This window comes from Athene noctua, chromosome 1, assembly GCF_965140245.1.
Source record: "Athene noctua chromosome 1, bAthNoc1.hap1.1, whole genome shotgun sequence".
NCBI classification, from domain to species: domain Eukaryota; kingdom Metazoa; phylum Chordata; class Aves; order Strigiformes; family Strigidae; genus Athene; species Athene noctua.
The window spans coordinates 142,956,208-143,099,138 of record NC_134037.1 but is presented as its reverse complement, the minus strand read 5'-3'; the positions used below and the strand labels follow the sequence as shown (position 1 = coordinate 143,099,138).

At 40.7% G+C, this 142,931-nt stretch overlaps 5 protein-coding genes across 7 annotated transcripts in view; 4 read left to right on the top strand and 1 right to left on the bottom strand.

The window, feature by feature from the left end:
* The window catches only part of SH2D1B (SH2 domain containing 1B), a 10,128-nt gene extending 3,760 nt beyond the window's left edge, over positions 1–6,368 (top strand). Inside the window, exons 2-4 of the mRNA XM_074928386.1 lie at positions 1,579–1,642; positions 4,087–4,255; positions 6,331–6,368. Coding sequence (XP_074784487.1) covers positions 1,579–1,642; positions 4,087–4,255; positions 6,331–6,368 — 271 coding nt within the window. The remainder of the gene's footprint in view (positions 1–1,578; positions 1,643–4,086; positions 4,256–6,330) is intronic.
* Positions 6,369–9,883: 3,515 nt separating this feature from the next.
* CIP2A (cellular inhibitor of PP2A) lies at positions 9,884–34,396 on the top strand. The gene is made up of 21 exons (XM_074928400.1): positions 9,884–10,050; positions 11,507–11,654; positions 12,567–12,679; positions 14,223–14,317; positions 14,964–15,060; positions 16,025–16,147; positions 16,299–16,444; positions 17,122–17,197; positions 18,291–18,518; positions 19,002–19,161; positions 20,012–20,153; positions 20,898–20,997; positions 21,878–21,996; positions 24,497–24,686; positions 26,790–26,864; positions 26,948–27,058; positions 27,805–28,001; positions 29,953–30,066; positions 30,580–30,662; positions 31,151–31,290; positions 32,369–34,396. Exons 1-21 carry the CDS (start codon positions 9,949–9,951, stop codon positions 32,537–32,539), a joined length of 2,730 nt encoding a protein of 909 aa, XP_074784501.1. The 5' UTR covers positions 9,884–9,948; the 3' UTR covers positions 32,540–34,396.
* Positions 34,397–57,338: 22,942 nt separating this feature from the next.
* MYH15 (myosin heavy chain 15) lies at positions 57,339–102,491 on the top strand. Its single transcript, XM_074898830.1, has 42 exons — positions 57,339–57,490; positions 58,595–58,698; positions 59,144–59,287; positions 61,002–61,158; positions 62,560–62,587; positions 63,450–63,543; positions 64,934–64,954; positions 65,535–65,627; positions 66,927–66,990; positions 67,083–67,181; positions 69,084–69,187; positions 69,606–69,744; positions 70,322–70,440; positions 71,525–71,674; positions 72,658–72,828; positions 73,861–74,040; positions 75,308–75,440; positions 77,222–77,289; positions 78,693–78,780; positions 79,011–79,128; positions 79,431–79,554; positions 80,224–80,360; positions 80,733–80,988; positions 81,438–81,680; positions 82,292–82,468; positions 82,992–83,137; positions 83,695–83,785; positions 84,765–85,154; positions 86,119–86,245; positions 87,320–87,438; positions 87,918–88,114; positions 89,148–89,497; positions 90,020–90,144; positions 92,427–92,542; positions 94,505–94,697; positions 95,352–95,555; positions 96,543–96,668; positions 98,036–98,206; positions 98,730–98,834; positions 99,959–100,054; positions 100,556–100,693; positions 102,360–102,491. The coding sequence occupies exons 1-42, from the start codon at positions 57,400–57,402 to the stop codon at positions 102,375–102,377; spliced, it is 5,814 nt and encodes a 1,937-aa protein (XP_074754931.1). The 5' UTR covers positions 57,339–57,399; the 3' UTR covers positions 102,378–102,491.
* A 144-nt stretch (positions 102,492–102,635) lies between these two features.
* HHLA2 (HHLA2 member of B7 family) lies at positions 102,636–115,601 on the bottom strand. Of its 3 annotated transcripts, none has more exons than XR_012633104.1 (5): positions 111,532–111,853; positions 110,125–110,445; positions 109,385–109,645; positions 104,640–107,535; positions 102,636–103,358 (listed from the first exon to the last, which is right to left on the bottom strand). XR_012633104.1 is itself a non-coding variant. In XM_074898852.1 (5 exons), the coding sequence occupies exons 2-5, from the start codon at positions 111,593–111,595 to the stop codon at positions 107,132–107,134; spliced, it is 1,050 nt and encodes a 349-aa protein (XP_074754953.1). In that variant the 5' UTR covers positions 111,596–111,628; positions 115,321–115,601; the 3' UTR covers positions 102,636–107,131. The 3 variants fall into 3 exon arrangements, 2 of the variants coding, with proteins under 2 accessions (XP_074754953.1, XP_074754943.1); XM_074898852.1 differs by adding an exon at positions 115,321–115,601 and having other exon boundaries at positions 102,636–107,535; positions 111,532–111,628; XM_074898842.1 differs by having other exon boundaries at positions 102,636–107,535.
* Positions 115,602–115,966: 365 nt separating this feature from the next.
* Positions 115,967–140,887, top strand: IFT57 (intraflagellar transport 57). The gene is made up of 11 exons (XM_074898815.1): positions 115,967–116,181; positions 118,578–118,740; positions 119,827–119,945; positions 120,856–120,946; positions 130,176–130,244; positions 130,785–130,907; positions 135,561–135,632; positions 136,219–136,350; positions 137,280–137,342; positions 139,165–139,231; positions 140,455–140,887. The coding sequence occupies exons 1-11, from the start codon at positions 115,973–115,975 to the stop codon at positions 140,631–140,633; spliced, it is 1,287 nt and encodes a 428-aa protein (XP_074754916.1). The 5' UTR covers positions 115,967–115,972; the 3' UTR covers positions 140,634–140,887.
* The last annotated feature ends 2,044 nt before the right edge of the window (positions 140,888–142,931 follow it).

Genomic DNA, 142,931 nt, shown 5'->3' with positions numbered 1-142,931 from the left:
TGCAATTACTTGAGGACTCTCACAAGGAAAGCAGATTACATGAAAAACATTCTGCAACTTCATGCTCCTGTGTATGCCACGGCAACATCCTCACCTGCTCTCTGCTTCAGAGGAATGCCAGCAGATCTCATGCAAAAGGTGAACTTCAAGTTTTCTAAAGAATCATTCTTTACTACTAGATTAATATTTTTCTTTCTTTCTCCCACTCTCCCCTTACATCCTTCCTAAGTTCTACCAGTATGATAGAAGACTTTTGCAAAGATAATCTTTCAGACCATCACTCCATGCCAATGAGCTTGTTTCCATACAGCATTGCAGTCTTGTGTCATATCCCAGATGAATCTCTCATCCTTGTTCTCAGTTACAGATCAGTCTTTTGAAAGGTGACTGCTTCGCTTGTGGATGTGGTAGTTAGTTGGAAGCCAGCCCATTTTCCCCTAGACTATGACTTCAGAGAAAGAAGGGCACCTCACTTTTGACTTTATAGCTATTTAGATCTTCCCTACAGCTCCATTTTTGAAGGAGGGGTACATGTTAGCACTGTCTTTCCACTGTGAAAATGTTGTCTGATGATGAGTCCAACCCAGTGTAAAGTCTGAGAGCTGACCAAGCCATGGCTCCCCTTCTCCTCACTGCTAATGGAGATACTGCAGTTCTTGATGACTTGTGTGCCAGACCTTTGCTTGCAGTTTATTCCCTTGTTGACAAAGTGGTTTCTGGTGACATGAAGCAGTTCTGCTGGTGGTGAGCTAGGACTTGGGCACCTCATGGAAGCAAGGACTCTCTTCTCTTACATGGCACCTGCGGTGGAATTACAGGGTCTATTTTGTGTTTTACTGCCTCAGAACAAGTAATACAAATTCTCAGTGACGTCCAGCCCTTTCTGGATGTATAAACTTGAAGCATTTTCATTTCTTTGACTTACCAGATTTATTGGAGCTGTAGTAATACAAAACTTGGCATAGGAAATGCACTTAAGAAGCTGGAGGAAAGCTCAGGCAGCCAGATGATGTGGAGGTGAGCTAGCTGGATGTGCTTTATCAAGATCTGTACTAAGCGAAGTGTGGTGACTGCAGGATGAACATAGCACTCTCAGCTACATTTACCGTACGTGGTCTAACACTGCAGGGCAAAAAAGAGTGCTGTAAACTTGTTCCAAAATCAAACAGATCTGCATAGTGACGTACAGGGGGTTAGGACTGAATTGGCAAGGCATGATAAAGAAATATCGGGGTTTCTGAAGCTTAAGAAAAAAACATGCATGACTAACTTTGGCAAACAGACAATTAAACATATGACTTAGAGAATCTCAAGTATTTTGAAAGCTCCAATATATGAATCAAATGGAAATTTGTTTATATATATATATATATATATATATATATATAAAATTGATGCTATTTAGCACCAGGCATTCCTTTAGATTGGTTTTAGTCTTTCATTATACTGCAGTTTAAGATACAAATAAACAAATGAAAACAAAAGCTGTCCATCAAGATCAGTTGTGGCAGTCTAAGCAAATTGCAGTGGTCTGACAGTTAATAAAAAGCATAATGTATACAACAATGCTTTTCACAGCTTTGAAGGAGTCATCTACACTTACCGTATCTTCAAGGACCACCAAGGATATTTTAGAATACAGGTGAGTAACTCTCATTTCATCTGTACAGACTGCACTAAAGATCATTGTCTTGATTAAAAAGATTAATATACATGAACACATTACCTTATAAAATATTTCCAAGTTTGCTTTCTTCTCTTCTCAATTCTTGACTCTTTAATGTTATACTTATTATTACATATGAGTTCATAAGTAGCTATTATGTTTGTAGAATTCCCTTATAACCTAAATGGATTTGTTATTTGTTGACCAGCTGCTTTCTGATTTGACCGTTTCATTTTGATAGCATTGGAAAAAAAAAAAAAATCTATCCCTTCCGTTACTTGCTCCTGTTTCTAATTAGCTTTTTCTATTTGAAAACTCTGCCACTGCACCCAGCATCTTGTAGGAGTCTGGAATATTGCAACGATCCTTTTGATTCAAAGAGACCTATCCATAATTCTGTGTGACTCTGGGGCACCTGAAGTGATGACCCCAGATAATGTTGCTCATTGCTTGAATAAGCATAAGAGCAGACTGCATCAATCAAAACCCAAGGCAAGGTGAGAGGGCACTTAAAAGCTGGCTCACTCCTCTGTTTGTAGTAGGAGAGCCAACAGAACTGCCAACAATTAGGTAGCATTAAAGTGAAATGAGGAACTCACCCCGTAAAGGACACACCAATCTCTGATATGCTGGTAATTTCTTGCTTATTAGTGGTTTGGACTGTGCACAAAAGACACAATTTCCCATGAAGAAGAATGGTTTGCTGACAGAAAATAATCTGTTTTGGAATACAGCCACTCTAGTGGGGTTTGCTGTCATGCCTATCAGCAGATAATAACTCAAAACACTTTTTAGTTTTTTCAAACCCGATTTCCCTTATGGGGTTTTGCCAAGAATATAGAAGTGTTCTGTTCTTCAAATTTTTAAGTCAGATTGTTCTGGCTTACTAAAATAATAGACTAAAATAATATATAAATGGTGGAAGGAGATTGTTTGGGTTTTTTTAAGGGCCAGATTCAGCCATGAACTTTCTAGAATGCAGTAAATTGACCCCAACCAGCAGTGAATCACCCACACACAGCTGCTCGCTCCCTCCCCCCTTTAGCGGGATGGGGTAGGGGTGAGAGAACATGAAGTGCAAAAGTGAGAAAACTAACTCCTGGATTAAGACAAAAGGCAGTTTAACAGGTGAAGCAAAGTTGTGCATGCAAGCAAGCAAAGAAGGAGTTTAATCATTATTTTCCATCAAGAGTCAGATGTTCGGCCAACTCCTGGAAAGCAGGGCCTCAGCACACGTAATGGTTACTTGAGAAGACAAATGCCATGAGCACAAATGTCCCTGCTTTCCCTGGGCTTTGATCGCTGAGCAGTGTCATATGGGACAGGACAGCTCTTTGGTCAATTCAGGCCCGCTGTCCTGCTGTGTCCCCTCTCAGCATCTCGCGCACTGGCAGACTCCTCGCTGGGGGAGCAGAGTGTAAAAAAGAGACAGCCTCAAGGCTGTTCGAGGCTGTCCAGCAACAGCAAAAACACAGCGCTATACAGGCTGCTACAAAGAAAGTTAACTCCATCCCAGCCAGAGCCAGTACACAGAGGCAGTGGCACCCGGTCCACACAGGGCTGAATGGAAGATAAAGGATGCAGAAACACAAACAAAATAGACATGTTTCTTTGTTAGTGAATGAAGCAAAACCAAAGCCCCATTCACTTTTAATGACTAGTAGTAGAAGCCTTGCTGTGATTAGAGCCGATTAATGTGCTTACTGTCTTGTCACTGTCCTCAAGTCCCCAGGGCTGCCAAGCCTCTGTACAGATTACTGTGGGCTGTGCCGTGGAAGCAGTTCAGTCCAACTCTATGAACATTAAAAAGCAGTTTGTGAGAATGCTGTTCCCCCGCTGAGGAGAGCCATCCTCTGTGTTTGGCCTCAGGAGTCTCCAGTGCAAGTCACAAAGCTGGACAAATAATAAACTCCTGCCTAAAAGTGAAAGCTGGTGCCCAGGACTTTCATATGGATCCTCAGACACAGACGCTACCTCTGCACATGTCACTTGCTTGACAATGATGATATTCTGTAAAACATTTGGCTTCTGCTTGTCACATAGTTATTTAAATACAACAGTTCAAGCGAGAAATAAATATGTTGCTTCTAAACTTGTGCTTTAAGACCAGAGGGAAGTCTGGAATGCTGTCACTCTTTGACACTCTGCTGTGGATTGCTATAGCACACATCTGAGCCAGTATTTTAAACAGATATTCTTTTTTCAAAAAGAAGATGGTAAGAGAGGTTATTACACTCAGTGCTGTAACCATGTCACCAAACAAGGTTCCCTAGCGTTTTAAGGATACTACAATATTCTGTCACCAAATCTGTTTACAAAACAGCTCCTTGGTAAACAAGAAACAACTTAGTGTTCCTTTCATTTAGGGGACTCTTTGTGAAGGGCAGTTGCAAACAAACTTTATTTTCCTTTCCTTGTAGACTACTGAAGGTGTTCCAGGCAGGATCTTCAGAACATTAAAGGACCTAATATACACTTACGAAAAGCCAGATCAAGGACTAATAATAAACCTCCGCTACCCAGTAAAGAAACAAAAGGCCTCACAAATAAGCCAGAGGTTCAAGTCAGGAAAGGATGACATTTATGACGGTGAGAAACTTAACTCTGCCTTTGTGGGTTTTTTTTTTTAAGATGACTGCATTGACAGGTTTGTGGTGAATAGTTGCTAAGCTCTAAGACTAGCTTGCATGGACAGAAGTTCAACACCCTTCCTTCTCTCTTATGTTCACTGGAAGATGGCTATTCCTAGTTCACAGGTTACACACCCTCTTACACCACAAACTGACAAGTTAAAATTGCAAGAGATACAGAAGGCAAAGCATGATGTTGCCCACAGCTCACTCCTTCATGCATGTTGATGCTTCTTGGCTAGGGAAGGCTGAGGACCAGTTTTACCCAATGTGGTTCTAACAAGCTGCCGGACCCCTGCACTTCACTGCGAGTTGAGACTTTTGAAAGCCATTCTTCATATTGCTGCTGCACGACACTCAGCTACAGCAGCCATCAGGTCACAGGCTGAAAAATAACCCTGAAACTCTTCTGGGTCCCTGACTACGTGTGACGGGAGGCACAGTAAGAGCATGCATGAGCAAGTGAAATCCTTCTACTAACTACTGTTAATATTAATTACAGTTATCATAAAGAAATAGAATCTTGGGAGTACCCAGCCTTCTGTGTGATTTATATCTCAGGACTAAGACCAGCTCAAATGCAGTTGTGTGGGCCAGCCTCCCTGTGCTGCAGTTACACCTTCCTGGCTGTACAACAGGTGCTGGTTTTTTCCACTCAACAAACAGTGCAACAGCTCAGGCGCTGCCTCAACAGTGCAACAGCTCAAGCAGACAGGACAGGAAGGGGTGGGCTCTCCCCACCACACGCACCAAGCTGCATTTTTAGGGGTCAGTGCAGCACAGACCTTGCTGAGAGAAACAGTAGGAAAGAGACGTTTTCAGTGTCTCCAACACTGCATTATCATTTGTATCACTAAGGCAGATATGCTACATTTGTTCTAAAAAGGTTTTTCTGGTATCTTGTCATTGATGCTCCAGACAGATGGAAAATACTGCAGTGGCATGGATGTATTTTCAGGAAGAAACAGGTGCAATACATATTTTATTGTCTGGCCCTGCAACATTAACTTTTCTAGAAGATGTACCATGTCCTAGTCTTGACTCACAAGGACAAAAACAAACACTTTCATTTCACTATCAAAATATTTGTGGTTGTCCATAAAAATGGAGGCTTTTTGAAATAATCAAATGATTTTGGAATTGCTTCTGTTCAATTTTAATTTAAATTTCACTTATGCAGCATTCCAAACTTCCCTCTCAGACTGCTTTATTACATGCTCACAGGGGGAGCTTAGGTTAATGTTATGATGGATATCTCTCTGAAACGTAGGCACCACACAAAACACCCCATTGCTTCCTAAAGCAGGCACCACGCTTTTCTGGCCCCATCCCTTGTGTTGCACTGGCATCTGGCTTTGCAGTGCAGGCAGGACTGAGTGCTCTGGTGGGACCAGAAAAACACCTCAAGGGACTGGGGTCACAATACTGGGTTTTGGACATTTTTGAACATTGTTTTCTAGCCTAGGAACAGCTTGTCTGAGGGTGGCTTCTTGAAGAGACAGTAGGTTTCCATAGTGGAGATGGAGTCCCAAGCAGTCAATTTCTGCCTTTCCCCTGGTTTCTCAAAAAAACATAATCCATCTGACAAGGTCTAAAAGAGAAAGGGTTTTTTCAGGCTCTCCTTCCTTAGTTGGGAGAAAAGCTTTTCTGTTGGGTATTTATTTAGAGAAGAACGGGTGTTTTATGCTGTAGTCAATAGCTATCTTGGCTGTTGATGTGATTTACTAAGTATGCATGATTTCTGACATTTGACTGCTCCTCAGGAAGAAGGGGTCTCACGTGGATACAACTGTTTAACAACTGAGCTTGCTGGCTCACAGTAGACAGTGCAGGCTTTGCCTCCTCCTGGAGGACCCAGTCCATAGGACATGGGGCCTAAAACCTTGACCCTGTAATAGCAGAGAGAGTACCAAGAAACCAAACTGAGTTACTGATACCTGCCCAGCAACACGGCCACAGCCATCCTGCTTACTGTGGGCTTTCTGAGGAGCTATTTGCAATGACAACATCTTTATTTTACTGATTTCTTTCCAGAAATTGATGACAGTGATTACATCACTGTCTTGCCCTGAATGACCTACAACCTGACGATCTGTGAAGCTGCGGTTTGGGCTGTGCCACAGCACAATGGATCAGCCAGGGAGAGCTGCCAGCTGGACATTCTCTGCCGTGGATTTGTACCTTTGGAATTAGTCTCCTCCTTTTGCAGACTGTCAGAACAGCCATATTTTCTCCCAGTAGATCTGGTACAAGCTACTATATATTTTTGTTCAGCAATTAAAAAAAAATGTATATATATGTACACATGTACATATACATACGTACAGGGGAATGACATCCGTGCGCATGTATACGTATTTTGGTTTTTTTAGTCAGCAAACCAAGATGGCTACTGCTAAAATGAACAGTGTTAGAAAGCAGCAATATAAATACAGTAAATGAATGTGCATAAAGCAGCAATTTATGGCAGAATTGATGCGTTGATAAAAACCATACACACCAAAAATTATTATGTCGTCATATGCTGCTTAAAAACCTCTAAACTCTGTTATTTTGGGCATGATTCATGTTACTTCATTGTTGGACAAGTGTATAGTATTTCAGCTATGTCAAGGAATACTAGCATTATCCTGTAGTTTGGAATAATCTAAATTAAAACAAAGTCTGTGTTTATTCCATACCCTAAAGAATTAACGAACAACATGAAATGGTTTGAAATACTTTTAATATTGATGAATGGTTCTGGTAGATTACAGTAGGACTGCAAGTTCTACATATGTCATTATGAACACATCCTTTTTTTTTAATAGGTACTGTACATACAAGGATGCTTACTACATTTCATTTGCTACTGCCATTAGCTCTGTATATACATTATAATATGTATGGGGTTTGTAATTTTTTTAATGTAAGAATTTTCTTTAATCTTGCCCCTCATTTAAATATTTAATAAATACTTTTGTTCTGAAGGTTGTTCTGGCCTGCAACTAGCCACCAAAGCCAGAACTGGAATGTATGTCCTGATTCTCCCCATCGCTAGTGCAAATTCCACTTCCGTTTGTGATCTTGAGGAAGACATTTATATTGGTTGTGTGTTTGTTTAGGATCTTTCACAAATTATTTATGTATTTTAATGGGTAATACTAGCCAAATTTCTTTCTATTATGTTTCTTTCATACCACTATTTGTTAAAGGACTTTTAGCTCTTTCAGTGCTTTGGACTTCAATATGAATTTAACAGTGCTAACAGTTTTTGTGCCAGGCTCAACTGTACTTCTAGCATGAAGGAGACAGAAAATGAGAGTATTAATTAACTCTGGCATTGCCAAAAATACTTATGTATGTGTCCAAAAATCATGAATTGAAAAGAAAGTAGTTGTCCATGAAAAATGGTGCTATGGGAGAGAAAACAGCCAACACTTGTGCTGTAGAAGCGCATACACAGATGAGTCTATTTGCAGAATTCAGCAGCCTGCCTGATAGTTGGTTAGCACATGTATCAGACTGAGCAGCTGCTGTGCTGAGACATCCCAACTCCAGCAGCCCCGTCTTTTAACAGAACACAGCACCATAGTTCTGCCACACGAGTCTCAGCAGTCCCCATGTCCTCAGTCACACTGACGTTCAACCTTAGGAAAAAGGCCGAGTGACAAGGGATCCCAGGCCGTGCCTCATGACCCCAACCGCGTGAATCCCGATGGCTCACAGCTGGCAAGGACAAGGGGCTGGGCTGTAGTGCTTTTTAGATGGCAGTTGCTCTGGTTAAAGCGTTGCCCTGCAGGCAGCTGTGCTCTGCACTCGGATTTACAACACCAGGGTGGCTGCACCTCTGGATGCTGCATCTAGACCCAAGGGAGTGTACAAGCCCACACCACGGGCAGCTCTCAGGCATTACCTCCGAGGAGGTCAGCAGAAGCAGAGTGTGAAGGATCAAGGATTTAAAGGAGACAGCAAGGACCCATAATAAAAAGACATTTCCAGTTCTGTTTCCACTACATTTAGAGTATTCAGCTATGCTTTAGAGGAATATATTTGCCGATTAACAGTGGAAGAAAATGAGACTAATATACACGTTCTATTACCATAAATTTGGTCTCAAAACAACCCTCTAAGACTTAGTTTGAAGTTTTTACAAGGCAGGCATTCTATATTGCAGCACCTAACGTGCATACATTAAAACAAGTTTATCCTTTATATATCTTATAGACATGTATATTCATAGATTTTCCAAGAATTTTCCACCTTTCTGACTATTACATTTACATAATGCTGGCATTGCAAAATTACACTATGCCTGCACGGGGGTCTCAGGTGGTCATCAGTGGTCATTTCGGGAGTTAGCCCCCTATCCCTTTTCCCTTTTATGGTCATGAGTCTTTTGAGGACAATTTCTTCTCCTTGGATGTTTCCCAACTCTGTTGTCTGGCCAAGATAATCTTTCTTATCTGCCTTGTTTGAGCATTTCTGCCAGGATGTATCTATTCCCGAGGTCAGAATTATTTTTTCTGTACATTTTAATCAGGCCTTGTTAAATACGAAATTGAACATTGTTTGGTAAAAGAATTTCTTATTTAAGGTATAATGGATCACTAATTGTTACAGGCCTCAACTTGCAGGCACCAACTGCTTGCAGGCATCAATTCCTACACTTCTTCATAGTCCTAACAGATTAGAAAAACAATCGGTGCATGAGACTTGAAAAAAGTATATTCAAAAACTTCACACACCAGCACCTACTTTCCAACATCCCAAAGCGGAGTGTGCGCGTGGGTTGAGCAGTGATGGCTCAAATCACATTGTACCTGAACACTCAAGCATCAAACTGCAGTCAGAGTGCCCCAATGGGAAGGGGACACCTCATACCCACAAAGAAAGAATAACTCCTGCCACACTGTCCTTCGCCTCCCTGCTCCCCACGGGCCAGCTGCTAAATTTTGGTGACGCTGCAAGGCCCCAAGCAGGTGCCAGGCAGCTCTTGCCTGTGGACATTGCCTCAGCCCCAGGAGGGCTAGCCCTCCACGGGCAACTTTGACTTTCTTCGGCCACGGGCTGTTCGCTTGAGTCCCCGGGGGGCTCCTGGCCCTCCTTCTCGCTCTCGTGCCCGCGGGAGAGGGCAGGCAGCCGCAGACAGAAAGGGTGTCTGGCTGCTGGCCAGGCCAGACCCCACGCCAAAGGCTGAAGTGGAGCAGAAGCGCAGCAGCAAGGACAAACTGTGAGCGCCGGCGGGAGCTTCCTTCCGGCAGCTCCACGCTTGAGGCCGCCTCCCAAAGGAGGGGGCTGGAAAACTCAGCACACCCCAATCCCACACCCCTCCTCTTCAGAAAAGCCCCACTCCCTAACTGTCTACATCGCATCGGTGCAGGTGAGCCCTGAAACCAGATTCTCCCTCAAGGGATAAAGCAGCCGTTCCGCCAGCTCCCCCTAGTCCCTCATCCCCAATCGGCACCGCCAGCGGCCGCGCCGCACCCCGCCATGACTCCTCCCCACGTCCGGCCCCCTTAAAGCAAGATGGCGGAGGCGGCCTCTCCCGTCATGCCCTGCGGGGTGGGCGGCCGCTCCCGTTCAGTGGACGCGGCCCCCAAAATGGCGGCGGTGGCGGGAAATACGAGTGGCTTTCGTCGCTGGTGTGTTTGAAAGAGTTGCTGAGGCGCCATGGATGCTGTGGGCTGCATGAAGTCCCTGCTCCTGGCAGTCACGCAGTACCGGGTCGCCAAGACACCGCCCAACGCGGCGCTCCTGCAGCGCAGCCTGGAGGTGAGAGCGGTGCCGGCCCTGCGCCCCCGGGCCGCGCGTGGAGCGGCGCGGCCGCGAATGTGCGGGTGGCCGTGGTGTCCCCTCGGGCTTCGGGGCGCGGGTGGCTCTTCTTGGGGCCCGGCCTCGGCTGGCTCCTCATCGCCCTGGGCGGCCGCAGCGCGGGCTCTGGAGCCGCTGGGGCCTCGGCCGCCTCCGCCCCGCCGCTGCCCGGAGGCACTGCCCAGACGGGCCCGCGGCCTCCTCCGTGGCTCAGCGGCCGGAGACTACTTTATTATAAGGTTTTAAGGTGTTTGTGTGAACTTACTGATGCGTGCAGTATGTTTGTATGTATACAGGTTAAGCATATAATGTGCCTTATGAGGGACTTGGTTTTTTTCATAGCCCCTAAATTCTGACCCGCAAGGATCACTTAATTTCACAATTTAAATACAGAGTTTGAATGATGAACTGGTCTTGAATCTGGAGCTTGCCAGTTTCATGCAACAGGTAATCAAAGGTGTTTGCTGCAAAGGGGTAGGCCTGTCTGCTTCCCTAACCTCCAGGTAGAGCCTGTGTACAGCCTTGTGGTGGGCATGCTTGGTATGGTGAGAGATTGACACGTTGTCTGAATTGTCTAATCTGCCAGGTACCTTTTTCAAATGCAGATTTATTTTTTTAATTACTAAAACATTAATATAGGAGTTAGTATTCAGCTTGGCTTTCTTCTCTTTATCCATTGTAAAAAGGTGTACAGGGGATATGCAAAAACAACGTTATGTTGCACTATTATGTAAGTGTAAGCTGTGTCTACTTGTATTGATATGCCAGGTGTATTCTTTTCAGCATCCTCTAAACAGGCTTCCCTGAAGTTCCGTTTTTTCATTTCATGCAAAGAGTGCTCCCAAAGCGGCACCACCTCTTACTGCTTATTCTTCCTGTGGAGTGGCCCCTTTAGGTTCCTGTCCTTGCCTTTAGAATTAGGCTGTTGGGCTGAGCTGGAAGCTGATTACTAAATGTTTGTGTTTAGCTATTCTTTCAACATAAATAAACCCTATCTTCTATCTATGCTAAAACATATGTAGGAAAAGTAACCTGGTATTAATTCTGTTCGATGTGTGAAGAAATACAAAGTGTTGCTCTGATACAGCTATGAGATGAAAAAGAATGCTGTTACTATGAATGCTGTCAGCAAGCAAACAAAAGAAGCCCCAATATGTTACAAATTAACACAATGTCAGCTTGGTACTTTCCAAGAGTAAAGGGAAACATGTCCACAGGAATGAAAACCAGATTTTTTTCAAAACCTTTTTTTTTTTTTTCAGCAAACACGAATACACGTGTCCTGTTAAGAGTGGAATTTATGTTCCTGTTTTGTCAAATAGGGCAGAATCTATTTAATGTAGCTCTCTGCTTTGACTTTTCTGTTAGATATTTTTTTGCAATTGAGTAGTTAAGGTTTTTTTTCTCCCTTCTCCAGGTTATCTCTGGGCTGAAGCTTACACGATTATTTGCTTCAAACCAGATTCTACCAAGTGAATGTCTCAGTTGCCTAGTAGAACTCCTTGAAGATGCTAATATAAACCCATCTCTGACCTCGTCTGTGGTTACTTTGCTATCACAGCTAGGTAAGGTTTGCATCACTGTGTAGGGTGAGGAATTATTCTCTTGTCTGTGATTTCTGGAGCTTGAAAGGGCTACCTTTTTAACAAAGAACCTGCCAGGGGATGCGAAGACGAGGAGAAACCATATTACATCAACAACTGTCATAATCTCAATTTATCTCTCTCCCTGAGTGTTTGCTGGGTGGCAGTTTGGGCTTTCCAGTTGCCTAGGCCTGTGTGCATCAAGTTTCCAAATTACAAAATAGGTTCTACTGCCTATTACTTATTTTTTGAGATTTAAGTCCTTTATGATGCCCTCTTGTTTATCTTCTCTGATTTTTAGAGTTTTTAGCCTCTTTAAGCTTGCTTTTCGGTTTTTGAAACAGTTACTGTAAAATTATATTTGTTGCTGGGATTCTTAACTATATTTTACAACCTGCTGGATCTGGAAAACTTTAAGAATTAGTCCTCAAACTGATCTGTTGCTTTACTGGTCATCCTTGTGTGCTACATCTTGTCCAGAACTGCCAAAGTGGAGCTGGCTTTTTTATTTAACTACTGCTAGATAACCCTTATCAGGATATCAGTCCATATTCATGCCCACCATAGCATGAAGCAAGAAACTGAGACCATTGAGCTTTAAAGCCTTTTAGGTGCAGCGTTCAAGATCTCAAACACAACTAGAATTTTGTAGGTAGGAGGTAGGCCATTCCTTCGATGTCCAAGTGTCTTAAGGAAAAGTATTAGTGTTTTAGTTAACTTTAAGTTCAGAAGGTAAAGATGCAAGTGCATACGAACTGTGTTTTATTTGTAGTTATTTGTGAAATATACATGAAAAACTGGTCAAAGACTTTGGCTTCTGCTTAGGTTGGTAGCTAATACAACAGTTGATTTGCTATGAAATAGGGTATTTTGTTAATAATTCTTTGATTCCAGCTTCAGACAATGAGACTAGAGAAGCCCTTCAGGATACCTACAATCTGACCAGCGTGTTGGCTGGAGTGGTTCATCGAAGCTCTACTAATCTTAGAGACCCAGTCTTATTACAGGTAACAGGAACTAATGCTTACTAATAATTGGCTACTGTTACATAGTAAAAGTTATACTGTATGCATGTAATAACTCTTTAAAAGCTGCATCTGAAATAATTTGTTGAGAGAAAGTTGATCTTAGCTGTGTATTTTATTTGCTGTATGAGGCTAGTATGATGGTGTTTTAACACTGCAGAATTCTTTGTATTCTCTCTTTAATCTTGCTTGTGCTTCTCACCTGTTCTAATTTAAAAAAACCAAAACCAACAATGAAACAGAACCTCCTGGCTTTGAAATTATTTCAAGAAGTCAGCACTTGAGAGCTTGGAAGGTTATTTTCCAGTTGAGGTATTTAGTTTGTTCTCCTAATGTTCATGACAGAAGCCTGGAGATAGTTTTGTCTAATCAGTACTTTGACAGGTAATTGCGAAGGAGTGAAAGGAAAGCTGTAGCTGTTAGTTCTCTTGGAAGGTTTGCAGGGCATGTATGCCTCCTTCCCTGTGGTCAGTGCTATCTGCCAATGAATGCTGGGGGGAGGTGGGCGGGCTGTACTAATGGAAGCTTACTTCTAGGAGCCAAGTGCAGACAGTATTGATTTTTTATTTTTTTTTTTGTAAACACATGATATCTCACAGTTCAACTTCACCAAATCTAACCTGTCCTTTCTGTTCATTGAAAGTAAAGGCTGGCAAAATTCTTTTTTTTAACATGCACAGGTCTTTTCATATGTGGCTTTCAGAAAGTACTTGCTGGCTACCTGTGGTCCTATCTCTTCTGGAGAGGGAAAACAGAAAATTAATTTGCTAGCAGTTCTGTAACCCTTGATCTGTTGAAAATGAGTCAAGCATGCAGTTAAAGAACACTTTTCCCTCATGGTTTGTCTATTCCTCAAAGCACTAGGAGTACCAGAAGACTTAGGGATCCAGGTGACTTGCCAATCAGTGTCAGATTTTGTAGTGACCAATAGATCCAATTATAAGACCTTTTAAGTTCTTGTATCAGATTTATATGGTGAGATTGTGTTTAAGCTGCTGACCTATGCTGTGATTTTTGTCGTGTTTGAGTATATAAACTTCATATTAACTCAGTTATGTGCCAAAAGAATGCTGTATGAAGGCCTTTACTACCATTAGATCCATTGGCAGTTTTTACAGCAAACCTGTTTTCCTATAGTTTCTGCAAGAGATTGCAAAGAGCTTTTTGGATTTTGGTGAAACTTCTAGATCTCTCAATAGGACAAAGCCCCTTTCTCACTGACTGAACAGAGAACTTGCTGACAGGGCAAAGGGGAGAGCTGGATGGGCTGAAAAGGTAACTCCTCTGTCAAAATAAAGCCTTATTCATCTTTTGGGGCTTTTAATAAGTCCATCCGTGTGGTAGGACATTATTCAGTGTGCTTGCAGGAGCTCATGTAATTGTTATGTTAACATTACAGGGTCTGAAAATTAATTCAGTTGTGATGTCTTTTTATTTGTCCTTTCAGTTTAAGCTTTTAACTTGTAACATCCTTCACTGAAATGCTACAGGAAAGACATATGTTAATAGCTTTTTATCTCCTCAGAGTATTCAGCTGCTGCAGAGGCTAACCTACAATGTTCCAGTCTTTTGTGCTGGTGCCAACATTGATGAATTAATTTCATTTCTAATACATCATGTGTAAGTGTGTACTTAGTTGTCTTTTCTTACAGGAAATATCTAGCTAAGTTTCTAAACTTTCTGAAGGCCATTAGTATATTGAACTAACCTGGTCTCCAGAGTGAGCTGTGACATTTTTGTTCTGAAGTTAACAAGAGATTTTTCTTTGAAAAACCTGTTGTTACAGATTGTCAAATGCAGTGATTGTGGGACTTTGGCTGACTGAATATTAATTGGCCTCTTAGCCCACCCCCACACTCCCGGGAGCAGGGAGCTAACAAAGAGATAAGCCAGGAGAAAATTCATGCCTGTCATTAGGAGCAGACTTGTTGGATCAAAACGAGTTTCACGAGTGTCCTTGTAAGAAATCTAATGACGGTTAAAAGCAGCTGCAATAAATGACCTTTGATAACACTGATCTCTGATTATTTTTTTTTTCTGATGTGCTCAGTTAAAAACTACCCACACTGTGGGGATTGCAATCTGAATTTTGCTCTGCTTGCTGAAACGGTGTCTAAAAAAACAAAACCAAAAAACCCCCAAAACAAAATTCAAAAGTCTCCCAACCACCCTGCACCCTGTTCCCTGCACTGCAATTTCTTGTAATTAAATTCTGGATGCTTTAATAAAAACATCTTTGTTTAAACTTCTGGACTTTTCTTTTAAGTCAATCCACTGAAGATGAGTTAACGATACCATGTTTAGGACTCCTGGCAAATCTCTGTCGTCACAACTTATCTGTTCAAACTCAGATAAAATCTTTGGTAAGAGTTTTGTTTTTGTGGCATGGTTCTCTGCCTTGAGGGCAAAAGAGGATTACTTGACTCTGGGGAATTACCTTAGTATTTCTTAAGAACTTTTTTTGGCAATAATATAATAGCCCTGACCTGCTTGTTCTGCAAAGTTGGTGGTCATTCTCACATGTTGGAGAAAATAACCAGTAGAACGGGAAGTTGGGTATTCTCTTTCCTTCTCTGCATGGCTGTTGTTGCACTAGCTTGTGTTACACACTCTGCTTCTGCAACTTCTCTGCAAATGAAAGGGGAATTTAAAACTTGAGCGTTCTTCCTTAGAAAAACTAAATGTTGTTAATGTATAAAGACTGTAGTTGGGTTTGTGGTAAGCTGCATTAACTTTGGCCAAGAAAGAGATTTGCCTTTTAAAAGATAAATCAATAAAATATCACTGATCATGATGTCAGGTCACAGCCCTTGAATCCTTCAATAAACATCTGTATCTGAGCTACTCAGTTCCTGTCTCTTCATAAATCAGTGTAAACATAACTTTTTAATTCAGAAATAGAAATCTGTCTACATAGTGGTGAGTGTTGTACTGTTTACCTTGGAAGAGAGGTGGGGTGGGGGAGAAGGAGGAACTATTGTCAGATCTGAACAGAGAAGGGATGGAGTTCAGTTTTCAGTGGTTGTTTTCTGTAAGACACTTCACAAAATTACTTTCTCCTGTTTCTTTAATGATGGAATTTATTCCTTGGTGTTTTTTTCATTTTTCCTTCTACAAGTGCAACAGGGAATTGAGTCATTTATATTAACACCAATATTGTGCAGTACAACACTAAAATAGATTTTTCTAGAGAACTGCTATTGTTCTAATGGGGTTTTTTTGTATTATTCTTCATGCTTCATATGGCTTATATGTACAATCTGTCATTTTGGTGTTTTTATAGAAAAATAAAATTTATAATGCCTGCGTTTCTCCTTTTTGCTTTAGAATAATGTGAAGAGTTTCTATCGTACCTTAATAAGTTTCCTGGCCCATAGTAGTTTGACTATGGTTGTGTTTGCACTTTCAGTATTATCAAGCCTTACTTTAAATGAAGAAGTAGGAGAAAAAGTAAGTCATACTTTGAAGTCTGTTCTATTCTTAAGTTGTAGATAAAGTTAACAGTCACACTGCCCAAAATACCCTCTAATTCCAGCTAGTTTTAATAAGCAAGAGACCCAGCAAAGTATGTGCCCATATGTAACTTTCTTCTTCCTTTTAGCTCTTTCATGCTCGAAATATCCATCAGACATTTCAGTTAATATTCAATATTGTTGTAAATGGAGACGGTACTCTAACAAGAAAGTATTCTGTTGACCTACTTATGGATCTTCTGAAGAACCCCAAAGTTGCCGATTATTTTACCAGGTATCTTCACTTCCTAAAAGTATGGGATATTTTTCCTAAGCTCTTGTTCAGTTTCTTTGCTAAATGATATTTGTATTCTTAACCAACTCTTTGGAAAAAAAAAATTCCCTAGAATCTTTTTGAATGTTACTAGTCAATTATAGCTGCTGCACTGGAAATTAAAGGATTCTTGTGTTACTAGTTTCACACAGAAATGTGAATCAAAATCTGGGCTTTTTGTTGTTACTTAAGGAATATTTAATAGTGTGTTCAGTAATACTTTGTCTGGACTGTATTGGTAGTCAGACAACTTGATGAGTAGCTATCTTGCCTTTTATGGGCCTATATTATCTTCAAGTGGAATAGTATGGTTGAAGCTAATTTTTACTGGAGGGCGTCACAGAGTAGTTCTGTGGAGAGCTTGACTAGTGCTTCTGCAAATTCACCTAGCAGAACTTAGCTGCTGAATTTCAATCTAGATTGAGCAATAAAAATAGCTGAAACTCCTGGCTTATTCTAAGGAATTTTCTTTTATTAGAATATTTTTAAAGTTTAGTTTATTTTAAATAGAAATTACAATATGAAAACTATCACTGTACTTGAAGTGTTTGGGGGTAAGAAGGAGAATAGGGCACTTGCATTCATCACTCAGTAGAAATGTCTGAGTGAAATTCCAATTTTTCTTCTCTGTGCTGTAGATATGAGCATTTTACCTCATGCCTTGGTCAAGTATTAGATCTTCTTCATGGAAAGGATCCTGACTCGTCATTTAAGGTATTCATACCTTTTAAGTTCAAGGCTAAGAGTACAACTCCTAATCTAGTTCTACCTCTGTACTCATAGATAGGTTCCTTGTGTACGAGTGTTAATAATGAAATACATTGATTTCAGGACTCAAGTGACCTATGGTATTCACTGGGTTTGTATTTTGTAGTTGTTCAAAAGGCTGTCAGATTGGATTTGCAATGGTTGGTATTCTTGCCAGGTTATGTGTGTCTGCTTTCAAGCCACAGACATAAAGGCAGAAAGCCAACATAAACACCTTTTGTGCTTTGGCTAATTAAAAATTTCGGGATCTACCAGAAATGCAGTGTGTACCCTGCTTTACTGGCTAAAGCTTCAATTAATACTACTCAGACTTTGAACTGATGATCAGGGAACCATGATGCTAACTTCAAAGATTTAGGAATAAGTTCTCTCACATTAGTTGAACAAATTGATGCCACATTTGGTTAATCAGTTAACTGTTGCGTTCAGCTTTGTCTCACTACCACCTAACTTAAATGAAACATTGGCTATCTGTTGCTAAAGGCTAAAATATGAAATATCGTGAAAATATTGGGGCTAAATACATCTATGAAACAAATTTTAAACTCTTAATAAATGTGTTTCACATAATAGTAAATGATAGATGATAATGTTTCTGTGTATGTGTTTTTTTGTTTTTTATTGTTTTTATTTAGAAAGACATATTGACAAGGAGTTTTTCAGGGTGCTTTCCTCCTTGTCTCTGAGTCTGCACATGTGCATCCATTCGTGTCTCAGTATTTTCCTTTCCATAGCTTTCTTCATTGTAAGTGTATATGCATTTCTTTGCTTATTAGATCACTAGCCAGCAGTCATGCTTTTTAAAAAAGAAGGGAAGGCAGTATGCCGAGTATTGTCACAAGCTTTTACCAGCCTAATGAACTGTGTCTCTGCTGCTGACTTGGCTTTAAGGAAAGAAAACTATTCTTCAGAAATCTTTGAAGTGCTAAAAGGAGTTGTATGGAACTTAAATATCTCTTTAGACTTGTGCTATGGGAGTTGCAATTTCTGTGTAAGTACTTGATTTAAAAGCATTTGAACTCTCATTCACTTCGCACAGATCTTAGAGCTGCTGCTTGCCTTCTGTTCTGTGATAGAACTGCGTCATACCCTGCGGCAGGCAATACTGGAACCATCTGGCTTGCCAGTCTCTGGAAATACCAGATTTCTGACTTGCTCAAAGACTTTTGAACCATCTGTTGCATTGGTGCACTTGTCAAACCAACCATTGGAAGGCTCAGAAGACTGTTCAGTTCTAGCACTGCAACTATTCAAAGAGATTTTTGAGGTACCAAGACTGATACTTGAGTTTAAAGAGCTCCTTAGCAGCTATATTTTTAATTTATTTTTTTTAAACAACTATGAGTATTTTACATGAAAAATAGCATGTAAAGTTATACCTGAAATAAAATTCCTGTTCTAGAATTCCATACTTTGTGAAACAAATTTTCTTTTAAAGACATGCTGTATTTTAGAAATATGTCTTGTTTGAAAGCTAAGTAGAAGATAGAGCGGTTCATGAAGTCACGAGGTAGATACAAAGCTATCAAAGAATTGCTTTCTAGGACTTGTAGAAGTGAGGAAGTTTCTGCTATTTCTGTGCTCTTTGCTAAACTTCCTCCTCCAGTATGATACTGATCAGCAGTCTTAAACCTGAAATAGCAAGAGGCTGGGAAGGCTAGAAGACAGGCTGGTGGAGGGAAAGGGTAGAATAGAATTGGCTTCCATGTTCTGTAGTTTTAAATATTGACCTAAAATGTCTTTATTACAGGATGTTATTAATAGTGGGAACAGCACCTCAGCTGAACACTTCGTAGATCTTTTGCTGCCTGTTCTTCTTGATCATCTTCAGATGCCAGAACAGACTGTGGATGAGCTATTAGTGAAGAAGAAATGTGAAAGAATGGTCAAGGCTATTAATGTCCTGACAAATATCCTTTTTATGTACCCATTGACAGTTAATTTATTCCCCCAACATGATGTGCTCTGAGATGTTAGAAGAAATGTCCATCTTGGATCTCTTTAATAGCTTTTAATGACAATACTGCCCTAACTTTACTTAGGACTGTCATCTTGAAAGACCTCAAGTAGCTTTCTAACTGCTGTAAAATGACTTTGTGACAGTGGAGCAGGATAAAATGTGGTGGTTATTCAACAGCATAGAAGCACTTCACAGATCAATAATGAAGATGAGAGGTTTTTGTTAAAATTGCAAGGGCAGTTTGCGTGGCCATCTTCTTGATCAGTATAGTATTTTTGCTTAGCTACTCAAGTGCAGATCCCAGCCAAATATGATCAGTGAAACAAGGAAAAATCATGTGGAATGATACTGTTTTACACTCCTCTTGGAGTCCTTAGCATCACATAGTCCTTAGTGTCATGTAGTAAGAAGGACGTGACTGCAGGATGCAGTCCTGCATCCAAGCTGAGTTCTGGAGAAGTCTCTTTGCTAGTTCACTCCTAGAAAACTAGTTCTTGTATTCAGGACTGGTTGTTCACTGCCTCTTGCTCATCATTTTTCTTAATGCCTCTCCTTTTATTGTGGCTTCCCTTAGCTGTCTGTTTCCAAGTAAACATGTGTTTTAATTGAGAAGTAAAGCTTACTTGGCTTGTGAGTTGAGCATAACTTCAGTGGCTTATGTAGTTGTGTTTCAAAAGCATTTTTGGAGGCTCTTGTGCTTTGATGCATTAACTTTTGTGTCCTTTATTATTAGAAAACGTTGCTTTTTAGTGCCAACATCTAAGCATAGGTATATTAAGTTTATTCTTAACTCAGTCTACTGCTCTGTAGAGATGACATACTGAAAATGCATGCCTCGAAGGTACTGACTGCCAGCCAGTGCACGTCTCTTATAGAGCACCAATTTACCTGTAGTGGGATTGATACTGGTTTTGGGACAAAAGTAGTGGACTCTAAAATGTGGTGAGCTCACAAATTTATCCAAAATCTAATTTAGCAAGACTTCCATGAGAGTTGTAATTATTGTTCCAAGCAAAAGTATGTTGTGGTTGAAAGTACCATTTAAATGCATGTAAATCAATACTTTCTACTGCCACAAAAACACCACGTTTGATTTAAAAACAGTAATGTTGCTGGTCAGGTCAATAAGGAAGACCTAGCTTTAAACATTCACATACTGTTTTCAGCATAAGCTGGAGATCCACTTATGTGGAACAATGACCTTAAACCTCATGTAGTAGTTCAAGGTTATCAAAGTTGAAGCTTACCAGGACTGCTTATGGCACATAATTTTTCATTTTGATTTTATGCAGCTAGAGTTCAAAAAATATCACACCATCACCGTGGGAGGAAGTTACTGCACTGAAAATGGAATATACATTTCTTCAGCTCAGTGTCATTAACCTGAATGTCGATATAACTAAGAGTTATACGGGCAGAAAACAGTAAAATTCTAATTAGACCTACTATTAAACCCTCTTCACATTCAACTTGAAATTGTGGTTTTGGTCTTCACTGTTGTGTCCAAGGAACTTGGTGGTTTCTCTTGATGTTGGCATTGTTGTTTTGCTAGACATATTTAATTTCTTTGTGGAGGTATTTATTAATCTCTTTAAATTGACAGAATTTATCAGTGCTGATTTAACAAATCTCACTCTCTGCCTTTTTTTTCCACCCACTTTGCTTTTCTATTTATATGTTTAAAAGCAAACTTGCTGCTGATATTATTTTGAAAACGCTTGATCTTATGAGCAGACTGAAGCAGGATGTACCTGGTATGGAGGTCAACTTCTACAAAATTTTACAGGTATGATTTCAAAATGTCTTATGAAATGTGTTTGCAAAGGAGAGTGTCACTGCACTACAGCAGTTTTTGTTCTGAATGTTCTGCATGCTTATCTAGGAAGTAGTAAATCTTCTAGGAAAACATAGTACCCTGGGCCCAATTCCCAAAAAGGTTGTTTCATTGTTAATTCTTTTAAAAGAAGAGCAGCTTGCTTTTACTCCAATCATTTCAGTAATGCATGTGAAATATACATCAGCTGCCTGGTAAGAACTGTCTTTTTAAAACTGAGTTAGGACTGCAGTTTAAAGGTGGCAAACTGGGAAAAAGTTTTTACAGTCAGCCATATAAGTAATTGTGGATTTGGTTGCTATTAAATATATAAATCTAATTTGTGACTTTGCATAGTCAAAACAGTTTCTGGTAACTATTGGTCAGTGGGTACCTTAACACTTTACTTTTTGACTGTCTAGATTACTTTTCCATCTACACTCTTCATGCTGTTTTGGAGGGTTTTCTTTCAAGAATGGGAATTGTGTAATTTAATGGGTAGCAATGACAGTTTCACAGTCCTCAGGAAATCCTTGTAAAACTTAAACTTGTGACCCCTTATGATGGAAATCAAGCACTTGACTACTTAACTACTTCAAGTCTTCTCTTTACTTGTTGTGTTTCTTTAATGGGAAAACATGTTTTTAAATACTTCAAAGTGTAAACTATTTTTAAAATCACTTATCTTTTGTTGACTTCAGTCTCAAACTTAGAAGGGCGAACTTCAAGAAGGTAGCCTAAATTTTGAATAAAATGTTTCTGTTCTCATGGGCCTTGATACTGTGATATGTGGGTGGTTTTGGTTGTTGTTGACTGTTCCATCTTGTTTTGACCAAAGTAGTTTCTTTTTCAGGATCAACGCTTGATTACACCTTTGACATTTGCTTTAACATCAGATAATAGAGAGCAAGTCCAAGTGGGACTTAGAATACTGTTTGAAGCTGCACCCTTACCAGATTTTCCTGCCATAGTGTAAGTTTACTTTTGCAATAATCCGGTAGGATTTGACATTTTTATGGGCTTAGTGATAGTCATGTTTCTTGGCATATTATTTTCAGTTAACCTGAGACAGAAACTTTAGAAAAATTGCCTTGTTTCTTCTTTATCTGCAGTTAAGAATCAGTAGTGATCTTGGAGGCCAGAGGAAGTAGTCCAAATGCTGATGGTATTCAGTTAACATCAGATCCTAGAAAGCATAGTCGTGACTGACTTCTGTTGCTCAGGGTTCATTTGTTTGAAGTCTGTGCTTGGAACTTTCTACTTGGAGTGTGTCTATTCTGTCAGATTTCTCTCTCTCTCTACTGAACTTTGTCAGACATGTCACTCTTCAGTTCTTAAAGCTTAACTTACCCTTTTGCAGTAACTTCCAAGAAGGAACAGAATAGCAGAAGACACAGGCAGTTCAGGTAGTGTTTAAGGTGGTCTAAATAGGGGAAAAAATATTGAGAAACTCTTATTTGATGGAGTCCTTATTTCTGTAGGTATAATAAAATAGGGAAAAAGTATCTTAAACTGTGTCACAGTTTTTGTAACCTGGAAACTAATCTGAAACTTCTCTTTTTATTAGCTGAGCTTTTTAAAAACAAAAATGGGAATTGTTTGAAAGGACTTCCAGATTGGGTGCCTTTTTGGCATTTGAGCTGCTTTTCTCAAGTGAAAGATTTGTAACATAACTAGCTTATCTTGGAAGAGTGACTGAATTACTACTTATATGGGGGAGAAAGTAAAGGAAGATGACCGAATCAAATGGTAATTTGCTGCATTGTGGTTTCTTGGTTGTTTTTGAGAAAGCTTCTGAAGGTAGTGCCATGTACAGGAACTTTAAATAAACAAACAAAAAACCTCCCCACACCCTAGGGAATTACACTTGTTTCTATCATAACCCAAAAATAGGCCAGTGATAGCAGCACAGTAGCAAGAGTCTAAAACTGTGTTCATTCTGGAAACATCAGTGCTGTTCTTATGATTATCAAGGAGTACTATATATCAATATATTATTAAATGTATTTGATATATAATAATTATATATTAATATATTTAATTAGTTGTAGACTTCAAGAGAGAAATACAGGGGCTTTAAGTAGAAAAATCACGGGTACAAAATTTTGAAAGCCAAAGCACCAACCCAAATAGAGTTTCAGAAGAGGCATACAACTCTGGAGGTCTTGGGCTGCAGGGAGTGCTTTGGACCTCTTCCTAAGGCTGAGACAGTAAGAGGTGGTCTTCTAGCCTGCAGGAGCTGTGCAGTTGCTGAGGATCTGTGGTGTCAAATAAAGGAGCTTTGGAGGTCAGCCTGTGAGTATCAGAGATGATGAGGAAGAGATTAACCATTAAAAAATATAAAGCTTTTACTGTAAGGGGAGTCAAGCACTGGAAAAGGTTGCTCAGAGCAGTTGTGGAGTTTTCATCCTTTAAGATAGTCAGAAATTATTGGACGTAGTCATGGGCAACCTGCTTAGGGCAGGATTATTGAGCTGTAGAGGTCCCCTTCAACCTCAACTGTTCCATGATCACATGATTTTGTGGATACAGGAAACATTTTTATAATGGCCAGTAACAATTTGTCTGGCTGGAAGAATGAAGGATCTGTACAATCCAATATGCCTGGAGTTGTACAATGGGATAGCTAAATAACATGTCTATAAATGCAAGTTAAAAATAGGTTTTGTTCACTTAGGAAGCAATTGAGACAGCACTTCAGTGAAGTGGTTGGGATAACTTAGTAATTAAGGAATTTATTGAGAGGAAAAGATTTTTGACTGGTGCCTCAAAAATCATCTCTTTTCATTCTCTCTGATTTGGAACATGTCATTAGTAGCTGCCTCAAATACCAACAACAAGTTACGTACAGACACTGGGATATAAGTACTGTAATTACTTCTGTCTAGGCCTTTGTGTTCTCTTCCCTGTTCAAATTTTAACCGATTACACTTTTATCTGCATACTTAATTCTGGTTAAAACCAAATGAAATATGCTATACTCAATATAGTATTGTAAAATAGCATCTCGGACAAGGAAAACTCAGGTTTAGTGGTAGCACTCTGCCTTTTCAATCTTTTTATTTTTATGCCTAATAGAAGTTCTTACTAAATACCTTCTTGATCTTCCTATGTACAAGTAGTGGCCTAGTTAAGTCGAGTAATGACGTATGAAATAACCTGTTTCTGAGCTAATTAGAAACAGATGATCTCTTTTGCTCAAGAAGAGCTGAACACTATGCCCCTTCTGGTGAGCACTTGTTTTTAAAGGTTAGCCATGACAGGGTTTCATTTTATTTTTTCCTATTTTCTGTATTTCTGGACAGTTTGGACGTGTGTCTGATACTACATCTTAATGTTGTGTGATGCAAATGTGACTGTTCTGTAATTGTTTTCAATGGAAGAGAAGTTAACTATGTTACGAAATTATTCTCATCTTAGTTCTTGCGATGATACTTGTAGCAGGTTGTTAATAGCCTTTATGTTTATGCAGGCTTGGTGAAAGCATTGCAGCAAATAATGCTTACAGACAACAAGAAACGGAGCACGCATCAAAAAGAATCCAAATGCAGTCACCCATGACCAATGTTACTTTGAGGTGTTCTTCATCCTGTCCTTCAAGTGATGAATCCCCAACTTCAAATATTCAGGAATTGATACAAAAACTTCATTCTGGACTAGAGGTTACTAGAATTTATATAGCCTTGTTAAATATTTCACAATTATTTTACTGGGGCACACATAGAAATTAAAATCCAAGTGTCAGGCTATAGTGCATGTATCAACTGAGTTCAGTTTAGATTCCTACCTATTCAGAATGTACTCCTTCCACTGAGCTCCTGAGCAGAATTAAATTATTTGTGTTAGATCAGAAGCTGGGACCCTTACTGAGATCCTTTTCTCCAGTGGGGTTGCCCAGACTCTTGTAACTGTCAGGTGTTGGAGGTAGCTGTCAGATATGGTCACAACTGCCTAGACTTGCTGGGACGCATAGAAGGATCTTCCTCCTCCCACTTCCTAAGAAATAGCCTGTGATAACATAGAGATTATATGCTGCTTTAGAAGAGTATGGTGCATCTCTTGCATGCCAGACACTCCTATAAACCTTCCTTTTCTTGCCTGTAGCAGACTCTAGCATTTGCAGTTCAATTTTTGTGGCCTCCTTGGAAAGGCACAATTATTACTTCAGAAGAAAGTTTTTGGTTTCCTCTGCAGCAACATGCATTGTAAATGAGACACTCAAGCACCACTTATTTGTGGGCCATAGTGTCAGATACTGAATATATTTCCTCTTTCTCTTTTCTGTTCAAAGCAAGTTAGTTGGCTTTGTAGCTGCTTTAGACTGCATGCTGGATTGTTGCTTCTATTTTCTTCTGGCTTAAAATATCAGTATGCAAATTGGGAGTATGAACAAAAAGTGCCTCATCACGGCTTGGTATCTGTATTAGTAGCATTGCCTCCAGCCTTAGCTTTGCAACCCTTCTCTCTTCGGTGTAACTGATAAGAATGAAACTCAGCAAGCTACCAGTTCCAGTCAGCTGCTAGAATAATGGTGAAAAGGGTCAAGTGAGTCTTCACTTACTTCATAGTCTACTGTGTATGTATTCATGTAAGTCAGAGCAGCCACAGGTGCCTAACAGCACTAGTGCAACAGCTTCCAGGAATGTGACAAATTGTAAACCTGCTTCAGTTTTTTTTTTGAGGAGAGAAATTGAGTGAATCTCTTCAGCCTTCTAATTAGCAGAGCTTTCCTTTTAAAATTCAATATACACATTCACTTAAAATATCCAGTACTTCATCTCTGTGTGTTCCATATGTTGTATGAAGCTCAAATGTGTGTAAAAACATAATGGAGAAAATACTTTTAATAGTATTGCTGTACAGAGAGTGAAAGGAACTTACAAAAGCTTTTCTTATAGTAGTAATATCCAAAAGGACATGGAGATGACAAGTTTGCAAGCAGAAAAAGGAACTACTTGTTTCATAGTCTAGGGACAGGATAATGACCTGAGAACTGGAGCTCTTTGGGGGCTACTGTTAATATGCAAAAAATAATAACGGTTCTAAATGGTGCAGAGATGGCAGCTTTTCAGTAGGTGATCATTGTATGAACAGCTGGGACAGCTTGCACTTGGTCATGGATCAGCATATATGAACAGCTGCTCAAAACTGGTGTTAGAGTAGCACTGCCTAAGAAAAAAAAAATATCCTGAAACCACCAAGTAGCATTCTCACTTGAATTGGGCATGTATTTTGATAAACACTTAGGACATGTTGAGCCATATGGTAAATTTCCTCTAGTAAGTCAATGGGCTAACAAAGTAAGTTCTGTTCTGGATAGAACCCTTTCAGAACAACTTTCCTGGGCCTTTTCTGATCATCTTTATGTTGAGAAGGCCACAGAGTATGAACAAGGATTTTTAGCTATGTGCATTTTGTGCTGTTAATATTAGGACAAATTACTTCAGGTGTCCTGTGAGGGGCCTGCTAATTCTCCAGCAAAGATTAGACCAAGGGGAACCATTTTAGAATAGTGATGTTACCTTTAATAGTGCTGGACTGACAGCCTTCTGCAGATTTACTCAGCCTAAATAGTTCAGTTACGCACAAACTTTCCACGAGAGTCAGGTGGATGCATTTGAGCACACAGTCTCAGATATAAAAATAAGAACTCAAGTCTAGTGGACAGGTGGAGTTCACAAAACTACTGAACTCTTCAGGGCACACATTACCTATCTAAGTAAATACAAATTTACAGTAGCAGTAATTGGAAAACATTTCTACAGATGAAGGAGCCGTTCACTGATATGAGGATATCTGACATAATGGATGTCTATGAGCAGAAGCTGTCGGCGTTAGCAGTGAGTACAATTTCATGTGCATGGGTATGCTACTGTCTGTACATTCAGAAAACATTAATGAAATATGTTCTTCCTATGTACAGTCTAAAGAAACTAAGCTGCAAGACCTTTTGGAAGCAAAGGCTCTGGCTCTGGCTCAGGCTGATAGACTGATGGCTCAGTACCGATGTCAGAGAGCCCAGGCCGAGTCTGAGGTAAGTAGCAGGAGCTTTCTCCTGGGACTCACAGGTGGGGCTGAGTAATAATTGTCTGAGTAGTTTTAACTGTGATTGCGTGTGTGGAAACTCTATACTGCTTAGCTGTAAGCTGTGCTTGCAAGTTAGGGCAGTCTTAATTTTAATCATAAACAACCTGTTGTCCTCTGGATTGTTCTTTGGGACAGTTTTTTCTTAACTTTCTTTCCCTTACAGGAAGTCAATAAAGCTAACTTCCTGTACCAATTATTGTTTGTTAAACATTAGTGTTAATTTAACGGTAGTAATCTTGAATAAAGCCCTTTACTAGAATTCTATATAGAATTTGTTGGTATATGACAAACTGTTCATGCCTTTTAATCACTGGTCAGAGCTGAACTTTCAATAAAGCTTGCTTCCATGGGGTATGTATTTGAGGTGCACATTGAAAACTCAATCATTTCTAGTCTTTAAAGGTTATTATAAAGATTGGGCTGCAGATTACTAAATCCATAGCTAAAATGCATCATCATATCTTACTACTTCACTCTCCCCTCACGCTGTCTATGAAGGGAGCTAAAGGAATTTAGTGAACAAATTAATTTGTAGTTAATATTAGGTGAGAGAGATCCTGTTCTTAATGTAGCTGATGGCATTTTAGTGTTAGATCTATGGCCTCAAATATGCCTATTACAAAGTGACTTGTGAAACGGAATTGCTTGTAATTATGGGGCTTTTTTTTGTGGGGGGTGTCTTTCCACTCAAAGGCAAGAACTCTTGCTGCAATGTTGAAGGATGCAGAACGAAAAAATGAAGAACTTAATGATTTGCTGAAAGCTCAGCAGGTAGAATCTGAAAGAGCACAGACTGATATTGAACAGCTCTTTCAACACAACAGGAGGTTACAAACAGTTGCTGAAGAACATGAAATAATGAAAAAATCCTCTGTTGATCTTCTTCAGAGGTAAGGCATGTAAGATCTCTAAGCAAATACTTTGTATTCAAAGAGTGATGAAGCCCTTTACTGGGCTAAGCACATTAGAAGGGCAACATTACATGCTACTTCATGTTTTTAAGTGAAAAATTCATTAAGTTTTATTTTTTCTACATGCTTATCAGTGAGGTTAACTTAAGTCATTCAAGAAGTTAATATGTTAAATGGAGTGAGAACTAAAGCTGTAGATGTTGAAGACTGAGCTCAGGAAACAGCATGAACTTTATATAAAAGGGAGCATTGTTCTCTAAGAAACAAAATTAACAATGCTTAGTTTCTATTACAGAATCATAGAATCATGCAGGTTGGAAAAGACTCTTGGGATCATTGAGTCCAACCATGAGCTCTCTCTACAAAGTTCTCTCCTACACCTCATCCCAACATCTCATCTAAACCACCCTTAAACACATCCAGGGATGGTGACTCCACCCCCTCCCTGGGCAGCCTATTCCACTGTCTGACCACTCTTTCTGTGAAAAACTTTTTCCTAATGTCCAGTCTGAACACCCCCTGTTGCAGTTTAAAGCAATTAGTATTACACCACACTCTTGGCTTCTTCCTTTGATCTTATATGCTGTCTTGATGACATGTTATAAATAGTCTGGAGAAGCAGCCAGTAACAGTATGTCTGCACAAGGTAGGAGCTTGTATCTTTGACCATTTGTGTGATTGGCAAATTTGTCTGAAATTAGGTAAAAGTGACACAGAGAGGAAGGAGGCACCTTGTGTGTCCTCAATTATTTGTAAACATTATTTCTTTAGGATCTTAGGCTAAAAAATGATGAGTGAGACACAATGTATATAAAGCTAGAAACTGTTTATGAAAATCAAATGTGCTTTGGAAGAATAAAAGCTTAAAGGAGCTTTGGCTTTTCTACTCATATGAGCTGGTCTTGTCACTAGGTGTCAGCAAGGCAAAGGTACTGATAGAATTGAGCGCAAGTTTCTTGCTTAATAATGGGAGCAGGCATTATATTAGACAATTTGGAAGGCATATTGCTGCCAATAAGAGTCACTGAGGGAGGAAAAAATGTATAAAACTTGTCCATTATGGGGTTTATTGAATAAGTATATAATATGGTCACTGTATAGTCACCTCTTTGAATTGTATGCAGCCATACACTGTGAATGTGTATTTGACTAATTTATGTGAAACAAAAACCTCAGTCGAGTATCTAACAGTTGTAAACTCTACAGAGTAGGGATAAAATAGCTTTCTGATCCTTGCGGTGTTTATAAAGCAAAAACTTGCTTTATAAATCTGCACACTTTTAAATATACTGTTCCTTAAAAACAATCAAATAACTAATATCAGGGGAGAGAGTTTTCCTTTTGGTAGAAAAGTAGAAAAATATTTGCTTAGAGCATGAGATCTGCCTCAAAGTTTTATTAAATGCACATTGTGTTGTCTTCAGTATCTTCAGTTTTTAGTATCAGAAGACAGCTGGAGGTCATAGACTGACTTAGTGTCCCTTAAAAGAGGCCTGCAAATAGCTAATTTATAGCAGTTTGCATATGTCAAATTTCTAAAGGCATCTGTGTGTTTTGTCAGTTCCTAAGAGTTCTCAACTGGAGGAAGGTTTCTTCCTGATTGTTAATAATAATATGTAAGGGATCCACTGAAGCTTGGTTTGGCTTTTTTTCTTTCTCCAAGTATGTCCATTAAAAAACCAAAACAAACCAGAAAAAAACCCAAACAAACAACAAACTGCCACCAAATAGCTCTCAGCTGAACACACACTCCCCCCCCCCCCCTCTGCCCCAACCCTTCCACCTCCCTGCCCCCAGGCAAAACGCCTTGCTTTTAGCTTGAGTGAGATGATTGCACAGATGATGTCAGGTATTTTTGACAAACTATTAAAGTAAAAGCTTTTCAAAAGCACTTATATTCTTCAGTCATAACCCCCTAATTCATTTGTAGGTATGAAACAACTGAAAGACAATATAAAGATCTACAGATTACATGCAATTCACTAAATAAACAAATGGAAGCAATGAAGAAAGTAAATGAATCACTCAAGCAGCAGAATGACAGGTAAGTTCAATTCAGTCTCTTTTTAAAAGCAAATCAAAACAGCCAATCTATATAGCACTTTAGTCTCAAATTTTCAATTGTTTTTTAAGTAACATCTGAGAAGTGGAGTTAGAAGAAGCAAAAGATACCTCAGGGTTGCTTTATATGTGTATGTTAATGAATTTTGATTTGAATGACAGTTTCAGTTCTGTTGTGACATTTTGACTGTAGTGGCATTTTGAATGCTTTATGGCTGTAATCAAAAATAACAGCTTCTGGTGTTCAAGCTCCAGGTATGAACCTTTTCAGTCACTTCTAGCATGTCTCCATGATCTGACAAGGGAAATGACTGTTTCATGGTGGGGGGGAAGGAAATAAAATCTGTCTGTGCTCACACCCTGCAAATTCATTGATTCGATTTGAAGCTCCTGACAGTGATAGGCAATGATACAAAAATTGTTCTAGTCTCTTAAGACAGAAAAATGGTGGCGTATCTCACTTTGATCATTAAAATTTATTTCCCTGCAATTTTAGGACTGCTGCACAGTTGGTAGAAACAGAAGATCACAGACGAGAATTACAACAACAGCTACAGGAGAGAGATGGCAAAATAGCAAGTAAGTTGCTTACCTAAAGGTCACTGAACCTTGAGAACTAACTAGATTAACAAGTACTGTTATTACGGGCTCTAGATAAGCAACTATATCTTATTAACTAACTTATAAATCTGTGTTAGCCAGGGATACAAAAATTAACGACTGAAACAAGTACAGATTTTTATTTTTTAGAAATACATAAGCTTGATTTCCCAGACTACCTAGACTTCAGTGAATCTCTGCACAGCATCGTATGTCCCTTCAGGATCTTCTTACAGCATGTCCATTAGAACTATTTTCTATAGGAACTGTGAATTACGATAGCTTAATTTAATGCTTCTGCAAATGACGAAGCAACCACTACAATTTAGCAGTAGGTGGCACTACTCAGTAATTCAATTATTGGCAGCCATGTTGAGGGGAAAAAAAAAATATCCTGGTTTCCCAGGCAATGCAGTATCTTTTCTAAGTTTGGCAACCTCCTTTTTTAATGTGTTCCTTTTCTTAAGCCTTGCAACAGAAAATAAAAGTTCTGGAAGAAAAACTGAAAGCTCAGCAGAAAGAAAAAACAGATATGGAACAAACTATAGATATTCTTAGAAAGGAACTAAGTAAAACGGAGCAAGCAAGGAAGGAACTGAGTATCAAGGTAAGGAATTATTTGCACCTGTGTTCTGGAAACTGGAATTTTAGATATCTGTTTAACTGATATTGTTGGTAAATCAATATTTCAGTGGTAAAGTAGCTAAAGAAACTAGAGCAGTCTGAGTAGGGAACAAGAATAAATTCTCTCAGCTTTAATTGTATACCTTTTGAGTAGCTGAACTTGATTTTAAGAGAAGACAAGTCAAGAGTCAGGTTCTAAAGAGGCTATATGAGGCATGGTGTGAGTAACATTTGGAAGAAAAACCTCTATTAAAATATTAAATAAGAGAATGTAGCACATACCTGTTCAGTAGTTTTGACTGCTGCAAAATGTGAATTGGTCTACTTTCTCCCTTTTCTTGCGTCCTAAATTAAGGTACGTATGCATTTTGATGGGTACATAAATAACATCTGATTTTGATCTTTGAAATTCTAATAAAATATCTACTCCTATCTCTAAGAAAAATACTGTCTTTTTTCAAAACAGACCAATTTGGCTGTACTAAGTTAACAGGGCAATGTTTAAAAAAACAAAACTAAATCTCCAAAACTTCAGTGCAGCCTGTACAGGGAGCCTTACCTATAGGCAAGGACATAAACTCAGAAGGCAGAAATTCATTCTACATGCAAACTGATCAGCAAATGCAAAGTGTGCAGTCTGGCAAATGCATTTGCTGTATTTCCATTCCCTGGAAGTGAAGCCTTATCTCTCCAGGCAATATTATCCAGTACATAGCAAATATTTCCCTTGTTCTTGGTAAATATTTACTGGTGTGGGGGTTGAAATGAAATGTGGATGGCTTAACTGTGAACATTTCTGCTGCTTAAATAGGACAATGACAACATGGGAGTTGGTGCTTTCCCATGGTATCTAACATTTTGAAGTGTGGCAGTAGCTGTAATCACTCATGTGCACCAAATGTAGAGCCGAGAGAGATATTTCTGAAACAAGCTTTTAATTTTAAAACTGCTCTTTAATTACTTGCTTAAATTCACCACCAGGCTACTCAGCTTTCACTGTATTGAGTATGTTTTTCAGTTGATAATGGAGGAAATTATAACATTTTTGTTTGTTTCTGCAGGCATCTTCTCTGGAAGTTCAAAAATCCCAGTTGGAAGGACGCTTGGAAGAAAAAGAAGCACTTGTAAAACTACAGAAGGAAGAATTGAACAAACATTCCAATATGATTGCAATGATTCACAGTCTAAGTGGTGGCAAGTTAAGTGCGGAAACAGTGAACCTCAGTTTATAGGACTTTGATAAGGTTTTTAGTATTTTATACATGTATGTAAAGATTTTGAAACCTGAAGCTATCATACTATCTGACTTTTAAAAAAATCTAAAATTAAAGTAGCCCAACTATCAGTTGAGAATTGTGGAAGCTTTGATCTGAAAAAAATGAGCTACTGTATACCAAATAGGTATTCTCATGGTCTTGATAGAGTTGTATTGGGAGCTGAATGAAACTTTTGCTGTGGCTAACCTTCCTAAGTATATACAGGGAAACATAAAGCAAAATAGAAGTTACTGTCAACTCTTTTGTATATTCTTCTATTTGCTATCTGGCAAGCAGCGTGCTTCATAAGTTAAGCACTTTTATAATTTAATCTTGTTAATTTTGACTCTTCTGAATACCATTATTATTTGTGCAGTGTTGCTTCCTGATGACAAAGGTACAAACATAAAAATAATGCATTATATCAATTAGAATGTGTTACATTGAAAGCTGTATTTGTCAGTGTATTAGTGCAAATGTTTCATGTAGTAAATATGTGGAGGTGTTTCTAATTCTGAGGAGATATGAATTTTAGCCAGTAGAACACCACATTTGAATGACTTTTTAGCAAGTAGCATGAATTAAAGAAAGCACCTAAAATGAAATACATGAATGTACAAATATTTCTTAAATACTAGATAATACTTTCCTGATCCTACAACACTTCATTCTTTAAAAAATCTGCACTTTTTTCACTGTCCTACCTGGTGCATGCTAACTGTTGTTGGCATTGTTCTTTTCTGTTGACACCAATAGGATTTCATATATGCTTCATAGTTAGGTAACTTTGGTTTTTTTTAAAAAGTACTTTCATGTGAAAGACTAGTACTAGAATTTGATGCACATTTGAGTGGCAGAACACTTTCCTGTCCTTAGTTTACCTGTGATGTGACTGATATGTCTTTTAGCAGTTGACAGAACTGTTTCATTAGTATCTGTATTTTGGTAGAACTACAGAGTTTTGGGTGATCGAATAGATATATCCTTTTCTGTAATATTACTGCCTTTATTTGTATCTAATTTGTAATGGCTAGATTTTAAATACCTGAGATTCTTTGTTTTTCAGTTGTGTAATAGATGTGCCTTACTGAATCTGTTCAAGTCATGTCTAAGTACAGCCTTGTACGTTCTATTGCAATTATACAACATCAGATGAATTGTATCTATTTTAACCTGTTATTGAAATACAGTTTTTATAACTTAACCACGGGTAAGATTCACAAACACTGTTCTGGTCTTTGAAGACCAGGGGAATAAAAAAAAAATTGCTCCATTCTCTGTGGTTTATGTATTCTGTTAAATGAGGTAAATTACAGGGATGACTGCCAACTTTGTGCATAATGCATGCAGTTTGGTTGCCTTTCTGCATAAAATGCAGTTATTGCTTAGGAAGGTCAAAAAAAAAAAGTGATCAGAAGTGCTGAAGTGAGGGCTTTTGTTAGCTTTGCAAACTCAATTGAAAAGAAAGCTGCCTTAACTATTTATTTTTATTTCAGTCTAATGAGTGTCAAAGTTAACTTGCAAATATAGATTCATTTCTCTTTAAGTCTCCCGGTCATGGGGAAAGGTGAGTAAATAGTAGTTTTATTCCTTTTCTGCTGGAATCTTCTCATATAAAGAAATTCAAGCAGGAAATGTCAAGTGTGTTACTAATTAAACTGATAAATGTTGGTCTGACTTTGTTTTTAAATGGTAGAATTGGAGAGCAAAAATGTCAAGTCTGCTCACCAGGGTGAGGTTATGCAGCAATAAGGCTCATGTCCCTGGAAAATGGTAAATTAATCTTTGGATTTTACATGATAGAATCCACAGTAATAAGCATGGTGTATAAATATCGACTGTTGGGTTGGTGGCTTGTTTTCTCCTGGAAAAAATGTACTGCTTCAATATGCTGTTCTAAGCCGAGTGTTGCTGAACTCAGGGTTGCATAGCAAATAAATGCATGGACACACCAAGCTACTTTGCCAGCATTTCTGTGTTCTTTCCTGGCAGTGCTTTTCCAATTGGTAATGAATAGTGGCTAATGGAACTAGCAAATAAATCAATGTCTGTTTAAAATATTGTTCAAAAAATACAGCTCTTCTCACTGTAGAAAAACCTGTAGATGTTTACACTCAATTCAAGCAGAGAAAAAACCATGTTTTAGGGGTTTGCCTTTAGGTGTCTTGATATTACCCATGTTCAAAATAGTTCTGTAATAAGGTTCCCTGTGCAGTTTTAATATTCTTGTTACATGCCTCATCCAGCTATTGGACTTTTTCTTTTCCCCACAGGCCCATTTAGAGTAAAGAGTAGCTGGCGCCAGCACAACAAATAGCTTTTCAATAGAGTCGATTTCTAATTATCTGTGTTATGTCAGGTTGTCAAGTGCCTGTTTTACAAGTGCAGAGACTCTGAACTGTCTTAGTCCAGAGCAACCTCGCGTCTCAGTATCAGGCACTCTAGCACTTCTTATCTGAAAGTAGCTGCCTTTTATGCTACATCATCTGAGGAAGTTTTCCATTCAGCATATGGTTCTATATAGCTTTATACATTATTTAATTCTGCTGTAAAAAGAGTATTTCTTTTTCTGTCATGTGTGTTTTCTGTGCTCTAGTTTATTTTTGGTGTACTTTTGGGGGATAATGAAATAGTAAACAGTTTGGAGTTGATGCTCTTCAATTCATCTGTCATATGTTGTCTTCATTTTACCACTCCCCATCTCTTTGGTCTCAATTCTGTGTTCTTTGATCTTTTTCTACTTCCCTGCTAGTAGCTTATTTCAGGCTTTTATTTTCCCCTACTTCTCCATCTCTCCACCTCCCTTTCACCACTGATTCTAAGTGACAGTGCCTACCACTTGCTTTTCCCTGGTGAAGTCTGTCTTGTAATGAAATTAGGAAGCTTTTCTTGTGTGTTGTTTGGATCTAGTAGTGGAGTCTTTCCCCACCACCACCTCTGGGATAAAACAGGCTGTGGAATTAACTCTGATTTTTGAAATAAGTGCCATTGACCATCCTTGCCTGCACAAAAGATGGAATGTGAAGCTTTTCCTGAACCAATTCCCATGCTGTCATTGTCCTTCTGTACGCTTATCTCTGTTACAAACAAGACAGACCATCTTTTTTAATTATTGCGGTCAAAATATCTGTGCTGTGGTGTTTGTGCTAGCACATGCAACTTAATAAAGGCAAAGAACCCTTTCCTCCCAGGCTTGTGTAACTTCGGCTGAAATCTTCTTAACTTCAGGATGAAGTTAATACAGTGCACAAATGATAGGACTTCTGTTTAAAACAAGCAGTATATTGAACAGCTGATATGATCTTTGATAGTTTTTTCAGGAAGTATTTAGTACTGTGAATAGTAGGATTTATTTAGTCATGGTGTAAATAAAATATACATTTCTAAGGAGGGAAATCTGAAAACCACCTATGCTACAGATTCAGCAAAATGTTAACAAAAATGTTAACTGCTGGTCAGTATTTGTCTTGTTTATGCTTACAATTTTCTTGATTCAGAAGTAATATCTAGTTAGCCAGGAGTTCTCTGGCAGTGCACTCTTCTGGAATAAGTGCGGGTCAAAAATGGGACAAACTCCACTGTAACTGTGACATGCAGCTTTATAGGTTTGGTTTAAGTGTTCTTGTGAAAATGCAAGAAGAGGTTATCTGCTCCTTTTTCTTAGAGTTTATTGTTAGCAGCCAAAGATCAAGTATTTTTAGGCAAGGACTTATTTCACAAAAAATGCTTTCAACCTTGCGAAGTTGGCTTATATATAAACCCTTCCATATATTTCCCATCTGGTTACTTTTGAAATCCTCAGATTTGTTCACTGTTTGAAACAAGCTTCCTTTCCAACTCTCTCACCAATTTCCCTTCTGCAGCACGATGAAATTGGGAACAGCCTGCTAGCTTTATATCCTCAGTGACACATTCTTCTCTCTACCACAGTCCAGTCTAAATTGACTGCTTTTCTAGGAATATGTAGAAATGAGGGATAACTAGTTAGGCTGAATTATGTCATACTGGAAATTATATAGCTAGTGGTGTGTAAATATTCTGGTTGCTCAAGTCCATGCCTGACAACCAGGGCAAGGTGCTTCTCCATATCTTGAATGGCAGTGTGGGTTGTTCTGGTCACTGCTAGAAAAATTAAGCCCCTTTATCAAAGAGAGCATCCATTTCAGAGCAGGAATAACAGGTAGTATGATCCTCGGTTTTATGTCCAGCTTCTGTTTGAATCTGCTATGCCTGAGGTTCTCATAGTTGCAATAGGTTAAACTCTTCCTAAGGAACAACCTCGTGTCCCTTCTGACATGTTGCCCTTTTACCTGGGATTAACTGATGATCTTGGCTGAAGACCAGCTGGAATATCTTGTTTTATTATGAATGATTCCTGTAAAGGGGAATTAGCAAGAAGAGTCAGCTGGATCCATGCATTTGTTTCACGCTTGGTATTAGTGTCATGTGTATGTGATTAGAAACTCTCCATGTCTCCTTTTATGCCTGCATGGCTTTCTAACTGAACCATAAATGGAAGCTTGAGTCTAGAGGTAGGGTTCATTTTGGCTTGGGGTTTTTTAATGGCTATTAGATTTTGTCTGAAAACAGAAGCTTGGGAATTATGGGAGCCCTTATAATATATTGCTACCATCAAGGTGTTTACACTCTGTCTTCCTGACCCATTACTGTTGGGTTATGAGCAAACATGGTCATAACAAAGGATCTGATTATTTATTTTTACTAAGGATGTCTTCAGTAATGGAAATATACCAGTCTACTGATGTGTCTCTTAAAACTTTTGTGGCATTTTCTCCACTACCCCCCCCCCCACACACACACACACACCTTTCCAGGACCATGTTTAAGAGTATCACTGCATGCTGCATTCTGTGGAGAAACAATTAAAAAGTGATAAGATAACAAAACTAGTGGAGCAGCAACTTTCTCCTTCAGCTTTAAGTATTTGCAGTGTTGACCAGGGAAACAAGCAAATAAACAAAGGAAAAAAGGATGGTGTGGGGAGTAAGGCACCTGGCTGAGAGGAAAGAAATCTGGATCACTTAGCATGGAACTTTAGTCTTGTAGTGCAGGCTCTGGCCTAGCTTGAAGAATGGACTGTGTGGACAAAACTGGTCACAGTCTAGGCAAGAAGTATTAATGGCAATAGGAGGTGTTCAGCTTAGCGGTGTCAAATATGCGTAGTGTGACACTAAACTGAATCCATTGCTGTTGGGCTAATAGCCGAGCCTTTGTACAACCGTGAAGAAAGCAGGTAGTGAGAAACTTTATTTCATGTATGGGGGCAGGACAGAAGAAGGTACAAAGAACCTTGAAGCATATTTGGAACGATCTGAAGTATCTTTTCAGTCAGTACACAATCCCAGTCCTGAACACAGCATACTCTGTGTGTGTGTGGTGCAAACCTCTGGGGCCCTTAAAGGAGAGACAAAACCAAGGACAAGGTGTATTACTCGCGAGTGGGCGCTGTAGCTTTTGTTGCTTAGATGGACTCAGAAAACACTGCTTGCTTACAGGGCTTTAAAACATCTTTTTCTTCTAAAGCTCTGCATCGAAAATGAACTCTTCAGTTCTAGAGAAACATGATGAATGTGGCTTACACATTCCTCATTGCAACATGGGAAGCGGAGAGAGACAGCCAGTGCAACCTGGGGTTTTTCGGTTTGTTTTGGGGTTTTTTTGAGACATTCCCAGCACTGCTTATGCTTTGGCATAAGGAAAGGAAAGTGTGCGGGGAAAGGGGGAGACTTATGTTGCTCAGATCCTAAAGAAATTGTTAGGAGTGGAAGAATCCCAGATTTCCTTGGCTAAGCTACTGTAGTGTAATAGTTGACTACAATTTTCTTTTAATGTAGTTGGCTCATGGTACAGAGTCTGTTCTAAGTCCAGCCTGTGGGTTGTCACTTAATATGTGCTGATTAAATTCTGTAGGATCCTGTTCCTTTGGGCCAAAGTACATCTTTGAAAAGGTTATCTCTGCATGGAGAACAAGCACCTCATACTGCTGGGATCTCCCACATAGCAGGGACAGCTCGCCCTTGATTTACCCATACATAACTAAGCCTTTATGTGTGAGAGAGAGAGCACGCAAAATAGCGACTTCTTTTATGGGAGAGTTAAATTTTTCTTCAGAGTAACTGAGCTAACAATCTGGTTTAGGGTTTTGCACTGTATTAAGTTATTAAAATCTAATTTTGTTAGTAAGCAGCTGTTGTTTTGGCTCAGTTTTACTTCAGAATAATCTATCTGGGTGTATTATTTGCTTCCATTGATATTCAAGTGTTGCATTTCAGTTATGTTTTACAGTACAGCCAGAAAGTCCTATAACCTTTGAAGGAAATATAAGGCTATTGTAATTTAAAATTCCAGACGCTTGTGTTAAGCCCCAGGGTGAAAAAAAAATGCAGTGCTGCTCAGTTACAGTATATTTTATTTAATCTGGGTTGGAGGGTGGGAACTATGGTCAGGAGCCATTTCTGCTTACTTATGTGTAATATAAAGTGCCTTAATTGTTTTTCTTTTGAAGATAAAGCTTAGAAAAATAGCTTTGCTTTATTTTTATCATGTATCTAGCAGTTGGAAGTGAATCTAGTTTTAAAAGAAGCCTTTTGATTTTCTTATATTCAGGATGAAGTGAATCACTACAACTTCTTTGTGCCTTTCTAAGGCAGCAGGAAATCTCAGAGAGCTATTGTGTCTGTTTCAGTATCAGTTTAACGGTTTGCTTCAACACCAAAAAGCTGCTCAGAATATGCTTCAAGGTATTGTGCTGTTGCCTTGCTTGTGTTCTGCAAAGATCAAGTAAATGTCTTTATGCCTTTCATTGATGAGCAGGAGTCGCTTTCTTTTTTTTTTTTTTTTTTGGGGGGGGGGTGGGGGGGGAAGTGTTTATATGCTGGGGAACAGCATCCTCTCTGTATGTGAGGCTTGTCACTTCACCTGTTCAATGTCCACGGCTGAAGTGCTGTATATTTTTAGGCATGCTGTGCTTAGTGAGTGAGATCTTGGGGCAGGCTGATGCATGCTACCCTCCAAGGTGACTGTTCTCCCCCAGAGAGGTGAACAGGCTCCTGGAGTCTGTGGAGTGCCAGAACAGCAGTTGCTCCTGCCTCTCCGTGCAGGAGCAGCTGGTAACTGTCCAAACACACATGCTGATGCTTACACTGTGCTCACAAACTTGTGTGTGTGAAGAATCTTTGCCCAAAAGCAGCTATTAAACAGATAAAGATAAAATATCTAATGTGTAGCCTTTGTCACTCATTCATTTCTGTATGGTACTTGTTGTTATGGCATCTGTATACAATTACCTTCATGTTACCAACACAGAATCAAGATGCAAATGAGGCTAAACTGCTAGTCTGGGGCTCCTTATGGGACAAGTTGAAAGTTAACCATTTGTCAATACATAACACTTCATACATGTGTGCACAGATGGGCTTTCTGTAACTCCAAAGAATGGTTCTTAGTGGCTTTGGCTGCAGCCCTGCTGTGCCTTACTTTCATGACCTTCCACCCAGCATTCCCACGCAAACTGGGGGCTTTCAACCTAGTTGCATAGAAAATGAAACCAGTTATGGTGGTTACCTGTCTAAAAGTTGGTGTAAACGCCATCACATAGGTACTTCGTAGTGAAGCCTCCTGGTGTACTAATGCAGCAAGCAATTACTTGAATCTTAAAATCACCTTTCTTTTCCCCAATTCTGACTCATACAGAAGGCAGCTTCTGCAACAGAGTGAAAAGGGATATACAGACAGCAGTGTCTCCTTCGCCACCTGACTTTGCCTTCCTCCCCACGCAGGCCGATCTCATATGCAGAAAGAGGCAGAGCCCCCAGGGGAAAAATAGCATCTAATCACATCACTGGAAGCAGAGCACTTACACACGCAGGTGCTGAAGCGAGGTCACACAGCCTCCAATTTTAGTTCTATTTCTGAAGCCTGGAGTACTCAAATGGCACTTTTCCTTCCCCCTTTCCCTCCTGCTCCCAAGCCTTGTTTATTATAAATCTAACTACTTGAAGCCTGATGATACAGTCATGTTTATTCATAAGTTGGTGAGAAAGGATAGAAACTAGATCTAAACTGCAGATACAATTTTATTATCTTAACAAGTCTGCAACACAAGGAGAACTGCAAATGACAGTTGCTAGAGGGTGAAAGGCCTTTCAGCTGAGCCCAAGCGAGTGTAAGTCCTGAGGTACAGATCTCCAGGAGATGACTTCACTATTTGAAAGGGGGGGTGATACTTAAGGCCCCTTTATCTTAATATCCTGTTGAGATAAAACTGATGTTTTAGGTCAGTAAGTTTCAGGTTAGTTCCCCTCTAAAGGTGTTTAAAATGTCGGTGCTTAAATTCTGTAAGAATTACTGTCATGTGTGGTGTGTGCAGTTTAAACTGTTACACTACAGCCATGGATGGCCAGGACCTAGGAGCGTGTTTTGCCCCACAGGCTACGAAGTGTGAAGGTGTTTTGCATTACAGAAACTGGAATATAACAAACCTCCACCATCACCTCACCAAAATTCTACCATTTCTCAAAACCTAAGGTAGAAAGTGATTAGAGAAGAGATAGGAGGAGTGGCATTAATCTTTGAGAAGTATTTTCCATTCATTGCAGTGTTGAAGTGTGATAAAAATTTTAAATCAGGTAGCTCAAGTCTGGCATTAGTCTCTGTCTGTTGTTCAGTGATAACATTTTCCTGGATTTCTCCCAGACTCATTAAACGTTGCCAGTCCCAGGCAAATCAAACAAGCACATGTGCTTAGATGAGAATTCTGCTGGACTGAAACATTAAACAATGATCACTCATACCACTGGTATGAACTGGTAATTTTTGGTTGGAGGGTTATGATGATGCCTCACAACTTAGGGTTAAGCTAAGGGATTCAGTGGGCTACTGCTGCCAGCTGGACTCTGGTAACTTCTGCTCTTGTTCATAGCCCAGGGTAAAGTGAAGCTCAGCAATTTAGGTCAAACCTGTTTTACTGCTGTCTAAAATAAGTTGCTTTCTACAGTTCACACATATGGCCAGCTTCCCTTTCATTTAATGAGGTAATGTGTAACAATTAAAAATATCAGTATAGCTTTGAGATGTTTCTTAGTCTCTACATATTATTCTTCTATGTAAAGGCCTCTAATCTCTTTAATGTTTTCTGCGGAAGGAGTCAGGATTTTCCCTCCTTCCAGGAACAGGTCTGTAGTCTAAGCTACAATCTGAATCATTAGTTTTCTATATAAACACCACTATTTTCTATAAAGAGCTGAACAACTAAAGCAGTACTTGCTGCATGTCCTTCTGCGGTAACATATCACAGTACACATATACTTCCTCATTTGCAATGTTTTCATCTCCATAAAGGATAAGGAAGAATGTGTTTATTTTTACCCGTTTGAAAAGGGATAAAGCTTAGATCAGATCTGGGACTTGAGTACAGCAGCAAAGGATGATCTAGGCAAGTGAAATAGGATTTTGTTATCTTGTGTTAAAGGCTCTGGCATGCTTGTATCTTTAAAACATTAAAAACTAAATGTCCTCAGATTCAAGATCCTTTAGGCAGGCAAAATCTTAATGTAATGCTAGTCACAAACCAATTTTTCCGTGAAACTACTTGAACTCATTGAAAACACCTTAAAACTATTGATACCTTGACTGGGAGATTTGTTTGGAGATATTGCTGCACATTGACGTTGTGTTTTTAATAACCCTGTTTAGCAAAGAGAATATTGGTTGATTTATATAGACTCAAGTGGGTCAATAAGTGGGTAACAAATGCATATGACATACTGGAAAACCACTTACAGAACAACAGCCAAGGTCAGCGTCTGTAATTTCCACAGCGTGTGACAGAACTGCAGAGCCAGGTCTCTCTCACCTGCTCTTCCAACCAGAAGAAACGTAAACTCCTCTTCACAGATCCATGCATAAATAGATTGACTTGAGAAGAGAAGGAAGACTCTGTGGCAGGAGCTGGTTACTATGGCTATATGCATTACTCACTCTAAATGGAGAAATCAAGCCAACAATCGCTGTATACATTAGCTATATTTGTATGTGAAGAAAGCTCATTGCCAGCAGCTGTATAAAGGTGTTGTGCTGAAAATCCAACTTTGTTCATGCAGTCAAGGACTTGGTGACTTTCATGCATTTAGAGCAGCAAATTATGCACTGTGGGATCGGGTCCTTTGCCCTCCTTAAGCTCTTGTTTTGCTCTATGTAAAAGTGACTTTTTTCCTCACCTCTGTGCCCCTCGTGATCACAGAACAGCCCAGGTTGGAAGGGACCTCGAAAGATCATCTGTCCCAACCTTTTGTGTGAAGGGGAGCCTATGTGAGATTGTTTAGCACTTTGTCCAGTTGCATCTGAAAACCCTGCAGTGATGGATCTACTACATCCCCAGGGAGCTTGTTCCACTAGGGTGGGAACAGCATGTCATGATGCTGGCTTGCAAATTATGGAGCTGCTAGCCAGCCCAGGCTCAGGTGCACAGAATATGAGAAAAACAACTTCTGCCCATGCTGGCTTTGGAGTCCAGCTTCTGGCCAGCTACTGACTTGTAAGACTGTTACCGGAGCCACTTTCCCTTTGTCAAATGTCATTGGAATTGGTCGGTGAGGACAAAAGTAATGGTGGGTGGCAAGAAATCTATAGCGTAACCACAGCTTTTATTGGTTACAAATTTCAAGTAAAGTATTTTACCTCTTCTTTTTGACACTATCCACTGAAGCTAGTTTTTCTCTGGGATACCTAGCAATTACAGTTCCCTTATTTTGTTTCAGGGTGGCTGTCAGATCTGGGCATTGGTTTCCCCCTTCATACAGTGCTGCACAAACAGGTGAGTGTTTGGTAGGTGAGGGGGATCAAGTCAAGGCTGTTACCACCAAAAGCTCTGGCTAAAGCTCTTGTTCCTGTCTCTAGTGCCCAGATTTTCATGCGGATGGGTGCGATGGACTTGGGTGTTCTTGATTTGTAGCTTAGAGCCCAAACTGATGGAGCACTTCTATTACCTGCTGTCAGTTGTAATTCTACTGTTAAGGCTGATGAGGTTTTTGCACTTAAAGTAGGGGCTGAATCTTTAATCTGAATAGAAAATAAAGTGTATTTCCTGTAGATGTAAAGGCTTACCTTTTGAAAATGGACTAGACTGCTGCAATCTGCAAATCTTTTAATTAGCCTGAGTTCAAGTTAATTAAAAACTGTCATTTAATGAATTAAACATCTGTGGGTTTTACTGAGTTCTGAATGATCTTAGTGGAATAAACCAGTCACTTGAAATTTTCCATATAATCAAAAATAATTGAAATCTTCTGCCTGCATGTATGTGAAGAAATTGGTTAATAATTAAGCCAAGTTATTAGCAACAGCTGTATTTAATGTTACATATAGAGTACAGCCAGGCTAAAAATTGTTTAATAGGTCCACCATGATATCAGATATAATGCAATTAATTATCAGTCTGCAGTGGCTGAAATGCCACTCTTATGGGGAGACAAGGCACACATAGACTTTCACTGGTGGATTTATTGTGTCACTTGGCTTTATTCTTTAAAGGTTAAATGGTTAATTGTTGAGTGGCTCGTATGCTTCTGCTTGAAATGTCCCCCATAACACTGAAATCTTGCCTGCTGGTGGGAATGTGGGAGAACCAGGAGTTTGGTGCTGGCAGGACTCAAGGTAGGATCTTCACACCATTTCTGTATATACATTCTCCCTTTCAAACAGGAAAAAAAAAAAAAAAAAAAAAAAAAAAAGACATAAACCAGTTGTACTGCAAATTAAAAGCCAAACCTGTGAGTGGAGTGGGCTGCTTTGTGAAGCTCCAGTCATGCGAAATAGGTGTAAGCCTCTTTAGAAGACTGGTGACCACTGGTTGTCTTGTGCTTCTCCAGTAGCTCAGCCCTTAAAATAGCTCTCTGCTGTTTGGTGCTCTGCTCCTCCAGAAAGCCAGAAATCTCATGCAGGAGCCCCGGCTGGTGCTTCTTGTTTAGTCTCCACTTAGTCATTTGAAATGGGAACTTCCTGAAGAGGACAAAAGGAAAAAAGCCTGATAAAATTAATGAATGCTGATGAATTCAGAAAGGTGGAATCAGCTTTAAAAAAGTTTGTTGGAATACAAACACTCGGATGCCTTAGTCACAGTCTGTCCTTCCTATACGGCAAGACTTTCTGAACTCCCTAACTGTATGTTTCTTATTTCAATTTAGTTGGGTTTCTTTGTATCTAATCTCTTAATTTCCTGGATTAGTGATGCTTGGTTGGAGGCTAATGGCAGCATCCCTGTCATATCCCTAACTGTAATTCTGTCCTTAGTATGTATTTTTCTTCAAGCTGAATACATAAATACTGTGCTGAATTTACTTAGATTGGCTGATCAGAAATATCATTGGTGCAGAAGGATCATATATTCTCTGGGTATTTGCTTTTTTAATAGCAATGATCTGTTCCTATCATCAGTTCATGCAGAATTTTCAGCTTTTTCAGCTTTTATTTATGGGCCTTAATCCTTTATGGCTAGGAAGATATTCTCTTAGCAAGTGCTGGATTCCTTTTTTTGGTATTTCAGATCTCTAAAGACATTCTGATAGACAGGGCGAGTGCTGAATCTTGAGAATGATGATGTCAGTGCTTAATGTGTTTTGTCAGGTTGTAAAAACATCCAAGGTGATGTGTCCATCCTGTTGTTCCAACAAAGGTTTATTTTGGGGGAGAAAGGGGGTGTCTGAAGACAGTAATGAACAAAGGAGGAATAAGATTGGAATAGTATCTAACTATACATTCTTGCGCATATACAGTTGTCTTTGGTAAATGAAGAGCCACAAGTGATGACCTCTCCTGGTGCTCTCCTTCTGCCATGCGCTTCCCCTAGATCCAAAAAGAGAATGGTCTGGAGGGAGATTACGGGCTGGCTCCTAGATCATCTGTCCTTAGGTGAGGGTAGGGAGAGAAGGGAGGTGATGCCAAGGAACACTAAATTATACAAATATGTTAAGGCATGGCTGAACGACATGACTGTTGTTTGGCTTGCTCTTTGAATGCGTGCTGTTACAAGCAGCCTTCATGGCTGGCTGGGCTCCTCACACATACCCTTGCGCACACGCACTCTCCTCGCTTGGCCACTGCTGCTGAGCTGGACAGTGGAAGTTGGCCACAAACCCTCTCCAGTGAAAGAGCACTGTGCAAATATATCTTTCCTTTCCTAGTACCTTTTCACTTGTGGTTCTGATAATGGTAGTGGGATACACTTAATGGAGATAGCTGGATTAACACGAGCATTGCTGACTCCCAGAGCTTGGCTGTTGTGAAGGGACTTGGACAGCCTTTTTTTCCATGTTATAACTTTATCGGTGATTTGGTGTCAGAGGTCTGGAGCTCATCTTAGCAGAGCCCCGTGTGACATATCACACGTTGTTACTGCTAACAAACAGGCTGTGGTATGGGCAATAGGAAAAGAGTGGAAGATTTAATTTCTTTAGTCCTTTTGGGACCTCCTTTCCATAAGCTGTACAAAAGCAGCCATTCATACCTTTTTTTTTTTTTTTTTTTTTTAATGCTCACTAAAACACATCTTGAAGCTGTAGTCTGAAAGACCATGTCCTTTCTGGTTAAGGGAATATTTGGGTGTTTTTTTCTTGAAACTTTATGCATACACAGTGATCAGATCAGTAAGATCTGTCTGCTTTGCGTGGGTATGGGATAGAATTGGTGCCCACTGTTGGACTCTGTCTTAAATGATGTTTGGTTTATTATTGCTGGGAATGGATCTCTAAGTTTGCTTTCTGATTCTTTCTCTCACTGAAATAAATTCTACTTGATTGGTCTCATACTCCAATTTGCATGCTTTTTCCACGCCAAGACGTAGTCACCCTGCATGGCAATAGAAAACTGTAAGGAGGTCAGATGTATTCAGGATAGTTTTCTGATTGCTGCAAGTAGCTAAAATTTCAGTCTGTGTGTCCAATGAAGAATGTAGCCAAATTTCCCTGAGATGTAACTTGAAACATAATGGGCCTTGCTGTTATCTTTGAACGTATCTACTTATTCTCCTTTGAACAACAGTACCACTTAGTGCTATTGCTTCTTATACTTTCAGTATCTAAAATCTGTCCCTCTCATTCTTGATTCAGAATAAACTGGTCAAGTGAGAGTGACTTGCCATTAGTTTCTACCCAGGTAAGCTTCCTACTTTTTAAACCAAGTATGTGTGAAAGAGATGACCCATCTGGTGAGAAGCCCATCTCCCCGTGGAGCATAGTGGGACTTGCTCCAAGGCTGCCGTCAAATTCTTACAGCCCTGTTGCTGGGTGGTTTTTCCTGGTGTAATGCTGTGATCATGAACAGATCGCTTTGTCCCTCTTCTTTGAAGGTAGTCAGCTTTGTAACTCCACACAGAGAAAACAGCGGAAATTAAATCCCTCAGTGTTTATATGGATGTAGCCTCTACCTTTGCCTCAGTCAGCTTCCCTTTCCTAGAAATGTATCAGTGAATTCTGTTTCACAGTGACTTTTAATTCCTTTTTTTTTTTTTTCTGAGGATGGATACACCGCAGATCTTGGAGTACAGAGGTGTGTCACTAACAGATGAATGTAGGTATCCAGACCATGCTGGCAATGCAATGGAAATCATCTGCACTTAAGCTCTGCAGTTCCTTCTCTGTGGTCTGGTGCATATTTGGGTGAGGATGGGAGAGGAGATTTTTCTTCTCTGGAAAATCCCTGTTCATTAACTGCAGTACAAAAAGAAGGACCAGTTTCTACCAGGACCAGTATATCTTGACAGGCAAGAGGCAGAATAATCCAGTTTAGAAAATAAAGCTTCCTTTGCTTTTTTTCCATAGCATATTTTCATATCCCAAAATAGCCCATATTTTTGTCAAAATTCTGTGTTAAATTTTGCAGCTAAGCCTTCTGCTGTAAATTTGGATTCTCCAAAAAACATCAGTGATGATTTAAAAAAAAATTTATATACATCTTTCTATAGCTATATAAATAAAAATGTTATTTTGTTGCCCTGCAGGAGGTGTTGTTAGGATTCCATTCTCTCCTCTAGCAGATGCAAGATACAGATACTGGCCCTGCAGAACAGCATCTAGAAAGGTGAAATTAATAACCATCTGCATCCACAGGGCAGTGCAGCAACAGCTGTTCAATCAAGGCTATTCCTAACTGCTCTTTTGGTGAATAGGTTTGAACCAGGAGCTGCTGGTGAGATGCTTCTGTGGGACAGGCTGGATAGATCAAACCCCAAGTTTTTCTGTTCAGTGAGTTCTGATGAAAATTTAACAAGTTAGTCAAGTGGGCTGGTGGTCCTGTCAAATAAGCTGTTTAGTGTTTTCATGCTGCTGAGCTACTGGTATTTAAAGTGAAGCTTCAGGGGCCCTCACTGAGAGAGGGCATATTTTTCATTCTTTCTCAGTGTTTTTACAGCAATCTAGCTTTGCATCATCATACCAGATGTGTCATTTAATTTCTTCTTTTCCTTTTCTTTTTTAGACCACTGTGTGAGACATAAAGATGTGTATGTGATGAGTACTTTGGCTTTGTGCAATATGCTTTCTGTAAGCATTGTATCTTACTTTATTTTTTCCCCATCTCCTTCATTTTTTCCCCTATAAAGACAGAATGTGTATTTCAATTAAAAAAAAAAAACAAAAAACAAAAAAACAAAAAAACCCACACATTTAAAATCAATTCTGCTACAACAAGATTAGCTGCTGCTGGGAAGCTGATGTGACTCTTAAGGAGTCATGGCTGCAACCTCACTGGAAATCTCAGCTGCTGCTCACTGTTGTGGCAAAGGTGGTCCTCTGCCACAGAGGCAATGCCCAGCCGATCTCAGCGATGGTCTCTCAGTGGGTTTTGTTCTGGATACATAGTGCAGCCTTTCTCTAAAGGGCTCTGTGGATTTCTCGGGGGGGAAGGGGGGGGGTCCAGCCGACCTTTTCTCACCATGGCTTCCCCAACCCTCTCTCCTGTACCTTTTGGCATCTCAGCACTTGTGTCTCTGCCCTCCCCGACACTGAGAGCCTGCAGTTCACCCCTTTCTTATGTCACCCTTCCTTTTCAGAAACTAATCTGGAGTTAGATGTGATGTGCTCATCCAGCAAAATAGAAACGCCCTGTGCAGAAAAGAGGCTGAGCCTAAAGCACTTTCAGGGGTTTTGCTGGAAGCAGGATTTCAGCCCCAGCGTCAGCCCGTGTCTCGTTGGTGCTGAGCCTGGGTAGCAGGAGCCTGGTGCAGTGAAAGGCAGGAGAGCAGTGGTGGTGGAGTCTGCCACAGCTCGGCTGTGGTACAGCGCCGGTCTGCGGCATCAGTTCAGCAGGTCTTCCATGGAAAAGCTCATTTTATCTAGTATTAAGCTGTTAAGTGTGGAGCATCATAGCTGGGAGGGGAGAGGTTAGAAAAGAAACTTGTTCTCACACTTATAAATCTATCTGTATGTATGTATAGATAGGTTTAGTTATAGACACACAGACATATAAATATATTTGTATGTGTGTTTATATATATATATTTATATGCACACACCAGCCAGTTGCTCCAGAATGTTGCTGCTGGAGAGAAAGATGTCATGTCCATTTTTGGAGGTGTTTGAATTTGACTGACAAGAAGCATCAAGTCATTAGACCGTATGAGGAGTAGAGACTTGATCTTTCTCAAGCTCATGGCAGAAAGTAATACCTCTAGAAACAGATTTTCTTTAAAAACTGGCCTTATTTTTTCAAGGAGCTTTGCTGACTGGGTTTCCTGGCAGAGGTGACCAGCTCGGCATAGCTGTGCTTGGAAAGAAACAGTGTCTTGTCTTTGCTTAGCTGAGAAACTTGGTGTCTGCTTCCTGCAGTGCCTTCTTGCTATTTAGTGTTGCGCCAATCACATCGGGTTTATTCTGTCAGCACTTACAATGTCAATAAACTATCTCCTCATGGCAATTATTTCACCAATTAAACTGTCAGTGCATCTTTTAGCATAGTTTGCTATTGGCAGAAGGTAAACACAAGATAGCAAACAATTATTGACAGAAAATTGAGTTACAACTCAGTTACAGAAGCAAAAAGTTGTAAAATCACTTGTGTCTAAAAAGACATGAATGTTTTCCTTTTTCCCCCCCTCACATCCTCTGAAAAATAAACCTCCACAGCAGCAAAACCAGGTGATCAGCAATGACTGTACCGACCTCTGCCCATACCTGAAAGGCAGGCTCTGAATCCTTGAAGCTGAAATGCAAAAAATGCGGAGGAAAGTGTCTTGCAGGAGCTTTGCACTGGGAGCTAGAATATGTTGTGTCTGAAGGCCTAGGAGCATTTTAGGGCAGTGTTGCCTATTGAAATGGAAATGTGGTTTTCAGGCAGCTTGAGCAGAGAGAGTGCATCATAGTCACAGGCTGAAGTAGGGGTAATGAAGTACCCTGTCTTTGAAGCCAGATTGCATAATACAAACCCTAGAGAGATGTTTATGGATATTTTTTTTTTCTGCATTGATCAAGGCTGAAATAATTCTGACTATAGCTTCAGAAGGGCATAATAGAATTGGTGAATGGGCTACAGTAATTCTAATGACGTGATGTGCAAATAAATGCTTAGTTAATGAATACTGAAAAGATTAACCTGAACTACTTACATGCATTATTAGGGCTTTTAACTCCCTGCCTTTCTCCACTGGTTGTGGATAATGAAGAGTGGTTTAAGAGGGGGGGGGGGAACCCCAAACTCACCGATAGCAATTAGGATATGTGAAAGTTGGGAAAGGGATACGCAGCAATTCTGAAAACATGCCATTACATACTCTCTGATCTGACAGGCAGAGTGGGATGCTCAAGATTATTGGAGACTGAAAACTTCTCACAGAGGGGATGGGGGAATGTCAGCTTTTGGAGAGAGAAGAGTGAGAAGGCACATGACAAAACCCTTCTTTCCCTTCCCTGGTACATCTCCAGAGCTGAAGAGCTGAGACCATTTATTTAATTAGGCTTACTTCTTACTGTTTTCACCTTCCTATTTTTCTTAGGGCTGTGAGTCAGTTTGAGACTGATTTATCAGCGCTGTTAATCTGCTCTCAAAGCGCTGTCAGTCTCGCTTCCAGAAGCAGAGCTCTCCCATTAAAACCCTGACATATTTAAACGTTCTTAAGATACCATAATGATCGAATGTCAGCAGGGATGAGGCAGCAATGACAACTCCAAAATGTTTATTTGCCTAGCCCAGGCTAGGAGGGGAGTGTGCCGATGCAGCCCGGAGCTCGGCCCTTGGCATGGGATGAGAGGCGGGGGCCGGCAGGCAGCGTGGCCCAGGCACGGGCACTGCTCTGTGCTACCAAGACAACAACATCGGCTACTCTCCTCTTGTGGTTTTGTGCATTAATTCTTTGCAGTCACTGGTGATTTCAAGCTGTTCAAAGCAGAAAGAGGTGTTCTGTTTCAAGGGCCTGCATACTGATAGCAATAGATCATGGATTTCAGTGGCTTAAAAGGCACTTAAAACATTTTTGGTGGCTTAGAAATTATTTCCCCAGCCATGTTTGTGTGAAAGCAGGTGCTTTCCATAGAGAAGTTTAAACTACTTTCATACTATCACACCACACAGTAGCTAATTGGAGGAAGCTATTTAAAATTATTATTCTGAAAGGAGCATGAGCAGAAGCTCACAATACCACTTCAGGTTGCAGATGCTAGAGTCCACCGCCTAATGTGTGCACTGCACCGGGGGGAGCACACAGGCTTGCAGAAACCTGAAGACCTGCGGTTCCAATAATGAGAATTTAGCTGTCAGAAACACACTCTAAATGTACTGTTCAGTGCCAATTTTCTCATCCTTTAGAGATGTAGCCAAGCACAACTATTTTTAAAGCTAAGCTTCTCTCCCCCTCCAATTTCTCTTTGAGGCATCAATGGCTTGAAGAATTAAGCCATAACTCTTCACAAAAGAAAATATATCCGCTCATATAGAATGGGCCTGGATTTGCTGCTGGGTTCAGTGTCCACATTTTCCTTCCACTGAAACTATTCCCACAAGGATGACCTTTCTCGCTCAAAGAGCGTCTGACTAGATCATTTCATCTCTTTCTCATTTGTTTTAAATAGAGACTGCAACAGCAGCAGGGACCAGTGACCAAAAAAAAACCCAAGGTAAATAACAGGTTCTCAGTCTCTTTAGATACAGTCACTTGGATGCATCTACAGAGGGATAGTCTTTCTGCTTGCTTGTGGAGCAGTCCAGAGGGTCCTGACTCAGAAGACACTTTCTCCAAGCATCTCTATCTTGAACTAGCATCCTTTTATCTCATTGATCTTGCTTTTCAGGAGTGCCAGATTATTACAGTGCACATTTTATTAAGAGTAGTCTAAAGGTCAGCTTTTGTCAAAACACAACTCCCTAGTTCACTTTTTTTTTTCCTAACAAAATAGACACGGTTCATAACTGGGCTATTACAGATCCCAGAGGCCAACTTTTCTATATAAGACCACCCTATTGACACTATCTGTGTCTAGAGCTGATAACAGTTATTGCATTCCTTTCCAATATGTAATGTTATTAAAAATAGGTTAGTCACAAGGGCTTCTTATCAAAGTCCCTTGTTTCCCTAGAAACAGTGACCAGCATTAACCTTTCTAAAAGTAGCCCCTGCCAGAGACAAATGTCTTCGGTTGTCACTGTTACAAATTTAATCTAGGGGAAATGTGCTGCAAATTCTGGTTCATATTAAAAGAAAGAAAATAAACTCCAGTAAGGCAGGAATAACATGTGCAGTATCAATTCACATCAGGCTAGCAAGGAAAATAAATAGACCGTGTTTGGACCAGTGCTGGCTGTGTCCCTTTCTAAGCGACACAAGCATTGAAATTGCATTGACATCAGCTAGGGAAACAGTTGTTTGCAACCCCAAAAAAGAAAAGGGAGGCGTGGGAGCAAGATTTTAGTGTTCATGCAGGACTGATGAAAGCTGAATATTTGCAGAACAGAAAAAAAATGTGATAGCAGTGTATTTGTAAAAAGATGCCTCCTTCTAAACAAAGCAGGTGGTAATGGGAATATTGTATTTAGAAGTAAAACTACTGGCAACATGAGAGGGGAGCAGGAGGGAGAGAGTATCAGCGCATTATACCCTCATGGCATGAAATAATCATATTCTCAGTCTTCACAGCAGATTAGCAGCATCCATGAGTCTCAGTGACGCATGGAATTTATCTTCTTTCAGATGATGTGATCAGGAGTGTCTGCCTGAGCTTTACACAACCACTCACTGTTCACCTAAGCAACTGAGATCACTAGATCTGTTTTTTTTTTCACCAGATATAAAGCAAGAAAGTGATGATTTAGATCCGACATCAACATCTGTCCATGCTGCGAGGCACCAAGCACCTCTAGATCAGCAGGCTGGGAGGTGTGGGAGGCAGTTTGGGTTGAAGGAAACGTGTGAGAAGAGCGTGACAGCCAGCTGAGCGCGGGAGCGCGACACAGGCCGCTTGTTTTCAGCTCAAGCACAGGCTCCTTTCACAGATGTATCCAGACCAGGCCTGAAAGCCTCACCCCTAGTCTCTCCTCAACTTAAGTCTGGAGGTGGGCATGTCTCTAGCAAAGCAGCAGTGATTCTCTGTCTCTTGGTTGCATTCCCCAAATGCTAAAAATACCAGGTTACTAAAGCACTCAGATCCTCAGACCTGCCATATCAATCTCCTGTATTTGAGTCTATCACTTCCATAAATTCCTTTATTTCTTACAAACCTACTTTGTCTGTGCAACCTGTCACTGTCCAGTCATCAGGACAACAGCTTTAAAAACAGCAGACTCAGTATGCAAACATTTTTCTTCTTGCCTCATCACAAACCAAACCACTTGTTACTGTGGGTATCAAAGAATCCAGGGAAGCTGTGGACAAGCTCCTTCCTGGTTCCCCTTGCTTCTTTCTAATGCAGTTTTCTAAAACCCTAATATATTGTCTTCCCTTGTGGGGAAGCAGTATCCACAATATTTATTTTCCTTTGTGCTTTTATATTCAGTTTATGCTAGAACCAAAGGAAACCAATATATCTACCCATGTTGGTAAAAGCAAATCAATCTGGATGTTTCAGTTGTTTTGCTATTTATGGGTTGAAGTGAAAGGAGACCTGAGTTACTTATGGTGCTTGTTTTACAGGAAAAATGAGTTTACGATAAGACATTGCCTAAACTCTGTCTCATAAATGAGTTTCCTGAAGCAAAGCACTCACTAAAATTGATGCCTACTTTATTATCTGTAATTCGTTTTCCAGGCAGAATCAATATATTTCTTCATACATTTATATTTATATTTATATTTCTTCTTACATTTCTTCACTGTCTTGCCTTGTTCATAAACTGGGGAATACCTGTGTATCCAAAACCTGAGCCTATAGGCTTGGCTTTTAAACCTCTGGGGCCCAGGAAGGGGACTTAAAATGCTTGACTGGGATACGAGAACTCATATCATAGATTTGTTTCTTGAAGGCAGTTTGGGTCACGTAACCAAATTCCCTTTATAATCAATTGTCCCTTGTGCAAGAAGCTTTGATTTTCATCTTCTACGGGAGTTACAACTGAATAGCCTTAATTCCACCACCACCACCACCCCACCAAGCCCATGGTAATTAAGTTCTGAGGCACTTGGAAAAGCAATGCTTGCCCCTGTGAAAACACAGAAGCAGGAAAAGCTTCTTCCATGAAGTCATGGAGCAAGAATAGCATGGCGAGGGGCAGCCGGCGAGGAGCGCGCCTCTCCCTGCTGACATTCCTGCCCCCCCGCTCCTCAACAGGGTGCAGCCACACGTGTCCCCTCCCCAGGCATTGTCTCCTCAGCCAGGATCCGGTGGACAAATATAGGCATGGAAGAAAACTGCTGATGCCTTTAAACAGTTATCACCAGTGACCTTGAGATAGGGGCATATAAAGTCTGGACCAGGCGGAGTCGTGACACTTTCTGTGTGCTCTCCAGGGTGAGTACCAACCTCTCTCACTTCTAAATGCGGGTAACCAGCTGTGATCTTAACACTGTACCGTGGTTTTGATGTGACTAAGGCTTTCATGTGGCTTAAGGTTTTAGTAGTAATATCACTAAACATATAGCCTATGTTAGTTGTCCTAGGATGCTTCTTGAATGCTAGGATGGTAAATACATGTTTCTTCTCTAACATTGGCACATTCATTTAGCCAGCTAGAACGATCGCTTAGGAAAGTGTCAGGTCCCTTGTAATTATGCATCTGGGTGGACTGATTAGCCAATACCTGCAAGTAATTTTTTCTGTCTTTTCTATCATCTGCAAGAGGTGATGGCTTATGAAGTTTGCTATTTTAAACAGCTTGTTGGTCCAGGGAGTTCTTTAATCCAACCTGAGTTACAACCCTTGGAGAATCACTGTGTTCCCTTTCAAAGACAGGCAATGCCTGCTGGTGTTGCTATTGTGGACGAGCTGTTAGCACCACAGTAGCTCTTCCAACAGCCCCAACAAAGAAAGACAAGATCCGTCCTTTCCAAGTCTGGACACACCACAAATGTTGGTCCTGGGCGTGACACTTAACTTTGTGTAGCAATATTGGCTTTCTACAGTGTGTAGGTGTTTTCAAGGATCTTCCAGAGTTCATATGGAAGGGCTGACTCTTTCTGTTGCTAGCTAGAATGACTGAAAGGAAAGCGAACGTCTTTAGCTCTGCCTTGTCTTTCCCAGCTATACTGCCTTTTAAAAATAATCCTATGACCATAAACCAAACAACATTTACAGTTTCTCGTATCTGGCAGTGGATTTGCCTCACTGAGTTCTCTGCCTCCACAAGGTGTGTGCTGCCTGGGCTCTGACCTCTGTCGTAACTCCAAGCACATGAGACTGCTGAAGAAATAGTGATTCTCACCCAGCTGCCATAGTGCTTCTTTATGCCATAGTGGTTGGCCCTGAAAATATATATGAAAAAAAAAAAAAAGAGAGACAAAAAGGTGATAGCTGAGCAACTGTCCCAAAGAGGTCGGCAAAAGGAGAAGTGGATTAGAATACTTCAGTGCATATTAGGACTTGTGAGAATCTGTCCCGAGTCTTAGAGATTAACACTGGAGTGGCTTCTCTGGCATTTGCACATTCAGTGTGAAATGACACTTATATGGTGTAACACTGTTCTGTTTAAATGTATGAACTGATGTAATTTCAGAGCTAAGACACACTCCCCATGGGAGAGAGACTTTGCCAAGCTAGTTTTGAGTTGTGCATCCAGCTGGGAATTTTGGTCAGTTCAGATGATGGCAAAGTAATTGGTGATAGTTGTGCTTATGTAGGCCCTTAATCTTTAAAAAGGAAAAAAGTTAAGGCTGGTTCTGAGGAAGAAGTTTTTGCTCTACAGCAACAAGACAGAAGGTCTCAAGCTTGTGCTGCAGCAGTGGGAGAGGGCTGAATGTAAAATGTTTGGCAGCTCTGCTGTCTTAGGGCTTTACATTCCCCAGGAGGAATGTGTTGGAAAAAACCTGCTTTGGTTGATGAAGAGCTTTTATCCCTACCAGGATTCTGTTAGAAAGAAATGGAATTAAATTTTGAAAGAGTACAGTGTCTGTCTTGATAGGCCTCTTGAAAATTTGTCTGGCTGCTCTGGATATTACACAGTAAATAAAGTAAAGCAAGAGGTAATATCTGAGGGTCACTTATACAGCTTCGAGTAGTAATCAAACGGTGTCTTGACTTTAAAGAAAAATGCATCTGAAATTCTTAAATTGTGTGTATGTGCGTATACGTTTTAGTGGTAGAACTTCTTTTAGACATTCTCTGGGCAGCACCGTGTTTTATGTGTGTGTGTATAAGTATTTATATGAGTGTGTATATAATAAATAAATAAAAACATACCTGTATCACCACTTTAGAGAGTATATAATAATCCAGTTAGTTGCTTGGCAGTACAAGCCCAGCAAATTTGTCTCACACTTATGTGCCCTGTCCTCTCTTTCATGATAAAAGGCTCCTAAACACCATAGCCTTGTCATTTGAGAAAACAAGTGTAGGTATTAAACTGGACTAATAAACCAGTCTAAAGAAACTATGAAGTCCTTGCACCAATACTTGCAGATACATTTGCCCCCTGCTGTGCCTTGCTGCAGGTGAATTTGGAGGTACCAGCAGCTTGAGAAGCTGTATCAGTGCAGGAGCTCCCCGAGCTGTGTTAGTCCTGGTTTTTATAACCTTATAATTTTTATTTATTAAGGGAGTGTGCTGCAGGTAGCAGAGCTGTTTCCAGCTCCAGTGCTGGCTTTCTTCAGCAGGAGCGTGGGCACATGTCTCTGGAGCTGCACCAAGGGTGTAACGCACACCCTTGCAGCAGTGAAGTCTTGCTCCATGATTCCCAGAAAATGCCTGCCTGAGACAATGCTTGAAGCAGCTGAGTGGCACGGCCCCAGGGAGACGTGCTGGAGAGCATATGCCTGCTCTAGAATTTGAAAGGGGCCAGAACAGGCCCCCGCTAAGTGGTTTTTAAAACCACAGTTCAAACGGTCCATTTTATCTCCTGCTCTTAAGCACCATTCATGCCACAAAGAAGAGATTAAATTCTCCCGTGGAGATAACTGTGACCCATGTTGAGGTTCTGAACTACACAGGATTTGCCTGGCTTTAAATAAGCTGAGCCAGAGAAGGGTTTAACTAAGGGTGCAGTATAGCCCCAAATCCATGTTAGGTATTTGTGTTTCAAATTAATCATCACTTTGATCAGCCACCTGCCACATTGTGCTGAGTGTTTTGTATTGTGTCAGATAGTCCACGAAATAAGATATCTCTTCCCCCCCCACACTCCAGCCTTTCTTTGGTAGACCAGGTCCCTTTCTTCTTCCTCTTTGAGCTGTGCCACCTTGAACCCTTGCCAAGATGATGGACATGTCGGAATTCGGGGAGGCTGCTCCCTTCCTCCGAAAGAGCGAGAAGGAGCTGATGATGGCACAGACGGTTGCCTTCGACGGTGAGTTGCAGTACACTTTATGCTGCCAGTGGCCAGTTAGGAGGGACGAGGGTTGCATCCAAGGGAAGCTGTGGGAATGCAGAGCAAAGCAGGATGCAAAGCCTCAGCTGTTGCTCCTGTGCTGCTGCTGCTCTTTGAGATAGCTGGTTCAACCGAGTTCTGGTTTCTTTAGTCTGAAAAGCTATTAAAAGCCCCCAGGTAGTACTAAATAGAAATAATCTATCCATTTATGATAAGTAAATAATTAGCTAGATTTAGAGGCAAGGCGTGTTTGTACTGCTCTGCTAACAGGGGCATGAGGATTTTGGCCATTTGAAAGAAAAACACCACACATTGATGTTCCTGTAATGAGAGAGATTCTGCAGCCTGACTAGATGTCTCATTATATTATACATGTACATCTGTTTGATTTACAGGCTGTATGAAAACCTGATGTTAGCTTTTAGTTTCCCATAATTTATTTTTCCTGAAATGGATTTATATGAGCCCTGAGGCATAGTAGTATGAATACATCAAAACACACAACGTTTCACTATTCAGAATGGTTGCTGTAACTAAAGACCTAGACACTAGTGCAGCTACTCCAAACTCTAAAAAGCCATATACATAACTCAGTGTAAGTTACTAATATTGCTGTTTATCAAGACAAACCTCAGAAGAATGTATAGGAATAAGGTAAAATCTGATAGCTGGCAGGCAAATAATGTGGGCTGAATTCCTTGCTCAGATTGCAATTTTCTGTGTGACTTTTTAGCAAATGCCTTAATTTGGGCTTGGATCTCAGCTCCTCCATCTGCACACTGGTGATAATGATTATGGATTTCCCGTGGAGGCTGGGGCTTAGCCAGCATTTATGAAATATTTTGACACCTCGTGCTGGAAGGATCTAGAGGAAGCCAAGTGGTAGTTTCAAAGGGGAGACAACATTTGGGAGCCCTATGCCTTCTGCTTTGGCAGGCAGCTCCCCAGCACCGCCAATCTGCTGCGGTCCCAGAGGTTTTTTGTCATTTGTGCGGAAAAAGTAACCCAGCAATCTCGCTTAGCTAGGCATGGTGTTGCTGTTTGACACAAGGCTGTGGACTCTTGGTCTCCTTAATTTTACAGGGAAGAAGAAATGTTGGGTTCCCGATGAAAAGAAAGCTTACGTTGAAGCTGAAATTACAGAAACCAGCGGTGGCAAAGTGACCGTGGAGACAACAGATGGAAGGGTACAAAACTAGTTTTGTCTGATCTGTGCCTAACAAGACAGAGAAACGAGCTCCAGAAATTACCTGGTTTAAACTCAGTTGCCTGTTTCATGAAATGGGCTGCGACTGTGAAGCCCCGTATGTGTGATATAACACATGATGCCATATCAGAATGACACATGAAATCCCACCAAGGGAAAAACAGCAATGCAGTGGTGGGTGAGTGAGCATCAGCCACCCCACAGCAGCAGGCGGTCTGTGAGCAGAGGTATGTAACCAGCCAGGTCTGGTTTGGCCCCCAGAGGTAAAAACCCAGGCTGTAGCTAAATCCTGTGACTCCTTTCACAGCTGTACCACTGCGCTCCTTACTTTTAGGGGAAAAAAAAAATGTTCTCCTATAAGGTGTGTGAAACAACAGAAAATCACAGTGTTTTCCCAGTGTTGCTGTACTTATTTGTCTTTGCAGACCATGACTATAAAAGAAGATGATATACAGTTAATGAACCCTCCCAAATTTGACATGATCGAGGACATGGCTATGCTGACTCATCTGAATGAGGCTTCTGTGTTGTACAATCTGAGGAAGCGCTACAGCAACTGGATGATCTATGTAAGAGTCATTACAAGGGTATATTTAGAAATCTGAATTTCAAGTGCAGATTTCATGTTTGAACATGCGGTGTTCTTCATATTCAGTTTCCTACTTTGATAAGTCACAAAACTGAGGGTCTTGCTCATCTTTTCAGGAAAGAAGTTGCTTGGAGCTGGCTCGTGTCTGAATATGGACAGACAAGACTGAATGAATAAAATGGTGTCTAGTTCTTTGGTTTTGCTTGAGTGTCTAGGAGAAGGGTGTCATGGGACGTATTTCAGCAATCAAGGTGTTGGGGAAACCTAGTTTATTTTCTCTCTCCTAATACTAATCCATGTCAATACCAGCCATGGAGATTTCCTTGTTAAGAAGCGATGCCTCAAGCTTAGGGCACACACATAACTTTTAAGTATGAGACTTTCTAATTTTAGTTCAGTAATTTTATTCCCTTCATTTTCAGTGCTGACATCTGTCTTGTTTTGCTCTGGCCTTTTCCCTTGCTCTGTATCTTCCCCATGACATCATTAACATAATTTCTGTCAGCACCAAAACAAGCTTCAGTAGCATCTAATTTTATGAGACCAAACTTTTGCTCTCAGTTTGCAGCACTCAGTTGGATCTGAAATCAGTCAGGGGAAACTGTAGATTTTCTAGCCAATTCCTGTTCTGTTTTTTGGTGTTCACCAGAAGATTGGATCCAACTCTTGCCCATTTAAATTCTGGATCTTAAACATTTCTGCATTTCTCTAATAACCCCTGTATGGACATGTATGGCCTAAAGCATAGCTTTGGCTGCGGATCAGTACAGGTAGAAAAAGAAAATTGCCATTTTACCTTAATCCATATACTGGTTGGGGTTTTTCCTTTCTTTGTAGAAAATAGGACTGAAGACTTGTGCCAAGGCCATTCTGGAGCAGGTCCTAATGCTATTTTTAGGGGAAGACACCTGGATTTTACCTGAAACTTTTAGAATGCAACTGAGCTCGTTAATCTGTGTGCACATAGTGCTTGTGCCTATATAATAACTGGGTTTCTTTGAAGATTTTTGCTTCAGCCTGGACTAAGTACCTGAAAAGTTACCAGCTAACACCAATTCCCTGGGGTTACAACTGAAAACTCATTCTTCCTCAGAATGACCAGGCCCCAACTAACTGATGTAGATAGCCTAAAGAGCGACTATAAAAAGATAGATTTTTACCAAGTATGTTTCTCCAAAAGATGAAAAAAAGCTCCAGAGCTTTGGGGAATAACACTGTGAAGTTGTTTTCTCTTTGAACAGCCATCAGAATTTGCCCCAAGGTGTTCACATCAAATTAATAATGGGAGATCATTTCTCCTCTTGAGAATGGAGTTCAAACAGGAAAGCTGTAACTCTTCTTTTCTTCATAATGACTGTTTTCAAGAGGAAACGACTCTCGTGGGGGTAGCAAGACAGAAAAATCAGACTTGTGTCTATTTGCTGTTCCTTCGTTTTGCTGAAGGGGCTGTTTTTGTGCCTCGTTGTCATCTTGAAAATACTTTTCCTCTTTAGAAATCTGTTTAATATCTGTAGTTTTGTTATCAATTGTCAATAGGAAGTCACTTAGCAGACCGGTAGCTTTAGAAATTCAGGTCAAAGGCTGAAATTCAAGTCAGAATTCAAACTCAAATCAGAAGATGGCAACACCAGGTTGCGTGGTTAACTAAGACTTCTTTCCTTATTCTTTGATCATTTTTTCTTGTTCCTCTCTAGACCTATTCTGGTTTATTCTGCGTGACTATAAATCCCTACAAGTGGTTGCCTGTCTACAAGTCGGAGGTGGTTGCTGCATACAAAGGCAAGAGGCGCTCAGAGGCTCCTCCCCACATCTTCTCCATTGCTGATAACGCATACCACGATATGCTCCGTAGTAAGTGGCACTGTTTGCTTTCAGATTTGGCTTTGCTTTATTTAGCTGACATGACTGGTACCGGATGGAAGTTTGTGAGAGTTTTTGCAGTGTGCAACAAATGTGCAAATACTCTACAAGCAACAGGGGCTTGGCAGTCTGTGACAATTTTTAATATATATATATATTTATTTTATTTTATTTTTTTAAACTCCTCTGACTGTCCCACTTCTGGTAACAGTAAACTCTGTATATGGATTATCTGTAAGGTGCACAAATTTATCTGTCTGAACTGGTTGAATCCTCAGTTTGTAACAAAAATGGGACCATGCCCTAAAGGTCTGTAAGTATTTTGCCAGCCTCAAAAATAAACTTACTGTCAGTTTATGCTAAGTATTCTAATGTTTATAACATGTATGCATTCAAAGGTTCGCAGAGGCCAGCTATCTAGGGTGCAGCGTGCACATTGCTTGCACGAACCTACTGTGGGTGTGGGTGTCAAGCATGCAAAAATGAACTCCAGATTTTCTGTCAAATTTTCTCGCTCTGACCCTCGAATTACTGGAGAAAAAATCGTTCATCAGCAGAGGGCAGCAGTGATGTCCTCACACCAGGTCCTGGGAGGCAAGGCAGCAGGCTAAATCCCAAAGAGACTTGCTGAGAACACATACTGCTGTCACTTGGTTTTAATAAAATGGAAAGTGCCACAGCTGTGATGGGGCAGAAGGCACTAGGCAGAGGGAATGTGTGTGTGTGGCTGTAAAGAGGCGCTCTTTTATCAGATAAGGGTGAAATATGGCTAGGCTGCCCAGTATGTAGTCTGTCATGATGACTGGAATTGAAAAAGAGAAGAGGAATTTAGCCTCAACATCTTGGGGAAGCTGCTATGATTTAGCATTTGCTGAGCTTAGCAATAATATATTAAGGTTGCAAAGTGTTATAGTACAGACTTATTTCTGGTCAGGCCATTAACAGCAGCATGGCCAACTGAAGAAAAGTACGTATACATAGTAACGGCCTCTGAACAAACAGCAAAATTACTTGCGTTCGTCTAGTATTGCAGTAGCAGAAAGGTCAGATGTGAACAAAGGCATACTAAGGAGTAAGAAAAGAAAAATGTTGATGACAGGAAATTACTTTCCTTATTATAGTTTCCATGATACAGCAGCAATGTGCAGGACTGACAGGTCTTTAATACCAACTTGATCAAAACACGAGAGGAGGATTCAGGGCAGGGCTAGAACTTGCGCTGCTGGAGGTCAGTCTAGGTGATACTAATTTTTGTCTTTCCATCTCTGCTTCATGTCATTCTCTCCTGTCCTTACAGAACTGATTCTGGAATAGTTGGTACTCATTTGCAATTATAATAAGCAATTTGTACAGCCTACTAAGTTTGTCTTTTTTCCCTCCCCTCCTCCACAGATCGGGAGAATCAGTCTATGCTGATCACGTAAGTGCTTCTTTTTTGACTGATTTGAGACTGTTGCTGCAAAAAACTTAGAGGTAAAAATTCCTACTGAAACACAATTTGACCCTTGAAAGCTCAGCTAAATTGCCTGGAACTTGATTCAAGTAACTGGCAACTTGGCCATTTGATGGCTGCCTTGAGCACCATAGGAAAGGAATAGCTGAGGGTTTGATGAAGGCTGGCCCATCCCTGATACTCATCTGGTGTTCTTTCCATGTAGGCACAAAAACAACTCAACAGGCAGCTAAAGATGCTTCTTCCAGGGTTAGCCTGGGAATGGCTGCCCTCTTATGACATGGAAGAATTTTTGTCAATGTGGTTGCTCTTGCTACAAATTATATTTAAGAATGTTTTGTAGACAGATCTAAAGGGAGGGGCATGACCACAGCAGAAAGGAAGAGGCACTTCATTTACCGGCAAGCATGAAAAATGGAGAGTTGGGTGTCTCTCTACACAGTTCACATGTGTTCCTGGATAACACTGTCAGGTTTTCTGTATGTTTTCTAACTCATTACCTGTATGTAGGCATACCTCAGATCTTCAGTCTGGATGTTTGTAATAAAACTTCATGCCCTTAAAGGAAGCTTAGTGTAGCGTGGGTTTGTACTAGATTTCTGAGCCCAGTCACGTGAAGAATTAGTTGCTGCTATTGTAGGCATTCACTTCTTCATTCAGTCAGTTTAATGTGATTTCCACTGAAATGGCTAAACAACAGGCTGCAGAAATCAGAGTCAGTGATCCTGAGAATAGTCTGTGTGCGGGGAGGAGCTGGCAGGACAGGAGGGTGAAAGAATGAGTTACAGCTGTTTGAGCAACACCTATGTTATCTTCCTCCTTCCTTTAGCGGAGAATCCGGTGCTGGCAAGACTGTCAACACAAAACGTGTCATCCAGTACTTTGCCACAGTGGCAGCCCTGGGTGAACCTGGTAAAAAGAACGTAAGTCTGCTGGTGGCTGTTTCATTTCAGACTCACAAGGTTTTTCTGTTGTGTACAACTAAGCTTACAAGTCTGCATCCTGAACACTAGACCATGTGCTAGACCTCAACAGGCACGGTTAAGAAAGTAAACTGTTTGGAAAAGATACTGATGCTTCTACATGGCATTACTGAGAGCATGCTGTTCTGAAGGTACAAAGGCAACGCTCACCTGAACTTGCCACACTCCAGACAGAGCACCAAAACCACTCCTGGTTCTGAACAGTTGCTCGTTACTGCTGTTTTTTTTCTAGGAGTTTTACTTTCCATGTGTGTTAAATAGGTTTCTGATCGTGTTAAAGCTGGTCAAAAGATAGGGAGACTGTGAAGATTAAGAATTTTTTTTCTTTCACATGGAAAATAGTCTTCAAAAGGATTTAGGATTATCATTTCTCATCAAAGTATCTGTTTTGTTGGAATCTTTTTTGTCCACAAAAAAAGAGTATTTTGACAAAAGATTTGTTTCATTCAGCTTTTCTGTATTTCTCTTTGGATAAGTGCTGTTCTACTTAGAAGTGTTCTCTAAGGTTACAGCGAATACTGTATTCATGCTGCTTTTTATCTTGTGTTGCTATGAGCTTATTCACTATGACCTTCATTGCACTTGTAAAGGCTCAATGCTCCTGTGGTGAATTAAATGATTCCTATGAACTGTATTTATAAGGCCAAAATTTCATCCAGGCTCGCATTCAGGACGCATAACTCACATCACCAAAATCTAATATACATTCATCTGAGGCCTGCAAGGCTCTCTTCACGAATAATTGAGCGGTCCAGAGGCAGTTTTCTCTGTGCAGTCAGGTTGGTGCTCCTAATGGTGTCTGAAACCTGGTGGGCTCATGGAACAATTGTGCAAATAACAGATATTGCAGCTGGAAGATATTCCAGCTCAGGTTACATTTTATTTTCATTATCAGCAGCCCTTTTTTTAAAAAAAAAATAAATCCAAGAGTTCAAGTGTGGCATGATCTAATAATGTGAAACTAAAACTTGTATGTTTGCCTTTACATCCTTTTATTCTTACCACCTGGCACCAGTGTCTTTTCTCTGTCTGGTTAGTTAGCCTTTTGGTTCATTGTGGAACATCTCCAGAGCAAAACAAGATAGATGTTTAGAGCAGGGGTTAAAACAACAAACCGTGTAGGAACAACACTCGGCTATTTTGTGGTGTATGGTGAATGCAAAGTAAAGGTCGCATGTGCTTTTTGAAGGAAGGTTTCAAATGTCCTGCTGGTGTGTTGGTACCTAGTAGACATCTAATCTTGCTAACCTTTATCTTTTGTGATGGCCTTCATGCTAGTAGTACTCACATTCTCTCTTTTTTTTTCTTCATTGTGTTCCTCTTTTGACAGCAACCAGCTACCAAAACTGGGGTAAGTCATCAGCTTTGCTATTTTACCTTTTTCCACATGAAAATGGTATTGGGCTCTGTCAGTCCATGTCATGAACCTCAGCATTTCACTTTGCGTGGTTCTCCCTGTGAAGGATCCCTGGAGCCCAGGCAGTTAAAGTAGTTTTCTTCAGCAAACTGAAGTTTGTGTGAGTGACAGTTAATGCTTTCCTTGTCTCCAGAAATTTCAGATCTTACAATCTCTGAGTGCTTTCAAATCTCATGCATTTTAGCACTTGTCACCGTCTTCAGTAGCCCCTCTCCTACACACATTCATTTGGGTGTCCTCATGTGCTTCACAGTACATGGGAACATATGACAATTGATTGTATGCAGATGGTGTAAAGTATGAAACCTATGAAGCAAAACAGTAGAGAACATTAGAATGTTTTGAGGCCTTTTAAGCACCCATAATTGACTGACAATCTTGCCATTATTCCATTCACACTGTGCCACCCCTAGGCTGGGGCTAAATCACTTTGCTTTGGAGGCTTCTCTCTGTAAGTGACAGCTGAGTTTGTGGCCTGTAGGTTTCTCAATAGTATTTCAACCTTGATTTCTAGGGAACCTTGGAGGATCAAATCATTCAAGCAAACCCAGCCCTAGAAGCTTTTGGAAATGCCAAAACCCTCAGAAACGACAACTCCTCACGTTTTGTAAGTCTGTAACAAAAAGCAGTGATGTCCTCTTCCAACAATGGCCAGTTAATAGCATTTCTGCAATAATCCCTTCATAAATTGCTTCTCATTTTGTCCATAAAATGATTGGATTTCCACACAGTGGAAGAAAAACAAAGTAGGATCTAACCGGAAAAACTACTGAAAGAATTAAAGACAAAAAGAAACAAAGATCCACCCTGAATAACTGTTCAAACTGTATGTGATCAGGAGACAAGCAAAGCCTAGCTTTATTAAATCCTTTGAACATCAACAGTAGATCTTCCCCAGGGCTGCCTCTGCTGCATAGCCTTATTTTCCTACCATCTTTTCCACTAGCCTAAGTCATTTGTCTCCCCATAATAGCTCTACTTTGTCACTAAGTGTCAGAAAAACATCCTGCTCCCTCCCACATCTTCCCCCTCTGCAGACCCACACATGCAGCACTCTCACCTTTGATCTATACCATCCACCTTTTCGGCTGAGTAATCTGCCCCTGCCTGTCCCTCAGTGCTGACATGACCTCAGGCCTCCCCTCATTTCCATTAGGCTTGCAGGAGAGCAATCCCCTCAGGAGTTCTGCCTCTGCCACATCTGGTTGATGTTGGCTCAGAGGTCCAAAAGGAATGGCATGAGGATGACAGCCTGAATTTGTAGCTCATGCTTCCCAAACAAATCTAGTTAAAAAATTAAATTGAAAGGGGTGGAGAGGGTCAGAGGTAGTAAGCATCTGTGGAAAGCTACACAACTGTGTAAGGAGTTTGTCAGCTGAAATGGAAATTAGTTACTTTAAAAAGTTGATGTGTTTGGATAAGATAAATGAAAATTACTCAATTTTTATTAAATTTGGGGAAATGAATATGCAAATGTAATGGGCAAAGCCTTGTAAAATCACAGCACCTTTCTGATGTAATTAGTTGCGTATGAGTTAGGACTGCAAATTAGGACTCAAAAAAGGAGCCTGTGTGTCTCATACCCAGGCTTATTGCTCTTGAGTCCTGCATTACAGTAAACCTGCATCATGAAACTGGAAGCTACGTGCATTCCCATATCTTAGCCTAGCAGATAAGCACCCTGTTATCTTTTCCCCACAAGCTGATTACATAGCTGTATGTACAGATTGAGGCTTGGAAAAGTGTACCATTGTTTGATATTTCTCGTTGAAAATCTGCCTGTGCAAAGCCAAGGAGTTAGCATAAACTAATTCTTCGGGCCAAATGATTGCCTTCAAGCAGCATCCTTTGTTTCCCTCTGTGTATACTATATGCACTAATTAGAATATTCTTCTGTGTGAATTAGGGTAAATTTATCCGAATCCATTTTGGAACCACAGGCAAGCTGTCATCTGCTGATATTGAGATTTGTAAGCAGCAAACTCTCTCCTTTTAAAAAATACAATTGCTCATCTGAAAGCTTGGAGAGCCTTTCTCACTGAATTCTCCTTTGTGCAACTAGATTTATTGGAGAAATCCCGAGTGATTTTCCAGCAACCAGGCGAAAGAGACTATCACATCTTCTACCAAATCCTTTCAGGAAAGAAACCAGAATTATTGGGTAAGCATTACGTGGATCCACAGCTTTTGGGAACCAACCTTCAGCTGAATAGACAGTGGCGGAGGAGGGGGCAGGAGGCAAACCCGTGTGCAGAAAGGCCCTTACGCTTCCCCTTGGTGAAGCTAAACTTCCACTGTCAAATATACTTTTCTAAAGGTGCTGTTCCAGTGGCAGCAATAGAGATCATTTTTCTGTGATACACTGATGTGAGTAGCCTATAAAGGGAAGTGATATTACAGATTAGTCTAAAGAGAATGAGACTCAGACGGGACTTCTAAAATGTAGCATTATAGAGGCAAAAAAATGTCACACTGAATTTGTGTAATCCAAGGTCTTGAAACATCTGGGAAATGCTACGTCTCCAAAAGCGTTTGTGGTGATAAAACTATAATTATCCATATTTTCACATGTGAGGAGATTTGCTTATAGGTCCATGAAGAAAAACTAGTTTCCTCTTTCTGCCCCAAGTGCCAAAACTGGCATCCTAGCATGCTGTGTAGCATGAGAGAATATGCAAAGCTGCCTGCTGCTGGTTATGTGGCTATTGCCCCTTTCAAGCTTGCCCTGGCTGAATGCAGACCTGGTGGAGAAGAGCAGAGAGCAGATGAGGTCTCTCTGCTCTCATCTCCTAATGCACTGAATAAAACCTTCACTAGTTTATTTAAGTGATGTGGTTTGCTGACTTTAATTTGTGCTCTGAAGGAACTCATTTTATAAAATACATTAAAGAGTCACTTTACTGCTCCACTAAACTCCTACTAAGCCATAGCAATCATAATCTGTTTTGAAGTCTTATCCTGACAGTGCATGGTCAATTCCCTAACCCTCTTAGCTTTTACACGGCCTAATTAATGATGATTACAGGAAAGATTTCAAGGAAGCATTGCACTGAGATTCCTGTGTGAATCCCTGTGCTGGGAAAATATGCTCTTTCTCGTAAATTGTTTGTCTGTATACTTTACAACAGCACACACCTTCTTGGCCAGCAGGAACATGTCTGCAGGCCCTTGAAGAGGCTGAAACCAGTGGGGACTTCTGTTTTGTAGACAAGAAATGTATGCGTTTGTATATAAACACATAAATATCTAAATAGAAATAAGTATAAATATAGCAAAATATAAATGTAGACAAATGAATATATAACATAGAGACTACATAGCAAAGACAGACATAGAGAATATGATTTTGTGTACACCTATATTGATAGACATATATTTATGATACATACATATTGGTATGTGTGTATGTATATAAAATATTGAAAACTAGACCAAACCCTCATCTGCTGCATATGAGTGAAACTTTCTGTTGATTTAGAGAAGCAGGACTCTCCCTGTAGTTTCAGAGCCAGCTAGCTTTCTAGAAAACAACAATATATTTTTGGGTTTTGATGTGAAGGGAAAGGAAAGAAAAGAGAAAGACTTTTGTTCATCAAGAGCCAAATGTCCTCTGCAGAAAGTCCTAGAAGTTGCTGTTTTGTGAGTCTGTTATAAAAGAGGGGAGCCATGCCCACACTCTCTGTCTCAGATCATACTAAAATCCTTTTCTCCTCTGTACTTAGATGGGATTTTTACCTCTACAGGCATGCAAGGCAGAAAGTAGACCTATACAGGAAACTATGAACTCAGTATACTGCAAAACATGCTTAGTAGATGTGTATGCAGTATTCCCATATGCTTTTCATTCACGCTTTCTCTAAATCTTGGTCTTCAGACTCAAATAGTATAATGAAAGAGTTGGTTGCTGCCTGCAGCTGTAAAAAAACCCAAAACAAACAAAAAAAACCCCAGTTTATACACAGTTGTGCAGGCACAAACATATGTTAGAGTTGACCTTTTGATCTCCATTTTTGGGGGATATCCTGAATGGATGGCAGTTTTGACTTTAGCAGTTCTTTTACAGATATGCTACTGGTATCTACCAACCCATATGACTACCACTTTTGCTCGCAAGGAGTAGTTACAGTGGACAACTTGGATGATGGAGAAGAATTGATGGCAACAGATGTAAGCCTGTATTGATTTAACTTTGTGCTTCACAGATTAGGTGCATGTGGGGAGGAAAACTGCTGGCAGGAGCCTAACTTCTGTCACTGAAACTCTTGGACTAAAGTCAAAGCAGAAATGGGTCTTAATTGCATTCATACTATGAAGCACAATGCCTGATAAACTATCTGGCCTTGCTCCATGTAATGCCCATGGGCACAGTGTTCTTATAATTTGATATATAAAATACTAGATAAAGGGAGCTCTTCTGCTCCCCAGCCACTGCTGGGTCTTCAGGGTATTCTAGTGGCTGCTTTGTGAGGTAACACACCTTGGCAGGTTAGTAATTTCTGGCATGCAAAGGTAGATTGTGGGACTGCAAAAATGACATTGTTTTTGAATAGGGAAGTGACAAAATATCTTCATTTCCTTTTTACAGCAAGCCATGGACATCTTGGGCTTTGTGCCAGATGAGAAATCTGGTTCCTACAAGCTCACAGGTGCCATCATGCACTTTGGGAACATGAAATTCAAACAAAGACCCAGAGAAGAGCAGGCAGAGGCTGATGGCACTGAAAGTAAGAATAAGACCTAAAATTACTCTTTACCTTCAAAAGTCTGGCGTGTGTCATGCACTGTGTTGAGAAAGCAGAAGCCTGTTTGCTTTGATGTAGCTCCTGCTCAGCCAGGAGTGCTGTGTTATATTTGCAGCAGTGGTGTGTTCAGTGGTGGGTAACCTTACTTAGTAGAAGGTGAATAGATGCAGCGACCCAGTGAAATTCCATTTTTGTGACCACTTGAATAAAATGGTTATGAGAAATTGTTGCCTTAACTTTCTCTTTCACGTCTTCAGGTCTTGCTTCTTTACTTTCCCTTGCACCTGAAACTGTCTATAACCAGTGTGGAGATACGTTCTTTTCCCAATACCTGAAGAGTTTCTCAAGCGTGATTCTTGCAGCAGTTGTGGTCTAAGGTAGTTAGATGACCTTCTCTACCACAAGGGACAGTACAGGCACGCCTAACACAAATCATTAAAGGAGCAAGGTCTTTATCCGGTTTCTCTTTGGAAGTGGATTACTTAATATTTTTTCCTTGTCTAGGTATGTTTCCATGCAGAAGTTCAAAGACAGTTGAAACATTTTTTCTCTTGATCAGGTGCTGACAAAGCTGCCTACCTAATGGGAATCAACTCCTCTGATTTGGTTAAGGGTTTATTGCACCCTAGAGTGAAAGTTGGCAACGAGTATGTGACCAAGGGCCAAAGTGTTGAACAGGTAAGGAGAAGCTTTCAGGGTATTTGGATACCTGTTCTGCAAGCCATGAGGATTCATTTGTAACATCTGAGAGAGACAGACAGCTGCTAGAAATATCAATATGTACTTCTAGTACCTGTCCTCATTTTACATCTCCAAACTTGGGGGAATAGACTGTGAAAGTGTGGGAAACTGGTAAAGAGACTGAATAGCGGCCAGCACTGCCCTTGATAGGATTGTTTTTCTGATGTGTTAGTAGCAGCCACTCAAGGAAACCAGGTGCAGTAAAACCACATGGGGACTGACATCTAATTTTGGATGAGAATAGTTATCTAAAACAGTTGAGCCATGGATTATTTATTCACTCATCACTCATTCATTATTCATGTAATTTTAAGCTCTGTGTGACCTCAATCAGCTAAAGGCAATATCCAGTTAAAGGTATCTCTTAATTTAGGAAACAAAAGTCCACGGGTTAGAGCTGCTGTAGCTGTAGCAGTATTGTAGAAGATGCTGCAGCATTTTGGTTACAATGAAAATTGTTGTTTGAAGACAGGCTCGGTACAGGCTCAGAAACTAGAGAACTGCTGGTCAGAGCTCTGTCCTGTCAGTGTACTCACACATCGGCTAAAGAAGAGACTTCTGGCAGATTTTTCCTCTCACCTGCTTATGCCATAGCACCCCTCAAAGATTAGAAGCAAATGGCAATAAGCAACTTGAGCACAGACCTCCCTATTCTGGCAGAAGCTATGGACATCATGACTGGCATCCTTCCTGTCAACTTTCTGGTCCTAACTTCCACGGCAATGTAAGGCATTAAAACATTTGCAACTTGCTCTCCAGCTGTTTCCCAAGAGGTACTTTACTAGCACTTTATGTAAGTGTTAGTATACATACATATACTTAACAAGAGTTTGAAGAAAAGTTAGCATAGATAATGGGAGAAGCTGTATGTTGCATTAAGTATGCCTTGCTGATTATAAGAACCATTATGAAATTTAATTTAAACCACAAGTAGGGATTGAAATAGGCTACTGCACTGAAATCCTTGTGTTCCACAGTGACTTCTGTTCCATACAGTGGTATTTTGAAACATGTATTTTAGGTTTTGTATGCTGTTGGAGCCTTATCTAAGGCAGTGTACGATCGAATGTTCAAATGGTTGGTGGTCCGTATCAACAAGACCTTGGACACTAAGCTGCCAAGACAGTTCTTCATTGGAGTCCTGGATATTGCCGGGTTTGAAATCTTTGATGTGAGTATTAATGTGTGAGGACTTGGTGGAAGGACATAAAAGTACCAAGTGATAGCCCTTAGGTGGGTATATCTTTTTCTAGATGAACAAAAGGCAAAGGGCTTAGAAAGCCGAATGGCAACTATTATATATGATTTTACAAGTTTTTTCAATGGATAGATGTAGGAAACACTCAACATTTAGCACAGCTGGACATGCTGATAATTCCTGGGGAAGAAGAAGGTGGCAACTTTTAGCAAAGACAACATCTCACATGCTTTGGGTTATGTTTTAGGAAAATGTGTTGTTCCCACTCTCTCTTTGAGAGAAAGCGTATTTTATAGGGTATGATATTTCTTCTTCTTTGTAACTCAGTATAAGAGATATATCTTCATCTCAGTATAAGCAGTTTTTTACAGTGAGAACAATTGGAGAGCCTCCCCAGGGATTTGGTAGAGTCCCTACCACTAAAGGTTTTCAAGGCGTGATTGGACAGGTGCAAGACATTCTCATGTAGGCTCCCTCTCCCATGAAAGGTTGGACCAGGTGATCTTTTGAGGTCCCTTCCTAACTGGGCTGTTCTGTAATTCTACCATCATTGTAAACAAGTGTATGTGAGAAAAGCACATTGCATCTCCTGTTTCTCAGAATCCATTCCTGAAGATAAGTACTTAATGCTGTTGCTGCTATGTGTTGCTCTCCGTATGCAGCCGAGCAAAGAGTGCATTGGCTCTGCTTTACAGGACTGGTGTGGCATACTACTGAAGGAAAGGCACATGCATCCTGAGAGAGCTGAACAAATCTGGGCATCCTCACACCCCAGAGGACAGCACATGAGGCACTGAACTTCCCCCTCCTTTGTCTTCTGTGTTATATTCAGTAGTTTCTCAACCAGTTACTGTTTAGAAGGTTTTAGAAACTGTTTCCTTCTTGCTGTTCCACCAAGCCCTACCATAGTTAACTATTTTGTGGTGAAAATGCTTCTTTTTTATCTCCTTCTGCAGTTTAACAGCTTTGAGCAACTTTGCATCAATTACACTAATGAGAAACTGCAACAGTTTTTCAATCATCACATGTTTGTCCTGGAGCAAGAAGAGTATAAGAAGGAAGGCATTGAATGGATATTCATTGATTTTGGCATGGACCTGCAGGCCTGCATTGATCTAATTGAGAAGGTATGTACAGGAGTGCTAAGGTGTATTTACTGATCTGATTTTTTTCATGATGCTCCCTTGGAGATGTCATCAAGCCCCAGTGAACAAAGTAGGATAAACAGCAGAACAAGTTTCTTGCCTTTATGCAATGCAGAATCAAAGGAAAATCAGTATTTGTGGCATTTGTGGCTACTCGGCTTGAACAGTACCCACAAGCTATAAATGTGAATTTGTGTGGCTGTATAATTTTCCTCGGTTTTTACTTTTGTCTTTCTCTGCCCCTACTTTTTTTCCATATACTTTGTTCCACATATGCTTAACATTAAACTTACTTGTCAGCTTTTCAAGGCAAATGCTATGTTTCAGTCACATACGGCGTGAGGCTCCCGTCTCTTACATTACATGCTGATGTGCAAAGTCCTTCATGCTATTCCTAGCCTGGAACTTTGCTTCCTCTCACCACTTCCCCAGCATGGGATTTGCCTTTCCTTTTCTATTCTTTGTGAATGTAATGTAGTCCTGGTAGGGACAGCTGTCCCTTTCTATCTCTCTTTTTCTGCCATCTCTTATGGCATGACATCTAACCCTGCTGATCTGTGAGGAAAAATGAAATTCTGAATCTTGCATTAGCAGGACATTCGGAACAGCTGGAGTAGAAAGGCTTATTATTAAGTGCTCTTCTACTTGATCACTTTCTTCTCCAGTGATAGGATATCTGTGCGTGATCCTAATCCCTCAATCTATCCAGTGCTAGGAAGAAAGTTCATCTTTTCCTGAGAAACAAATAATAAAATGCTAGTTGGTCCAGCTGCCTTCAGATGTAAATCAAACCCTTTCTGGAAGTCATCATAAAGCCTCCTAAGGCAGTATTGACATACTGAATAGTCAAAAGTATGGTTACTATTTTAACAGAATAGTCAAAGGCTTCCTCCATCAGGATGAGAAGCAATTTTGCAGGCTTAAAATTCCATCAGGTCAAACTTAAAGGTGACACAGCTTCTGAAAGCAAAGCAGCCTAAGAATTCTCAAACAAAGATGTTCTTAAATCCACAGCCATTGGGGATCCTGTCTATCCTTGAAGAGGAATGTATGTTCCCGAAAGCTACAGATATGACATTCAAAGCCAAACTCTATGACAATCATCTTGGCAAGTCACCTAATTTACAGAAGCCCAGGCCTGATAAGAAAAGGAAATATGAAGCTCACTTTGAACTTCTTCATTATGCCGGTGCAGTAAGTTCCTCTGCTGGTGGGTAGACTTTGTATTAGAGGTATTCCAGGTGGGGTTTGGCCCATGGCACACAACAAGAGAAGGTGGGAAGGATGAAAAGGGGAAGGAAAGAACAGTGAGGAGTAAAAGCAGACATCTACTCTCTCTGCACAGTAAGATGCCACCAAACACCAGGACATCTGGTCCTTGGATACACAAATAAAACAAAAGAAACTGAGGAAGACTAATAGTGCCTTTTATGAAAATATGCCTTGCCTTTATCACTTTTCCTATAATTAGATTAAGACTAGAGATTAAACAGCAGCAGCATGTAATTTTCCCTCTCGGTTCCCTGTACAAATAGACTGAGTAATTTCTGACTAACTTCAAGGAAGGTTAAAAAAAAGAAATTTGACATCACTTTTTACTCACGTTAGGACCAGCGTATCAAAGTAGCAAAAGGAAACGTGGTTGATTCTGCTATGAAGGTTTAGTTAACAGGTCTGCTGATGACGGGGTGACAAGAATACAATCCAGTACTGTGATAACTGAGCCAAAGCTTGCCCAGCTTCAAACCTCTGTTTTCAGGCCAGATGGGCAGAATTTGAGAGGGATGCAGAAAATTTTTTATCAAACTAGAGTTGATATGAAGCCTCAGCACAGCAAAGCTGGAGCTTACCTGATGCTGTTTATTTCAAATTATAATTGAACATTAAGCTAATTTTGTATTTATTAAGAGAAATAATACCCATCTTGGTCTTTATCTGTATTGTTAATGTATTCAGCAAAGAAAATTATAATTTCTCTCCCCTTGTGGTACTAATAATGGAACATACTTTCCCACTGTGGAAAAGTCCTGGAGTTAAGTTTTTCAGTCATTAAGTTTTTGTCAGAAAACCTTAATTATTCCAGTGCAGCATGCTGTTGTGAAGTGAAATTATTACTTGTACGTTTTATATAATAATTCAGCACTTATTAGTAGGGTTCCTGTGACACTGATGGCATGTGGTATCTCTACAGCCAAGCGCATGGAGTCCATGTGAAGCTGTAGGGACCAGATAGTTTGGAAGGTGTGTGTGGGATTCAGATGGTAATTACTAGGAAGAGAGGTTTGGAAATTAGGGAGCAGAGAATTGGAGGGGAAGTGAAGAAAAACTGGGTGGCTGGTACTGCTCTGAGTGCAGCCCTTCACAAAAGGTCATTGGCTCCAAGCCAAACCATAAAGAACTACTGGCTGCTGTGAAGGGGAACATTTGTAAACTCTGTTTTGTTTTCAATGCTTTGCTGTAGGTTCCCTATAACATCATTGGGTGGCTTGAGAAGAACAAAGACCCGCTTAATGAAACTGTAGTAGGTATTTTCCAAAAATCATCCAACAAACTCCTGGCAAGCTTGTTTGAAAGCTACATTGGCGCTGACAGTGGTAAGCAGAATCAGCTCATACGGGTTTTCTTTTGTTTCTGGGATGTGTGCTTGGGAATGGATGTCAAAAACAAAACAATTATCTCAACTGCAATTGACTCAATGCTAAATGAGGCAGTGACTAATTATTTAGATGTGCACAGCATCTGTAGGAGCTTGCCAGTTATACCAAAGAGGCCATTAACTCAGCTAGTTTGAATGCGTAATACCTCTGAGCAATTTTGGCAAGGAAATCTGCGTGTTGTGAACACTCCAGTGGGAGTTTGAGCATGCAAGTGCTCAGATATGCAGGCAAGTGTTGCACAAAAAAATTTTGTGCATAAATGCCTATGAACAAGAACAGCTCTTGTTTCCCACGCTGTAGTCCTCCTTGCTAATCACCCTGAATTAACTAAGAAATACAAAGTTGAAGAGAGAGTTTTGGAATATTTTGTTGGGTTAGTGGCAAGTAGACACTGAAGGCATCTGAACACCATTCCACTTTGGCCAAAGTAGAAGATTTTGCCAATACATCTTCTTTTTCGCTTGTTGTTTTTTTATTTGACAAGACTAATGTATGAGAATGTGTTTAAGCTGTATGCATTACACAGAACTGTCTTATCTGTGGGAAGACAAGTAGCAAGCATCCAGAAAATTGATCTTAAGTAAGTAAGACTGGCATTCATTACAAAGATGTAGCTCTGATGTCCTGAGGTTGCAATCACTTACAGCCTATTTATTAGTAACCTCATCTACAGATGTTGTTGTGATGAATCATAAGACAGTTTCTGAGAAAGCAAGCAGGCTGCAGACTTCATAATGTGAATAAGAGACAGAGCTGAATGTAAATAACAAAAATCCTGCCACTAGCAAATTCTTGCAAGTTACTAACTGCCTATTTGCCTGTGGATATTCCTGTCTGTCAGAATGCCACCTTGCTTTTCTCCAGTGTCAGGAGAAAAGAACAGCCTGTCCAGATTAGCCTCTTCCAGTCTGGGCAGTGTCACTTTCAAAAGGGGGAAAGGCTGTGAATAATTGCACTGAGCACATTGCACTCTTCGCTTCTCCTTTTATGTTGACTATTGTTGACAGGTGACAGAATGCCAGACCTCCTGGGAATGATCTAATGGTCCAGTGTTTAGAAGGCTGAGGCAATTGTTGTACATTTTTGGGTCCTGTCGGCTCTTGTGAAACTGTGTGAAGGTCATGTCAGAAACTAGCAATCCTTTGGAGGATCTGAGTGATTTTGAATCTGAAGCTTTAAGCAAAAGTCAGGAAATGCAAAGCTACTGTATCTAAAATTACAAAATAAATATTCATTTCCCTCTATTCTGGACAAATGTTTCTTGCCCAAGTTCAGTGTCTGCAGAGCAGGCATGTGAGTATCAGTACAATGTAAAGTACACATTTTCCCCAAGCATTACTTTTCTGCATCGTCTCACCCTGTAGGCTTTTTAATGAACTACGAGTGACTCTATCTTGTAAAAAGTTATTTTCCTGCCTTATTCATATTTATAGACTTTCTGCATAACAAGTGATGCTGTGTAGATCTGAAATGCAAATGCAATCCGGAAAGCATACAGTGGTTTTTGGCAAAATTCCTAAGTATGGACAGAGAGCTGCAAGCTTGTGATCTGTCACATCTGATGTTCAGATTTTTTCATGTAATATTTGAGCAATCAGAGCCATCAAGTCATTAGCTATGCCTTTCATTGAGGGAGTTATGTTATTTGTACATCTCCCATGCCCTGCCTTCACCCCTTACTGAGATACAGATTGTGATTTTTTTTTTTTTTTCCTTAGCTGACCAAGGTGGAGAAAAGAAACGCAAGAAAGGTGCTTCTTTTCAAACCGTATCCTCATTACACAAGGTTTGTTTACCTCTCCCCACCTGAGGCTTTAAGACAATACATTGGAGAGGAATGTTAAGGATTGTGACGCACAAAAGACATTTAAATCCAACATCAGATTTTGATACTAGGCCTGGGTTATTGCCCTTGGCTAAGTGAATATACTGTTGTTAAAACTGCGTGTGTGAGGCGCTGCTCCGTTTTATTTTCTTTGAGCATTCAGGAGATGCAGTGTTTTCTATTCTAGTTGAGAATGCATCACAAAATCCTGTGAACAAACTTTATCACTGTTTTTGTGGTTTATTGCTTCATGCATGTCTGTGGAACAGGAACTGATTACAATTAATTTGCTAGTCCCCATCTGATTAGTTTGTAATTGGATCCTAGGGTTAGAGCAACAAAAGTTGTTGAATGCAGTGTCATATAGTCTTTTTTCCCGAGTAATTCCCTTTTACTGGTATTGGCATGTGCTCCTGATGGCCTGAGGGAAAATGAGGCCTGTAATTTACCATTAGTACAATTTATTCTGGGTAACGTTGAGGAAACTGTAATGTAGGTAAACCTTGGGTAGGGAAGAAAGTAGTTATCTCCCACTAATCATGTCATTTTATCTTGTTTGGAAGTATGGGAAATCAAGACCTGTATTTTACCATCTGAAGAAGTGTAGAGATAGCTGAAGGATCACTCAGACAGTAATTTGATAATCCACAAATAGAAGCCCACTTTCCAGCACACAAGGAGCTGCTAAGTACACAGCTCAGGTTGTCTTATTTAGCGTCATGACTAGCATATGAGAAATTTTCAGTTTGAACAGTTGAACAGTTGAACAATCAACAGCTGATGACATTACATTCCACCTGTAATAGTCTCTATTTTCTCCTTACTAGACAAAACACTTTCCACAAAGCTTGGCGATCACTGATAGGCACTGAGTGGTTAGCTTCTTCCAAGCTAGTTTGCTGCCTGCCTGGGAGATGTCTGATTAAGATTAATAAAGGGAAAATATTTGGCCAGGAGGACAAAAACCTAGCTTTTATGAGGAACAGATGAGAAAGGTGAACTATCCTCACTAAGCAGGGAAGTGACTAGGCAAAAATATAGTTGGCTTTACAGAAATGCTCCGCAGGATGGTACTGCATCTTGCTTGCTGTTTATCTTGTTTCTGACATTTCCGGGTATATAAGTAAAACATCTAACTTGTTAAGACTTTGCTAAAAGTGATGTGGATTCTTATCATAAAATTAATCTATACTTTGGTTTATTTGAATGCATTTCTCTGTAATAGTTTTGGTAAGCTTACAGTTTTGTTGGAGACTATTTAGAGAGATGACCTTAATAAAAACAGCCAACAAACCAAAGAAGTAAGTGATAGAAATTTCATTAAACTGCTAAAGCCAATTGTGTTTTCAATATGTCTGTTCTAGGAAAATTTAAATAAGCTGATGACTAACCTAAGATCTACAGCCCCTCACTTTGTACGATGCATTATCCCCAATGAATCAAAAACTCCAGGTATGGAAAACAAAACAGTCTTTAAATTGTAGTATATTTGAACTACGTCGTTCCAATAGTTACTTCCAAGTCACTAGATTGTACTTAAATACTGTCTGTGTTGTTCACCTTATTCAATGGTGTTGCTCTTTCAGGAGACGACACCTCACACTTTCCAGTTTCCTTGTGAAATTAAGATTAAGCACTATGGAGCTGCTCCATTTAATTTAACCTTGTTTTTTCCCCTGTAGGTGAAATGGATGCTTTCCTAGTCTTGCATCAGCTCCGCTGTAATGGTGTTTTGGAAGGCATCCGCATTTGCCGTAAGGGTTTCCCAAACAGGGTGCTTTATGCTGACTTTAAGCAAAGGTAATGCAGAGCTGTGGTGTCTCTTGTCCTAACACATCAGTCAAAATAAGCAAAGCATGTCTTTTCATTTTTACTTGAGGTATTTTATTCCATTCGAGTTTATTTTCTATTCAGTTTGCCTGAACATGGAAGGCAGAATTCTGCTCTTGCTTGTGTCTGTGTAGAGGCAAAGTAGGAAATTAGCCTAGGTGGAGTGTTGAGGGTTTTTAAGTTTTGGGGGAAGAGGGGGTGGGGGGTGGGGGAGGGCAGTGGGGAAGTAGAATCTAGGCCAGTTTTACTCATTGCTCATCTGTTGTTAACAGGTACCGCATTCTGAATCCAAGTGCGATCCCAGAGGATAAGTTTGTAGATAGCAGAAAAGCTGCTGAAAAACTGCTGGCGTCTTTAGATGTTGACCATAACCAGTATCGTTTCGGACACACCAAGGTAACCGGAAAAGCCTGTCACTGCTTATGCAAAAAGAAAAGTGATAGTTCTAATATCTAATTTGCAGAATGGGACATTATGCAATTTCTGGTGGTGGCGATTAATGAGGGGTTAATAATACAAGGAACCAGCAATATAGCAGCAAAGTGATATTAATTTTTAAGCTGTGCTAGAGGAATTTTATTCCTCTGGCTCAAGCTCCCACAAAGCTTTTATTACAGCAACACTACAAGTGGACAAAGCAGCAGCTGATGCTCCATGCCCCCCAGTAAAACAATAGCTTCTTTAATATAATACAGGTACACTCAAACATAGATGGACCACAGGATCAGCTGCAGCTTTTGAAATGAAGCCGTGTGCAGTTATGACATGATCCCATTGAGCAGGGTTCTCTGGGACCTGGGAGTTGTGGTTCAGCTGACCTGCTCTGAACCCTGCCACAGTACTGTGGCAATAAAAATGTGGCAACAAAATAGTTTGGTCTATTCAAAACTGGGGAGATGAGACCCAGTTTCAAAACAACTTTGGAACTGAAGTGCAGTCCCTGATGCAAGTAGTATTTATCTCTCTATAGTCTTTTACTTTATAATGTGTCAGTAAAAATAAGGTCTGTGTAACTCTGGAATAAAATAATTTGTTATGGTGAAATGACATCTGTGCACATACCAGGTGTTCTTCAAGGCTGGTCTCCTGGGCCATCTAGAAGAAATGAGGGATGAGAGACTTGCGAAAATCTTAACAATGATCCAGGCAAGAGCACGTGGCAGACTGATGCGGATTGAGTTTCAGAAGATAGTGGAGCGCAGGTTTGAAGGCACCCTCTTAAATCGTAGTGGATAATATTCATTACCTTTTAATTATGTGTGGAATAGAGACATAATTACAGTCCCTAAGGCTATAGCTAACCCTAAATTAAAGGTTTAAAGTGGATGTATGATGAAATGAATAGCAACTGTATATCAGTTGCCTACAACTCTGGTAAAAATCAGATTTGGGAATTTTTCACGTCCCTGAAAATCAAGAAATGTGGAGGGAATTTCTTTTATCTCTTGGAATCTAGTACATGTTCTAGAACATCTAGAACAAAGCCATAAAACTGATTGAGAATGAAAAAAATTCTCACTTTCTCAATTCAGGCTAAGTTTAAGGGGATTTTGTTGGTTTTCTTCTTAAACCAGGGACGCCCTTCTTGTAATTCAGTGGAATATCCGTGCTTTTATGGCTGTGAAGAACTGGCCTTGGATGAAGCTTTTCTTTAAGATCAAACCTCTTCTGAAGTCTGCAGAAACTGAAAAGGAGATGGCCAATATGAAGGAAGAGTTCTTGAAACTGAAGGAGGCCCTGGAAAAATCTGAAGCCAGGAGAAAGGAACTTGAAGAAAAGCAAGTCTCTCTAGTTCAGGAAAAAAATGATTTGCTTCTTCAGCTCCAAGCTGTGAGTAGACACATATTTTTGTGTGTTTATTAGATGGTCTTTGAAACTCAAAGGCTTACAGACCAGAGTTTTAGTGCAATTCAATTAAAATTAATTGTTGGTCTTGTCAGAGACTTGCCAAAAATTAGAACGGATAGAAATTCTCACATTCTAGCATATACAGCCAGGTGGGCTAGCAACACAGATCTTAAAAGTTTCTGTCCAAAGCAATGTCCATGGCAGTTTGATATGGAAGTAGTCTTATATGTGACTAGTCGTGCTCACCACTCTCTCATCCTGTTCTGTTAATGACTTGTTGGTCTTGCCTTCTGAAATCAGGAGTAGGAAATACTCCTTATGCTGCTCTGTAGCACTGGAACAGGCTCTCTGACCACTTACGGGATAGGGGGCAAGTGAGGAAGAGAAAAGGCCAGGCATTCATTGCTGTCCTCTTCCTTGTGCCACACCAGGAGCAAGACACTCTGGCAGATGCCGAGGAACGATGCGACTTGTTGATTAAATCCAAGATTCAGCTGGAGGCCAAAGTCAAAGAACTGACAGAGCGGGTTGAGGATGAGGAAGAGATGAATTCTGAGCTGACTTCTAAGAAGAGAAAATTGGAAGATGAGTGCTCTGAGCTCAAGAAGGATATTGATGATCTTGAAATAACACTTGCAAAAGTAGAGAAAGAAAAGCATGCTACTGAAAACAAGGTACTTTTAGAATTTCACCATTCCAAAGAGGTTGGGCATGGATTACCTTTATGGCAAGAGCTACTGCTCTTGTGATGGTTTTACACTGTCTGTTACACAGGCCACAGTGAAGGATCAGTATATACAGAGATATTTGACCTTATGAGAGAAGTGTTGATTCTCAACATTTTTCTAAAAAGTTCCCTTTATCTAAAGTGAGTTTTGCTGCAATTCAGCTAGACAATTATGTCTAGTTTGGGCATTTTTAAGTAAACATTTTTCTGCTGTAACCATGAGTTCTTCCAGCTCTTCTTCTTAGAGCCTGTAAATGTAAAGCTCATCTCCTACTTCTCCCAGAGGGGATCAAAAGCTGAAGTCCACCACAGTGACAGTGACACTGAAAAGAATTTAGTACACTTGAAAGAATGTACTAAACCCACAAGAACTGGCACACACTGGCTTCCTTGATGGCAATTTCACTCAAAAAGCCACAAGGGGCTGGGGGGGGCAGGGAGGATCCCTTTCTTTCCATTGTCTTCCTGCATACAAGTTCAGTACAGACAGTCAGTTGAGCCAGGTTTGATAATCCCTTGCTTCAAAGTCTTATAAATACATCTTCCTTTCTTACACAGGTCAAAAATCTGACAGAAGAAATGGCAGCTCTTGATGAGAATATCAGCAAACTTACTAAGGAGAAAAAGTCCTTGCAGGAAGCTCATCAGCAAGTTCTGGATGACCTACAAGCAGAAGAGGACAAGGTCAACACACTGAGCAAAGCTAAAGTGAAACTGGAACAGCAAGTGGATGATGTAAGCTGGCTCTGCCTCAATGTTTCTCCAGGCTTGTTTGTCCACCACTTACAGTTCTCATGAGTCTGAAATGTTGCAAAGTTTTGAAATATATTCCTGTCCTTCTAGAAATGATCAAGGACCTAGAAATGCAGTCCTTTACTGCTTGTAAAAGGTATAGTTACAGGAAAGCTGTAAAACTTATCTGTGTAGTTCAATCTTTGAAAAGAGTGCAGTAGTGAGGGAAAATCCACTCAGTTTGCATTTGCACTGTAACTGACATGAAGTCTAACAGAACTTTGCTTCTAAGAGAACTGTGATGCTTGCACAAATGTAAAGCGCAGACTAACCCTTATGTTATATTTCTTTAGTTCATGTGCCCACTGGCCTCTAGAAAACAAAAAATGTAAAATACGATGCTTGTACTTAAATACTTCTGCTTTGCAACTTGCTAGAGCTCAGCACAAAACTGGGTTCAGCACACATCTGACTGTTGTAAACCATCTGTGTTCAATATACTAAATAAGTGACTTTGTTCCTAAAGCTTGAGGGCTCACTTGAACAAGAGAAGAAAGTGAGGATGGATCTAGAAAGGGCAAAACGCAAACTGGAAGGGGATTTGAAACTGACCCAAGAGAGTGTCATGGACTTGGAGAATGATAAGCTGCAGATGGAAGAAAAGCTAAAAAAGTAAGAGACTGATTCTGCTGTACAAAATAAAGCAGCACTGTTACCACTGTCATTTCAGAGCCTTCAGGCCTGTCATCCGGCTCTGATGGTGGCTAAAAGGAAATTCCATGAGGAGAGAGAGTGTGGCCAAGCTGAAACATTAGAATTCATTACACTTTCCAGCATCTAAAAAAACCCAAAAAAGTTATTTCTGTTTTTCATTGCTTAGAGGAGAAAACTGAAGGAAGTCTCTAAAAAGTTCTCATCCTAACTAGCTATGACAGTATTTTTGAAAGACCTGACTCTGTTAAATACCTTTTTCCACTGAGTCTGAAAAGAACATTGCTTTTGTATGACACAAAGAACCAGAAACGTAATTGTGCAAATGCATGTAAAATCTTGACTTGGAAACTTCTGCTCAGACAAAGACGAGTTTTCATGTAAATCACAATACGTGAGGATTGCTTTCATTTTTAGATAAGTTAGAAGTTTTACTGAACAATTCTTCAAAAACTGCAAAAGCCTAACTTGAAGCTACAGGGAAAATTGTCACAGTAGGATTTTCCTTTCCATGGCAGGAAAGAATTTGAAATGAGCCAGCTGAATTCCAAGATAGAAGATGAACAGGCTATAGTGATGCAGCTGCAGAAGAAGATCAAGGAGCTTCAGGTCAGCTTGCTTATTTCTCATATATCTTAGGATGAGTTTCTCTTTGCGCCTCACTGAAGGGCTTTGCAGAGACTTTTCATGGCTAGCTGCAGCTCAGCTTTGAGACTCAAAGTGATGCAACTTCGTAGCTTCCCAGACTGATCCCTTTTCCCCTCAGGATGCTCACTCTGCAGTGGTTCCTTCCAAGTAACAGGACGTATGACCACAGAATGCTAGTGGTTTCAGGCAAGACAGCAATGCTCTGGTGTTTTGTTTTAAGCAAATAATATTGTTCCAGACCATGGAGTTGAGGGTGGATGCTGGGGTTCAGCAGTGATAAGCATGGATTTGAAATTCAGGGGAAGGGCTGTTGAAATTTTCAACAGAAGTGAAAAGGCCAAGGCAAGTCAGCACAGTGCAAACAAGATATCTTGACTCAAAATATCAGATCTGCTTTTTTGTAAATAAAGAACATTTGCATAACTTGGAAGTGAAGTGTAGATTGGTCAAAATAACTGTTTTGTAAAAAAGACTACCAACGAATATTCGTTATTCATGCAGTTCTACACACTGCTGTATTTGAAATGCTGTCTTAAAACCCCTAGAGAGAAGTTACTTCAGTCACAGAGCTCATAAAATGGAAAAAAGGAGTCCTCTTAAATGACAGTTTGTTGCTGCTACTCCTACTATCAAGTCTTTTCTCTCATGTACTTCAGCTGAATGTCAAGTAACATGAGCATAAGGTCAATGCACTTGTCCTAAATGTCTTGACTAGACCTTGTAGAGCAATCTACTGTAAGAAATATGTGACTCATTATCCTTAATCTAGTTCAAGATCTGATTTACTGGCAGAAATGGGCAAGTCCTTTAACTGCTGTGCTTCCACCTGTGCTGTAAAGTGTGGGCTAGCAGAGGGTTTAACAATTTTTTAGGTGCTTCATTGTCTTCTGATGGGAGTCATCATGAAGGTGACCCAAAGGTGCTTGTGTCTCTTTGGTAGGCTCGTATAGAAGAACTAGAAGAGGAGTTGGAAGCAGAAAGAGCTGCTCGAGCCAAGGTGGAAAAGCAGAGATCAGATTTGGCCCGAGAGTTGGAGGAATTAAGTGAGCGGCTTGAGGAGGCTGGAGGAGCCACAGCTGCCCAGCTGGAGATGAACAAGAAACGTGAGGCAGAGTTCCTGAAGCTGCGGCGGGACCTCGAGGAGGCCACACTGCACTATGAAGCCACGGCTGCCACACTGAGGAAGAAGCATGCAGACAGTGTGGCTGAGATGGGAGAGCAACTGGACAACCTTCAGCGGGTCAAGCAGAAACTGGAAAAGGAGAAAAGCGAGCTGAAGATGGAAGTGGATGATCTGTCATCCAATATGGAACAGATGGTCAAGGGAAAAGTAAGTGTCCTGAGGCTTCTCAAACCCCCAAAGGTCATGTGTAACCAAGGCTGGTCTGAGGGTTTCAAAGGACACCGGGTAGGGCTGGAGTGTTTTAGAAGGTGGTGTCTTGCAATCTGAGGGTGCTTACATACACAGTGTCCTCCCCTGCCCCAGCTGGTGGTGTAACTCTTCTTACCTGGAGATGGGGCAGCAATTTAAATGGCCTGTCTAAAACACATCCCCAGTCCCAGGCATATTGTTTATCCATATATCTCAGAGCACAATACCGTGTCACTTAAATTGTGCTTCTCCAGGATGGTGCCATCCAAGGCTGGATATCTCCCATCCTAAGCAGAGTCCTCTCAGATCCAGCCCTTGGTTTACAGTTTTTTGACCCATGTTAGCAGGGATTGCAACGCGAAGGCTTGCATGACCATCATCTGTATTTTTACTTTCTATGGCTGAATTGTGCATTTTGTTTCCTCAGTAGAGTCTGGGAAGCTTTCACAGCACTCTAAAGGGTTCTTTCAGTGCAAGTGAAGAGAAGAAATTTCAGTGTTCTGAGAGTTAGAAAGCTGTCATCAAACTCAATTTATGATAAATGGCAATTAAAGCAGAATCAGTAAAGCAATTTTCATTGAGGGTGATTTTCCCATCTAGCAATTATGAAGAGGCTATGTCTGAACTTCATAGGCATGTGATTGCTTTTGAAGTTCTTGCAGAGTCTTTTTACGCTGGTGCTTCCATTCAGAATGCAATTCAGGGAAAATAAATGGTGAAGGTGGTCTGATGGGGAGACCCTTGGCCTGGGTCTGTAGGCACAGGACTACCATTCCCTGCTCTACTGCTGTGGTATTTGTGTCTTTGCTATCTGACATTTCTCTGAAAGACAAGCAAAGAAAAAGGGTATGTTTGGAAGGCTGCACCTTCCAAATGGCTGCCTGGAGGCTACAGCTTGGTCTTTTCTCCCGACTCCCATTAGGCAAATGCAGAGAAACTTTGTCGAACTTATGAAGACCATCTGAATGAGACCAAAACGAAACTGGAGGAAATGACTCGCCTCATGAATGACCTCACTACTCAGAAGACAAAACTCCAGAGTGAGAATGGTATGTGCGTGTTCAGCCCAGACGGACTGTTTCCCAGTAATTTATCAGGCGTGTCTCAGCACCGCATCCATGAGATGTACTGTGCAACAACATCTGCTCTGAATGTGGCTGGATAAGGATTGCTGAGTGGAGTAGCAGCTTTGTGTTTTTTTTATAACCTTCTGGGAGGACCTTGCCTCGAACTGGTTTTTAAAACAAACCCATAACCGTATTTACCAGCTTACTGTGATACTATCTCATGAGCTGAAATGGATGTGCTGACTAGGTACCCAGTTTCAGGAACAAGGACATGTACATCCATCGTGCAGCGCCAGAGGGAAGAGGAAGGAGTTGGCATCCTGCCACTGTCTGTGTGAATGCCATCTTCCCCAGCGTGTCCTTGGGCATTGCACCCTAGAAGACGCTCACATATGACCAAGAATACCACATAACCTCTAAATGCTTGCTACTTTTTTAGCCAGAGTAGTACTATTTAATCTCTGCATCCTCATCAAATATCACTGTTCTGTGTATTTTCAAAGATACATTTTTCATTTCCTATGTGTTTTCTTGTTAGTTCTATGTACTCCTATAAGGCTGCAGTTTCCAGCCTGCAGTGACACCGTTCTTGCGATAAATGCAGTTTTCCTTATGTATCCCTCTGTTATGTATGCTGGTTGTTCTGAGGTTCTCAGGGTGCTTTGCAACCATCTGAGAAGTCATCTGTCGAAAAGCAATGTAAAGTAGTGAAGAAAAGTATGAACAAAACCAGCTACAACTGCACATGAAAGTAAGCATCAGTCTAGTTTGATCCATGAGCTGAAGTAAAATTAACGAGTTCAGGTATTGGCAGCACCAAAAAAAAAAAAAAATTAAAAATCACAAAACCCACAAAAAAACCACAAACAAAAACCTAAGGAAATCTGTCCTGGTGAAGTGTCTGATGGTTATAGATTTTCAATAAGCTTCACAAAAGGTCAGCCATAATCACTGTTAGTTCTTTTCCTCAGCAGAAATGGCCAGGTGGGACTTGGATTTTGGCTGGGACTTTGTCATTTCATCATTTTACTTTTATGTGGTTAAATCCCATGGCAGGTGAATTTGTAAGACAACTTGAAGAGAAGGAGTCACTGATAAGTCAGCTGTCCCGGGGGAAAACATCATTTACACAACAGATTGAAGAACTTAGGAGACAGCTAGAAGAGGAAACCAAGGTAATGCTTTGACAGTGTTCCATTCATTGAGATGGAATGAAGAAAACTGTTCGTGTTCATTTGTAGCATGAATAAAAGCTGAAATGAGACATAGGAGTGAGAATGCTTCCTGGTAATTGTACTCATATAAATTCCTGACCCTGACTGAGGCAAGTCACAGAAGAGTTTTGGAAAATAATCAGCGTCCATAATTGTTAAATAAAACTTACCTAGTAGGATACCCAAAATCTCAGTTCTTGCATCTTAAAAGTTCATGCTTCTCCAAAAAAAGGTAGATTATTATCAGTCTTGATAGCTTCCTCAGCACATCACCAGTTAGGGATGATTTCAAACACTTCTTACCTCACTGGACCTGGACTTTCAAGGCCAGAGGCAAAAAAGAATAAAAGGCTTAAGCCTCCTTTTGAATTTCTAGGGGCTGTTTGTTTGGAATTTGCTGTAAGTAACCCTGCAATGCTGTGATCTTTCTGTCCCTGCAGTCCAAAAATGCCCTGGCTCATGCCCTGCAAGCAGCCAGGCATGACTGTGATCTCTTGCGGGAGCAGTACGAGGAGGAGCAAGAAGCCAAGGCAGAGCTGCAGCGGGCTCTCTCCAAGGGAAATGCAGAAGTGGCACAGTGGAGAACAAAGTATGAGACTGATGCCATTCAGAGAACTGAGGAGCTGGAAGATGCCAAGTAAGTGGGTTACACGGGCTTCATCGTGCCCTTGGCTGGCAGGACCGTGCTCCCTAGGACTTGTTATAGGGCTAAGGAAATAGGGCAACCTGGTTGGAAAAATCCCTCCGGCTCATTGCTGTCATCTGTGGGAGTCCTTCTTCTGTTCTTTTTATTGCTTGAGCAGGTCGATGTTTCTGTTGAGTCCTTGTCCGTGGGGTAGTGGATGTGGATAGTGGGGTTTATTTAAGAACAAAAAGATTAGAATACCATACTTGGTTATCTCACACACTCACTTGCTTTGTCATGGTCCAGTGATATGCTCCCTCAGTCCTGACTTCCCCTCCCAGCAGGGAGATGATGGCTGCCCCGGGAAGGCAGGGCACAAAGTCACACTGGCTTGTGCTGTGCAAGCTGCTCCCAGTTACCAGTCTCAGGCATTACTGTGCAAGGTCTCTGAGCATGTCCAACACCTGCCTCTGTGCATCTCTGATCTGCAGACTCTTCCCACACTTCCAGTATATTTTTTTTTTCCATCTAGCATCTTCTTGCTCTTCTTTCTTGGCCCTCCTTTCTTCTAGGACCTCTTCTTGACAGGACTCCCAGGCTCCTGTCTTCCCAATCTAAACAGTCTATGAACAAAACCCCAAGGTGTGACCAGCCTCCTACAGTGGTTCTGTCTCATATCTCTTAACTGGAGGAACACGACACTTTCACTTAGACCAGGTCTTATGAAAATTTATAACCAGCCTGTGCTGGTTACAGCTAGCAAGTAGCAAGCTGCTGCTTGAGAGTTTAAAAGTTCAATTTCAAATATTCACACACACAGAGACACAAAATTATCAGCCACATGTCAGCATTCATAATTTAAGCTGGTTTTTTGCTTATCATAGTCCTTTCTCTCTAGCGGCTTTCTTTCCCCATCCCTTCCCCTTGTTGCCCCAATTTTCCCTTTCAAAACTGATTTATTGAGATACTGCTTTGGTGTCAGTTTTTCTGGATAACATGGCAGTGGCGGCACTTGGTCATTTCATTGTCTTTTCCCACTTGGTAGGAAGAAGCTTGCTGCTCGCCTGCAAGAAGCTGAAGAAGCAATTGAAGCAGCCAATGCCAAGTGCTCTTCTCTGGAAAAGACAAAGCACAGGCTGCAGAATGAGCTGGAAGACATGATGATTGACCTGGAGAAGGCCAACTCGGCAGCTGCGTCCCTGGACAAGAAGCAGCGTGGTTTTGACAAGATCATCAATGACTGGAAGCAGAAATACGAAGAGTCACAGGCTGAGCTGGAGGCTTCCCAGAAGGAGGCCCGTGGCCTCAGCACTGAGCTCTTCAAGCTGAAGAATGCCTACGAGGAGACGCTGGACCACCTGGAGACAGTGAAAAGGGAAAACAAGAATCTCCAAGGTAGGTTTCATTCAGGCTCCACATAACAGCTGTGGGGAAAGGCATTTCTCTCATCCTTGAGGCTAGCTTTCCAATGTATTTGGAGACACTGACTGATGCTGGCATTTAAAGTTTTAAACATAGAAATGGTATGGCTAGAGGAGAGCAGGCTTCCCTTTGCTCACCTGTCAATGAAGCTCACTAGCAGAGGTGCCAGTCTCAGGGGAGGAACAAAAAAGATGACAGAGGTGCAGCGGATGAAGCCTAGACACCTCTCAAAGCAGAGCACAGTGCTGCAAGCCTGCAGATCACAGATAAAAACTAAACCGCTATGACCACTTCAAAAAGCATTTACAAGAAAGTCTGTGCCTCCAAGTTGGTCAGGTAAAAAAAGTTGCTGTAATTGAAAGTAGGGCAGTGCTTGTGTACAGACGAGCTCTTAAGGCAGTAGTTTGAGGTACAGGTCCTGTATTTTTGCTCTGTGAATTGCAGTATGTTTGGGACACTCTGATCACTAAATCCATCCATCTTTTTTTGTTTCAGAGGAGATTTCTGATCTGACCAATCAGATTAGTGAAGGAAACAAGAGCCTCCATGAAATAGAAAAAATAAAGAAACAGGTTGAACAAGAGAAGTCAGAAGTTCAGCTGGCTCTGGAAGAAGCAGAGGTAAGGAAAGAAAGCTCAAAGGAAGCAGAAAGGATGTCTTTAATCATGACTTTTCTTCCTTTTTATTCCTCTCAGCAACACAGCCAATGGGTTGATTGTTAGCTAAATGCAACCTCTCTGCACCCAGCTCCTCTGGGCTTGCTAGCCAGTGTTTTCAAGAATGACTGGTGATTTTTGGAGATGTCAGCTCTAAGATCATCAAGAGGAGGCCCTTTCAAAGGCAGTGTCTTGTAGGTTTTGGGGTTTTGTTGTTGGGTTAGTTTTGGGGTTTTTTTGCCTTTCAGGAAGCTCAGAAATCTTCTGCCCACCTCCTGAAAATCCAGTGCTCAGTTAAGCATAGAGTATTTCAGTCTTTCGGGAAACAGGAACTGCTGAGAATTATGGTCTTATAGTATTTTATCAGATATTTCTAGTGCCTAGTTTCCAACAGCAGTTTCACCATTTCCTGGTTTTGAGAATAAGAAAACAAACCTCCTGATGACTTTAAATTTTATAAGGTCTCAGATATTGTGTTGGATACTGCAGCCTGCTTAAAAAAATGGTAGCAGCCTCAGAAACCAGATGAAAACAGACCATTTAGGAAATCTTTGACTCCCATAAGACTTTGGTGAAGACACTTAGCATCACTGCATTAATTTCTACAGCAACAAGCATGCACATACCCAAGAAGGATGCCTTATCTCAGTTTCCAGAAACAAATGAACAACACAGAACAAGCTTACTGGAAATCCTGTTTATTCACTTACAGGGCTGGGTTGTCAGATTTTTTTGAAAGTTTGGTGCATTGTAGAGTTAGGAAGGGGGTCTAGGTGTTGCTGGCTAGAAGCAATACAGCACACAGCAAGGGTTTTTAATGAAAGCTGTATTTCTTTTGAATCATACTCTAAATAATATCTGCTGAAACAAACATCACCCAGTGACGGGGATCCATTAATATTTTAAATGCTGTGCAACTTCTTTTGTCTGTTACAGGATGCTATATACTTTGCAGGGATTTCAAAGCCAGACAAGCAGGTGTCATGATCAGAGCAAAGAGCATGTCTGTCTTCCACAGCTCTGAGATGTGGAGAGTGATTACATGCTCTGCCAATAAATTTCTCTACCTAGAAAGAATACACTGGTTCTTTAGGGATCTAAGGGCCACGCTTTACTTCCCTGGACTGTGTGGAACAGCTCCCTAAAGCTCAGTGAAATTAGGAACTAACAAAAGTAAAGTGGTGGTGTATTTTATTTTAATTTTGAAAGAAATGGTTTAATGTGGATTTTCTCCCTTCCTTGTGAGTTTGGGTCTCCAGCAGACACCACTGGTGACACAGTACTCCTGTGCTGTTCCCATTAATACACTGTGGGTCCTTAGCATGAAATGTGCATTCATCTGAACTGTAGCTGCTGCATGATGGCTGGAGATGAGCAAAGGCTTTGTATCATTTTGTCTTCAGAACCTCTGTTCTGCTTCCGTCTTCTTTCATGGGAAGCATAGCTAAGCCTATGCAATTCCAAAATATACAGTGTTCAGTTCTGCTTCCCTTCCCTGTTTGATGCAAGCAGCAAGGAGTCAGAATGTCACTGAACTTGGTTTATGAAAGACCTGGAAGTCACAGTCCCTGGTATTTCACTACAGGCTGTTGTCAGCTCGGTTCTTGACTTCCATATAAGTGTAAGAACAAAGACATAGGAACACATCATATCCCTTGTTTCATAGTTGTCTTCATGTTAGCTGGAAAGAGCGGTCAGAGTATTTTTGCATTTTGTCATATAGAGCTGATTTCTGTCATTTCTTTCCTTTAAGTCATACTGCCTAATAAGACTGTATAAATGGGAGGCTTTCAACACTAAATGATTTGAAGAGATCTTTGTGAGCTGGGGGATGTGCTGGACTCCTTCACCCTTCCAACAATAACCTTGCTTTAGCTTTTGCCTGTTCTTTACAAGCCCATGAAATGGGCTGATATGATTGGACTGAATATAGTCACACCAGAGGGTGACTGTACAGGGGTGTGGAGCACCAAACGTCTGTTGATACCGAAACCACACAGGCAGGGCCCTAAGGTATTTCTTTTGTGATGCATGGCCTGTTTGACAATTTGTCCTCTGACGAGCTTGCTGCTCAGTTTTCCAGCTGCCAAGATGCATTAGAAGGCAAATAAATTAATTGTTTTGCCATGTAAGCTGCTCATGTTCTTGCTTAGAGACAGAAGTAGGGAGGAAACTATGCTATTGGGAATGGGAAGAAAAGTGTGAAAGGATCATCTTTGTGCAGCAGCTTGTACTTTCTATTTCAGGGAGCTTTGGAGCATGAAGAAAGCAAGACCCTTCGTTTTCAGCTTGAACTTTCTCAACTTAAAGCAGAGTTTGAAAGGAAACTGACAGAAAAGGAGGAAGAAATGGAAAATATAAGGTACTGTGCAGGAAGCAGCATGTTTTTTTAAGGGGAAAATCTCAAAAGACCAGAAATATTCTCAAGACGCAAGCCAGTCAAATGCACCACAGGTAGTTATGCCAGCACAAGCACATGCTGTCCATACCAGAAACCAAAACAGCTCTGATTACTGCCAAAGGGTAGTCCTACCACATTACCATTTCTTCATTCAAATATTCCTGTCAGCTCAGTCTCCGCCAGCATACTCATAAGCCCATCACACATCCCGCATAGCAGCCGTAATACAGTTGACTGGCACAACCAAAGTCGCAGCAGCCCAAGGGCCACTGAGTCTGTGTGTTTACAGTATGGGGACAAGTAGGTCTAGAGAACTGCCTTCTCCTAATGCTCTAGGATGACTGCCTCCCAGGGGGAACCACAGCTGAAATCAGTGGTGCTCCAACCTCTGTTATCTGAAGGCAATCTTTGCCTCTGCATTTAGTTAATTTATGCAGTTACAGCTACACTGATTGTGGGAGGATGTGAGGAGCTTGCCGTTATGTGTACACCATTTGGGAAAGCAGTAAGAATTGCAGAGGTACAGAAAGTATGAATATAAAAAGAGAGGAGCTTGCAGGTAAAAGGAATAAACAGAAGAAATGGAAAGCAATTAGGTGACAGAAGGATGATATCTTTTGTCTCTCCTCTCCCCCTCAGCACTCACTCTAGTCTGAAGAGTTACACTCTTTAAATGATGTTACGCTGGAGCAGATTCTCAGCAACGTGTATGCAATCCTTCAGAAAACTCGGGACTTGAATTAGTCAGTGTTTCGACACTATTCACCCAAGAATCATGTCATTGCTTGTTAGCATGCTAAAGGGCAGGGAAGGGAAAGTCCAAGGCCCACCTTGAACAGCATAGGTACAATGATTGACATGTTGTTTCAAAAACAAATAATGTTTCAGCCCTTTCGGGTACTATCTTCTGATGTCCTGCAGATGTCTGGATTATGGAGATCTCAGGGCAAGCTATACTAAACAATGCTTTATGCCTCAGATTTGTTACGAGTGTTTTGCTGCTAAGTTGTTCAGTAGACATGCTGTGTTGCTCCCTGGGAGTCTTGGGCACAGTTCAGTATCTTGCTGAAGCAGTAAGGCCCTCAAGGTTTTCCTTGTTGACTCAGTGATTTCCCAGAACTCCTACGCCTTCAGCAAAACTTGGCCAGCAGCAAGACAAATATTTCCCTATGCAAATCATATTCTGTGCTTTGAGTTAATCATAGGACTTGACTGTTACAGATTCAAGAAAATTAAGCATCTGTCTGTATCTGTTTTGCAATCTTTAAATTGACACTAAGCTTTCTTTCACAGGGGGACCAGGCTGTTAATTAGGGTGGGCTTAATCTCTTCTAACTTTAGATGTCCATAACACAGATTTCTATTCCTGAATTATTCCCCTTATAAGTGAGCATAAGAAATATATTTCAACATCTACTTTAAGACACAGTAAACTGTAGCTTACACATGCCATTTACTATAAAGAGCACCTAGAGTAATTAGCATAGAATGTAGCTGCCTACCTTCAGTTTGATTAATCCCCTCCAGTAATGCCTTCATTAAAAGGCTGAGATGTAAAACATCCCAGTGAATGATTCCATAAATATCTTGGTGAGTGACTGCTAAGCTTGAAGTGCTTCTTGTTAGGTTCAAACCTGTACTTGCTTGCTTTTACAAGAGATCTGAGAGAACTCCTTGCTCCAATATTGCCAAAGGAAATGCAGGAGAAGGATACTATAGGTACTTACAGATCAGGAGCTAGCTGAGGGTGTGAAGCACACCAGCCAGTTAGATGGCAGTGAGGCACTAGAAACCTGTGCTATGTATGTCATTCAGAAATATACTTCTATTTCTGGAAATGAGACACTTCCAGAATGTGAAGTACCATTGCATGTAGTTCTACATTCCTGTGCAGATGGGAAAACGACTTCACGTCCTTTTCAGGAGAAATCAGCAACGTGCCATAGATTCACTGCAGTCCACCCTTGATTCTGAAGCCCGGAGCAGAAATGAGGCCATCCGACTCAAGAAGAAGATGGAAGGGGACCTCAACGAGATGGAAATCCAGCTCAGCCATGCTAACAGGCATGCTGCAGAAGCAACAAAGTCAGCACGTGTCTTGCAGACCCAAATAAAGGTACTCCAAGAGCTGCCAGTCCAAGCACCCAGTGGTCGGTTTGGGCTAGGCTTCATTAGCACAGAGTAAAACAGCAATGGTGATGGTAATTAAGAGAGAAGCTCCTCCCAAGGATGCGCAGGGAAAGGCCTTAGTGATCACATCTGATGTAAGAGAATACTGAAACATGGATTTCTTCCAAGACTTGCATACAAGCTGGATGAGATCCAGTCATAAAACCCATGCTGGCTATAGCCTCCTGCAGGGGCAGAAAGCTGCAGTATGAGGAACTGAAAATCTATTCTTGTGAGCTTGCAAGTCCTTTAAAAGTGGAGAGCAAGTCAGTTGGCTGGAGGACACAGAACATGTGCATATTCAGCTTTGTTGTTTACTTCAACATTTGTAATAGCTTTAAAAAAAAAAAGCAGCTTTGCTAAGCTTAAATCTCCGCCTCAGGCAAAACCATGAGCTCTCACAGATTTGAACGCACAGGTTTTTCTCTCCTTGCACCACATACCACAAAGCTATTCAGCTTACAGTGTGAAGGAAGTCTCACTGAAATCAGTGCTTCTTTATTGGATATGCAACCTCTGCAATCTGGGGTCCTCTTATGTAAGCAGAGCGGCTTGAAAGGGAGTTGCACTGGTAAAAAAACAAACACCTGTTTTGTTATAGGAGCTTCAGGTGCAACTGGATGACTTGGGACACATGAATGAAGATCTGAAGGAGCAGCTGGCAGTCTCTGACAGGAGGAACAATCTTCTCCAGTCGGAGCTGGATGAACTGAGGGCTTTGCTGGACCAAACTGAACGAGCAAGGAAGCTGGCAGAACATGAACTGCTGGAAGCCACTGAACGTGTGAACCTGCTTCACACTCAGGTTGGCTTTTTCCGTGCTCTCTCCCTCAACAGGTTAAACTGAGCCTTGTCTATTAAGCACTATTTGTCCAATGTTGTCAGACACACCTTGCCCTCCTTCAAGCGAGAAAATGAGGAAGTCACTCCCTTCCAGTTAGCTGGAATTGACGATTCAAGCAGTTGTTTTAAACAGTTTCCAGAAAAAGTGATAATGGAAGATAACGAGGAAATTTGCTTTCTTTCCTTCTTCTATGCTGTAAAAGCAGTTTCCTGCTTTAGTTAAGCCCTGTCTGGGATGGTGACGCATTACTTTGGAGAAGTAACACAGGTGCTGTTTCTGTGCAGGGCACTGATGTTACTCAGCGATTAAAACTGCAGAGGCTGAGTTCTGACCACCGGTGTGTTGTGCGGGGCAGGAAACTGCCCCGCAGCAAAGTGCTCTCTGCCAGGTCACAGGTCTTCATTAAGACAGGCCTTTGGACTTTGTCAAGATGGACACTGCAGTTTGTATAGGGCCATGGAGGGGTGTGCCCTGACTCACCAGCATTTTTACTACAAAACCAAAGCGTCTCTTCACCGAATAATGGTCAGAAAGAAATGAAAATGTGCTACAGGCTGGTGGTGTTTTGCAGCGTTTCCTCTGGCCCATTGATGACATAGGGCTTGTGTTTTAATCACCTCATTGACTAACTTATTACAGACTGTTAGTTTTCCAAAATGAACTGCCTTATTCATTCTTCTATTTCAACCTATTGCTTATTAATTTATCTGAATCAAAATCTGAATATGTACAGCTTTCAGAGTATTTTTAATATTTTCTCAGTCTGAAGCTACACAGGCCAGCCCTTGCCACATACCTGGGCCTGCCTTCCCAAATACTGCTCTGTGTATTCTAAGAGTTGCAAAAATCAGTAAGCCTTGCTGTACTGTTAGTATTTAGAGGAGTTATGTCTCTAATCATCACTTTTTCTCCTTTTCCACTGTTCCTTTGGGGAAAACTTAATAAAAGAACACAAGCCTGATCAATCAGAAGAAGAAGCTGGAGAGTGATATTTCCCAAATGCAAAATGAAGTGGAGGAATCAGTCCAGGAGTGCCGGAATGCAGAGGAAAAGGCCAAGAAAGCAATCACAGATGTAAGTAGGCTAGTTCCTTGTTCATTTCTTTTCAGTACTGCAATGTCTTAGGACAGCCAAGAACGTATTTCCAAGATCACCATTTCTGTGCTTGTTACAAAGCTCATACATCCAAAACACTCCACAGCTATCTGGAGGTAACCGATAAAACTACAAAATAAAATAGGCTAGAGGTAAAAAGAGAGGAAGGACTTTTTCCTGATGTTTAGGTTTTGGTTGGTTTGTTAGGGGTTTTTGCCCCAAGAATGCACTTTCCACTGATCCTCAAAGTCTCAGGTAACATCACCTTTGAATCAAAGTAAATTATACATCTGGACAGACTAAACCAGTTCAGACTGAGCTAGTGCTAACTGGTCTCCTGGTGTATGTAGATACTGATGAGAGAAAAAAATTACCAAATCCCAAATGAGGTACCCTAGAACTAGGTGTCTGTTGGATAAACATGACGCCTAAGGTCCCAAGGGGAGAGACTGAGTGTATTCTTCCTCCAGGGAAGACACAATTTGGGCAGGTATAGTTTCATTTTCTGCAGACCTGGAGAAATCCATGTCTTCAGAGTTCAGCTGATCTATCACATCATACCAACACATAAAATGAAAGCTAAAACTGGAGGTTTCTGTGAGTTACATGTGCCTGGACAGATCTATTCCCATACCACGGTCTTCTCAGCTGACAGCACTGTTGCTGCCTGCCAGAGAGATGATGATGGATGTGCTTGATTCAGCCTGGATCACAATGATTGCTGTCTTCCAATGACTGCTCAGTGGTGGGTACAAAACCTGTAAATGAATCTTGGTGGCAGGCACAGATATCAAAGCAGGAATGAGCTGACACCCTTGTTACCTTTCTTACAGAATGGCCAGGGACTCTGTAAGATGTTGAGACTGAGCTTCCTATCCCAGCACAAACTGCAGAAACTACTTTGCTCTTACAGCCACTCAGGAAGCTCTTGTCTATGGCTGTGAAGGGAAATTTGTCTGCCAGTTGTTTTAAACTACTACCTTTTGAGAGCTCTAAACACCAAGATTATAATTTGAATAAATGCTGTGTAAAATTTCTGTAGTGAATGGCACGGGCTTACTTGTAGGAATTAGAGGAGGACATGATATAGCACAGATACAAAAAGAAAAAAAAAAGAGGGGAAACTTAGATTAGAATAGGGAGGGGGAAAAAAAGGCCTCCAAGGCTATTCTGTTCTTGTGTTTTTTCTGTCCAGGCAAGATATGCACACAGAAGATATTTTCTGGAACTTTGGGTACAGTAAATGATCCAAATAGGGGATAATGCAAGATCAATCTTCCATCATTTCTTCTGAGCCATAATCCAATAGCATAAGAGAGCTGCTGTAAAATGTGGTTGTTTTTCAGGCAGCAATGATGGCTGAGGAGCTTAAAAAGGAGCAGGATACTAGTGCTCACTTAGAGAGAATGAAGAAGAACATGGAGCAAACCATTAAAGACCTCCAAAAGCGACTGGATGAAGCAGAACAAATAGCCCTGAAAGGTGGCAAGAAGCAGATCCAGAAACTGGAATCCAGGGTAAGTTTGTGATCCAACTTCAGACCACTCTGTATCCTGCTTACAGAACTGGGACCAGGTAGGTACCCTAGAGCTGCCTGATAAATTCATAGAAGCCAATAAGGGATACTATGAATGCTTTCCTCTGTTTCACAGAATGCAGGTGAGTAGTTCTCAGAGGCATGCTTCCCCTTCATCATGCAGCTATAATGAGCTGTTGTAGCACAGCAGGTGACCAATCCCTTGATTTTTTAAAAAAATTAATTAAAAAACCCCCAACATCTAAAACCAGCAAAAACCTCTCGCATGCTTGCTTCAGTTAAACTTTTTTGGCCTTTGCATATGTCTGCACCTCTGACTGCTAGTGCAGCTTATATATATTATGAAAAAGCAGAATGGAAAGGTGACATTTTGATCTGTTCCTGAAATTAGAGTCTATGGAGATGCTGAGAAAATGAGCATCTCTTGAACTGTGAACCAAATTATCTGCTGCTTTTATATATATGTAGCATAAGGGCAAGGATTTTTCCTTCTTTTTTTGCAGGTTCGTGAGCTGGAGAATGAACTTGAGGTTGAACTCCGTCGCAATTCGGATGCCCAAAAAGGAGCCCGCAAGTTTGAGAGACGCATCAAAGAGCTGACTTACCAGGTATGCTGAGGACTGCGGTAACCACTAGGTCACTGGAAAGAAATGTGTTCTCCCAAACAGTGTCTTAAGTTGCCTCAGTGTTTCAATGAAGGATGGCTGTACCCAGAGCTTTCTGATTGTAGGAAGCTTTAGGGATAGGAGGGACATAACAACTCCTAAGGTTACCACCATCTTGCCTGATTCATTGTACCTAATGTTAGAAAGCCTCTGTTGCTGGGATTCAGACAGTTTTAGCACAGTATTAATATGGAGCAGGCTTAGATGACTATTCACACTGCAAGAGAAGAAAGAGCCCAGCTGTCTCTCAGCTGTGCTGATGTTGCTAAAAAGAACCAGGAGGATTCAGATGACACTGATGCATCACTCAGCATAGGGTTGCCTGGTCCCAGGGCTCTGTCACCTATCACTGAGCAGCAAGGTCTAGTCTTGAGCTTCCCACAGGTTTGCTAAGAGCTGCTGTTGCTGCTGCTTGACTTTCGAAAAAGGTCTTCAGTGCTCTCTGCTGATCCTTTTGCTTTCAACAGCATTCTTAAGAAAATAATCCCATCCATCTGCTTTAGGAGATTATTTAGCCTCCTACCTGTTGTTTGACTTTTGTACAAGGAGGCTGAAGGCTCTTTTCTTAGAATACAATGTGCAGACAAAATAGCTGGTCCTTCTCCTTATGGAGTGTGACAGATTAAACCTGGCTCCTTTTACCAGAAATGCCTCCAAACTAGACTTTAAAATATGCAAATTACATGTTTTTAAGCCCACCCATAAATGTTTCACTAAATAATGACATGCTCTATGATGACAAGACTGCTCCTCACTCCTGAGCATGTATATATGTATGTATATACCTCTGAATATGTGTGCACATATATATCTGTATTTATATGTATCTATATTTACATACATATAAATGGGGAGGGCACTCTCTTTTAGTTCTCAGCCTCCAGGCTTACATACATTTTCAATCAACCTATAGAAATTTTTCTCATCTATACATGGGGTGATCACTCTATGGCATGTTTGTATTTTGAACTATATGTTTCTAAAATAGTATGTATGACATCTATACCTACTGCACTGTGGGACATGCTTTTTACACTATCAACACAATTAATGGTGTTTCAATACAGTCAGAAGAAGATAAGAAGAATCTGGCCAGGATGCAGGATCTGATAGACAAGCTACAATTAAAAGTGAAGAGCTACAAGCACCAAGCAGAGGAAGCTGTAAGTAACTATTTGGGCCTTTTTACCTTTGATAAATTTATTGTTCTAAACCCACAATATTTAATCCATAGAAGCTTTTAGTACAAATACACATTTTGTGTATTAATATTTGGATTTATATTCATATAAACCCTATAGGTTGTATTTATAATAAATATAAAATATGTAGCCTATGTGTTGATTATATATAAGAAAAGGTATTAAATTTTATCTTAAGACTGCAGTGTAATTTGCAAGGGAAAGGGGGGAGGGAAGGAACAGGAAAGCCCTTTTTCCTCCTAGTTCCTCAGAAAGTGTGTTGCAAGCCTCCCAGTTCACTTAACATGGAGAGTGCCACTGGAAACATCAACTCTGTGAAAAAAGTCTCAGCTCTCCAGGAGGCAAGTGGTTCCCACACAGCTGTTACCTAGTCATGCTGAGCACTTTTCTTCCCTCTTGAAATGGAAGGCTTTGTTTTCATGTGGACAGGAGGAAATCAGCTGCACTGTTTTCTCTCACCAGGAAGCTCAAGCCAATCTGTACCTTTCAAAGTACAGAAAACAGCAACATGATCTGGATGATGCTGAAGAAAGGGCTGAAATAGCTGAATCTCAGGTTAATAAACTGAGGAGCAAGTCAAGAGATATTGGCATGAAAAAGGTATGGTTATACTGTATGGGGTAAATGTGACTGTTTAATACACAGTAGTAGATGCTATGTATGCAGGAAGATCTGTTACATCTCTTAAAGTAGCATGAACTAGAATAAGTTGTTGTTTACTGCATTTTTTAGTTTCAGCCTACCCTTTATTTTAACATAAAGGTAAGACTTTAGGATAGCAATCTGATACTTAGGCAAAATTAATTCTCCCTCCCCTCGATGTTGTCATTTAACCTCTGTGCTCAGCAGCCGGAAGTTTCCAGAACTGGTGGTTTGGGGTTTTTTTGCAAGCGATACTAAAAAGCTCTATCTTTTTCTCCCTGTGATGATGTACTTTTCTGTATATGTAATACAGCCTGGGGCAGATACTGTAACATTGCTCTTCCAATGACCTTGTACTGATTTGAAGAGCTGGATGAAAAGAAAATATTAGTGATTAGTCACTTAAGTGCTGAGAAATTGTTAGTAATTAGAAATATTTGTGGTGTTTTGCACTTTTTCAGAATGACAGTAGAGTAATATTGATGAAACTAAAAGGTGCTTAAGAACTTCATCTGGAACTGAAAGAAACCTTTGCTTATCTATGCTTGCATTGAGGCAAGCAGGACATGAAAAAATGGGGTTGTTACTTGTAGGAGTGATAGAAAGATGGGCTCGGTCATTGCTTTTATGTTATTTCATTTGCAAGTGTAACACAATCTCCCATGCTTAATGTCATCTAGGTTTTATGGGGGTGACAGCTCCACCATATGCAGCTCTACCATCTAAAGCAGAGCTACATTAAAACTAGATCTGGTCTCTCACACATTTATGTATGATGAAAGCAGTACTGCATCTGAAACTCACAAGTTCTGAAGCTTTTAGGAGTAAAAGATTTCCACATCTTTTTCTTTAAATTATTCCAGATCTAGAAAAAAAATTCACCTCGTATAATTTCACAAAACCATGGTATCACACAGACACTAAAAAAGGTAAACCATAAGGGTAATTTATTTTTTAAAATACTCTTAAGAGTGCCATTTATTCCCTGTATCTCACTAGTACCCTCTTTCTGTCTCAAATATGCAAAAGTTACAGAAAAGTGGATGCCTGTTTCTAGTAGTTAGATGGATTTGGTGTTGGTAGGCTCGCAGCTCTGGCTTATAGCAGAGTTGTGCTGACAAAAGATGAGCTGAGTGGTACATGCAGAGGAGTCATCTCCACAAAAAGAGACTTGTGTCAGTAATGGCAGTAGCTGTCAGGAAACAAGTTCAGGCAGTGGGTGCTATTCCAAAAGTCATGACATCTCCTTTGGGGAGAGAAAGGCACGGGAGAGACTAACAGTGTGGCATTAGAAATACCTTGTCTACTGCTACTAGTACCCACGTTCCTGGAAACTCTAGGAAGTGTGTGTGACTCAGAGTGAACACCACCATCTATTGAAACGGGGTTGTATAGAAGTCATCTGCTATCAAAGGGATATACACCCTGGCATGAGGACAAGAAACCTGCATTGTTAGCTGAAGTAAGACAGCAAAGGCTGGCTAGATTGCTGCTAGGCTATTTCAGACACAAACTGGTAATACCAGGGAAGCAGAAGCTTTGGTCATTTACTTGTGAACCTACCCAAAAGCCCCCTCAACACTTCAATTTTTAACAGCTGTATACTTTCTCAATTGCATTTCAGGTTCATGAAGAGGAATAAGTACAGTCTAAGCTGACAGATATGAGAAGATGCTTGATATAATCAGGCACAACTGAAAGCAGATGTAGAAAAAAATAAGCACTTACAGAAATAAACATCAAGTGAAAATCCAGAGAGACCATGTAGTGTATTCCATTCATTTATTTGTGTTTCCATTTTGCCAAGCCCCAGGGATCAATAAAAGATTCTATCTTGCCAACAGCCCACTTCATTATGTTGGAACAAATCCTAACTGGCAGATCTCTGACAAAATCAAAACCAAGGGCAAATCCACACTCCACAGCCTCATGTATTTCATGTGCTGATTGTTAAAGCAGCACAGATGAAACCTGTGCAGGGGGGCAGCCCTTAAAGCTGGGATAACCCAGCTTCCATCTGTACTGCTGTATGAACTTTGTAGGAGAGCAGAAAGTAAACTTTTTTGTATGAACTATCAGTTTAGAATCTTCTGCTACTACCAGTCAGAGGACTTTCATTCACCAGCTGCAGGACAGACACAGGAGATGCTGTGGACAGACATGTCCCATCAGGACTGCTCAGAAATAGGGTGTTCTCTTAGATCTCTTCCACTTTCAAATTGGGAAGTCATCTTTGCTTGAAATTAAAAGACTAAAAGTGAAAAATAGTAAGCCCTCTCTTTCCCTCATACTGAGGAAAAAAAAAAAAATCCCTCAAAACTTAATCTTCTTCTGTGGAAACATTTTTGTTGTCCCTTTAGAATATCCAAATTCCAATTTTTCACACCAATACCTCACATACAAGTGTCAGCTGACTTACATTTTTATTCTATCAGTTCAGTTGTTTGTTACTGTTGCTCAGATAATCCCATTTCCATGTGGCTCTTAGTGTAACTCAATAGAGAAGGTGAAGGAACTCTTTGTTCTCTTCAGCAGTAATCTCGGTAGCACCTGTGTGAGCAAAGAGGGATTTTCTTCCGATATGTCAAGGTGCTCATATGATTCCTCTGCTTCTTCTGCATTTCTAGTCAAAACAAAAATGTTTGTAAAAACTGATGTTTAAAATTAATCCTCTAGTGGGAACAGAACAAGACACACTCACTATAAATTAGTATTTCCCATTTTAACATTAGATGAGTAAAATAAACATCCACATAGCAGTGTAGAAACATTTCTGTTTCTTCCATCCAGTCCTTCATCACCGTAACTGGATCTGAGTTAACCTGTAAACTGTTCTACTTTCTCTGATTACAGTATGTTAAAGGTCTCAACAAGTCCCAAGATAAATGATTCTTGCTTAAATTCTTCAAACTAAGTGGCTGCATCTCAGAAGTATGTTACCATCTCTAAAGCATGTTAGCATTAAGACTAATAAGAAGCATGCAAGTGAATCTCTTAAGTGGAAGAAAAATGAAAAAAAGATAGACAATAATTTTAGAGCTGTCCTTCTGGTGTGTTCTTGTCAAACCTCACAGTAACCATTGTAAAGCATCTCCTGAAGCTTACCAAATTCAGGCTGTGACAAAATCTTAATGCCCAGTGAGTTTGAAGGTGTATCTCTCCATGGATAAGGCTGTACTGTCCGACACAGAAAGATGTACCCTAAGGAACAGCTAAAATTCATTTTTTAAGGATGCTCACTACAAATACAGAGGGAGACAGACCTGTAAGACAGAACTAGCCTATTACAAGTGCACAAGAATAAAACGCATCCACTTGAAGATGCTGTACTCTAATAAACAGGAGAGATGTGTAAAGAGATGAGATCAGGGCCATATGGTTGTAACAGTCTCCTAAATGAAGCAAGTAGTATAATTTTTCATACTGAAGTTTTGGTGAGCTTTGACATCGGATATAATTGAAATAGTCATTTGAGCTCTAATGAAGACTATGCATTGTTTGAGGAACTTCATGTTCTGGTTTGGGGTTTTTTTGGTCTTAAACATGAGAGAAAATTAACCAGTTTGTTTTTAAAGCAAGTTATCAGAAAGTATTTGTGAAGGGTAACCAACTTCCTCATCTTTTTATAGAGCACAGGAGAGTATGTGGTCAAGGGAACATCATGCTAACATTGTTACAATGAATATACAATTGCATAGATGTACCAAAGAGGGCATTTTGGACATAGAAAACAGCAAGAACAAGGACAATTTATTTATGCTGAGACTTATCATCCTACATTTTCAGTCTTTTTTTGTACGCCTTAACCATAGAAAATCAAATTTATGTTTTGGTCAAACAGTCAAGGTCTGGATTTAAGCTTAACAGTACCCTTAAAAATAAATCCCCTAATGATTTTACATACCTTGTACATACAGAAACACAATCCTAACAGCACTGCTGCAGCAATCACTCCTAGCACAATTGGCCCAGCGTTACCTGAATTTTCTTTAAAAATACAAATTTCAAAAAGTTTAACATAAGTGCTTTATATCGCAAATTAACATCTGCTACTGTTCAATAAGTATAAAGATATGATTTTTCTCTTATTTATAATCTGAAAGCTATTATTTTAAAAAAAACTGAGACATTCTCCCTAATGTTACTAATACAGCAATGTTCAAATTACTTGACCCGTACTTCAAAGTGATTCTTTAATGACTTAAGTGTCAATAGATGAAAGCAGATTATTTTACTTAATTGTGCTGATACAGAATTCCATGTGTGCTCATGTAATATGATTTGATGACTTCTTAATACAAGTCCCATTTAAAAACAATCAACTGCCCAGTATGGTAAACACTGCCTCCAGGTACAGTGCTCAGTGCTGCTTTCCAGTAGAACAACTCAGTAAACATTGACCAGCCTGGCCCACAGATTTAATCTCTATCGTAAAATATTTACAACTTTCAACTAAAACATTTCCCAACTTCATGATGCAACCATGCAATCCAGGTGGGCACAAGAAGCAGCAGAATCTTGGGTGGGTAGTAACAATGAATTCCACAGGAGATAAGAGCCCATCTAGCAGAAACATCTGTGTGGCACCAGGCATCTCATTACTCCAGCCAATTTCAACAACTTGAGAAAACTCAGACCCAGAGGACTCATTCCTTTAACTTCAGGTTTCCTTTACACTGCTGCATCTTGTTCAAAGGATTTGAAAAATTCTACACTCAAAAATGAGAACTGCCAAAACAGAGCACTTAATCTAGTCGTTGCCGTTAGCATGGCTCTGTCCCCCCATGCAGACCTATATTTCCTTGTCAGCTCCTCTCGTAGAGCAGCTTTAAGCTGCAAACCTTTCTTTACGCAGGAGAAGACCCCCAAAATTATTGTAAATCATCTCACTTTTCCCCTTAAAAGTCTCTTTTCCAGTGGCACCTGGAAATCTTTCTGATGGTGGAGCAGCTGCTGTGCTATGACCACTATCCAACACCTGATCTAGCTCATTCCCTTATGCCCTACTGTGTCTATCTGCTTTCAGCCTGTGCCATCACCAAGATGCTAATCTCCCTGCTAAGTGTCTTCACTGGTCTGTATAATGTATTTCTGCTCCACGAGTAGGAAAATTCTGTGAGCAACACAGTAATTTAGCCACTAAAGAGGGGATTTGTGTCACCTACACTATCCTAAGATCCATCTGCAGAGAGCAGCTAGAGAAAGGCATTTGTAGAGGATGATCCAGTTCATATTTGGGCTGGACAGGTATGTGTGTGTCTGTCTCCACTAAATGTACAGGGAGACTGATAGACTTGTGCACTTAAGGTAGAAGCACTGGAATTTGAGCTGCAAGGAAGTGTGTTTGTCTGAAATAACCGTTTTCTTTAATCTAATTCCCCTCCTTCAGGTTGCATATAACCACTGCCATTTAGAACACACCCTACATCAAGTTTTCAGACTGAAAGTAAGCTATCATGGGGGAGGAAGAAGAAAGTAAGACAAAAATATGCAGTTATCACTTATTCTAGCCCTTTTTCTACTATGTTGCCTCTATTGTTCATGTCCTACTGGCTTGTTTCAAGTTCTCTTCTTTCTTAAAAAAAATAAAAAAATAAAATGAGGTGACCTAATATTAGTTCTCAGTCTTTTAGGTGATTGTATTTAATTGCATAAAATGCCTACATGCCACTGTTTGAATGTTGTGGGGTTTTTCTCCTCCCTTTGGACTGAGATTTAAGGCAGCTGCATCCCAAACAGCATACTATTTTTGAAAAAATCTGTAATTTGTTTGTACTATAAATTTAGAAAGCTGGAGTAAATCTTTTTTAACTGTCAGTAAGAGTTTTCAATAGACTGATTAACTTTTCTGTTTACTAAAATCTCCTACCAAAGGTTAAAAAAAAATTACTCCAGAAAATTTAATCAGTAAGTCTCCTTGAAATGGGAGACAATGAAATAACTGTAACTAAGACTTCACAGCTGGAAACTACTACAGTTTATAAAAACTCAGTCATGCATATAAACATACATATTCCCAGGCCTAAAAAAGGCCTGCTGTGTACAATTAAAGCTCTGAAAATAACAATTGTGTGTTCTCAACAAAGTTTCTTCCGCAGGCAAATTTATACCACATCTCTGGGCTTCCCTTCATCTTCCTGCTACCTTTAAAAGATGTATTTGCTATCAGTGGAGCATTTAGAACATGATGCTGAGAGTTCCCCTGTGCCCTCAGCTCTGAGAGCAGTTGGTGGCAATTGAGGGCAGCCACTGATTTTGAGACCTTTACCACAACAAACTGCTGATTAAAAAAAAAAAAAAAAAAAAAGAAACTTCAAGTCTTTAAATAAATACATATTAGAAAACTTGTTTTTTCCTGGGACAACAATAACACAGTATCTCTTCTACCCACCTTTACTAAATACACAAGATGATTTTTCTCAATACTTTACAGATTTCTGATGGACTCTTTGGCTTTGCATTCACCTCACTAGTCCCCATCCTCCAAAATAGAAAGAGCAATAACTTACCAATTTTCAAAGTTCTCACAGTAAGTTTTGTGTAGTGGGGAGTTGAAATATTACATAGATATTCTCCACTGTCATTTGCAGTAAGATCATGCAACATCAGCGAAAAGTCATTTTGGTTAATGTGGACTCGAGGCTGGTAAGAGTGATATGTACCATTGAAGGAGGCCAGGACTGAAATCACTGTGTTTCTGTTTAATGTCCAGACAACACTGAGACCTTCCGTGTTTGTAGTGTTACTGCTGTATTCACAAGAAATTGCAGTGCTATTTCCTTCCACATTAGACAGCTGGTCTGAAACAGATAATTGAAGAACTCTCTGCAACTTCTTGGAAAATACTGTGAAGGTTATTTAGACATTTTCTGATTTTTTTTTTTCTGAAGTCTCATACTACTGTGGACAAATATAAAAATATATTTAACTATTTTGATATCATATTCAAACATCACAGTATGCTTCTAGAAGCACCTGAAGATTTTAAAAGCAAACCTATCTTACATTAAAAAAAAAAAAAATCTAATTTGTATTATCTATGCTATGAAAATGATTTTGTTTCATTTGCCTACTTCTCCTCTAATTGGGGGGCTCATTAATAAAAGTGATTCAGCCTCGTCTAAGTTACTGTGTAAAGTAGCATGAAATTCCACGTGCTAGGAGCAGAGAGAAAATGCAACTAACCAGACACCTGCGTGTTTAAAGCAAAAGGGTAAAACTATTACAATATAATTTAGTTAAAAGAATAAAAAGATTGTATTTAGTTAGAAATAACTTCCAGCTATGGTGGACTTAAGCACTTTACCTGTCTGTGTGGAACACTTAAAATTAATGAATAGCTTTTAAAAAAAGGATGGGGAAGGAAAGAGCAGGTAAGTGGAACTAATAGTTCATGTATAAAATACTAATGTAAGACAAATTAATATCATAGCACAACTATCAATTTGACAGCAGGGATTTGCTGCAAAGGAAAGCAAAACAGAGGAGACTGTAGTGCTGGAGACAAAATGAACATGTTATTTTGACATGGTATAACCATGCCTGGTTTCTGTGTGTGGGGCCAAATGAACAGAGGCATGGGGCTGAAAACCATGAGGACAAAACAAAACAAAACTGTACCCCACATTGCTATTCTATAAGGAAAAGGAAAGCAGTGCATTTTCAAAATATTCCAGTGAGAGGACAGATGGATGCAGGGAAATTCAAACACAGTGTAATGAAGTGTACCTTTTCCTCTTATGGATCAGAAGGATAGATTAACAAAACGAACACAGTGCACTTGTTATCTGCTATGATGCCATACTTGAAACGTTCCATATTGTAAGCTATTGTATGTAAATTAAAAACTCTTGTTCTGAAGCATATGCAGTGGATTAGGATCTGAGTCTAGATAAACTGTAGGGGGAAATCAGGGCGATGAAAGCAGCCATGCACATCCAAGGGAATTGTTCTTGCATTGCTCCTGATCCGATTAAAAATTATTCCCTAAGAAACAGGGGAGGTTGAAAAGTACCAGTTGTTTACTTGAACTGAATTTCCAGTGAAATTGAGGAGGAAGACAAAATGGAGTTGGAATTTCATAGTCCTGTTCTTCCTTAACTAAAAAACAAGCTGCTGTTTGCTCAAATGCAAACAGCGCTTGCTGCTCTCCACTCCCATGCACCCTCAGCACTAAATCTGGGCACTTGAAGAGAAGTATAATGAAAGGCTCAAACAGTACTGATAGAAGTCTGGCAAAAAGATGGAAAATGGACTGAGGAAGGAGCATACGCATCTAGAGCAGCAGGCAAACTTTCCTCATGTAACCCCCAGGTTCACTAAGGTTTCCATGTATTTTGTCCAAGTTCAATCTTTTCTTGATAGAGTGTAAAGTCTGATTATTGGGCACCTCTTGAAATGTGAAAGCGATATAGAAGAAATATTCAGAGTAAAGTTAACTTACAAACTGTAAGCCACCCCTCTCATCCCTTTTTCTTAGACATATGCAGCCTTGTAATAGTAACAGATGAGTTTCAAAAAGGAAAGTGCATACTTTTGCACCATCCCATATCCATGTTGGCCCCCTGCAGAAATACTGTATTTCATTTGGCTCTGAAACCAGCTGTGACGTCAGTAACAATGCAGGAAGAGACTTCCATTCACTCCTACCTTGCATCTTCCATTCAGCAGCCCACTCTTCATGAGGGAGATGAATACGACAGTAGTAAGGATCAGCTGTGTTTGTAATTTTCTGGTCACTTCTAAAAGAATAGAGAACTCCAACCCTGGTTTCCTCCTGATGTGTTTCTTGTATGGCTGTATTGCCTTGTACCCAAGATATACGTGGTGCTGGATAAGTGAGAAAGGCATAGCACTTCAGCACCCTTCCTGTGTCTGTCTTTTGGTATTCCAGTGCATAATGAGAGGAAACTGTAGATTAAAAAAATAACAAATATTTAAAAAATCAGTTCTACTACTTTCACAGTCTTTTTTAACTTGAAATGATTCATCTTTTGAAATAACATTGGGGAGAATAAGCATTAACTGAGAAAAAAATTTACAAAAGAAAGCAAAAATTTACAAAAGAAAGCATAACCTACTTACTGTCAATGCCAGGCTCTGTACTGTTCCGAGAAGCCACATAATGTTTTAAAACTCAAGTATACTGCCTAATTACCCCTTAGAAATCACCATTCTGTAGGTTATGAGAACAAGTGCTGCACTGTAATATTTCACCTCACGTTACGTTTCACCAGAGAGAATTAACTGCTTGATAACACCATTAGGCCCAAAAGATGCTCTACAGGGTTAGAGGATTTTGATTTCATGTGAGAAATAACACAGAAAAAGCTGTTGCTGTAATTCCATTTCCACTAGCACAATTCAAGCACTTTTGACATTTTACCAACCTCTTACATGCAGCATGACTTCCACTTCTACCTTAGTTTGCTGAGTTCCCACATAGCAATTATAAGGGCCCTCATCAGTCAAAGTCAGGTTACTAAGTTTCAAGGAGGCATTTCCACTAGGAATGTTCTCACGGAACAGCTGTGTTCTGTGTCTGTAATCTGGGTCTTGACTTTCCAGCTGATCCTTCTGGTAGTAGTAGCTGTGCACATTTCTCTCCCCTTTCTTCCAGTAAATTACTTCATCGTCCCCAGGTGGGAAAAGACAAGGGAGGATGCAATCCTTGGAAAACAGCCCCGTTACTGTTTCCTGTTCTGTAAAACCTAAAGCCCGTAAATACAAAGAAGTGAGTTAAATCTAGTGTACAAGCATATTTCTGGCCCACCTTATCCCTGACAAAAATCATCCTGGCAGTCAGCACATTCCTACCAAGTGTGCCAGTGACTCTTTCACAGCTTTTCTGTAGTGCAAGTCACTGGGACAGCACGGGTCTTCATTCAGTTTAATTAATATTGTAACGCAGAGCTCTGGTCTTTGAACTTACACTCAGTTTAAGTAGATACCCTGAGTAGTCACCTACCTATTCAAATCAGCAGGCCTCCACCTTAGCACCTGAGCTTCAAATGCATTTCCAAGAGCACCACTGTCAACCCCAAAACCTTTTGAGCTGCAGCTTGCTACTCGCTCAAACGTTCATAGCACCATGTTGTAATGACCCAGGCTACCAACAACCTCACAGTGTCAAGCAGTTGTACCATCAGGAAAAAAGGACGTGATGGTCCAACTGACAGAAAGAACTCCTTAAAACAGCTTGACCACCACAGAAGGTGTCAGAGAGTTTTGTCCCAGCCCCTGGAGGTAATTAAGGTGTGGATTATTCAAAATTAATTCATGTAAGTGGTAGCACCTGACTGCCATTAGCATTTACTTTAGGCCTTGCTGGCATAAAGGAATTATTTTAAATGAATCTTTTTAAAAACTGACTGCATTAACTTAGCACTGTTGTACGGACCTTAGCCTAGGTCAGACAACCTGTTAGGCTGGCAGCAAGTGTCTGGCTGCAGCTGTCATCTGGCAGGGCAATCTGGATGAGTCTTCCACAGTCTTCTAAGTGCAAAGTCAACCAATATACTTCAAACTATTTCCAGTGCAAACTGACAGCTACTGCCTGCTGAGCCGTCACACAATGCAGCGGAAACGTTGGCAAATAAGTCTGGGTGCTCAATGGCCATGGCCATCCATGCGGTCATCTTCCACACAGCCGTCTTTTTCTTCAGGAGTATTTTATATTATTCCAAATTGATTCTTTACTATTAATAAACACTATTTGAATTCATTACGTCCCCCCATTAAAAAAGTAATAATTGTCATCTTTGTTATTTTTCATAAGCAATAGAGCCAAAACCTACCCCAAAGTGTCGCACTTATGTGAAATAAAGAGATGAGAAGAGATGGTATTTTCTGTCCTTTCATGTCTTCTTTGGTTCATAGTAGATTCATGTCAAACTGGCAATGTAAGAGGGGACAAAACCTGTTTAAATGGAGGTAAAAGATGTACCCTAATTATATAATTTCTTTTGTACAGCTTATTAAGGACTGTAGGCCTTTGTATCATGTTTTTTGTTTGCAACACTCTTGGCCCAGATTTTTGGCCTTGAGGTCATTATGTAATATACATTTCGTAATGGTTGAGGCCTTCTTATTCCCGTGTAATCCCCTGCAGATTGATACTTGCTGTTTATTTTTAATAAATAGAAATTATTTACCCTCAGTGTTCTTACAGGGTTAGGCAACATTAATCTTTATCATTCATGAACAGGATACAGAGGAAAAGTGGGCAAGTATAATTTCCAAAAGGATGCAAGATGTCCCTTGTCAAGCCAGATTTTTCTACTTCCTAAAATCTGATCACTGCAATATTTGACTTTCTAGGGGGGAAATCTGCCTGTATTCGCAAAGACTGCCGATATAAAGAACTTGTCACACTTTACGCTTCAACAGATCAAAAGGCCATCAGCTGAACTTCAAAAAATTTATGTACAGAATGCTAGTGTAGGAATGCAAAGGAGGAGGAGACTCTCCCATCGTATCTTCTGGTTTGTCAGTTAAATAACAATGAACTGGAAGCTCTCATACACAACAAAAAAAGAATAATCTTATTGTAACTGACATACCGCACTCTTCTTCCACCAGGCATGCGGCTCTAAAATACAGCAGTGGAAAAATCACTTCATGAATCAAATAGCTTGAAAAGAGTTTAAAGAGCTTCCCTAGTCCTTTTCTTCTCCCCAAAGGACAGCTATAGGTACCATTCCTAACTCACACAGGGCACAGGTTTAGCCAGGCATGCTAGCCAGTTCTTTTAATAGTAATGAGTAAGTTTGACTGGTGTGTTTGATTGTATTTGTGGCAGATGTGAATCTTGCGTCCCAATGATTTTTGCATGTTATTTCTTTTGTAAAGCTAGTGTGATTATTTTATGTATTCTCACTTTTCTATTAGGGGAAAAAAAAAAAACAACAGCAGGGCACCAAAATAGTACACCTGAGACAGAAATAAGGCAAGAGTAAAACAAACACTTATGATGTGTAATTTTGTTCCATGTTAGCAGCAGCTGTCAGTATCCATCTTCTTTTCTCCTTGTATGGGCAAGTGGTGTACACCATGTTTTACTGGATTTTTTGCTCATTTGTCCATCACTTCCAACTTGATTGATACAACATATCATGCTTGACGAATTTCAGAAACTGCAATCAACGCTAGATTTCCCTTAGTGAGTGAACTGCCACATTGAATGGCAGTCACATTTAACTGGCAGTGATGCTCTGAGAGTAATATGGTCCCCACAGGACCTCTGTGATGCCTCTGGAGGCTGCATCAAGGAGCCAAGCCTGGACAGTGCAGGCTGCGTTGCATCTCCTACCTGTACTCTGTTACGCTGTACCAAAACACAAACCTGTAACTACTTAACTGAAAATTTTCATGTTCAGCAAAAATCTTAACTTTGGATCCTCCCATTGTAGCGTGTTGAGAAAAACGTTTGTTGGTCTGCAGAAAAACCTAAGGAGTGTAGGCTCTGGCCAGTCTTCAACAGGTCTGGGGTCTTAGAGGCATAAAGTGTATGTATGCTGACAGTTCGAGTCACACTGCAAAGTACTGAAGAAATATGCTTTTTCTGTTTATTACAGACCTAAGAGGCACAACTAAGAAATCACACCCAAAGGCTTTGCAGTGAAATATCAATATGAAATTATTTATACAGACAGCATGCAACTATAATTAAGATCACTGTAGTCATGTCAGTTACTGATGCTCTGGTTTTCAGGACGCATTTCATACAGAACCACCACAGGCTCAGTCGGGCAGCAGCTCAGCCAGGGTTCCTGAGAGCAAGGCAGTAAAATGCATGTTCCAACACATACAGCCAAGTCAAGCACTGAACAGCTCAGACAGTAGGAGGGGTAACACTGCACTTGCTTCTGCCATTCTAGGAACCGAACATCAATCAGTACACGCATTCTTTCTCTTCTGTTAGCGACCAAACCATGTGTCCCACATCCTTCACGATCTTTGAACCCTGTACTCAATCTGAACCCTGATCAAAGAGCACTCCCCTAGCATACAGGCATCAGGATTGGTCTCTGTTCACTGAACTTTCCTCTGTGACCCACTTTGAGAGCAGCCATGCATACTGTAATATCTTAACCCTGTCAAACAAATGTTATTTATCCCTTAGTAAAAAGGATTCTCATTAATTACTTTTCAACTGTTGTAACTTAGTAACAGTACTGTTCAAGCACATGCACACTTACAAGGACTGGAAATGCCCAAGGATTTCAAGTTTTACCAAGCAAACAAGTAAAATAAATGCATAAACTTAAAAGAAAACCCCACGTTAATCACATACTGCTAAAATTTCACACTAGCCACAATGATACTAGCTCTCCAGGACTTCCCCACTGAATCTTCATGAGGCATTTTCTGTAGTAGAGAGTTAATTCTCTTCCTCCCCTCAATGAAACCCTTACGGCTTAAATCCTAACTCCACACTTCAATTATCGAGAAATGTTCCCATATTCTAAACACCAAAAATTGTCTTAGGAAATAGATCAAAGATACTGTATTCTACCTCAATATACACCTATCATATTCCCCACCTCCCTGACCCTGTACACGTATAACACCATAGAGCTGTTAGAAGACCATTTGGAGTTTTTACCTCTTCTGATCTCACAAGTAGCCAAAAAATTCAGAGTCGTCTTGTTTTGGGTGTTTCTTGCAGGCAGAGTATATTTAGAGAGAGATATATATATACACACACACAAAACGAATACACAGCTCTCCTGCAGCTGTGGAACTTTACCTCTTCCCCGCTCCTTTCACAACCACACCTATACATACCAAAGCTCAAGTTCATTCCAGTCGCACAAGTGAAAAAACTTGTAAAGCAAGACGAACAGCTTGCACACCTCTTGCTTTCACTTCTCTCTGTTTGGGCTTTCAAAGCTTTTTCTATTAACCATTTCTTTTGCATAGCTTTGTTAAACTCTTTAATGACAACCCCTGCAAGCTGTAAGCTTGAGTCACAGAAGACATTAGTTATTGTCAGAAATGTGATCTTTACAGCAGTGGTGATGTTTCTTGGGGATTGTGCTCCGGCATTACGAGAGCAAGAGCACGGCAGCTGCAGTAGAGACCAGCAATTCTCATTAAGGCGGAGCACAGGAATCAGATGTAGGGAGCGAGGAAAATGCTGTATGGGCACAGGACAAAAAAGAATGTAAAATATAAATTATCAGGAGTTTTCTCAGAAACCTGAAACGTTAACTGTAGGTGCCTTGGGCTGTCTGCAAGATTAGGTAATTATTTTCTAAAGGCGTTTCACTAGTGCTTCGTTTTCTCTGGACAGTTCAAACCTTGCGTGTGCTATCTGGTTTCCAGTAGAAGAAAACGACAGAACACCTCAAGTATTTTAGGGAAAAGGGCTTACAACGAAAAAAAAAAAAATGCAGTAAGAAGTAAAAGGAAGCAGTGTCTGTCCTCAAAGATCCCTGCTGGTATAAGCAGTACATAGATAAGCTGTCTCCTGCATTCTCGGGAAAAACAGCTTTGCCAACCGCTCTTTCCCACCGCCCCGCTGCAGTTCCAGCTGGCAACTACAGATGATCTCCAGCTACAACTTCTCTTGCAATACTTACTTTTCCATTCATCTAGCTGTAAACTACCGCACCTCTGCTATCAGCTAGCGGTACAGCTGCTGCCTCCTCTCAGCCTCCACGGTGCCACATGCTCGCAGCTCAGTATTAAATCGGGTAAATATTTAACTGAGGAACCAACACCAAAGCCCATACAGCCCCACGCATACAAGCCCACCCATCAGGCAGGGAAGAGCAGCGAAGCTTTAAGAAATACCCTCCCCCGCGTGTTGAAAGGTGACCGCGGGCCGGGCCTCACACCGTGAGGCTTTATCCGCTGCAAGCGGTGTGAAAAGAATCGCTCCTGCCCGCCCGCCCCCAGCCCCTTGAGCGCACTAAGGGGCGCATTTCCCGGCCCAGGTGCGCAGCTTCTGAGCAGCTGACGCAGACGGACGCTTTACAAGCCCCGCCCCTCGGGGCGGCACTCGGCACCGAGGGCTAGGGTGAGGCGGTCCCCGTCGCTGTCCCGCCTCCGGAGCGCGGTGATTGGGTGTTGACGTGGCATGGCTCGTCGCCATTGGTGGTTCGCGCTGGACAGGAGCGCCTTCTCGGCGCCTGAGGCGCGTGTGATTGGGGCAGGAGGTGGGTGTCGACGCCGAGGTAGGCAGGGATTGGTAGCGCCAGTTGCCTCGGTGACGGGCGGCGGCAGTCTAAGATGGCGGAGGAGGCCGCGGGCGGCGGCGGGAGCCGGCGCGGGGCGGCGGCGGGACAGCGGGAGCGGGACGAGGAGGGGCTGGCGGCGGAGCGGGGCCCGGGCGCGGCCTATCACATGTTCGTGCTGATGGAGGAGCTGCTGGACAAGCTGAAGCTGTTGAGCTACGAGGAGGAGGCGCTGCGGCGCCACAACATGCGGCCGCTCTCCAGGTGCCTCTCGCCCGCCCCGCTGGGCGGCTGGCGACGGCGCCCGGGGCCGCGGAAGGCCCCGGGGAGGGCGGTGGCGGCTTCGCCCGTTACGCGTTCGCTTGGCTGAGGGCAGGGGGTGGCGCCGCGTTGGTAGGAAGCTCCCCGCGTGAGCGGCCGCGGGTGCGGCGAGGGGCGCCGGGGCTGCACGGCGGGTGTGCGCTGCTGGGCGCGAAGCCGGAGAGCTGGCGGGAGGACATCCCCGCGGGCGGGTACGCCGCTGTGGTCCGGGGGTCGGGCGAGAAGGCCGGCTTCCGGCTGGCAAGGTGTCTGCGTCGAGTGAAAAACAGTCCCTTCGCGGCTCCCCCGGTGGTTTTGGCGGTTTCAAAACGAGAAGTGCCTCTAAAGGCCGAGATGTGATAAGTAAGGAGTCACTTGACCTTCCCTGCCCCCAGTAGGTAACTCGAGTTTGAATATTTGCCAGTCAATCCGTGCAAAAAACAATTCTACCCTAAATGAATTTCTTGGATTCAGAGTAACTCTTTGCGGGGTATTTGAAGGGAGTTTGGACCCATTGTTTTTAAGTCTGTTTTTTCAACTCTAATACATACTTGTTTCACATGTAACAAATTATTATATTTTTAAATTATGGTGGGAGACTAAACGTGAGAAACACGACCAGTATATACTCCCAACATCCACCTGCCCAAATAACTCTCAAATCAATCCATCAGTTTCAACCAGGCTCCACAGCAGCATGTCACACAGTTAAGCTTTCTGTAATTAACAGTTAGACAGGGGGGGCAAAACATAGTCCAAAACAGAGAACAAATTATCCTCATGTTGGGAAGGAGGCTCAAATATGAGCTTCATGGCTGCAAGCTGTTTTTATCCAGCTGTCTGACCATCAGTATACTTAGAGCAAGGAAGCAAACCTTTGTCCACCTTAGCGAGCAGCTAAGACATGGTAAGGGGAAGAGTTTGGTTCCGAGTCTATAGCATGTACACGGTTTATATTTGGGGGGGACTAACTGTGGTCTGATTTTATGGACTGAATTCTCATTAGGACCACATCTTTTAATTTAGTGTGATCCAAAATAGATCCACTTTGCGTACCTTGCTCTTTAAAGTGACCCAAAGCACTCTACATAAGGATGGATGGAATGATCATTTCAAAAATATGCTCCTGACCTGACTTACACACTGGTTTAGGTATGCCAGCCTTTTGCCACTCTTGAGGAATATGGGAAGGGAAAGAGGTTGGGGAACTCTGGAGTAAAAGGAGCTGGATGTATTGCTGTTGACAAGAGTATTGGGGGGCATTCAGAAGACAACGGGAAATGAGGTTACTGTGGTATAGCATGGATGAGTATGATATGGAGAAAGAGGACACGTCTGTTTAGGTAATGAGGCTTCAGTAAATTTGTTCTTCCCTCCTCAAGAAAGTGCCATTCAAGTCTTCATGCAGTCACTTGATGCAAAATTTGTTTATTTATTTATTTAAGTTTAAAGAGGCATAATCATATGCCCAAATACAGATACCTTTCTTGGTGCTATTTGTCTAAACTCCCTTTAATGCAGAGCAATATGCACTTTTAAAGCATTTTATAATGTGTTCTAAAGTAGATGAATGGTGAGACAAATCGATCCTGGCTTCCAATATCATGGGTAAAGGTATAAAAGCTTTAGCAATGGATCTTTTTTTGTTTGTTTTTGAAGTGGGCTGTTTGCTGTGTGATGTTGACAGTAGTTATTAATGACTTTTGCTAATCTAGTCAGAGGATGTTTTTCGAATTTAAATTTTGTCTTGCACTGTAAATCACTTGCCCTGTGAAAAATGTCTGAGATGTAGCAAAATCTTAGGATGTTTATGGTCAGTTATTGACAATTGTGGATCTTTGACTTTTGATTCTTTTGAGCTTTTAGGTATTTTATGGAATACAAGGGACATTTGAATGAATCAATTGCATAGGCTCTTAATTAGTCAGTGGTGGTATTTTATAAAGTGATGGAATGGATTCTGCATCCCTAAAATTAAATGGGAACAGAATTGAGCTCATCATGATTTGAAACTGCTCAGGTAAATAAGAGGAGGAACTTGGGTTTATGTGGAAAGGTTGATTTGGTGGTGTTTAACTGAAGCTGTATAATCCTGTTGGCAGGAGAGAGGAGTACCCAGTTTCCATTTGATTCCTTGGAAATCTAATGTTAATAGCTTACTCAAAGCAGGAAATGCATGAGCTGCGTGTAGAAAACTTAGTCTACTGCAGTTGTGTGTGAAACTAGACAACTTGAATTTAGTTCAGATGGGTCACTCATTAAGAAAATTAAGGAAACTCCTTTCTGGCCTTGCTGGTTTATAATGCTGTATGAGCTTCAGGACCTCAAAATGTTTACCATTTTCTCCCCTTTTTAAACAGGCACTACTTCGCTCTGCCCACTAATCCTGGTGAGCAGTTCTTTATGTTTTGCACGCTTGCAGCTTGGCTGATCACTAAAGCGGGACATCCCTTTGAGCAGCCACAGGAATACGATGACCCCAATGCAATAATATCAAATGTGCTCTCAGAATTGCGATCGTTTGTAAGTGTTGAACATGCTGTTTTCCCAAGTGTATTTCAAGCATAGGCGTCACTTCAGAAATTACACACTTGCTCTCCTGTCTGATTATGTTCACAAGGACTGGACAGATTTTTCCTATCTATAAGTGTGTACGATGTTAATTAGTTAATTGCAAGTTTATATGGTCTGTACCAACTTGCTAATTTTTTGGCACTATGGAAATGGTCTTACAATGTTATATATGATTCCAATTAGTTTTGTTTCACAATCTGTAAAATGGATTAAATCGGGCTTACTTCATGGCAGTGCCACATATGTTGCTCATTTATGGTAATGATAATGTAAATAATAATTTATAAAGATTTTATCTGGGAAGTTTACACAGTGTTTGTGATCCCACTCCTGCAGAAGTCGGTGGTATAATTCATAGTGAAGGAAATGGTTTAGAATTGTGTTCACGTTTTCTTCATGTTCTTTGTTAAGGAGTAAAAGGTTGCATAAACTGCCAGGAACTATTGTGGGTTTTTTTCTATAAAAAACCCTGAAGATCAGGAAAGTATATTGACTTACAGGAAGTATGATCTTATGGGAGATCATACTTCTGATAAGATCATCTGTGGCACAGCTGTGAATGGCAATAAGAACACTATTCTCCAAAGGAGTTAAACCATAACAAATTAAGATGTTTATTCTGCAGGATAACATTAAATATACATAAAATATTTTATAAATAAAATCTGGAACAAACAAGGCAATGTTAAAAAGCTGGTCATTAAATCTCAGTACCTGAGTTTCTCCGTAGCTGTTCTTACCTTGCCAGCATGTCACTTGTGTGCTTGACCATCTGGCTTCCTTGCAGCTTCTGATTCTTCTGTGCCCTATAAGTATCCTCTTATGAGGTGCTTTTAAGTTCTACACTGCATCTATTCCTTGGGTCTTCCCTTCTGTTGCCTGATTGGAGGAAGGGGGAGAATATGAATTAACGTTAGTAAAATCTCCATACACAGTGGGCACTTTGGTTTTAGTGTAAAAAATCTTGTCACCTCCATGAGAGGAAACTGGAATTGATGAGTAGTCATTAGTAAACAGCATATCTCTCTATTTTAGGGAAGGCCTGTGGATTTTCCTCCCTCAAAATTAAAGGCAGGTTATGGAGAGCAAGTGTGTTATGTTCTTGATTGTTTAGCTGAAGAAGCCTTGAAATACACTGACTTTAGCTGGAAAAGGTATAGTATACTTCTAAGCATCCTTCTTTATGCATTGTTTTCCAGCAAACAAATGTAAGTTGCAATTGTAAAGACCAACCATAGTACTGACTGAAAATGTGTTACTTGATGTTTCACAAGATGCAAAATTCAACTAGGCTTGAAGCAGTGGGACCAATTAATTCCTAATGCAATTTCACACAATTTAGTCTGTTACCAGTAAGGATGAATTTGGACCATTATGACTATGACTGGTGACCTTTTTTTTTTGGTCATTTTCCTATGCATAACTGTTAATCTGACAGTTGAGTTGAAACATTTAATGTCCTTTTAAAGCCTATTAATCAATAGCTAAATTATTGACCTCTTCAGTTGGAGGTGTGCACAGTATGTGATCATGCTGCAAATAGGCTCCAGTATTTTGAGTATTTAATCCAAAGGAAATTTTAGGAGAAATTAAATGACAGATAATTTCAAGTATATGAACATTACTTAAAAAGTGTTCTTTATTCCTTCCTTCTGATGGTTTTTGAAATGGATATAGCAAAGTAATTTCTACCTTGGAAATATTTTACCGTTACTTCTGTTTAGTACATAAATTCCACTGTAAGCTGAAAGTAAGTCTCTGGTGACTTGCACTTGAATTTTAAGAGGGTTAGACCAAAAGAGAAAACAAATCCAAATTTACTCCCCAGATGTACTGTACTTCTTGGCATAATAAGTAATCCTTGCTTTTAAGACAGTCCAAGGTACACAAAGACTTTTATGGCTGAGTGTTAATTTTATTTGTTTAAATGTGTGAGACACTAATTGCTGTCCAGTCATGTTCCACATCATCCATACTTCTAATGAAATGCTTTGCTTTGCTTAGGAGCAATTTACAGAAAGACTTCGATTTACTATGTTTAAAAGCTCTTTGAACTAATTTCAGGCCAGCATATCCAACAGAAGAGCTAGAAGAAGAAGAAATAACAGAAGATGATGCAGAATTAACACTTAATAAACTGGAAGAGGATGTTGCGGTAGGTTCACCTGACTTGTTTTGATTATATTAGTATTGGCCAGCTATGAGGAAATTTTCACTCACTGCTCATTTTGTTTGGCTTTGTTTTAGAAGTCTTTTCGGTTAGCTGTTCAGTTGCCCTTTTTTCCTGCATCTCTGAACAGGTTTAACCCCTGCCGGAATCAGAGAGCACGTTGCCGTTGTCCCTCCCACACCCGCGGCCGGTCGGGCTGGAACTTAGGCACAGACCCGCGCTAAAGTAACAAGGAATTTAATACAACAGAGTGATAGAACAATCTGAACAACAACAGTAGCAATGATAATAACAATAAACAGCAATAACAGTGAACAAGATAAAAGATATACAGAGGAATACCAATAACTGGTTTACGGACAAAGGATTCCCGCCACCGAGCCGCCAAGGAGCAAGGTGAAAAAGGTTCCGCCCCTGGACCTGACGCCAGCATGGTATGAATAACCCGGCTGGAGATCCCTTCCCCCTCTCTCTCTGTTGGGGAAGCTTAACTCTATCCTAGCTGAACCAGGACATAATCCACCTCTTTATTCTATACCATCTGCGTCATGTCCAGCTGCCATTTAGCAGTTAATAATAGCAAAGTAATAATTTACACAGACACAGCATAATTTCATGGCATGTTCTCACCCAGAATCAAGTCCCCCTGTGGTACGCATCGGACCTCTCCATTGTCCTGCATCACCCACCATGTGCACTCAGGTCCTTGGGCAAAAGCAGTCCCGTGGATGGGTTTGCCTTTACCTTTGCCTGGCGCAGGACTAAACCAGACCATTTTTCCCAATATATTCCTCATGCGCACCACAGGGACTTTATCCCCATCTACAGCACGTGGAGGTTTCGACTGAGCCGGGCCAGCTCGACTGGCAGACCCTCTTGTGTTGACTAGCCAGGTGGCCTTTGCTAGATGCATGTCCCAGTCTTTGAAGGTCCCACCTCCCAGTGCTTTCAATGTGGTTTTTAACAGTCCATTGTAGCGCTCGATCTTCCCAGAGGCTGGTGCGTGGTAGGGGATATGGTAGACCCACTCGGTGCCGTGTTCTTCTGCCCAGGCACTTATGAGGTTGTTACGGAAGTGGGTCCCGTTGTCTGACTCAATTCTCTCTGGGGTGCCGTGTCGCCACAGGACTTGGGTTTCAAGGCCCAGGATGGTGTTTTGGGCGGTGGCGTGGGGTGCTGGGTAAGTTTCCAACCATCCAGTGGTTACTTCCACCATTGTGAGCACGTGGCGCTTCCTGTGGCGGGTCTGTGGCAGTGTGATGTAGTTGATCTGCCAGGCCTCTCCATATCTATATTTCAGCCATCGCTCTCCATTTCGCTGGGGCTTCACCCGCTTGGCATGTTTGATTGTGGCACACGTCTCACATCTGTGGATGATCTCTGCAATGGTGTCAGTGGTGAGGTCCACCCCTCGATCTCGAGCCCACCTGTATGTTGCATCTCTACCTTGGTGGCCTGAGGTCTCATGGGCTATGAACAGTTCACCTTTGCGCTGCCAGTCCAAGTCCACCTGAGCCACTCTAATCTGAGCAGCTTGGTCTGCCTGCTGGTTGTGTCGATGTTCATCAGTGGCCCGACTCTTGGGTACATGGGCATCCACATGGCGCACCTTCACAGCGAGGTTTTCCACACAGGCTGCAATGTCCTGCCATGATTCAGCAGCCCAGACGGTTTTACCCTTATGTTGCCAGTTGTTCTGCTTCCATTGCTGCAGCCATTTCCACAGCGTATTCGCCACTGCCCACGAGTCGGTGTAGAGGTAGAGCCTCGGCCACTTTTCCCGCTCAGCAATATACAAAGCCAGCTGAACGGCTTTCACCTCTGCAAATTGGCTGGATTCACCCTGTCCCTCAGCAGCTTCATTGACCCGTCGTGTGGGACTCCACACAGCAGCCTTCCACCGTCGATGTTTTCCCACAATGCAACAAGACCCATCAGTGAACAGGGCATATCGCTTCTCCTCATCCGGCAGCTCATTATATGGTGGGGCCTCCTTAGCACGTGTCACCTCCTGTTCTGGTGACATCCCGGAATCTTTGCTCTCTGGCCAGTTCGTGATCGCCTCTAGTATCCCTGAGCGGCTGGGGTTCCCTATTCAAGCCCGTTGTGTTATCAGTGCGACCCATTTACTCCACGTGGCATCGGTTGCATGATGCATGGAGGAGGCCTTTCCTTTGAACATCCACCCCAGCACCGGCAGTCGGGGTGCCAGGAGGAGCTGTGTTTCAGTGCCGACCACTTCTGAGGCAGCCCAAACTCCTTCGTACGCTGCCAGTATCTCCTTCTCAGTTGGTGTATAATTAGCTTCAGAGCCTTTGTATCCCCGGCTCCAAAAGCCTAGAGGTCGGCCTCGGGTCTCCCCAGGTGCTCTCTGCCAGAGGCTCCAGGTAGGGCCATTCTCCCCGGCTGCGGTGTAGAGCATGTCCATAACCTCCTGCCCTTCCTGGACTGGCCTGAGGGCTCCTGCTTGGGCAATCTCCTGTTTAATCTGTTCAAAGGATTGTTGTTGCTCAGGGCCCCATTCAAAATCGTTCTTCTTGCGGGTTACATGGTAGAGAGGGCTCACAATCAGGCTGTAGTTTGGGATTTGCATCCTCCAGAACCCCACAGCGCCCAGGAAAGACTGAGTCTCCTTTTTAGAGGTTGGTGGGGCCATGGCTGTTATCTTGTTTATCACCTCCATTGGGATGTGGTGACGTCCATCTTGCCATTTTATTCCTAGGAATTGAATTTCCCTTGCAGGCCCTTTAAATTTCTTTTGCTTAATGGCAAAGCCGGCCTTCAGGAGGATCTCAATGATTTTCTTCCCTTTCTCAAAGACTTCCTCGGCTGTGTTCCCCCACACAATGATGTCATCCATATACTGCAGGTGTTCTGGAGCCCCACCTTTCTCCAGTGCAGTATGGACCAGTCCATGGCGAATGGTGGAGCTGTGGTTCCACCCCTGGGGCAATCGATTCCAGGTGTACTGGATGCCTCTCCAAGTGAACGCAAACTGTGGCCTGCACTCTGGCGCTATCGGAATGGAGAAGAACTCATTAGCAATGTCAGTCGTGGCGTACCACTTGGCTGCCTTCGACTCCAGTTCATACTGGAGATCTATCATGTCCAGCACTGCAGCACTCATTGCTGGCGTAGCTTCATTCAGGCCACGGTAGTCCACAGTTAGCCTCCGTTCGCCATTAGGCTTTCTCACTGGCCATATAGGGCTGTTGAAGGGTGAGTGAGTTTTGCTGATCACCTTCTGGCTTTCTAGTTGACGGATCAGCTGATGGATGGGGACCAGGGAGTCTCAGTTGGTGCAGTACTGCTGCCGGTGCACATTCTGGTAGCAATTGGCACTCACTGCTCCTCAACCTTAAGCTGCCCCAGCACTGAGGGATCCTCTGAGAGGCCGGGTAGGGTGGACAGCTGTTCAACCTCCTCCAGGGCAGCTACACCAAAAGCCCACCAGTACCCTTTTGGGTCTTTGAAGTACCCTCTCCTGAGATAGTCTATGCCCAGGATGCACGGGGCATCTGGGCCAGTCACAATGGGGTGCTTGTGCCAGTCCTTCCCAGTCAGGCTCACTTCAGCTTCCAATAGGGTCAGCTGCTGGGATCCCCCTGTCACTCCAGAGATGCAAATGGATTCAACCCCACTGTAGCTCGATGGCATCAGGGTGCACTGTGCACCAGTGTCCATCAAAGCCTTGTACTCTTGTGGGTCTGATGTGCCAGGCCATCGGATCCACACTGTCCAGTAAATCTGATTATCCCTTTCTTCCACCTGGCTGGAGGCAGGGCCCCTCTAATCCTGCTCACCATCACTCACTTCTTGCAAGAATGATTTACTGGTCCCCTCAAGAGGGTCAGACATAACATTCACCATTCTGTTCTGCCTGGGGGATTTCTGACTGGACACTGGAGCTGCGCTCCTCTTGGAGGACTCCCCTTTTGTGATGGTCTTCCCTTTCAGCTGCTCTACTCGTGCAGCTAGGGCGGCAGTGGTCTGTCCATCCCACCTCCTCATGTTTTCTCCATGGTCGCAGAGGAAAAACCACAGGGTGCCTCGTGGTGTGTACCTTCTGCTGCCTTTCTCTTGGGTGGGGAAACGTTTACTTCTAATGGCTGAGACATCAGCCCGTGCAGATGGAATGTAGGACATGTCCTTTTCCATTTTCTGGACCCTCTGAGACAGTTCCTCCACAGCTGAGACCCAGGAATGTTGGGATGAAGGGAGATTTCCCTCATATTGCCGGAGCTTGCCAACCACTCCATCCACTGTTAGAGTGTGGGTGTCTGTCCATCAGGACACTATTGCCAGTGCTTTCGAGTGTGCTTCTGGTGCATTCTTCAGGAACTTTCGCCACATCAGGTGTGTGCAGGGGGCCTGATCTGGGTCCATGAGTGACTGCTCATCATTCAGATCACCATAGATCATCTCAAACACAGCCAGTTCCCTGAGGTTCTGAATGCCTGTCTCAATGCTGGTCCATTTGCTTAGCTGACATAGGATATCATCCTTGTAGGGGTACCTCTCCCTTACACTGAGCAGGAGTTGCTTCCAGAGGCTGAGGGTTTGAGTCTGTTTCCCTATTTGCCTATCAATGCCAGCATCCTTGGCCAAAGATCCCAGCTGCCTGCCCTCTCTCCCCTCCATCTCAAAAGCACTGGCTCCATTGTCCCAGCATCAGAGCAGCAAGGTGCAAATCTGCTCGCCTCCCAGGCGGCCGAAATCTCTTCGCATATCTTGCAGCTCAGTCGGGGACAGAGATCGGACAGTCACCTCTGGTCCTTCCTCCTGTTCCCCTGATGGGCCTGGCTCATCCTCATCCCTCACTCTGCGAACAGACTTTCTGGTATACTTTGTTTTCTGTATTGGGGCGACTGACACTGGCACTGCCTGGCTCTCTGGCTCAGTCTGTGTGCTGGTGGAGGTGACTGAGACTGGCTCTGCTTGTGCCCCCGGTTCAGATATTGTTTGTGTGGCCTTTTCCTCCCTTTGAGGGCAGCGGGTGGTATTAAAGAGGACACGGTATGCATGGGCAAGTCCCCAACACATTGCAGCAATTTGTGTCTCCTGGGTTTTGCCAGTTTGGTAACACACCCTTTCTAAGCACTCCATCAACTTCTCAGGGCTCTGCATTTGCTCAGGAGTGAAGTTCCAAAGCATTGGGGGTGCCCACTGACTCGGGCCTTTGCCCATCTTTTCCCACACCCCTTGCCACTCACTATTATCTGACCTCGGGGCAGGTTTCCGGGCACTGCTATTGTTAGAGAAGTGCCGCATGGCCCAAAACAAGATCTGGCAGGCATTCAGAAGGCATAGTGCCACAATCACACTGGCCTGCAGGCTCCAAGGATAATTGAAACTCCCCAAACCTGAGAGGATCTCTTCCCCTGGCTCACCCGCAACAGGGGTGGTACCCCTAACAAAAGCCCAAACGGCAAACAGGTACCGGCCCACCCCCACGCACAGCGATAGAAAGGCATTATAAGCAGTCAATAGCCAGTATAACAACATAAGACCCTTTGCACATCTTCCACTGATAACAAACACCACCACTGGGATTATACACTGGATATAAGGGTTAATCCAGCCCCACCGCGCAAGCAAATGGGCCAGCATTGCAAACATTTTCTCATCAAATAAACACGAATACAAACAGAAAGATTACCCCCAACAGATTGCTCTATCACACTCTGGTCAGGGTCTGCCCCACATTGGGCGCCAATTTTTAATGTGCAGGTTTAACCCCTGCCGGAATCGGAGAGCACGTTGCCGTTGTCCCTCCCACACCCGCGGCCGGTCGGGCTGGAACTTAGGCACAGACCCGCGCTAAAGTAACAAGGAATTTAATACAACAGAGTGATAGAACAATCTGAACAACAACAGTAGCAATGATAATAACAATAAACAGCAATAACAGTGAACAAGATAAAAGATATACAGAGGAATACCAATAGCTGGTTTACGGACAAAGGATTCCCGCCACCGAGCCGCCAAGGAGCGAGGTGAAAAAGGTTCCGCCCCTGGACCTGACACCAGCATGGTATGAATAACCCGGCTGGAGATCCCTTCCCCCTCTCTCTCTGTTGGGGAAGCTTAACCCTATCCTAGCTGAACCAGGACAATCTCCATTCCTGCCTAGTCAGCTTCCCTGTCGAGTTTTTTGTTTCCTTTCAGATAAGGTCTTTAACTCTTCGGGACAGAGCATATAGAGCATATGTTCATATGTGCACTTATAGTTAATGTAAAGTGAAGAGGAATCTGACATTGCACAGATTCAGGATTGTTTGTTTTCTACTGATACAAGCTGTTGATCTTAAATGAAACTTCAATCTCTGTTTACAGAATTGGGTAGTATTTGGTTAAAATCTGCCCAGCACTTAATTAATAGAGTGCTCACTCAGATTTCACTGCAAATAGGAAACAGTAATTTTGGTACTTAGTTGGTCTGAAGATTTGGGAACAGAGTAGATGGAAAAGAACAAATGGAAACAAATTATTTGTTTAAAGACACCAACAAAGGCCTAAGTAAAGTTGTAGAATTGCTTCTCTAGACAAAGGTCATGGCAGCTCATTGCTGTATAGTCCATGAAGGGAATGCCCATCATCTGACTGCAGAGTAAGGCTTTCTGTGTGCTTTGAAATACCTTTTACCAACAACATGGCAATCTTTGAGGATCAACTGTTTTATTTATTTCTGATTTTTAGCTATAACAATTACAGTGAAGTTGTCATGTCTCTGAAACAGTCTATGAAATTCACTTGTAAGTTCAAATATGCTTTTAGGACTTACTGATGGATAGATGTTGAACAGAAGTTGTTTCATGTTGATTGACTTTCTCAGAAGATTCTTTTTATGAGAGTTGGAATCTCACTGTAAACTGGTAGCATAATGGGATCCCAAGACATTGTCATTTTCACAGGCCTCTGTCACTCTCCTCGAAGTGAGTCTTTACTGCTGACTTAAACGAGATTTTTCTGGAGAGGGAAGTTAGCTGAAGACAAAGAGAAAATCACAAAAAGTTAGTTTGTCATCTGATTTCTCCAAAAGCTGTTGATTCTGTGCAAAATAAGTGTAGATCAAAATACTGAAAGCTGTGAGCCTGGAAGTGCTCACTTGCAGCGTCAGTAAATTACTTGAGGAGAAAACAATTTTCTGGAGTGTTAAGGCGCAGCAATACTTGATGGAAAGTGCCACAACTATGCCATTTTTATGTTCACGTTTTTCAAGTGCTTGGGAAAAGTTAAAGGTCATAAAAGTTAGAAATAGAGTGTCAGTAATGTTATCATATGGTTCTGATTTTAGTCCCAATTTATATGCCACAATAGTTGACAGGAATCTAACAGTTTGCTTCTATTCTTCCTCTTCTCACAGTTTTCCTAAGTACTGTGATATTTTTCTCATTTTTATTAGCCAAGAAAAATTCCAAACTTATATTCTTAATTTTCATACAAAATGCAGATACTGTGATGTGGATGTCTGGTTGCATTTTTGTCATCTTTGAAGTCTTCACAGAAAAAGTCTTGAGTAATTCTGAGAAGAATAAGAGACATTCTGTATTGCATGTTTGACCAGACTCAGAAATGTAAGCTGTTGGCTAAAAGCTTTAAATATGAAAACAGTCAGCTGTCTGCTCTTTTCTATGTCTTGTTAAGGTCTAAGCTGTTTAAATTGGGAAGTGGGGAAGAAACAGTTAACTAAAATACAGTTGAAATCCTTCAAAGAACCTCTGGATTCGCTCTCAGGTAGTATCTTAGGCCATGATTTTCGCAACTGACATGTTCTATTAGCTTTTCTGAATTTGTGTGTTAATAAAACCATTGAGCTAGGTTTATACCAAGTGGACAATCACTTTTTAGAGCCCCTAATGTTTCTACAGGGATTAATTATATGCTGATGTAAATTTTTTTCCACAGTCCATTTTTGCTGCCAATATATTGCTATGTCCTGGATGTATTAGCTGTATCCATAATTAAATTTAGCAGTATTTGCAGTAATTAAATGGTAACGATGAGGTTCATTGATTGTTCTGGTTTTGATTTTTCTGAATAAAATTGATGAGGCTGACAGAGACAAGCCTAAGTTCTGTAAATCTTGGAGAACTGGGTAGCCAACAGTAGCCATTGAGGCTGGGTGTGCAAGGAGATCTGCACAGTTTGGATTCTCAGTTCTAATAACTACTCATTGTTATGGTAGAGTTGTAATATGTTCTTATAAGTGCTGCACAAATATGTATTGTCCATTTAACAAAAGACAATCCCAATCTAGTCACGATTAATTCTTGCAAGTATTCAGGGAACTGGGGCCAAACAAGCCAGAAAAAAATAAAGTGGTTCCTGTTAGTTAAAAACTAGGTAAGGTAGAGAAATAAGATCTCAGATTTTCACTGAGTCTTGAAGGGTTCTACACCAAGACCAAGGCAGCTTTCATGATTTGTCTAGAAAGGAGATGGATGATGAAATTTGACTTTGGTGGAAAAGATGGCTATCAGAAGAGCTACAGAAGGACAAGGTGTATAAGTGTGAAATGCATGGGTGATAAAATGGCAGGTGAGAATCAGTATAGATAAATGGAGCATAATGCACAGAAAAAGCATCTTTGACTTTAATTATCCAGTAATGGGCTCTGAGTTGATCATGGTCACTGAGGAATGCAACTTTGAGACTATAATAGAGAATTCTATAAAAACGTCAGCCCAGTGTGTAGTGTCATGGGCAAGAAAACAAATCAATTTGAACCGTATCATTCTGTGCCCTTAAAATGTGTCATCATTCTGCAACTCCAAATATGTAGTACAAACAACAACTTGAAAACTACATTCAGGTCTTGTGGTTTGTTTTTTATTTTGGTTTGGTTTTATTTTTAATGCAAAGCTTTAGGAAGTACAGAAGAAATTACAATTACCATACAACTATTGATAATGGCTCATTTGATGAGAGAGGGCTTAGGTTTTGGGGTTTTTTTCGTTGGTTGGTGTAGTTTTTAAATACTGTGGCACCCTGAGGAAAGTGTGGGGTAGCCTTAATCTCTCGGCTTGTCCCAAATATTGTGTCTCCTCATAAGATTTTAAGTACACACAGGCTCCATGATCAAATTCTCCATGTCTTGTTTTGTTCAGAAATACCCAATTTAATACTCCTTGTCCTGTGCTCCTGCAAAATAAAATTATGGAGAAAGATTGTGCAGTACTTACTGAGGTCTTACTTTGCAACTCTCCTTAAGGAAGAAGAGTCAGACAATGAAGAAAATTTTATTGACCTGAATGTTCTAAAGGCACAAACGTACAGATCGGTAAGTTGTTACCCATCAGTCGTCTCTTGAGACATTTTTACATCTGTACCAGCAATTTATTTCTGTTGGATTTAAGTCTGAAAATCCTTGTATAGTCTAAACTTTTAAAAAAACATTATAACTGAAATGAATCAGTTTATATGAAAAGAAAAATATGCAGACAGTTTCTAAATTGATATCACTACAAGGTTGCTGGAAACATTTGCAAGAAATTTTTGCAGAGACTTTTAGGGAAACGTGGTGTTAGTGTCTTGATTATATTTTAATTCCGCCCCTGCTACTTCTGGAATGTATTATAATTTCCTATTATATACATTTAATTATTTTCAATTTTAAATATGGTGAGAAGATCTATTTATTTTAATTCATAATCTTTATGAATTCAGAGAAAGCCATTAAAGAAATCTGTAGTCTAGATCATTCTGGACTTAAATGGTTTTTTTAATATGAACACTGTAAGCCATTGTAACATGATTTCTAACAGTTTTTACTGTGCATAATGATGGCACTTCCTATATAAACTCTGTGATTTTTACACAGGACATGAATGACACTGCAAAGCAAGAAGAGATTTTACAGTCCACAACAGATGCAGCAGAGTGGAATCTGGAAGTGGAACGTGTGCTTCCACAGCTGAAAGTTACGGTCAGGACTGACAATAAGGTATGCAAAAATGGATTTGCATGTGTACATATGGTGATTAAAGTGTGATTTCAATCGATGTTGTTTACTTTTTTTTGTTTACATTTTACAATTTTTTTCTTTCGTCTTGCCTAGAATTGTGAATAATGGGATCTCCAGTGCTATCTTGTCTGAACCTTTGTCACTTTGACCCTAGAAGTAATAATTTTCAGTAGGTTTTTTTTCCAATATTGTATAAGAATAATTTTTTTGTTACTTACAGGACACCTTATTACAATATGTTTATTACCATACATTTGTGTGGTAGAAAGATAGACAGGTAGAAACTTCTTAAATTGTTAAACGATTCTAATGTATTCACACTTATGAAAAATTATACCCTTAGTTTAGCAGCTATTAAAACTGCTTCCTGGAAGAGAGCTGATGAACTTACCTTTCAGCTGTTCCCTCTGTCAACAACATGAAAGGCTGATTGTATGGAATTCATCTTGCTGAACTTTACATGTCAGTAAAGTAGGTCTGTATCTCTGATCCTAGTCGTCATGTGCTCTCCTTATGTTTAGCAAAAAGAAGTATTTTTGACTGGTTTTACTTACCTGTCCAGATAACTACCTCAAGATGAAATTCATAATTTCTTAGAAATGTATATTTCTCTCCATAATCTATTTCAATGAGTCTAGCAGCTTAGAAGTAGACATCTGTCTTTGACAAGTCCAAACCTAGGACCTATTCCTGGCATTGCCATAAGCATTCTTTCTAGGAGCTTGTATCAGTGTGGTATTGAAATTGCTCATTTGCAGTGACCCAGCTAGTTGGGGTGTTGGAGCAATCTGCAGCAGTGATACAGAATTCAGTGAAAGATAACTGTCTTGCCAAAAATAGGCTAAACTCTCAACTATCTGCTCAATTGCTTGCCTGTCTTGCACTATACTGCATTCTTCTGTGTGAAGAACTGCCTGGTTTGAGCCACCTTTCTGTGATACTCAGCAAGCCCATCTGTTACAAAGAACATGATACTTGATTCTCACAGTAAGAAATCAAAACTTCATGAAGACATACATGGAAAATTAAAGCCACTGTAGGAACTGAGGTTTACTAGCTTCCAGTTTAATGCACGATCTCTTGGCTTTAAGGTATATGTCAAAATGTACATAAAACCAGGATTTTTCTTTTTCTAGCTTCTGTGCTTTCATGCTTTCAGAAATAACTGGAGGGAAGTGTTCACACTTTTTTCGTTCTAGAAGAAAAGTGTCATATTATGTTTCCTAAGCTGTGCATGTAAATGTAGTGCCCAGAGAGGGTTAAAGGTATAATCAATGGCATTAGAAACCAGAACTTTGTAAAGTCCTGGCAGGGGTTGTAGGGGTGTATGTGTGTTTGTGTGTTTGTTGTTGGTTTTATTTAAACTCCAACGTTTGGCAAATTGTGAACAATTGTTACCAGACCAACAAAAGATCTTGAGTCTGCTGCAAACATAAAACCCAACATAAGCACATTTTCTCTACTAGCCTTTGTTTCATTCCAGAAGAGAATAGTGGGCAGCAGCACAGTTGTAGCAGGGGGTGAACCTCATGGGCTGAACAGCTGTTGGAGATGCTCGGCTGTGCAAATGATGAAAATGCCTGTGATTGAAGGGTGGCACATATTTAAGTGTGCAGCTGGTTTAAGCCAGGATTTGGTTTGTCCTTGTACATTATCAGTGACTGTTATCCTCCAGGAGCTCTGGGATTGGGAATTCTTCTTGCTCAGGTGCTGCAGCCCAGACCCATGTGCCTGGGGACCTGCACAGACACACAAAGGACCCAGACATGGCCAGCTACACAACCTGCTGTAAACAAGGCCCTGTCTTCAACAGCACTTGTAGGACTCCCATAAAATATAAGTATAGACAATCCCTTCCTCCTCCTCAGCTAATTAAGATTGATGTTCAGTAGTGAAAGCACACACCCCCTTCTCTCTAGATTCACGAGCGCATGCACATTCATGGATCCCTCAACTATCAGCATAGTCCTGTCTGTCAGATCCCACTGATGAGGGTTAAAGGTTAAAACAGAAAAGTATTTCACAGGACAAGGTCTTGGGAAGAGTTAATGGGCTCAAAGATGTAGAGCCTTGAAAAAAACAAAGAGATAAAAACAGATGAAACCTTGGTCATGTGCTCAGGGATACCATAAAGAATGCCCAAGGTCTGTCCTTCAGATGATTTTAGCTCATTATAATATGAAAACCACACCTCCTGATGAGAAGAAGTCTCCTACTCAGAAAAGACCCCCACCCTTTGAGTTGCTCAGGATAATAAAAAGACACTGTAACTTTAAATTGAGACGAGGTTTGATGATAACCAATGAGGAACAAACTGATAAGAAACTAACCAATGATGATTGTATTAAACATGTCTTTGTGTGGTTTGAAGTTATAAAGATGCCACTTGCCTGTGTGCGGTGTGCTCGCTTTGTGGAATTACTACCTAGCACCCATCTCTGTGCAAGTATGGATTAAACAAGTATCTCAACTGTGTGTTTTCCAGCTCATTGCACACCAGGTAAAAAAACCTCAGATTTTGGGACAACACCCCTGCCTGGATCCTGGGCCCTCTGAACTGTTTCACTGCTCTTCTACTTGCTGGTAGTCCAGCTTGATGCTTGCCAGCAAGCAGATTCACACGCTCATGTGCTTGTCTTAAGGGAAATCTTCATTTGTGGGTCCCCCTCAATACCAGCATATACCTTCTGTGGGCCTCATACCTAGGCCTGGATCTGGGGACTACTACTCGACAGCTAGTTCAGTTTTAAGTCCGCTGTTGAATTTTACACATGGGCAGCAGGTTTAAGGAAGATGCAAACACTTCCCTGTCCCCAAGCCCCTCACTTGCTTTACTCACACTAGTCCTTCCCAGTAGATGGATTTTGGGATACAGGCCAATCTTGCCTTGGTGGCTAAGACCCTCACCTGCTCCTGTGGCTGGCATTGAGACCCCCGCCCTCTGGCTGCAGACACAACAGGCCTGGGACATGCTCAGCCCTGCTCTGATTCCAGTTGCTGGCCCCGTATCCCCTCTCACCAGCAGCTGGCATTTAGTCCTTGCAGCACTCCTACGTGCACGGGATAGAGAGTGAGGTTGCACAGAGGGCTAATTAAAAGAGAATTTATTAAGAAGATAGGACAGACTGCAGTGATCAGGCACAGGGCTTAGACGAGTGGACTGACTGCCAAGTGTTACATGTGACCATCCCCTCTTATACCCTCTGTTCTCCACTTTGTTCCTCCCCCGTCCCCTTTCCCTGCATGTTGCTTCATCTGTCGCATAATTGCACCAACTCTCCTCCCAAATACCCAGACCCCCTAGATTTGCATTCTTGTCAGTTGCAAGGGCCAGGTTTACCTTCTCTGAAGTGATGCTTGCAGTTTCTTGATAGCCCATCAGTTAGTGTGACTGAGGAGCTTTGTTTCTTGTCCTCCTCTCCCTTAGTGTTTGTCTGACAGGTCTGTGTCTCCACAGGTTTTATTTCCTCCCCCTTTTCCTTATCATCCCATTTTAACAAGGTCCTCGATCAGATAATTGTAGCGATACAAACATTCTCACACTCCACATGCCCTTACCCGTTAGTGTAACTGGCCAGATGCATTTCTTGTTATGCCTCTATTATTGTTTGTCGGTCAGTTTTGTGCCCCTTTGTGTTTTGCTTAGCATCTTTTTGACAAGGTCCTTGATCAGATAATCTTACTGAAGGAAATGCTGTCATCTTCCACATATCCTTACAGTACCTATTTTACAAGAAAGTCTTCTACAGTTTGATTTCAAGTGATAAAGATTTATCAACATCACTTTTTTAAAACACCTAGACCAGCATAATGCCAAAAGCTTAAAAATCTTAGAAATACTTTTTAGCATGTTCAGAAACAATACTGGAATAGCAGTAATTCTGCAGTGCTCTACTCTTCTTTGTTTTGAACTCACAGTATCTGCAGCTGTGCTTTGTGTCTGGGAGATATAAAAAGTTTGCACTGATAAAGAAAAAAATTGTGATGGAAGCTTGGGAACTGGAATTGATTTCTAAGTAAAAGATGTCTACCTATCAACACCTTAAAACAGCACCTTTTCTCATCCCCCATCCCTGAGTCCATGTATGTTTCCTATGGCCTAGAAGCTGCAAATAATTTTTCCCCTTCTAATTTTGTCCCACTATCAAAAATATGTTTAGGTATTTCTGCCTCTTTGATTTCCTTCTGTTCTTCTGATAATAGTAAGGGCTAAGTAGAAGGGGAAGATCTGATAGTCTGAAACTGGTTGGGCATTTGAAGGGCTCTTTTTGTCTAAGAATATGCTGAGCTACTGCAGCTATAATCAGTATTTTCAGTATTTGTGCCCAGAGTGGTTTCTAGCAGAAATAGTTCCATGAAGATCTGACTCTAAAAAGCCTAGCTACTATGGTATTTCTGAGGATGTCACTGTTTGTTTATGGATCAGAGTGTCACACGTAATGTTCAGGAGATTTATAAATTGTGTCACTTCAAGCAAGTGCCTCTGGATATGAACATGGCAGTGGCAGAATGATTACATGGTAATAACATAAAAGAGAACTGACCCTGCCTTGTATACCAGCCTTTGTTTAGTAGCCAGAGAAAGATAAAATTTTTACTTACCTATGTTTTGTTTTGTGGCATCTTTTTTAGGATTGGAGGATTCATGTAGATCAAATGCATCAGCATAAGGATGGAATTGAATCTTCTTTGAAAGAAACTAGGGTATGTCTTGTATGTGCAGAATATTTCACTGATCTGTCAGCATCTTTATTTTCTCTTTGATATATATTAAGAATTAAATTGAGGGGTTTCATTTTATTTGTGCTAATGCTGTAAAACTAAAAAGGGAAATTACAATAATAATGATCAGGGACAGTGGGACTGGCAAAATATCTTGTGGGAAAGCGTTGTATATGTGAGTATTAACAGGGATATTAGTGTTCATTAATGTATGCGTTACTGTCAGTACATCCTGACTACAGAGGACAAAATAGACTAATACAGTAATACAACCTGAAAATAAGTGCTGACAAAAACCCCAAAACCACTGTCAAATGCTGACACTGACATTTGTAATTGGGGGGGGGCGGGGGGAGTGGTGGAAGCAGTAAAGCTTGAAATATGTGTTTTGGAGGTGGGCAAGCCAGAACACATTAGTAATAACTTTTTTGTTGACTAAACACAGCATTTCTGTACTATTTTTCTCTCTCACTTGTAGGCTTCCATATCCTTTCTTAATTACAGCACCATTTTAATACTGTGCGCATACTATCTGTATACTGTCAACCCACAGAATATGATTTTCTAGGGTTACCTTGACAAACTCCATAATGAAATCAGCAGAACACTGGAAAAGATCAATAGCAGGGAAAAGTACATCAACAATCAGTTGGAGCACTTGGTTCAAGAGTACCGTTCAGCACAAGCCCTGCTGAGTGAGGTAACGCACTGATCTTTTGTCGTTGCCTTCTCTAGTATTAACTTGCTATTAAGTGAGGGTGAAGGCAAAGAAGACTTGGAGGAGTTATCTGTGAATTCTGCTGTTGGATATAAAGCAGGGGAAATGTTGATTAGCTGTCAAATTATATAGTTTTTAAGCTAAACTAGCAATTTTTATTCAACTATTCTACAGGGGAAAGTAAATGGGTTGTGCCTGAATATTATGTAAATCTGTTGCCAATTTTCAGCAGTTAGTAAATTGCTAGTTCTGCTTTCCCTGTAAAGTTCACACATCTGTGATGAGTGGAAAAACTACAGTCTCAGTCCAGCACTTATCTCATATATTGATTACTTGTGCTAATGTGCACAAAGCACTCTGATTACTTCTTTGCTTCATTTAGTTTTTATGCCAATAGAGTGCTGTTTGAAAAGCTTTTTGATCCCTTAGTTAGTAGGCCTGTATGAGCTGCCATTTGGCTAGCCCTCCTCTTTGTGGGCGTGATGTTAAAATAAGGCTAACAGTATTTGACCTTTGTGCTTTCTTTTTGCCTTACTGTTAAACTTTAAGAAACTTCAAGATGATAATTTACTGTTGATGAAGTATTCTGGGTTTCAAGATTCAATTCTGGCAAATTTCTTTTATGTTTATTTCCTCATGTAAATGATTAGAAGACATACTTCTTATTCTTTATGTATTAGGGCTGTTACAATTTTTAAAACTGCTTTAAATTTTTGAATGAAAGTCATTACAGGGGCTGATGTTTCAAGCCTGTCCTCATACGCATAGTGATGTAAACATCATTGGGACTCTGTGGGAGATTTTCTGGAGTTGGGATGTGTGAGAGAAAGTTTTGGTGTTCTCTCTGAACTATCTGCGTACATCTCTTCAGCTTTGTCATTACAGCAAAAAAAAAAAATGTTTCTTTCCAGGCTAAAGAGAAGTACCAGGAGGGAAGTGGAGGAGTAACTGAAAGGACTAGAATGCTTTCTGAGGTAAAACACATCTTCACATAATTTTTTTTGCTTATTTTAAAACAATCTTCAAACGAGTTGGAATTTAGTGTTTGTAGTTTTTTGAGCCCAGTTCTTTATGATATTTTTCTCCTGTTAAAGATTCATCTCTTTGTTTAGTGGAGGCAATCTAGTCCAGTCCCTAAACTTTAAACCCAGGCTGCTATTGATTTTCAACTTGTGAATTTTGGGCAAACTATTGTGAGCTCTTAATTTCCCCAGTTTGTAAAAGAGAGTGAATGTTCTGTGGTTTAGAATTATTGAGGATTAATCATGTTCATAAATTCTTTGGAAAAAGAAAAGCTTTAGTGAAAATTAACAATTTCAAATTTTCATCTTCCAAGCACTTAAAAGCATTATTTGACTAAACGGTAACTTTTCCATACCAGTCAAATTATCTTAATAACTAAAACTGGTTTTCTGTTGGTTTTTTTTTTTTTTTTCTTTAAATCAGTTCTCTGACAAATTTAAAGAAAAATCCCAAGACTCCTCTGCCTCAACGTGTTGAGTGTTTCTTGGCATTTCATTTAGAATTGCTGCCTATTTCTAAATATTTCAACCCTTTGTCCAATTCAGAAATTGTTTTTTTTAATGACTCTGTTGTTTAGGTTTGAAAAACCCACTTCACTTATTAGACGATAAAGTGTCTGGAATAGTCACATAAAACAGATCACACTATAAGAATGTGCTGGAAATTGTAAAACAAGTTTGAGATGTTTTAGAATAGAATAGAGTAGTTCAGTTGGAAGGGACCTACAACAATCATCTAGTCCAACTGCTGTAGGTAATACAGTAGTTTTAACGAGAGTTTTCTAGCAAAGATTTCTGAGTGTATGGATTCCGCAGAATTAGAGCTTCTTACTATTCCACTCCCAAGGAAGTAAGTTTGAAAAAGGGAGTATCTTATGATCACTTCAGATTTATAATGTGTTTGTGCTCTGTAAGTTATTAACTGGTTAATAACGGTGAATATGTTACTGGTTGGCAGCCTTGAAACCATGTAGATGCAGCAGTGCTTATCTGAGATAAACTGGACACACTGGATGTTACTACTGATCTTGCAAGCATGCAAACAAATCTCAGCCCACTTGGCAATACCAGTGCCACTGTAGGTGTGCAATAAAATGCAGTGATGTTTCTTCTTTGTTACTGAAAAGGCTTATTGAAGCCTTAATGAAGGGCTATTTTTATATCATAGGCAAAAATACTGAATTATTATCTAGACTGTGCCATAGAATCATATATTTGTTTTTTCTTCTTTGCCTACAAAGGCAAACTGGTGGATAGACAGCCAGTGCTAAAGTGCACTTTCATTCTTCATACGTGCATTTTACATACCTGTACCCCTGCCTGCACCAGCAGGCTTGACTGCTGCACCTTTTTTTGCTGCAGTGCTATTTCTTGGGTTTCCACTGTAACCTGCTGAAGTCCTGACACTTCCAGAAGGGCAGCTGACATGGTCATTTGGTGAATCTTGGTCTGCAGGGATACTGCTTCCTATCTTCCACCCATCATTATACGGCAACACTCACACCATTTTTTTTATTGGTTTGGGATGCACAGATTCTCAGTATCACCATGCTGTTTGGCCAACTTGTTACTCTTTTGGCTGTAATTTTTGCATTAATTATTTAAAGTTAAATTAAAATTTTCTTAATGTTTGAAAAAAATTGTTCCTCCCTATAAAACTCAGATTAGTTCATTTTTTTTAACTAATACTGTTACTCAGCAGAATATTTTTTGTTTTATTTTTTTAACTTGACATTCATCTGGTTTAATTAAGAAAAAAACTATCTATTTTAAGATTACAGAAGTACTAGAAAGAGTAAAGCAGGAAACGGAAGAGAGAGGAAGCAGTATGACTGACGGTGGTAAGTATGTTTTTGCCTCAAACCAAACACCTGTTTTCTCAGTGACAGGTACATAATATGTCCTTTATTGAAGAAAAATAAACAAAGACCAGAATGAGTGACTGGTCTAAAATATCAATATTAAAATTTTTAAAAGTGTCTGAGAAAGTCAGGAGTCTAAACGTCTTTGAAAATGTTACCCAAATCTGCAGAAGGTAAAGATTCCAGGATTTCCCCCTTCAGTAAATTATTTGTAAAAATTGAGGGGAAAAAAAAGGGGGTTTATCTCTGCTTTGAATAGTTATCAGCTCACTGGAAGAAATTCACACGTTACAGGTTCAAGCTCTTTTACACTGAAATCGTTACTGGCAGTATCTCTTAGATTCCCTGACTAAGGCTGGCTGGAGTTAGTGAGAAAATGCATTTTGCTGTTTTGATGTTTGGACTTTTTTAATCTTTACCTATTTAAAGTAGTTTGTCTCAGACTCATGATTTGTTTTTTGAGTTTTTTGCTCATAAATGCAATTTGTTGCAAATATATAAGGAGTATGAATGCAGAAATAAATTGATGCATGTTACAGTGGGGCTAAATATGCAGGCTGTATTCATATTTAACTGTAACCATTACAGATAGTTTACTTTAGTAGTCGTGTTACTGTTTAAGGAAATTTTGTGCACCCTTGCTTCACTGTGAAGGAGCTACTAACCTGCTTCGTGACACCTTTTCTGTATGATAGTACAGCCAAGGGTCAGGATGAAATCTAAAGCCCAGAATTATAAGGAGCAATATGATGCATCAGCATCCCTAGGGTGATATTAGTGGGAAGGATTGGGATGTGAGGGATTAGAAACAAAGTATGGGGCACAAAACATTTTAATAGGTTTTCACAGGTAACATGACCTCCTGCTGAAGGTGCCTTCAGTTCTCTACCAAACCCCAAGTCAGGTATCGAGATGAGGCTTTCAGCTGAACAAAACACATCATTGACAAACCTACCTTAATGTTGATGCACATCTTTATGCAGATCTTAGATGTCAAGAAGACAGCAAAATTGTCATCACCTGTTTCTATCTTTAAAGTGCCTTGCATGTTAAAAATGATGCAATCAGTACAATCATGTCTTTAGAGTAGAAATGCCCTTTTGTTCGTTCAACTCTTCAATTTTAAGGAGTGAATTATAAAAAATAATGCTTCTGTGTTAAGTAGCTGACAGAGTTGCACTGTTTGTCTTTGTTTTGAACAGCTCCTCTAGTGAAGATTAAACAGGCCTTAACAAAACTAAAGCAAGAAACCGTTCAGATGGACATACAGATTGGTGTAATGGAACACACGTTACTCCAGTCAGAGCTGAAAGAGAAATCCAATATGACTAGAGATATGCATGCAACAGTCATTCCAGAAGCCACAGTAGATGCCTATTAAAACTTTTTGGAGCTGACTTGGTTTGCCCAAAATAGTTTTCTACCACTTGCTTTTTTGTTAGTTTAGAGGTTTCCTTTTTGTTGGAGGAGGCGGACGTTCTTTTTCCTTGTTTCCTTTTTAACAAGATGCTTGTCATGCACTTTTAAGAAGTAACACGCACTCTTTGGACTGAACATGGAGCCACATTTAGTTTTGTGCTGTAAAGATTTACTGCAGATGCCTTCAAAATATACTAATAAATTCTTATTAATGAACATGTCTCTACTTCATTGGAGAATGTTATATAGTGTGAAAGTCTATGGAATGATACTGACAGCCTGTAATCTTGATATTCTATAGTGCTGAAAGAAAATTGCTTGCAAAGGACTTGAAAGGAGTTTAAAGTGTCTGTTATTGCCATTTACATACATTTAGTTTAAAGTATTTAATTGATGATATTGAAATAATGCAGCATTACCCTTTCTAAAATGCTGGGTCAAAACTGATACCAGCTGCAAGTAAATTGTTGCTTTGAATTGAAGTTTATGAAATAAGCAACAAACTAATGTTTCAATAATAGTGGCACGCTCCTAGGGCAGCCCTGTACAAATTTGTGAAAGGACAACCACCCTATTCCTCACTTTTTTTTTTTTTTTTTTTTTTTTTGGAGTGGTCCTCTAGACGGACCAGTATGGATGTTTTCTGTAATTATTTTTATTTTTAAATTGCCTCTAACAGAAGCAATGATAACAAAATCTATATAAAACCAAAGAATGTGGGAACTACTGTTTGGAAATTACTGTTTTCTAATTTTTTTTCCCATGTGTCATGTTTCAGAGTCACTTTGTATTAGCATTGGGTCAAGTGCTCTTTCATTTATAGTATGTAGTATTGCTCTGTGGACATAACTGGGATTCTTTTTTTCTGTTCTTGTGTCAGAACACCTTGTTTTGATCTCTGTTAAGGAAAAATGTTGCCAAATCTAGTTGTGTAATACAGAACGAGATGAAAAATGTTGGAGGAAGGGGTTGGAAATGTAATGGCAACTGGGAGCTCCCTTTGTCTTAGTAAATGTGTAGGTAGAGAGTGATTCTAGTCATTATTGGTAATGAAGGAGTGTGGAACAAAGAAATACCTTATTAAAGTACTAGTACATCCTTTTGGTTACCGTTGTTCATTAGCCATGGACAATACCAGTACAAGACCAGTGATATTAAAATCCTCCCCTAACTTCTGTAGGCAATTCTATTCATCTTACAATTAATTTCCCTCACTTAAAGGTGAGCAGTATTTTGCAGAATCAGTGGATCAGTTCTGTGTCTGAAAGCCAAGGCACTTGACACAGTCAGTACCGTGAGACAGTTTCTTAACTTTGTTGTGCTTCAGTATTTCATTTGCCAAAAAGAAAAAGCGCTAAACGCATCAGATTTTAATAAGTGAAAAGCTGTATGTGAATGTCAACCATTATAATTTACCTGTGCAAGCAACTGCTGAAAATCCCTATGAATCACATTGGAAATCGGTTTCCAACTTCTTTTGCTGCCTACCTGTATTCTCCCACATACAGCTTAAATTAGAAAAGTTATTATTCATGTTCCCTTTGTTAGGTGGTGTTGCTACTGCATATTTACTTTAACAGTGGGTTTACTTCAGCTTAAGATAAAGCAATCTCCTTTTGCATTGCCTGCAAAGCAGCTCACTGACGCTTTTGGATTGCAAATGTTGTGCTGTATAAATGGTGTTTATGTAAATACTTTCCAAAAAGCCCTCCTCCTTCATGCTATATAACAAACACAATTAATCAAAAACCTTCCCTTATGAATTGAGCCTCTTATTCTATTAGAAGTGAATCTGTTGAGACAAGCATGGCCAAAAACCCTCTAATGTAGAAAAATCTCCAGAAGAAAAGCTAGCCTCCTTTATGCCAAAGTAATTCTAAAATAGCATGCTAATTATATGTAATTAATCAACATTATTTTCACGGTATTGTCTGAAACTGCATTAATTTAAGCAGGACGCTTCTGTTGTCTCGAGAGTGATACGTGGCCCTTAATTGTCATCAAGCAAAGAATGGCATTTGCCCATTTCAACAGTGAAAGCACTTGACCCTGCTTTGAAAGCAGTCTTACTGATCCAGCAAGTGGCCACACCACCCTTCTTTAAAAGCGTGAGGAGAGCAATGAGGTCTGTCACGAGCAGCCTGAAAGGCTGTTCTAAAAAAGCAATTATCTGTGTAATTATTCTACTGCTGGATCAGTGCAGGAAGCAGAAGCCACATTAAATCACTTGATTCACATTATTTCACACACTGCTCATTAT

What these genes read in the sequence shown, in the direction of transcription:
- MYH15 (XM_074898830.1), top strand. Translation starts at nt 57,400, where the DNA reads ATGATGGACATGTCGGAATTCGGGGAGGCTGCTCCCTTCCTCCGAAAG. An exon ending in AACCAGCTACCAAAACTGGG is followed by an intron (nt 64,955 to 65,534) that starts GTAAGTCATCAG and finishes CTTGATTTCTAG; the next exon opens with GGAACCTTGGAGGATCAAAT. An exon ending in ATGGAAGAAAAGCTAAAAAA is followed by an intron (nt 83,138 to 83,694) that starts GTAAGAGACTGA and finishes TTTCCATGGCAG; the next exon opens with GAAAGAATTTGAAATGAGCC.
- HHLA2 (XM_074898852.1), bottom strand. Translation starts at nt 111,595, where the DNA reads ATGAAAGGACAGAAAATACCATCTCTTCTCATCTCTTTATTTCACATA. An exon ending in CATAAGTGCGACACTTTGGG is followed by an intron (nt 110,446 to 111,531) that starts GTAGGTTTTGGC and finishes TACGGGCTTTAG; the next exon opens with GTTTTACAGAACAGGAAACA. An exon ending in TGCTGAATGGAAGATGCAAG is followed by an intron (nt 107,536 to 109,384) that starts GTAGGAGTGAAT and finishes TATCTGTTTCAG; the next exon opens with ACCAGCTGTCTAATGTGGAA.
- CIP2A (XM_074928400.1), top strand. Translation starts at nt 9,949, where the DNA reads ATGGATGCTGTGGGCTGCATGAAGTCCCTGCTCCTGGCAGTCACGCAG. An exon ending in GAGCCCAGGCCGAGTCTGAG is followed by an intron (nt 27,059 to 27,804) that starts GTAAGTAGCAGG and finishes TTCCACTCAAAG; the next exon opens with GCAAGAACTCTTGCTGCAAT. An exon ending in GAGAGATGGCAAAATAGCAA is followed by an intron (nt 30,663 to 31,150) that starts GTAAGTTGCTTA and finishes CCTTTTCTTAAG; the next exon opens with CCTTGCAACAGAAAATAAAA.
- IFT57 (XM_074898815.1), top strand. Translation starts at nt 115,973, where the DNA reads ATGGCGGAGGAGGCCGCGGGCGGCGGCGGGAGCCGGCGCGGGGCGGCG. An exon ending in TCTCAGAATTGCGATCGTTT is followed by an intron (nt 118,741 to 119,826) that starts GTAAGTGTTGAA and finishes TCTCTATTTTAG; the next exon opens with GGAAGGCCTGTGGATTTTCC. An exon ending in CTTCTTTGAAAGAAACTAGG is followed by an intron (nt 135,633 to 136,218) that starts GTATGTCTTGTA and finishes ATGATTTTCTAG; the next exon opens with GGTTACCTTGACAAACTCCA.